A 101294-nucleotide genomic window follows, 5' to 3' on the forward strand; every position below is an offset into this window, starting at 1 on the left:
AAAAAACAATTCCATGGCCAGATGAGTTGGGGATGTGAGGGTTAAAGAAAAACAAACAGGTTTCTTTCTCCAGATCTCACAGCATTTACTCACAGGCAGTGTGAATCTCAACGAGGGCGCGGAAGCCTGCTGCATTTCCCAAGCTTGTGTGGACACAGGGAGGAACACCTTGAGGATCCAGCATCTAAGAAACACACTTTGGAAAATGCAGCTCCAGAATATTCTCTTTTGTGTCTGCTCAAGGACCATATAGCAGATTCTCCCAGATATTTCTAGGCTAAAGGAAGTCATTCCCTCCCCTTCCTTCTCATGCCTGGAAAATGGTAGGATTGAAGAGAAATCCATGGTTGGGCTGGAGGGCTCCCTGTACAGAGAGGCTAGGGTGGGGGTGGGGGACTTGCTGCAGGGAAGGGAGAGAAGACAAAGGATCCAATGACAGACACCAATTATGGAGGACTTTTGCTGCTTCCAGCACTTGGCTTGAGAGGGAGTTATTGAGTAACAGCTGCTGTTGTAACCAAGACGGAGGTCAGCTCCTAAACAGAAGGCTCCACGACTCAGTTTCATGGTCACTTTCCTGACATGCAGTAGAAATCCCAGGCTTTTTCTGTTTCCTTTTCTTTGTGAATCCCTTCTCCACAGTGTCTATGGGAATGAGGCGGATGAAGTCACAATGGCCCTGCAGTTCAGCCTTCTAGGATTACTTAGGCTGTTCAGGTCCCTCCACTTCCTCCCCAAGTTTCCTCCTCTAATTTCCTTAGGTCACTCCATTCTTCCACCCTCTAGTGCAATGGTTCCCAACTTTAGCTGCACATTAGAATCATCTGGAGGTATGTGGTTGTTTTAATCTCAATGGCCAAACCTCATCTCAAATGGATGAAATCAGAAAGTCTTTTTATGGCTTCCTAGGTTATTCCAATTTGCAACTTTAAAAACCACTGACAGTCCAAGGATAGAATTCTCTCATTTAGCAACATTGGTCTCCCAGGAAGCAGGTTCCTTTTCATCTGAAACCCAACTCATTCTTTTTTTAAGCCAAAACTCTTCCCTCTAGAGTACCCAAATTCTAATTTACTGGTGTCTCTCATTTATGACCAGATAATTTTCTGGAACCATCATGTTCTGTGCTCTAGGGGATCCAGTTTCACTTCAATTTCTCTGAGCATCTCCACAGTCCAACTGATACGTTACTGAGTGTAGTTCAAAGGCAGAACACAGTGCCTACTTCCAACAGGTTAACTGCTAATAAACATTGGCTCTCAATCATTCTTGCCAATTCTCATGTTCTTTTACTACCCCCAATTTCACCATCTTGGTGCCATTAACCCACATTTCTGCTAGGCTAGAAGTAACTCACCCCGCCCACTCCAGACACTCATCTCCTACCATTTCTCTTCTCAGAGAAGCCTAAGTCCATAATATAACTCTCCTGCAAAGTTTCAGTCAGTGCTTAGAAGGCTGCAGTGGGCTTCTCTCTGGAATCTCGGGAGATGAACAAAAAATGTCACCTCAGCTAAAAGTGAAACTAATGGAATCAATATAAAACAGATGAGGTAGCCCTCCTGCCCTCTTCTAAATAACCTCCCTTAAAAGATGGGCTTCTAAGACTGGTACAAATGAAAGTAAACCCAACCACAAGATCAGATGGTTAAAATAGAACTGTAGACCTGAGATGGATTTGACACAAGAACAACAAAAACAACAAAATCCAAAACAAGGATCCTTAAATGGGGAGGACGAGACTATTTATTTATGTATTTATTTATAGAAATATCCATCTTTAGTTGACTTTTGAAAAAATAAATATTTATAGAAATAAACTTTCATTTAACGTATAAATTAATATACAAATAAATTTTAGTGCATGTATATAATTTATAAATAAATATATATGGGATTAGCACTCCCCAAAATGTTTTTGAAAATTACTATTCTAAATAATTGTGTTCTAAAATTTCAGTGTACATAAAAGGCTAGTGCTCAACTTGGGATGAGAAGAAGGAGATGGTGAAAATGGCAAGAGGTGGTCAGTGTTTATCCAGTACTATTGAGAAGCAGTGTCAGGACCAGAAGAAAGCTTATCAGGCATATATGGAAGCATGTCCAACTGTTATGGCTTAAATGTCAATTCTTTAAAGTTATCTGGTCCCCTATGCCTGCATTGCAAGGCAATTATCTGATAGTAACCTGACATCTCCTGTACTCTTTCCTACAGGAAGGTCATATGTAAATCAGCCAACTCTGGCCTCCAGGTCTGTTTGGAAATATTATAAAATCATAAATTAGCTTCCTGGTTTATAAGGTGGTTTGGGTTTAGGTTGGGGTTTCAGTTGAGTTTGATGTGAGTCAGGCCTCCTGAGCCTGATCACCTCTGAGGGAATGTCAGACTCTGAACCTCTCAGGTTCTGCCTGGATCACCATCATTACAAACCACTACAAGGTAGTCTCTAAGCCTCTGTCTTTGGCATCACCTCAAGGTCACTCAACACATATATAATTTGATTTGTCTGAATTCCAGAGGGAACAGGGTTTCTTAGTCCACCTATGTTTTCAGAAAAGGGAAGTAGGTCTCATTATTAGGAGCTTAGTAGTAAAACCCCAGACACTAGGGGACACACAAAATGTAGTATAGGAGGAAACAATCCAAATGTTCATATCTGATAAATGGATAAACAAAATGTGCCATATTTATACAATGGAATATTATTTGTCCATAAAAAGGCATAAAGTTCTGACGGATGCTACAATATTGAAATATTATGCTAAGTGAAAGAATCCAGTCACAAAAGGCTATGTATTGTATCATTCCTAAATATAAAATGTCCAGAACAGAAAAATCTATAGAGATAGAAAGTAGGCCAGGCATAATGGCTCATGCCTATAATCCCAGTGCTTTGAGATGCCAACATGAAAGGATTGCTTGAGCCAAGGAGCCTGAGGCTAGCCTGGGCAATATAGCAAGACCCCATCTCTATAATATTTTTAAAAATTAGCTGGGCATGGTGGCATGGGCCTGGAGTCCTAGCTGCTCAGGAGGCTGAGGCAAGAGGATCACTTGAGCCCAGGAGTTTGAAGCTACAGGGAGCTGTGACTGCACCACTGCACTCCAGCCTGGGCAACAGAGGAAGACCCTGTTTCTAAAAAAATAAAATAAATAAAATAATTAAATAAATAAATTTAATTCAATTTAAATAAATAAAGTAGATTATTAGTTGCCTAGGGTTAGGGGAGGTGGGTCAAGGGGAGGAAAAAAATTATAGCTAAAGCATTACGGGGCTCCCTCTGGGTGTTATGAAAATATTCTAAAGTTGTGATAACTGCACATCTATGAATATACTAAAAACCATTGAATTGTACCTTTTGGTTGAATTGTATGGTATGTGAATTATATTGCAATAAAACCCATTTTAAAAATGAAGTATAAGATGAGGCAATTACTAGCAGTTCATATGGGTGTCCCCTTTGGGATTGTCTTCCACTGGTCACTGGTTTTTCTTCCTAATTACTTTATAAGCATGAAGAAGGAAACCCAACAGCTCATGCTGTCAGAGTTCTCACAGAAGTTCACAGAGGTCATCTGTGAAAGCTGACGACCCACCCTCAGCCCACAGTAGAAAAAGGGGTTGTGAGCAGAGGAATACTGATCCCTACCTCACACCTCTCTGCAGTGCTTGTAACCCCAATGTGACAAACATTTCACAATCAGAAGAAACTAAAAAAAAATTCAGTAAAGCCAGTAATCTAGATTTCCAAAATATGCATCCAATCTGCATAGGAAGATTTATCATCACAGAATTCAGGGCTGAAAGATCACACAAGATTTTAAATGATAATTTAATTATCTTATTGCATAGGCCCAGAGTGTTTGATGAGCTCCATCCCCACAGAGTTTCAGTCAGGATATGGCATAGACATTTCCTCTCTCCTCTCACCCTCAAATCTGCCTAGGGAGTGTCCAATGCTCACCTTCTCCCAGGGTCATTTGCCTTTTCTTGCTCTCTCCTCTCCTCTCCCTCCAAGCTCTTCTTCCCACTTCAGAAAGTTTAAAATTGCCTTCCTGTGTGGCAGGAAATTGAATTTGTCATATCCTACATTCTTCTAGCTTTTTGGTTTATAGTAAAAAATTTATGCTTGGTCCTCCAAGCTCTTTTTACTAAATATTTAAAGAAAAGCTTTGGGAATTTGAAAAATATGCTATTTTTTCTCTCAAGTGTCTGGCTCTTGCAATTCAATGTGTAGCTTTCCCAACTACTATTCCTGAAATGGGCATTGAGAGTGAATTCTGGTTGTCAAAATTTTAACATTGACTTCTTAATTCTCCTCGTATCCCAACTATAAAAAGCCCAGTCCTCCCTGAGGGACTGTACCTCTGGTTGAATATGTGAAAATAATGTACAAATAAAAACAATACCATTTACACATCTAAAAACTGACTAAATAAAGCTTTCTAGTTCAAATGTGCTATGATTCTATGACTTTAATCCAACCAGCCTTGGGTCTTTGGTGCTCCTACCATGGGAGCAGACCCCTACTACCACCAATTGTTTTATTCTTCTCATAAACCCTGATACCTCTTCCTCCTTTCTCTCTCCCCTATCCGTTTTCTACGTGTGATTAGGTAATGGTCTTCTAATCCCCCAGTGGATTGCCAATGATAGAAGGGAATGGTCACACGGCCCCTGAGTTCTGTGGCACAGGCTAAATCAAGACTATAAATTCTCTGAAAACACTTGTTTTTGTCTCGAAATTTCATGCGTGGTTCCGTTCACCTCCACAACTGATCACTGTTCCTTTAAAATGTTACAAATAAGCTTTAAATGACAAATCAAGCCAGGAGTGGTGACTCACACCTGTAATCCCAGCACTTTGGGAGGCAGAGGTGGAGAATCGCTTGAGCCCAGGAGTTCAAGACCAGCCTGAGCAACACAGTGAGAACCTGTTTCTACACAAAAAAAAAAAAAAATAAAAAAAAAAATAAAAAAAAAAAATTCGCCAGGTGTGGTGGTGCGCCTGTGATCCCAGCTATTCAAGAGGCTGATGTGAGATGATTGCTTGAGCCTGGGAGGTTGAGGCTGCATTGAGCTGCAATCATGCCACTGTACTATAGCCTGGGCAACAGAGCAAGATCCCATCTCTAAAAAAAAATAAAATAAATTACAAGTCAAAAGTACTTAGCTTTTTCTAACAACCTTCAAATAAAATTGACCCTCCAGTTTAAAGTGTTGCTTTGATTCTGTGGCTTCTAACTGGCCTTAACATATAGCCTAGTGGCCCCTGGTAACAGACACACGTTTCACAAATATGAGTAGACGATTTGCCAATACTAAGTCTATGTTGACAACCAGTGACAGAAAGTTGAGACAATATTTGTGAAATAAATTAACTTGGAATAGACAATATTAGTGAAATAAATAAATTCGGAATAGTAGGTTTGAACACCTATTCAGAAAATGTCATGGAGTAAAATTTGTTTTGCTCCTTGTTCAGACCACAACTTGCAGCATTTGCTGTAATCATATATAACATTTGCATCTTCATAACGTGTAAGAGGGATAGTATTTGGGGAATGGCAAACCACCATATTAATCCTCAGTTATCTTCAATTCCAAATCATGCTAGGGTATTCAGAGCACAGTCATTTTAAACCTGGAGGTCTCAAATCATGTACATCTTTGGAATTGTTGAGAAAAGACTCCTTCCCACATGGCAGTAAGGCCACAGATCTGGCTGTACTAAGGAAGGAAAAGTCTGCCTGTCCAATTGGAAGGCTTGTAGGGAAGGAGAAGGGAGAAAGGAGTTGAGGAGAAAGGAATATGTAAAGGTGCTTCCTCTTCCCATCTACCCAAAGGAGGGGCAATGTATTTGTTTTCTATACCATGTAACAAATTTTCATAAACTTGGTGGCTTAACACGACACACATTTATTATCTCACAGTTTCCATGGGTCAGGAGACTGCATGTTTTAGTTGGGCCCTCAGCCGAGGGAAGAAGGCAGAAGAAGATGTCAACAGGCTGTGCTTCTATCTGGTGGACCAACTAGGGAAAGGTTCCCTTTCCAGTACATTCCAGCTGTTAGCAGAATTCCAGAATTCCTTTCCTGGTAGTTGTGGGACTGATGTCTTGCTAGCTTTTGTGCACGGATGGCTTTCGACTGCTAGAGGATGCCCTCAGCTCCTCGCCATGTGGCCTCTCCTTCTGGCTGTTTCACACTTCCAATCTCTCTGACTTATCTGCCCCCTGACCTCTGAACATGTACTTAAAGGGCTCATGTGACTGGGTCTGTGCCACCTGGGTAATCTCCCTCTTTTAGGATCAACTAATTTGGGATTTTAATCACATCTGCAAAAGCCCTTCACCACACACAGCACCTAGGTGAGTGTTTGAATACGGGGAGAAGGTGTGTGCACCAAGGACCTGGAATGCTGGTGGTCATCTTCAAGTTCTGCCCAGCACAAGCCATCACTGGTACCCAGTGACGTGTGAGGAAGGCTGGAGACATGTTGCTAGTGCTCGTGGCCCCAGGCATTCTGGGGAGGCTGCAAGCCTTTGGGAAAAGCCCTCTTCTGCCACAGCAGCTTGTAATGGGACAAGAGCAGTGATAGGCATTGTTGTGGAGGTGGATAATCAAAGGAGCCAAAGGCAGCACTTCCAGCTGCCCAAGTCCTCCCCATGGCAAGCAGATGACTCGGAAGTGCACAGGCAGAGGGAGCAGCCCTGGTGGGCATGAGGGCTGCTGGCCTGGCCAGAGGGCAGGGTTAAGGGGATGGAGTCAGTGGAGACTGCGATCCAAGAGCGAAAGCCACAGACTCTAGCAGTGGGCCCCAGCATGGGAGCACACCAAGTCTGCAAAGCCAGTCCTGCCACCCTCAAGAGAGGCAGAAAGGGTTCAGAGTATTGCACAGGGACGCAAAGGTCTGGGCTCTTCTTTCCTGCTGAGAGTCTGGGAGCCACGCCCTTCCGCAATTATACCCAGAGCCTTTTTGGAGAATAAATGAAGATGGGGAGGGGATCAGAGAGCCTGCGGAGACTTGAGTTGAGTCTTGGTTTTCCTCAGACTGAGGGAGGTTCCAGGGCCCAGGACTTTGGGGTATCAAAACCGGGAAAGTCCTGGCAAACAGGAAGGTTGGCACCCTAGCCTTAAAAGCCTATTTCAATTATTAATTTGACCTAAGATTTAAACTAAGTTATGCCAGGCTGAATCTCTCACACACACACGCACCCCACCTCAGGAAGGTCATGACCATCTACAGTAATGATCAGCTGCATTTTTTTTGCTTGCCTGAGTTGTATGTCTTGTACATTTGCAATACCTCATCACCAGTTTCATATTCTCTTGCTTCATCCTCACAGCAGCACTGTGATAACGACAGAAAGGGGAATGCCACCATGTGACAGATGAGGCCAAAAGATGGCCTGAAAAGCCCACGACCAGTGACTGCATTGCAGGGCCCATGTTGGAACCAGATTGTTCAATTCCCAGTTTTCAGCATATGATGAATCTTCAGATCTAAGAATTTTGCCACCTACGCTTATCTTTTCCAGTGCTCTGCTTAATTTCATTAATAAATTAAATCCTGAATATTCATCACATGTCGATTACTATTCATCGAGTGTTCACTGGCTTCATGGCCATATTCAAGACACCAGGTGGGCATGGTCTCAGCTGAACCACAGCCTTCGGCAGTAGGCCCTCCTCACCTGCCTTCCTGGCCCAGATAACAATAGGAAAGTCAGAGCAAAGAGCAGGTCGGCCAGAGCACTATCTTTGTGTGATGCTTCCCCCTTGTGGCCAACTTGCCGCTTTGGACAGGAAGTAAAGAATTCTCCAAAAGGTCTTCCCTGCTCAGGGATTACCACCTAGGCAGGTAAGATGCCTGGGCTGAGGCCTGAGCCTGGGTGAGCTCTCCCATGCCCCAGGCTCAGAGATTTCACGTGAAGAATCCGGCTTCTTCATCCATTCTCTACTCCTTCGTGGACAAGGCAGGTGGAGGACCGATTGGCCCACAAGAAATCTGGGTGTCTGAAGATAAGGGCCCCCAAAATAGTCTCTGACCTCCAAATTCCAGCCAGGAAACTTATCATTGTTTACCGGCTGATGCTCTAAGACACATCAGTGCTTGACTGTCAACATATGTTCAGTGCATCTTGAGGGTGTTAATAGGCTGAAAGCAATGGCCAATTGTCCAGGATGACTGGGGATGAGAAGAGTTGGTGGTTAACCATCCCATAATCTTCATCAAAGCACCCTCAGGCCTTCCTTGGTGTTTCTATTCTTTCCTTACGTATGTATAAATACAGCTTATAAATTTCGAATATATATTTCAGTATATATATATATATATATACTGGAATATACAAATATGTACTTCAGTGTATATATACTGGAATACGTAAAGATATATAATATATATACTGAATAGAAATATATTTGTACATTCTAAAACTATATTGACCCAATTTGGGAGCCTAGGCAATGATGAAGCGGGACAGATTTGGCTTGGCACGTGGAGTCCTATTCTACACTGGCTCCAAGACGAGCAGAGCCAGCCTATGATGGGGAGAATGTCTGAGAGTAGAAAAATAATCAGAAAAATGGTGGCGGGCAAGGTAGAAGAATTAGTGGCATAATGTTCCTGGATTATTTTTCTGAAGTCAGAAGCTCCAAGGAGGCAGCACTAACGGCAATTAATTGGTTAAAAAAATATTTCAACTAAACTTGTCTCACACTGGGTTTATGTAACTTGGTCTAGTGTAAGGTTCAGGGTGAAAATGGAGATAAGAATTAGAGTTGAGATGGCAGAAAATCTTCCCATGCATGTTCTGGATAGAAAATCCACCTTCCGTTCTCCTCGCACCTCCTGTGTCTTGTTTACATCGTTCATAATGCCTTCTCTTTCTGCTCGCAGCCCTGATTTTAACTCTAACAAAGAAAATATTTGGGCAATTATTTTACTAAGTCTTTCTCCACTACCAAACCAGAAATGGGGAGAGAGATAACAACAGATGTCTTTGAGTGAATGAGTGAATGAATGAAGGGCTGTATCACTGAATGAATAGGTGTTCAGTGCTGTGTTGGGCACAGGGGATCCAGAGAGGAATAGACAGAAGAGGCCTGGCCTCAAGGATCTTACAGTGGAGTAAGTAATTAGAAGGCTGAGGAATGCTTCAAAGCACAAGAGCAGTGAGCTATGAGAATCTCCAGCAAGCTGGCATGGTTTGGGGGTATATGGATTTAATGCCTCAAAAAATGCTTTGTTTAATGCACTAAACAAAGAGGTGGGAATCTGAGGAAAATGAGTGCCAGGCAGACAGAACTGTGTATGCCAAGGCCCGAGGCAGGGAAGGGATTAGCTCATTAGCAAGAGGAAAGAAAATCACTGTGGCTGGGCCAGAGCGAAGGGGAGAAGGGCATGGAGTGCGGGGGCAGGGGCCAGATCACACAGCGCCTTCAGTCCTCACTGAGCTGGGCTTTTCTCTAAGGGTAGCAAGAAGCCATTGATAAGTAGTAAGCCATGCAGTGACATAATCAGGTTTGTTCTTTTAAAAAAAATATATGAATTTCTCTGGCTGCTGTGTGGAGAATGGATTGGTGAGAGGGAAGAATAAAGAAGGCGAGACCCGTCAAGAGGCTGCGGCAGCAGTCCAGGTGAGAAGTGATGCAGGCTTGATCTTGGTGGCAGTCCTGGAAATTAGGAGGACGGGGAGGATCCGGGAGTAATTCAGGAAGAACTTGTAAAGTGTACGAGTCAGAAGAAGGAGTCACGGATAACACCCAGGTTTGCGGTTTGGGCAGCTGATGCACGGGTACTAAGAGGAGCAGTGCCTGGCTCATTTGGGAGCATCTTGAATTTGGTGTCCTGTGAGGAGCCATATGGTCAGTAATTGCTATGCGAGACTGGAGCCTGAGAGAGGGCAGTGCTGGAAATAGAAAGAGTGTGAATGGTAAATAAACGGGGCGGGTCCAGGTAAGACGAGCCTGAGGGAGTCCACCGACCGACCGGCCAGTGGTGAGGCTGCCATGACTGTCTAGGGCAACGCAGCAACTCTGTGTGGTAACTCTTCCTGCATTTTGTTTTCTAGTTTGCATTTTCATGGGCACCAGATAATTAAATTCTTATATGTGGTAGAGGCTATGGTTGCTTACCCCATACCTATTCTCTCCTCTGCCTTAACAACAGACTCCTCTATTGTCAAAGGTCTCAATGTGCCCAGCTAGAAAACTATGCCTCCCGGCATCCTTTGCAGATAGGAATGGCTAGCGGGGTATAAATGGAAATTGTTGAATGAGACTTTTAAAAGTGTGCTAAGTGGGGCTGACTCAGCAAGGAGGCATATAACCTTTGGCTCTTCTATTTTTCTTTATTTCCTCCCTGGAACTTGGGCCTGATGGCTGGGGCTTCACTGGCCATCTTGGACCATGAAGTAAACTTGAGGGTGGAAGCTACACACTAAGGGTGGGGGAATGAGCAGAAAGATAGTTTCTGGGTCTCTGATGACTGTGAAGTTACCCTACCAGTCTGGGTGACTTCTAGGTTTCTTTGACATGAAATTAAAAATAAGCTTCTGCATTGTATAAGCCACTGATATTTGGATTTTGTGATTTATGCAGTCCAACTTAACCTGGTAGATCATTCATATAATAATCAAACATGACAGTGAATTCAAGAGACTATATAGGAATACACAAGAAAGAATAACACAGGTTGGATTGCTGCATGAAAGAAGAAAATGTTCTGTCTTATATCATCAGGGAAATTTTCCACATTTCTTTCAATGTCTTGAACTGGGAGTGCAACAACCAAAGCAGAACATCCCAAGTCCCTCCCCTTGGGAGCCTGTTAGCAACTGCATCTTTGAAATCACAAGGGCATGTCAATTCCATATACTGAAAGCAAATACAAAAACTGTGCTCAATGCGATTAAGACCTAACAACTGTCATTGAATAATTGCAAAGTTTACTTCAGACAATTTAGAAAGTGCAGGTATCTCAACTGCTTGGGATGCACACCCATTCTGTACAAAGTTTGCTTGCAAAATTTCCAGAAAATTATATATCTATATATGTGTGTATATATATATATATATAATGTGATTCTCAGTTTTTGTTAGTCCACTAATTCTTCTAGAAGTTGGTCTCCAGGTTGCCTGAAGAAGGTAGTGAAGGCCAAAATCCAACCTGGTCTTTCTGCCCAAAGGCTACCTGGGTGTAGGGCCAGTTCCGCCTGGAGGCAGCAGCACTTTTTTTTTTTTTTTTTTTTTTATTGTTGTACATTTTCCTATTTTTATTTGTATATGTCCCTATTTCCTGTGAGTTTTTTTTTTTTTTTTTTTTTTATACTTTAGGGTTTTAGGGTACATGTGCACAAGTGCAGGTTTGTTACATATGTATCCATGTGCCATGTTGATTTCCTGCACCCATTAACTCGTCATTTAGCATTAGGTGTATCTCCTAATGCTGTCCCTCCCCCCTCCCCCCACCCCACAACAGTCCCCAGAGCGTGATGTTCCCCTTCCTGTGTCCATGAGTTCTCATTGTTCAATTCCCACCTATGAGTGAGAACATGCGGTGTTTGGTTTTTTGTCCTTGTGATAGTTTACTGAGAATGATGTTTTCCAGTTTCATCCATGTCCCTACAAAGGACACGAACTCATCATTTTTTATGGCTGCATAGTATTCCATGGTGTATATGTGCCACATTTTCTTAATCCAGTCTATCGTTGTTGGACATTTGGGTTGGTTCCAACTCTTTGCTATTGTGAATAGTGCCGCAATAAACATACGTGTGCATGTGTCTTTATAGCAGCATGATTTATAGTCCTTTGGGTATATACCCAGTAATGGGATGGCTGGGTCAAACGGTATTTCTAGTTCGAGATCCCTGAGGAATTGCCACACTGACTTCCACAATGGTTGAACTAGTTTACAGTCCCACCAACAGTGTAAAAGTGTTCCTATTTCTCCACATCCTCTCCAGCACCTGTTGTTTCCTGATTTTTTAATGATGGCCATTCTAACTGGTGTGAGATGGTATCTCACTGTGGTTTTGATTTGCATTTCTCTGATGGCCAGTGATGAGGAGCATTTCTTCATGTGTTTTTTGGCTGCATAAATGTCTTCTTTTGAGCAGTGTCTGTTCATGTCCTCTGCCCACTTTTTGATGGGGTTGTTTGTTTTTTTCTTGTAAATTTGTTTGAGTTCATTGTAGATTCTGGATATTAGCCCTTTGTCAGATGAGTAGGTTGCAAAAATTTTCTCCCATTGTGTAGGTTGCCTGTTCACTCTGATGATAGTTTCTTTTGCTGTGCAGAAGCTCTTTAGTTTAATGAGATCCCATTTGTCGATTTTGGCTTTTGTTGCCATTGCTTTTGGTGTTTTAGACATGAAGTCCTTGCCCACGCCTATGTCCTGAATGGTATTGCCTAGGTTTTCTTGTAGGATTTTAATGCTTTTAGGTCTAACATATAAGTCTTTAATCCATCTTGAATTAATTTTGGTATAAGGTGTAAGGAAGGGATCCAGTTGCAGCTTTCTACATATGGCTAGCCAGTTTTCCCAGCACCATTTATTAAATAGGGAATCCTTTCCCCATTTCTTGTTTTTGTCAGGTTTGTCAAAGATCAGATAGTTGTAGCTATGCGGCATCAATTCTGAGGGCTCTGTTCTGTTCCATTGATCTATGTCTCTGTGGTGGTACCAGTACCATGCTGTTTTGGTTACTGTAGCCTTGTAGTATAGTTTAAAGTCAGGTAGCGTGATGCCTCCAGCTTTGTTCTTTTGGCTTAGGATTGACTTGGCGATGCGGGCTCTTTTTTGGTTCCATATGAACTTTAAAGTACTTTTTCCAATTCTGTGAAGAAAGTCATTGGTAGCTTGATGGGGATGGCATTGAATCTATAAATTACCTTGGGCAGTATGGCCATTTTCACGATATTGATTCTTCCAACCCATAAGCATGGAATGTTCTTCCATTTGTTTGGATCCTCTTTTATTTCATTGAGCAGTGGTTTGTAGTTCTCCTTGAAGAGGTCCTTCACATCCCTTGTAAGTTGGATTCCTAGGTCTTTTATTCTCTTTGAAGCAATTGTGAATGGGAGTTCACTCATGATTTGGCTCTCTGTTTGTCTGTTATTGGTGTACAAGAATGCTTGTGATTTTTGTACATTAATTTTGTATCCTGAGACTTTGCTGAAGTTGCTAATCAGCTTAAGGAGATTTTGGGCTGAGACAATGGGGTTTTCTAGATATACAATCATGTCATCTGCAAACAGGGACAATTTGACTTCCTCTTTTCCTAATTGAATACCCTTTATTTCCTTCTCCTGCCTGATTGCTCTGGCCAGAACTTCCAGCACTATGTTGAATAGGAGCGGTGAGAGAGGGCATCCCTGTCTTGTGCCAGTTTTCAGAGGGAATGCTTCCAGTTTTTGCCCATTCAGTATGATATTGGCTGTGGGTTTGTTGTAGATAGCTCTTATTATTTTGAGATACGTCCCATCAATACCTAATTTATTGAGAGTTTTTAGCATGAAGGGTTGTTGAATTTTGTCAAAGGCCTTTTCTGCATCTATTGAGATAATCATGTGGTTTTTGTCTTTGGTTCTGTTTATATGCTGGATTACATTTATTGATTTGCATGTGTTGAACCAGCCTTGCATCCCAGGGATGAAGCCCACTTGATCATGGTGGATAAGCTTTTTGATGTGCAGGCAGCAGCACTTTTTACAATTTGTCCCGCTTAAGAGGCATCCTTTGGCAATTGACACTGAGATGCTAATGCACTAGCAAGTCCCCTGGTAGATACGTGCACTCACCTTGCTCCTCTAAATGGCATTCAAGAAGCTGAGGCATGGGAAGGCGTATCAGGAGTCTCTGCAAACAGCCGAGAAGGCAGATGAGCACTTTGAGGGACTGGTATACAGAAATTTATTACAAGTAGACAGGTATGGGCAACCTGTGACAGAGCTGTAGCCACTAATATAAACTCCTAAAAGAGGAAAGCACTTTACTTCCTACCAAGACTAAGGAAATGAAGATGTGACAAAAAGAAGAAATTTTAAAGAAATTTCTTTGGAGCTTCTGTTGCTCTCTAGCAGCCCCTTGTGGTACTTGAAACAATCTGCAGCCCAGTGCCTCTTCCAGGTCCGCTCTTAGCTGCAAGAGGTTTGAACTCTAAGAAACTGATACCTCAAATGCGCTAGAATCCCTCTTCTAGGCACAAGAATCTCATAGACCTTTCAAGAAAAAAAGAAACTAGCAATGCATCCATTTTCTGCACACCAGTGAAGCTCATTCTGTAAGAGAACCAATTGGGTTAAGAGTCTCTCTCTGTCTCCCCCATTCTCCAAACATTTCATAAAATCTGTGCTCAGGTAAATCAATGGACACAATACCACAGTTTTGTAGGATAGACAGCCAGGAAGTAGGCAAAGGTCGTCTCATGAAGGGGCTTTTGTGTTCTGCTGAGAAATTTTAAGGCAATAGGGAGGTATGTAGGATGTAAGTAAGAAGGTGACACGATCAAACCTATCATTTACAAGAGATCATCCTGGAAACAGGGTGCAGCTTGGTTGGGCTGGGGGAGAGTGATGGATTAGGACACTGCGACGTCAAGACAGTCTGACCCAAGGCAAGGGTAGAGGCATAAAGAAAGAAAAGGAGAGCTCGAAGAGACATGTGTGACAAGAACTGAAGGGCTTAGCAAATTGCCAGATTTCCAACTAAAGCAACTCAGTGGCTGGGAGTGTCAAGAACTGATACTGCAAACAGGAGATGTGGAGTAAGGTAAGGAGTGGGAAGATTAGAAGAGGAGAATTGGATGAGTTTAGATGGTTTCATGGAAAGAGCTTTGCCTCTGGAGTAAGGCTCCTGCTCTGATGCCACTTTGTTCTGTTTTCTATTTGGCATCCATTTCTATTTGGCATCCATTAATCAGAGGGCCAAACTAATGGCCAAAGCTGTTAACATCTCCCCAGAAATCCAGCTTTCACAGGTGCATGAAAATCATTTACAAACCTTCCAACCAGTCCTCAGTCCATACCCCAAATCACCTCCCCTATCAAACTCACACGCCCAAAGTCCAGGCATCAGATGACTAGGGATGGTCCCAATGCCCCAAAGCCTGCTAGAAGGATGCAGACTAGCCAGTCCTACACTGTCTACCCTGCCCTGCCTTGCCTTTCCTGCAGAAATCCCAGTCCAGACTGTGGCCTATGCTTTCCCCTTTGCCTCTTGACCTCTAATGCTTCCCCATGTGACCCTGTGTGACATGACATGCCTTCTCCTCTTGGGAAATGTAATAAAAATATTTCAATGGCATTAACTTCTGTGTGACACCACTGAATTCCTTTTATTTATCTTGTTTTTATAGAAAAAGTCTCAATCTGTCACCTATGCTGAAATGCAGTCGTGCTATCACAGCTCACTGCAGCCTCAACCTTCTAGGCTCAAGCGCTCCTCTTGCCTCAACCTCCTAAGTAGCTGGAAGTACAGGTGTGCACCACCAACACCAAGACTAGCTAATTTTTTTTTTTTTTTTTTGTACAGATGGGGATCTCACCAGCTCAGGCTGGTCTGGAACTCCTGACCTCAAGCGATCCTCCTGCCTCAGCCTCCCAAAGCATTGGGATTACAGACTTGACCTACCATGCCCGGCCTCAATTTGCTTTAAAAATTAAGACCTGAGCACAAATCACACCTTTTCATTTGTAATTCTAAATGTGTTACTACCTTCTTTGAATTTTCTTTTGCTCACCTAAAATATATGAGTAATAAAAAGAATTTATGTGATTGTCATGAGGCTTATTTAAAATATATGATAACAGGACGGGTGTGGTGGCTCATGCCTGTAATCTCAGCACTTTGGAAGGCCAAAGTGAAGGGATCACTTAAGACCAGGACTTTGAGACCAGCCTGGTCAACATAAAGAGACCTCCATCTCTTTTTTTTTTTTTTTTTTTTGATACGGAGTCTCACTCTGTCACCCAGGCTAGAGTGCAGTAGCATGATCTCAGCTCACTGCAACCTCTGTCTCCCAAATTCAAGCAATTCTTCTGCCTCAGCCTCCCGAGTAGCCGGGATCACAGGCACGCACCACCCCACCCAACTAACTTTGGTATTTTTAGTAGAGATGGAGTTTCACCATAGTAGCCAGGCTGGCCTCAAACTCCTGACCTCGTGATCCACCTGCCTTGGCCTCCCAAAGTGCTGGGATTACAGGTGTGAGCCACCACACCCGGCCCCCATCTCTTAAAAAAAAAGAAAAGTGATAACAGTCTTTGCACATTATAATCATGTTCATTATCACTAACTCTCAAGAATGTGATCAGCTAGTGCCTTTTTCCCAGCAAACTCAGCTTCTTACAGGTACAATATTGTCAATGAATCCATGTTCATGAAGCATCACCCCTGTCCAGATGCAGGGTATCCTATAACCCAGGTAAATTCACTGTGATATGACCAAGCAACAGATACAGAGCTATGAGAAACTGGATTGGTTGGTCTTACCTAATGCATACAAAACTCTTCACTTAAAAGAGAAAAATTAGTAAAAAGGGCTCCCCTAGTGTATTTTTTAAAATGTTATATTTATGATCATTCTAGCTAGAACTTTTCAAGAGTCCAACTATTCAGAACTTGACTATTAAGCCTTTGTTTAAACCCAATTGTTAGTTTATAAAAACTTCTCACTAGACTCTCAATTATTGTTGTTCTAAACACAATGATTTGAGAACAAAAAGGAAACAAAAGATGTTTTAGAAAGAAAAGAAAGGCAATACATGAAAAAAAAAGCAAACAGAAGGAAAATGGCCTTTTCCAGCAGCAAAATGCTGTTATTGTTATTCCAAAACATAACAGTAATTCCACAGAGAGCCTCCCACAGTTTCAAGTTGCTAACAAAGAAAGGCTTGTCCAAGACCAGTCAGAGAGTATCAGAACCAAGATGGTGACTCTCTTTAAAGGAACTCAGCATGAGAAAATTTCTAGATTTCCCATAGCATTTGATGTTAACTCCATGTGGTTCAGAGTGAGAACAGATTACAGCAGGATCACAACCAGGATGAGGCATGTGAGATGCCCGAGGTGCAAAATTTAAGGAGTCCCATGGACTCCCAACTGTGTTGAGTGTCCCTGGTCCCCACTCTATGGTACAGCTACAAGGATAAAGAATTTCCATTCTAACACCATTAACATAGAGGAGCTCTATCAAGTGGCTAGCCCTCAGCTGTAGCATAATCTAAATACACACTATTGTACGCTGTACTCCACGCTGAAGCAGGCCTCTATGGATGGACTGGGTCCTTTGCCAAGTAGCTTTCATGGAAATCTAACGAGAGTCCTGAATTTGAAGAGGAACTGAAACTAAACAACATTTGCTTATTCAGACCAGAAGTAGAACAAATTCTCAGCCTCAGCAAGGTACAAGTTAGTGTTTCTGAGAAATTCACAAGTTCTACAAAAACACATTTTAAGAAAGTAGCCACCACCCAAGATCACCCACGTACTTAATTCCAGTAGTGCTTGGGATAAAAAATTTCCCTATATCTAGTTCTTCCTTTAGCCTCACTCACTCCAGGCTTGGACAGGTTGCCAGTAAAACTCTGGGTTTTGTTTAAAATCTGGAATACAATTATCCCCATAAGCCTGATGGCAAATGAGTGCATTCTATGGAGTGTTTGGTTTTTCCAGATTCAAGAGAAGCTCTATTTAACTGCAAAGGGTGCTTTTCAGCTGTGTCCCTACTAAAAGCTTCCCATACAGTCACTCTCGAGACTTTTGTTCTTTTTTCACTAGAGATGGCCACAGTCATTATGTTGTAGGCATTCTGAGTTGATGCACATGGGAAGGAACTTTGGGGTCAACATTCAATTTGGCTTCAGGAGTTGCCAGATTTGAGTGTTGGTTTCTCAATTAGTCTGCTGCCCTGAAGCTGCCCTATAAATCCTTCTGTGAATGGGTAATTTATTCAGTCCTGCAACAAATATTTACTGAGCACTTACTCTGAACCAGCACTGTTCCAGGCACCAGGGATGTATCAGTGAACAAAACATGCAAATTCTGTCATCACATAGCTTACATTCTAGAAGGGGAGGCAGAAAATAACCAAGAGCACGTCAATAAACTATACAGTAAGTTAGAAGATTATACGTTGTAGGGGAAGAAAGAGAAAGTTGAGCAGTGTAGGTGGGATGAGATGTGCTGGGGACAGGGGTCAGCATAGAGGTGGACGTTGTGGGATGGCGCCGATGGCAAGGTTAAATAGGACAGTCAAAGTTGGCCTCTTGGAAAAGATGAAATTAAGGAGACACTTTAAGGAAGTGAGAGGATTATCCAAAGATAACTAGGGAAAGAGCATTCCATACAAAGGGAACAGCCAGTTCAAAGGCCATTACAGGGGTGTGTTCTTGTTGTGCTCTAGAAACTGCAATGAGGCCAGTGAGGTTGGAAGGAAGTGAACAAAGAGAACAGAAGAGAACTTTGAAGAGGTGATGAAAGCCAGATTGTGACAGGCCTTGACAAGTAATTTAAAGACATTAATCTTACCCTGGGTAAGACGGAAAGACATTGCACGGTTTTGAGCAGAAGAGTGATCGTGACTTCGTTTTAAAAGGATTCCTCTAGCTGCTGCTTTGAAAATAGTCTGTTATGGGAGGGAAAACAGCAAAGTGGGGAGAATTTGAGGAGCCTACTGCAGTCATACAGGTGAAAGGTCATGGTGGCATGGCCCAGGGACTAGAGAGAGTGAGAGCGGTCAGATTCTGAATAGATTTCAGGTTTGCTTAAGGTAGAACCAGAATCTTGGCAGATTAGACACAGAACATGAGAAAGAGGATTGCCAAGGATGACTCCAAGATTTGGGGCACGAGCAACTGGGAAATTAGAGTTGCCATCAACTGAGATGATGGACACTGATGGTGGATCAAGCTTGAGAGAAGGAAGAAGTTAAGTTTTTTTGTTTTGTTGGTTTGTTTGTTTGTTTTTTGAGATGGGGTCTCGCTCTGTTGCCCAGGCTGGAGTGCAATGGCACAATCTCTGCTCACTGCAACCTCCACCTCCTGGATTCAAGTGATTCTCCTGCCTCAGCCTCCTGAGTAGCTGGGATTACAGGTGTGCACCATCATGCCCAGTTAATATTTGTATTTAGTAGAGATGAGGTTTCCCCATGTTAGTTCAAGCTGGTCTCAAACTCCTAACCTCATGGTCAGCCTGCCTCAGCCTCCCAAAGTGCTGGGATTACAGGTGTGAGTCATCACATCTGGCTTGGAGGTGAAGTTTTTTGTTTGTTTTGTTTTGTTTTGAGACAGGGTCTCACTCTAGTCGCCCAGGCTGGAGTGCAGTGGCATGATCACAGCTCACTGCAGCCTCGACTTCCTGGGCTCAGGTGATTCTCCCACCTCAGTCCCCTGAGTAGCTGAGACTGCAGGCATGGGCCACTATGCCTGGTTAATTTTTTGCATTTTTAGTAGAGACAGGGTTCTGCCACATTGCCCAGGCTGGTCTCAAACTCCTGGGCTCAAGTGATGGAAATTGTTTTGAAGATAAGAGATCAGCTACTTTATATCCTGGCATGCCTGCAGTCCCAGCTACTGGGAAACTGAAGTAGGATGATCTCTTGAGCACAGGATCTCTTTGAGTCCAGCCTGGGCAATGTAGTGAGACCCCATCTCTAAAACAAATATATAGCTGGTAGATGATAGATAGATAGATAGATAGATAGATGATAGATAGATAGATAGATGATAGATAGATAGATAGATAGATAATATATTGATAGATTGATAGATAGATCAACTATTTGACATTCAAATGAAGATGTTGAGTAGGGAGCTGGACACACAACTCGAGAGAGAGAGAGAGAGGCCTGGGTTACAAATATACATTTAGGATCTGCCAGCATGTAGATAGTATTGGAAGCCCTGAAGTTAGATGAGACCAAAAAAACAAACAAACAAGAGTCTCAAAGACTCTTAGAGAGTCTGCAGCACCTAACCTAGAGACCTGGGGCACTCTAACGTGAATAGAGGCCAGGAAAAAAAGGATCAGCAAAGCAACTGAGAAAAAAACAACCTGTAATGCGGGAGAAATACCAAGAGAGTTTGATATCTTGGAAGCCCAATGAAGAAAGCATACATTAAAGATTAAAATGACAGATATCCCCATACAACTTTTTAGTTTGTTGCAAAAAGGTTGTATCGCTTATGCTTACAAATGTTACTTGTTACAAAGAATGGAAAAGTGAAAATAGTCGCCTAAAGATGTATTTTTCTCATGCAAAAAAGAATCTGGAGGTAGATAGGTCAGGGCTAATGCACCTATGCAAGAATGTCATTTAAAAGCCTGTCTTCTGTCTCCTGGACTGCCATTTTTAGTGTGTAATTTTTAACTTCATGGTCAAAAGATGATTGCTGCAACTCCAGGCAGTGATTCTAAGTTCCAGGCAGAAGGAAATGGGCAGAGGAAAATGAGAAAGACAGAACCTTTTCCTCAAGCTTTTATTTTTTCAATGCACTAAGGAAGTCCTCCCAAGAAATTGCACCTACATCTTACTGGCCAGAATAGAATTCCATCTGCAAGGGAATTTGAGTACTTTGCTTTCCAACACTTGCATTAGAAAAAACTAATAATGGCAATGTTTAGAAAAGATGTTCAGTGAGCCAATCTACTCAGTCATATATACAGCATCTGCAGCAGAGGATAAGAAATGATACAACAAGGATCTTATGGCTGTAGAAATAAATAGAAAGCTGGAGTGTCCAAGGTAATATCTCGCTGATAAATAAATGTATCTAAATGACTTTGTACCTGTACTTGAGAGTTATAACCAGACCACTACCCTATTGCTTCCATTTGAACCTCATTTTGTTTTTATTCTGATCAATACCCAAGAATTTCACATGTGAGAATTTTTGTTTTAACTCTATATTGGACCAATACCATTCTAATTTAAAATGAGATCAGCTCAAGAGGATGACTTCAAGAGCCAAACAACCTTGCAGCTCCATCATCACTTCTGATTTATGGGAATGACTGGCTCCATCCCTGCCTTTCAAAGAGATGTTCTATCTGTAGATTATAGTTATTAAATATTCATGAACCCATTTTATAAGAGAAATATCAATTAATGAATTATGGTTTATTGTCCTTTTGGCTTTGAATACTCTTACCTTCTTCTCTGACTAGAAAAAAATATCCTTCAAAACTCAACTCAAATGCTTCTCTTCAACTTCTCCTAGCCTGACCAAAAGCTCTTTCCTTTGTAGTCTGATAATACTTTGAATTATCTACCATACTGCATTTAATCAAAATTTGTAGAAGGCAACTAAAATAATGCTTAGACGGAAACATAGCATTAAATCCTTGTATTAGAAAGAATTGGCCAGGCTTCGTGGCTCACACCTCTAACCCCAGCACTTTGGGAGGCTGAGGTGGGCAGATCACATGAGGTCAAGAGTTTGAGAACAGCCTGGCTAACACGTTGAAACCCCATCTCTACTAAAAATACAAAATTTAGCCAGGCATGGTAGCACACATCTGTAATCCCAGCTACTTGAGAGGCTGAGGCAGGAGAACCGCTTGAACCTGGCCAGAGGTTGCAGTGAGCCAAGATCGTTCACTGCCCTCCAACCTGGGTGACAGAGTGAGACTGTCTCAAAAAAAAAAAAAAAAGAAAAATCATGATTTCAAATAAATTATATAAGCTTCTACCATAGGAAAGTAAGGGGAAAATAACAAATTAAGCCTAAATAGGCAGAAGGAAAGAGGTAATAATGAGTAGAAACCAATGATATAAAATGGGACAAATAATAGGGAATAGACAAAAACAATGAAACCAAAAGCTGATTCGTGGAAATTATCACTAAAATTAATAAGCCTCTAGGAAAAATCATCAAAAGAAAAAGAGAGACCGCACAAACTGTCAGTATCATGAATGAATGAAGGGACACTGCAGATCCTACAGTAGTAATGAGTAATAAAATAATGTTATCAACAACTTCATGCTAATAAATTCAATAACATATGAAATCAACAAATTCCTTGAAAAACACAAACTATCCCATCTTACTCATGAATAAGTAAATATCCTGGCTGGACATGATGGCTCATGCCTGTAATCCCAGAACTTTGGGAGGCCAAGGTGGGAGGATTGCTTGAGGCCAGGAGTTTGAGACCAGCCCTGGCAACATAGCGAGACCCTGTCTCTCCAAAAAATTAAAAATTAGCTGACCATGGTGGCACATGCCTGTAGTCCCAGCTACTGAGGAGAGGCTGAGGCAGGAGGATTGCTTGAACCCAGGAGGTGGAGGCTGCAGAGCTATGATTGTGCCACTGCACTCCAGCCTGGATAAGAGAGGGAGAGCTCATCACTAAAAAGTAATTAATTAACTAATTAATTATCCTGAATAGCCTTATGTCTATTAAGGAAATTGGATTAGTAATTTATAAACTTTCAACAAAAAATTACCAGGTCCAGGTGGATCTAATGGTAAATTATATCAAAGATTTAAGGAAGAAATACCAATTCTACACAAACTGTTCCAGAAAATAGAAAAGGAGGAAACTTCCCAACCCATTCTGTGATGCCATTATTACTCTGTTACCAAATGAAGGCAAAAACATGACAAGAATAGAAAACTACAGGTCAATATCAGTCATAAACATAGAGTTAAAACTCCTTAACAAAACATTAGCAAGTTGAATCTAGCAATATATAAACATAGTATATCATAACTAAGATGGTGTGAACTGGAGAATGCAAAATTGCTTTAGCATTTGGAAATCAGTCAAGTAATTTACCATACAGTCATCACTCAGTATCTGTGAAGGATTCGTTCCAGGACCCCTCTGCAGATGTCAAAATCTGAGGATGTTCAAGTCCCTTATGTAAAATGGTGTGGTGTTGTGTAAAACCTATGCACATCCTCCTATATACTTTAAAAATCTCTACATTATTTATACTAACTAATACAATGTAAATGCCATGCAAATAATTGTTACGCTAGATTGTTTTATTTGTATTATTGGTATTGCTGTATTATTATTTTTTGTTTTTTAAAAATATTTTTCGCCCAGTTTGTTGAATCCAGAGATGTGAAACCTGCAGATTCAAAGGCTGACTGTATTAAGAAATGAAAATTATGTGATAATCTCAAGAGATGCAGAAAACACTTTCCACAGATCCCAACATCCATTCCAGATAAAAACCTCTCACCAAACTAGGAACAGAAAGAAAAGTGCTTAAACTGATGAACAACGTCCATGAAAAGTCTATAGCTAACATCATATTTAATGGTGAAAGACTGAATACTTTCCCCCTTAATATCAGGAATCAAGCAAGGATGTGGCTTTTGCCATTTCCATTCCACTTTGTACTGGAGTTCCTAGCCAGTGCAATACAGTAAGCAGAAGAAATAAAATACATCCACGTTGGGAAGGAAGAAGCAAAATTGTCTTTACTTGCAGTTAACATCATTGTCTACATCTAAAATTCTAAGGAATATACAAGATTGCAGAAGATAAGGTCAATTGCATTTCTATAAACTGGATAGAAATAGAAATTTTAAAAATACCATTTACAATAGCATCAGCTAAAAACATGAAATACTTATAAATAAGTTAACAATATATATATGTGCACTAAAAACTACAACATTTAGGAAACCCCAATCTTTTATAGTGAGCTGCAAGCAAACCTGACAAATGTTTGTCCCAGAAGGAGACATCATCTTTATTATATTGCACATCAAGCAAATCTGCTCTCTGCTCTAGAGAGGGACTCTCTTTCTTCCATGATAGAGAAAGGACTCTTGTCCATTGTATTAATTACCAAACCTCAGGACCCACTTCAAGCAAATCTGCCCTCTGCTCCAGAGAGGGACTCTCTCTTTCTTCCATGATACAGAAGAATCTTGTCTGTTGTATTAATTACCAAACCTCAGGACCTAAAACAGTGCCGAGCTCAATAACTTTAAAGAACATTTAGGGAGGATGGATGTGAAGGTGGCCATGAAAGTATCTGGAATTAAAGCAAAGACAGGGTCTGCAGAAGTAAAGCTACCAGGTCTGGTTACCCCAGCCTTACTTAGTTCCCTGTTCTCAAATCCTGCAACCGTACTTTGTGTTCTCTGGTTGCAGGAATGCTTCAGTTTTATCAGAGGACTCCAGTAAGCTTTATTCTTTATCCTACTCCATCGGCTTTCTATTTTTGCACTCTAAGGAAGGACTGTGGCCTCCACCTACCACAGTCTTCTTCTCTGTGATGTAGTGTTTCCCTCAGGTAATTAGCTGGTTGAAGTCAACTGTACCAGCTGTCTCATTTAGGTATTTCAGAGATCAGCTAAACAAAGAGGAGGCTGTTCTCTAATAAATATTTGTTGGAGGAATTAATAAAAAGGGACTTTCTGTGACTGGATTATTACAGCATGTTCTCATGCATTTTCTCCTTTTAGGAAACCAAATCCTAGTCTTTCTAGAAAGAAAGAAAGGATGTCTAATAATCTCAGGCTAATGAAAGATGCATCTACTCTGGAATTGCCTACATATACACCTGATATTGTATGCAACCCTGTGGGATAGCAAGCTGAACAAAATGAGAAGTCTGATGGAATACTCAGGAAAGAGACCAAAAAGGTTTTCTTTATTTCAAAGAGTTACTTAATTCTTAATCAAGTCTAAAACTTTGACCAGTCACACAATCTGCAGCTCAAACACCACGCAGAGAATACTGGATCCGATTCTGTTCAGAGCAGTCAGCATGAAATGTAATGAAATTCAAAATAGACAGGATACACATGCTCCAGAGGGAAGTCATTAATACCCATGAATAATGATAAAGCAAAATACCATCTGCCAGCATAATGTGGCAAATCTTTTTAAAATTCCAATTAGCCTATAAACCAGAAACGGGGAGCAACTATGCTCCCTCTGCCATGTGAGACCATGTGTCCTTGATGTCTCCATCACTTTATATGTAAACGAAAGTGTGAGTGATGGAAACATTACCCATAGATGAATAGATTTTGGAGAATATATTCATTATTCTTTAGGACACAGGTGCTATGTATCTAACTGCGTGGAACAGAATGTTATAATCTGCTAATTAAAGCCACATATGTATTTTCACATATATCTTAATGGGAGGGGGTGAAAAATTGTGTCTGTTATAAACACAGTATATTAATTTTGCTATAACAATGTAGTTGGATTTAATCCTTACATGTATTTAGAATGAGAGATAATGAAACATTTCTATCACTGTTATCCCAGGGAAAATTGCCTAGTTTATGATGGATTCAGATATTCTTAGCCATTTTCCTGAACTGCATTTTGTGAAGCACATAGCTATTAAAATCATAATACCCATTATTAGAACTGGTGTATTATACCCTGAAAAGAAATTGTTCTGATTATAAACGTGTAGAATAGTTCCACAGGCTGGCTAGCTCATCACTTGTCTTTTGAAATATCTCAAGAAGCAAGCAACCTACTTCTGAGCGCAGATATTTTTCCGTACCTCTTCCTTTTCCCATGGTTTGTTGTAGTATAAATGACACTGGCATTGGTGTTTTTGCAGTTTCTAATCCTAGTGCTGTCAATATTCAGTTACACAATGTTTTAAAAGTCATTTGTCTTGTGCTATCTTGGTTTCCTCATCTATAAAATGTCTTCCCTTCCTTTGTAAGAATCACAAAAAGGCTATTTTAAGAGTCAAAAGAAGTAAATGTGAAAGAATCTTTGAACAAGTTTTAAATATTCTAAGAGTAAAAGTCATTTTTATTTTATTATGACTAGATAAAGTATAAAGTAGATGGAGTTGTCTGCATTGTATTAAGAAGTAGAATTGTACATTTTAAAAGGACAAAATGATCCAAGCAAGTTTGGAGTACCCTGTGTTGCTGCCGTATTAGGCAGCTATTGTTTAATCAGCAGGATTCTCGTTCCCAATGATCTGTCTTCTTCCTGGAGCTGGAATTGAGATACAGCCAATATCCCACCTACAGCCAGTTCCTTGGAGGTTTTTATTTTGTTTTCTTATTTTTCCATAAGTTATTGAAGTACTGGTGGTACTGGCTACATGATTAGGTTCTTTAGTAGTGATTTGTGAGATTTTGGTTCACCCATCACCCGAGAAGTATACACTGCACCATATTTGTAATCTTTTTTCCCTCTCCCCCTCTCACGCCTCCTCCCAAATCCCCAAAGTCCATTGTATCATTCTCATGCCTTTGCGTCCTCATAGCTTAGCTCCCACAGATCAGTGAGAACACACCATGTTTGGTTTTCCATTCTTGAGTTACGTCACTTACAATAATAGTCTCCAGTCTCATCCAGGTCACTGCAAATGCTGTTAAATCATTCCTTTTCATGGTTGTGTAGTATTCCATCATATGTATATCTCTCTCATATAGGCATATATACACACATATATATATATATATATATCAGTTTCTTTTTCCACTCGTTGATTGATGGGCATTTAGGTTGGTTCCACAATTTTCCAATTGTGAATTTTGCTGCTATAAACATGTGTATGCAAGTATCTTTTTCAAATAATGACTTCTTTTCCCCTGAGTAGATACCCAGTAGTGAGATTGCAGGATCAAATGGTAGTTCTACTTTTAGTTCTTTAAGGAATCTCAGCTGGGCACAGTGGCTCACACCTGTAATGATAGCACTTTGGGAGGCCGAAGTGGGTGGATCACCTGAGGTCAGAAAGTTTGAGACCAGCCTGGTCAACATGATGAAACTCGTCTCTACTAAAAATACAGAAATTACTCGGGCGTGGTGGCGGGCGCCTGTGATCCCAGCTACTGAGGAGGCTGTGGCAGGAGAATCACTCGAACCCAGGAGGCAGAGGTTGCAGTGAGCCATGATTGCACCACTATACTCCAGCCTGGATGACAGAGTGAGACTCCATCTCAAAAAAAAAAAAAAAAAAAGAGTCTCCACACTGTTTTCCATGGTGGCTGTCATAGTTTACATTCCTGCCAGCAGTGTTGAAGTGTTCTCTGTTCATGGCATTCACGCCAACATCTACTATTTTCTGATTTTTTCATTATGGCCATTCTTGCAGGAGTAAGGTGGTATTGAATTGTGGTTTTGATTTGCATTTCACTGATTGTTAGTGATGCTGAGCATTTTTTCACATGTTTATTGGCCATTTGTGTATCTTCTTTTGAGAATTGTCTCTTCATGCCCTTAGCCCACTTTTTGATGGGATTATTTGTTTTTTTCTTACTGATTTGTTTGAGTTGCTTGTAGATTCTGGATATTAGTCCTTTGTCAGATATATAGATTGTGAAGATTTTCTCCCAGTCTGTGAGTTGTCTGTTTACTCTGCTGACTATTCCTTTTGCCATGCAAAAGCTCTTTAGTTTAATTAGGTCCCAGCTATTTATCTTTGTTTTTATTGCATTTGCTTTTGGGTTCTTGGTCATGAATTCCTTGCCTAAGCCAAAGTCTAGGAGGGATTTTCTAGTGTTATCTTCTAGAATTTTTATAGTTTCAGGTCTTAGGTTTAAGTTCTTAATCCATCTTGAGTTGATTTTTGTATAAAGTGAGAGATGAGGATCCAGTTTTATTCTTCTACGTGTGGCTAGCCAATTATCCCAGCACCATTTGTTGAAAAGGGTGTCCTTTCCCCGCTGTATATTTTTGTTTACTTTGTCAAAGATCAGTTGGCTATAAGTTTTTGGGTTTATTTCTGGGTTCTGTATTCTGTTCCATTGGTCTATGTGCCTATTTTTTAACAGTACCACACTGTTTTGGTGACTATGGCCTTATAGGGTAGTTTGAAATCAGGTAGTGTGATGCCTCCAGATTTGTTTTTTGCTTAGTCTTGCTTTGGCTATGCAGGCTCTTTTTTGGTTCCATGTGAATTTCAGAATTGTTTTTTCTAATTCTGTGAAGAATGATGGTGGTATTCTGATGGGGGTTGCATTGAATTTGTAGGTTGCTTTTGGTGGTATGGTCATTTTCACAATATTGATTCTGCCCATCCATGGGCATGGGATGTGTTTCTATTTGTTCATGTCATCTATGATTTCTTTCAGCAGTGTTTTGTAGTTTTCCTTGTAGAAGTCTTTTGACTCCTTTTTTTAGATATATTCCTAAGTATTTTTTTCTCAGCTATTATAAAAGGGATTGAGTTCTTGATGTGATTCTCCACTTGGTCGCTGTTGGTGTATAGAAGAGCTACTGATTTGTGTACATTAATCTTGTATCCAGAAACTTTGCTGAATTCCTTTATCAGTTCTAGGAGCTTTTTGGAGGAGTCCTTACTTAGGGGTTTCAAGGTAAATGATCATATCATCAGCAAACAATGACAGTTTGACTTCCTCTTTGCCTGTTTGGATGCCCTTTATTTTTTTCTCTTGTCTTATTGCTCTGGATAGGACTTCTAGTACTATGATGAAAAGGAGTGGTAAGAGTGGGCATCCTTGTCTTGTTCCATTACGCAGATGCTTTCAACTTTTCTTCATTTGTTATTAAGTTTGATGTGGGTTTGCCATAGATGGCTTTTATTACATTAAAGTACGTCCCTTGTATGCCAATTTTGCTGAGAGTTTTAATCATAAAGCAATACTGGATCTTGTCAAATGCTTTTTCTGCATGTATTGAGAGGGTCATGTGATTTTTGTTTTTAATTCTGTTTATGTGGTGTATCACATTTATTGACTTGCATATGTTAAACCATCCCTACATCCCTGGTATGAAACCGACTTGATCATGGTGGATTATCTTTTTTATGTTGTTGGATTCAGTTAGCTTGTATTTTGTTAAGGATTTTAGCATCTATGTTCATCAACGATATCGGTCTGTAGTGTTTTTTCTGTTTGTTTGTTTCTTTGTTTGTTTTTAGTTCTGGTTTTTTGTGTTTTTTTTTTTTGTTTTGTTTTGGTTGTGTCCTCCCCGGCTTTGGTATTAGGGTGATGTTGGCTTCATAAAATGAATTAGGGAGGGTTCTTTCTTCTCTATCTTGTGGAATAGTGTCAAAAGGATTGGTACCAATTCTTCTTTCAACGTCTGGTAGAATTCTGCTGTGAATCCGTCTGGTCCTGGACTTTTTTTGGTTTATAATTTCTTAATTACTATTTCAATCTCACTACTTGTTATTGGTCTGTTCAGGGTATCTAATTCTTCCTGATTTAGGTCACGAGGGTTGTATTTTTCCAGGAATTTATCCATCTCTTCTAGGTTTTCTAGTTTATGTGCATAAAGGTGTTCATAGTAGCCTTAAATGATCTTTTGTATTTCAGTGGTGTCAATTGTAATATCTCCTGTTTTGTTTTTTAGTGAGGTTATTTGGATTTTCTCTCTTCTTTTCTTTAATCTTGCTAATGGTCTATCTATTTTATTTATATTCTCAAAAGATCAGCTTTTTGTTTCATTTATCTTTTTTTTGGTTATAATTTTATTTAGTTCTGCTCTGATCTTGGTTATTTTCTTCTTGTACTGGGTTTAGGTTTGGTTTGTTCTTGTTTCTCTAGTTCCTTGAGATGTGACTTAGGTTGTCTGTGCTTTTTCAAGCTTTCTGATGTAGGCATTTGTGGCTATGAACTTTCCTCTTAGCACTGCCTTTGTTGTATCCCAGAGGTTTCGATCGGTTGTGTCATTACTGGCATTCAGTTCAAAGAATTTTTTAATTTCCATCTTGATTTTGTTTTTGACCCAATGCTCGTTCAGGAGCAGGTTATTTAATTTCCATGTATTTGAATGGTTTTGAAGGTTCCTTTTAGAGTTGATTTCCAGTTTTATTCCACTGTGGTCTGAGAGAGTACTTGATATAATTTCAATTTTCTTAAATTTATTGAGGCTTATTTTATGGCCTATCATATGGTCTATCTTGGAGAAAGTTCCATGTGCTGTTGAATAAAATGTGTATTCTGAGGTTGTTGGATGAAATGTTTTGTATATATCTGTTAGGTCTATTTGTTCCAAGGTATAGTTTAAATCCATTGTTTCTTTGTTGACTTTCTGTCTTGATGACCTGTCTAGTGCTGTCAGTGGAGTATTGAAGTCCCCCACTATTATTGTGTTGCTGTCTATCTCATTTTTTAGGTCTATTAGTAATTGTTTTATAAGTTTGGGATCTCCAGTGTTAGGTGCATATATGTTTAGGATTGTGATATTTCTCTGTTGGACAAGGCCTTTTACCATTGTATAATGTCCCTCTTTGTCTCCTTTAACTGCTGTTGCTTTAAAGGGTTTTTTTGTTTGTTTGTTTGTTTGTTTGTTTGTTTGTTTCTGATATAAGAATAGTTACCCCTGCTCACTTTTGGTGTCCATTTGTGCAAAATGCCCCTTTCCATTCTTTTACTTTAATTCTATGTAAGTCCTTGTGTGTTAGGTGAGTCTCTTGAAGGCAGTAGATAGTTAGTTGGTGAATTCTTATCCACTCTGTGGTTCTGTATCTTTTAAGTAGAGTGTTTAGGCCATTTACATTCAATGTTAGTATTGAAATGTGATGTACTGTTGCTTTCATCATGCTCTTTGTTGCCTCTGTGCTTTGGTTTTTTGTTCATTGTTTTTGCTTTTTAAATTGTATTTTTGTTTTACAGGCCCTATGTGATTTATTCTTTAAAGACGTTCTGTTTCAATGTGTTTCCAGGATTCATTTCAAAATTTAGGGCTCCTTTTAGCAGTTCTTACAGTGGTAGTTTGATAATGGTGAATTCACTCAGCCTTTATTTGTCTGAAAACAACTGTATCTTTCCTTCGTATATGATGCTTAGTTTTGCTGGATACAAAATTCGTGGCTGATAAAATGTTTTGTTTGAGGAGGCTGAAGATAGGGCCCCAATCCCTTCTAGCTTGTAGGTTTCTGCTGAGAAATCTGCTGTTAATCTGATAGGTTTTCCTTTGTGCTTCTGTCTCATAGCTATTAAGATTCTTTCCTTGGTCTTAACTTTGGATAATCTGATGACAATGTGCCTAGGTGAAGATCTTTTCGCAGTGAATTTCCCAGGTGTTCTTTGTGCTTCTTGTGTATGGCTGTCTAGTATCTCACAAGGCCAGGGATGTTTTCCTCCATTATTCCCCCAAATATGTTTTCTAAGCTTTTAGAATTGTCTTCTTCTTCAGGAACAACAATTAGTCTTAGATTTGGAGGCTTTGTTCATATTTTCTTATTCATTTTTCTTTTTTTATTATTATGCTTTAAGTTCTAGGGTACATGTGCACAATGTGCAGGTTTGTTACATAGGTATACATGTGCCATGTTGGTTTGCTGCACCCATCAACTTGTCATTTACATTAGGTGTTTCTCCTAATGCTATCCCTCCCCCGGCCCCCACCCCCTGACAAGCCCTGATGTGTGACGTTCTCCGCCCTGTGTCCATGTGTTCTTACTGTTCAGCTCCCACCTATGAGTGAGAACATGAGGTGTTTGGTTTTCTGTCCTTGTAATAGTTTGCTTAGAATGATGGTTTCCGGCTTCATCCATGTCCCTGCAAAGGACATGAACTCATCCTTTTTTATGGCTGCATCTTCTTTTTTCTCTTTTCTTTGTTGGATTGGGTTAATCTGAGGACCTTGTCTTCGAGCTCTAAAGTTCTTTCTTCTACTTGTTCAATTCTATCGCCGAGACTTTCCAGAGCATTTCACATTTCTAACAGTGTGTCCAAAGTTTCCTGAATTTTTTATTGTTTTTTCCTTAAGCTATCTATTTCCATGAGTATTTCTCTCTTCACTTATGTCGTTTTTTAGATTTCCTTGCATTGGGCTTCACCTTCTTCTGGTCCCTCCCTGATAAGCTTAATAACTAACTTCTTGAATTCTTTTTCAAGTAAATCGGGATTTCTTCTTGGTTTGGATCCATTGCTGGTGAACTAGTGTAATTTTGGGAGGTGTTGAAGAGCCTTGTTTTGTCCTATTACCAGGGTTGGTTTTCTGGTTTCTTCTCATTTGGGTAGGCTCTGTCAGAGGGAAGGTATAGGGCTGAAGGCTGTTGTTCAGATTCTTTTGTCCCACGGGGTGTTCCTTTGATGTAGTACTCTCCCTCTTTTCCTATGGATGTGGCTTCCTATCAGCTAAACTGCAGTGGTTGTTTTCTCTCTTCTGGGTCTAGCCACCCAATTAGTCTACCCAGCTCTGGGCTGGTACTGGGGGTTGTCTGCACAGAGTCCTGTAATATGAACCATCAATGGGTCTCTCAGCCATGGATACCAGTGCTTGTTCTGGTGGAGGTGGTGGATGGTGCAATGGACTCCATGAGGTTCCTTAGTTTTGGTGGTTTAATGCTTTATCTTTGTGCTGGTTGGCCTCCTGCCAGAAGGTGGTACTTTCAGGGAAGCATCAGCTATAGTAGTGTGGAGAGGAACCAGTGGAGGGCTAAGCCCTAGAATTCCCAAGATTATGTCCTTTGTCTTATGCTACCAGGGTGGATAGGGAAAGACCATCAGGTGGGGGTGAGGCTAGGCATGTCTGAGCTCAGACTCTCCTTGGGCAGGTCTTGCTGAGGCTGCTGGGGGGAAATAGGGGGTGAGATTCCCAGGTCACTGGAGTTGTGTACCTAGGAGGATTACGGCTGTCTCTGCTGAGTCATGCAGGTTGTCAGGCAAGTGGGGGAAAGCCGGCAGTCACAAGCCTCACCCAGCTCCCCCACAAACCGAAGGGCTTGTCTCACTCCCACCCTGCCCCCCTCAACAGCCCTGAGTCTGTTTCCAGGCAGAGGGCAAGATGGGCTTGAAAACTTGCCCGAGGCTATCCTCCTCCTAGCTGGGAGAGAAAAGGGCTTTAGCTCTTCCTCTGCCTGTGAAGTCTGCACACCCGATTTGCACCCTCCCCCGAGTTCCGTCCAGGAGGCTTCTTGCCCCTTTCAAATTGTTACAAAGTCCAGCTAGAGATTTCCTTCTCCCTGTGGAGTTTTACCTCCTGCTCCTCTGGCCACCCTCCCTATGGATCCCTGTGGTGCCAGGCAGGAATGGGCTGCTTGGGGACCCAGCGAGCTCCCAGGGCCTTTCTGCTGCTTCCTCTACTCCTATATTTTGCTCGGCTCTCTAACTTGACTCAGCTCCGGGTAAAGTTGGAAACTTCTCCAGCAAGCAAATCTTCAGCTTCTCCAGTGGGACTGTGCATTCGGTAGAGGAGGGTCTCCCTGTCCCACTTCCGCAGTTGGGGCACTCACAATATTTGGGGTGTCTCCCCGATCCTGCAGGAGAAGTCCACTTCCATCAGAGGGTCTGTGGGTCCTCCCAGGATTGCTGGTTTGTCCTTGCAATCAATCTGGAGCTAAAATTCACAATGCAAGCCGCTGCATGCTGCTCTGTCCTGAGCTGCAATCTAGTCTTGCCTCTCATACGCCATGATCTTCTGAATCCCTCCTTGGAGGTTTAACTCCAAAGAAGTATGCTTCCAGCTGCAGGTTACTTGAATTTGGATAAGGAGTTATATTGGAATAGGGTGCTATATTCTGATTATTAACAACATAATCAATTTTCATTATCCGTGAGCTCAAAATAAGGTGAGTTGTACCATTTTTTAAAATTCCTGAAGTCGCTTCCTTCAATATGCTTCAGAACACAAAACCCACATTCTCTCACACTTACCACATTGTATTTCTTCCAATCCTATTTTGAAGACCGTGATTCCTGGGCAATGTGGAGCAGAGGAGACTAGAAAACTGCATGTAATGTGCAAAGCCAGTGATTCACGTGCAGATGCTCAAGAACTTATGTAGCAATCTTATCTGAAGACTTGAGCTCAACATCAATTTATTTCTGCACACCCTTTGGCCTAGCAATTTCATTTGTAGAAATCCATTCTACAAAACACATTTTTGTGTGCAAGTATGTATGTTGCAAAGATGTTCATGAAATCATTTTAATAGCAAAGAACTGGAAACTATAAATCCATTTTACAGGAACATGATTGCATAAATTATGGTATATTTACATAATGGGATCCTATGGAGCTAATAAAAATGAGGGCAGTCGGCCTCCATATGCTTTTCACAGAGATCGCTAAAACAGAGCTGTGGACTGTGCTATGGGTAATGATTTGGCAGTGTAGGTTCATCAGCTGTAGCAAAGGTGGAGAATGTTAGTGATGGGGTGGCTATGTTGGTGTGGGGGCAGGGCACACATGGGAAATCTCTGTACCTTCTACTCAATTTTACTGCAAATCTAAAACTGCTTTAATAAATAGTTTTAAAAAGAAAAGGGAAAAAGAACATTACAAAGGATTGCATAAAGTGAGATCCCATTTAGGTAGATATGAAGCAAATGTAGAGATGTGTGTATGGGAATCTATATACACAGATGCATACAAAGGGAACTGGAAGTTTAGAAGACACACCAAGTGGTGCAGCTCTGCCTCTTGGAAATAGGACAGGGACAGGGAAGAAGACACGGTGGAAAAATACTTTAACATTTTACTTCCTACACTTTTACGACAGTTGAATGTTGTACAGAGTAAATGCAGTCCTGTATTCCCTATGCAGGGGAAGAAAACACCACAGGATAAAGATGATTAATCAAAAAAATGACAAGACCAAAGATGAGCCAAGTGCCAATCATCTTTAAGTCAAATACTGTGTCGTAGAACAATCTAGCTCATATAATGTCTTAAACGTTAGATATTCTATTGGTTCATCAAAAGCCTAATATAGGCCAGCCATGGTGGTTCACGCCTGTAATCCCAGCACTTTGGGAGGCCAAGGCAGGCAGATCACCTAAGGTCAGGAGTTCAAGACCAGCCTGGCCAACATGATGAAACCCCATCTCTACTAAAAATACAAAAATTAGCCGGGCACGGTGGCAGGCGCCTATAATCCCAGCTACTTGGGAGGCTGAGGCAGGAGAATTGCTTGAACTTGGGAGGCAGAAGTTGCAGTGAACTGAGATCACGCCACTGCACTCCAGCCTGGATGACAAGAGCAAAACTCCGTCTCAGGGAAAAAAAAAAAAAAAAGCCTAATATAGAGTCCTACAGATGTTGCCAAGGAAGTAAATAGAACAGGATTGCTTTAATTCTTATGATTAAACTAAAAACAAAAATGCTGAAACCTTAGTATAACTTTAAATTATATATCATTTATTAAAATATAAAGATCTTCATTTACACGTTTTAAACCAAAAACATGAACAGGGGCATTCGTAATACATTTTGTATTGGTAGACCCTATCAAGTTAGTTTTTCTCACACATTCACCACACCATTGTTTTGGGAACATGTAAGTATCTTTCTCTTTATTATTTCTAAAATATAAATTTTGGACATTCAAAAGTGCAACAGTTAATGTGCCTGTGGGGATTATCACAGTTAAAAAAATATAAACAAAGGCAGTGATACAGCTTGTCATAAATGTTTTGGCAGTATTCTCCAAGTCTATATAGAAATACATATATACATATTGATGTATAACATCATTTTATCTTACGTCCCTCTTCACAAAAATAGGACCATTTTGTACAGATTGGCAGACCACATTTTGAGGACATCACTAATCGTTTAAAAAGTCACAAATTGTGTTTCTCAGGCCAGCTTTGATTGTCATACAAATAGAAAGTAGGAAAGATTGGCAAATTTTCTTCTGGAGACTTTGCAGGAGGCCAAAAGGAAACAAATCTGGAATTTGCTGAAAACACACACACAAATGCAGTCATATACAAATTCAGGTGGGAGCATTTGTTAGGACTGGAAACTGCTGGACTGAGAAGTTTCATCCGGTCTCATGATGTCATGCAAGGCTCACAGCAATATCAAAATGCAAAGCACCAACAAAATAAGGCTGTACAAGGGAGAGTGAGCAATAAACAGAATGCTTGAGCTGTGATTCTAGAAACACAAATGTATTTCAAGTCTAATTGGCTCTACAGAACCTAGTTAGGTTTTCGTTTTTAATTGGCCAATCTGGCTCAGCCTTCGCACTTACTATGAAAAAGGTGGAAGAAAGTTGGGGCTTGCATTGAGATTACACCAGTAGGTAGTCAAGTACTTTATTATTGCTTCTGCATCTTCCAAAGCATCACCTGCCGATAGTACACACAGTGATTGCAGTAATCACAGCCCATGTTTCATTCATATGGTATCAGCAATTAAGCAGTACTGCAAAGAATGCCAATGAACCCACACCAACCTGTTTGACAGTGTGGATAGATGTGACAATTCATCCTCCCATCTAACCTCAAATTATCAGTAAAACTTAAAATGTTTTTTCCACCAAAACACTGAGCTGGTTACACAGAGACTTGGAACACTGAATTGCATAATTTTTGTACATGCCTTTCCTTGGCGGGGTATGGAGTGGGAGGCACGAGACAGGAGACAAGGCAAGTTCATCTCCCCCATACGGTGGGAAGTAGCATCTTTACTTTTGGAAAACCTGTCAAAACCAAACTTTAGCTTTCTCAGCCTCAGCTAAGACTGGAAAGTTAAATTAAGGTCGCAATTGCTAGCTAGATGGCATTAAATGTCACTAACCTGAAGCCAAGGATTTAAATAGTAGGCTTCCTGCGTGGTTGAATTCCAACCTTGTTCCAAAGTTCAAATTATTTGTTTCCCATGGCAACTTCCTGAAACCTAAGTCAGTGTTTCTGAAAACTGGCCGATCAGAACAGCCAGGGAGTTTAGAAAAATACAGATTCTGGTTTCCCTCAGACTTCACACTTCAGAATCTCAAGGATGGAAACCCAGGATCTAGTCATCCTGGCTGCCACACACATTTGAGAACTGAGGATCCAGGCTAATGCACATCCAGCCTCCACTAAAGAATATCTTTATGGTCTTGAGTTTCAAACTCTTTCTCTTTGGGGTAAGGGGTGAAAGAAGGAGGCTGATGTCTGGGCATCCTTCTGACCCTTTCCAGGTTCATAGATTCAAAAAATGCATATATTGGGGTCGCCAAAGCTTTCACCAGGCATGAAGAAAAAAAAAAAAACTTCTGCAAATCCAGTCTTTTTGCTGATCATTATATTTTCCATTGGGTAATATACATGGGAAGTTATGTTCAGCACAGGTTTATGCCCCTACATTGAGAACTTTTAGGACTTAAGAGTTTTGTTTGTTTCTAATCCCATTATTTCAGAGGGCAGTTAATTGTTTTTTAATACAATGGATTGGGGAACCTATTCAGTACAGTTAAAAATTCTGACTTCCTGGACAACACTACTTTTACTTTGTTCTCTATGCTCAACTAAATTTAATTCACTAAAGCTATTACCATACTTTATAGAGAAACGTTATTTAATATAAATGTCAAAAACTGTTAAACTCATCACCTACTTAGTAAGGATTGTTTTAAATTGTGCTTTCTCTGGAGGGAAATCATGTTACATTATTACACATTTAGCATTACGGATAACAGTAGTAGTATTATAAATGTAGATTACAATATGAAAATGAGTTGTCAGGCTTCTAAATGACCAAAATCTATTAAACAAGGTTGGTTAATTATTATTCTTTATCTCTTTGACACTAAAAAAGATAGCAAAATGCTATAGTACCAGTACCTTTTAAGGTTCAAAAGTGGTTTTTCATGCACTTCTTTAAAAAGTTCAACAGCAGCTGATACCAGGTTTCAAGAGGGAAGTACATGGATGGATTGAGTGGTCTCTTCAGAAGTCCAAAGAAGATAGTTAATACAATCTAAACACAGCCTTGGTTAGAGTTATTTACATAATTACAATGCTGAAGTTCTGTCGCAGTATAAATTGTGTCCGTTGGACTCTCACCAATGTCCTTGAAGCACAAAGTTCACCTTCTGTGGCCTATTATTCCCTTATCCATCTATCTCCAAACTTCACACACCACTGAGATGCTACTGAGGCATTACAAGAGGCAACACTGACAAAGTCCGTTTCAAAATATCCCATTCATTCATATTTAGAAGGCTCCCAGAGGCCCTTGGCTGGGAACTTCTCTTTAAACATCAACCAAGTCCTCCTCTCAACCTCCGCATTGCAATAAAGTGGTTTTCTGAACGGGATCCAGAGGTGGCCCCAGAAGTGGAAGGAACCCCTTGAATCCGCCAGTTACAGGAAGCTGTCTTCCACCAGGTCTGAAGAGTCTATCCCGATGTCATCCATCATGTCGATGTCTTCAATGGTCTCGTCCTCTCTCTTGATGAAGGTGGAACTGCTGGAACCCGTCTCAATGGCGCTCTCTTCAGAGGTCTGCGAACTGGAGGAGGGAGAGAAGAGCAAAGATTACAACTCCTGCACAGAACTAGAACTAGACTGTGGCCCTCTAGAGACAAAGGAAAGCCTTTGGCATTCAAATTTGGGCTGCAGAGTATGGCAAGATTCTGCTCCCAGGCCTGACATGCTGTGGTAGGCCACGTGGAAAACCAAGGTCCACCTGTCATTTTCACACTTCAGCTTTCCTGCTTTTCTGCCGGGTCTTTCATCAAAGTTGCTGACAAGCTGCAAGAATTTCTACTTTCCCTACTCAATCCTAGTGGAAGAGAACATAAGCAATGCCTGATCCAAAGGCCTGGGAAGGCAGAGCAGAGGGTGAAGTCAGGCCCATCAGGGTGCAAGCTGCAGCCAGGCCCATCAGGTGCTCTCCTGGAAGCCTCCTGAGCATCCATACTGTGTTCTCAGGTTCTCCTGCCACTTGCCTGGAATGCCCTCTTCTCCTCTCTCTTGACATCCAATGCCCCCCAGTGGCCCCTCAACTTGAAGGCCCAGGTGACGGCTCCTTATGTACTAGAGAAGTGGCTGAAAGGGGAGTTCTGGAGTCAGAAAGCCTTAGGTCTGTAATGGTCCCCCCACTTACTAGCTGCGTGATGCCACACAAGTTACTTAACTTGAACTTGAACTTCAACTGAGAAAGTTCAATTCCTGGTGTTTCAAATTCTGCAGCTCAGCCTGTTGTAGCCCTAGAAAACTTCTGGGCACCTTTCTCATGTTATTTATTCCAATGTGACTTTCTAACTTTATATAAAAGCAGAACCCTCTTACTACTCAAATATTATTCAGAGCCCACAAATACAAAGTAACCAAATTGAGAAAAGATCTGAGACAGAGAGCCCTAGATTCACTGCCCAGCCTTCCCTGACCCCCGTGAAGTTCCATCACAGACCCCCGAAACTTGAAGGAACACCGTTTGCTCAAGAGATATAAACACATTATAAAAACTGGCCTGAGCAAAGCATAATAAAAAACCGAAGACTGATGGGCCACTGTGGTCTCATCTTCAAATTACATAACATATTCTAAAACAAAATAGAAAAGCCATACTTTTAAAATTACCCAGTTCATACAAATAAACAAGGGCTGTCTACATATTATACCTAAATTGGTTAACAAAGGTCACAGTCATAAGCCTCCAAAATAATGCTCTGATGGGAAAGAAGAGGAAAAAAAACACACACACACACACACAAGTAACTTGGACCTTGAACTAGGGGCCACTATCATCACCTTGTCCTACCTCTGTCCAAGGGCCATGCAAAGAGAGCAGAGAACTGGGGCCTGGTCTCCTCCATCTGACCACATGAACCAGTGATTCTCAGTCCTGCCTGGGCATTAGCTCCACCTTGGTGCTGAGTTAAAGAATCTAGGCCAGGCGAGGTGGTTCATGCCTATAATCCCAGCACCTTGGGAGGCCAAGACCAGCAGATCACTTGAGGTCAGGAGTTCAAAACCAGCCTGGCCAACATGCTGAAACCCCATTTCTACGAAAAATACAAAAATCAGCTGGGCATGGTGGCATGTGCCTGTAATCCCAGCTACTCAGGAGGCGAAGGTATGAGAATGGCTTGAACCCAGGAGGTTACAGTAAGCTGAGATCACACCACTGCACTCCAGCCTGGGTAACAGAGCGAGACTCCATCTCAAAAAAAAAAAAGAAATTCTAGGTAATAATCACCCAATGACTGATAATGTTACAAAAGGCAGACAACTGGACAGTGCATACCTCCTGACAGAAGCACACAGAACCATCTTTGAAGCATGTTTGCCAAAGACCTAACCTGAGTCAGGTTAAGTTCCTAGACTAACTACCAGTTTACAACACGTAGAGAAGACAGAAGCACCTGAGAAGGACACTACAAGGATGTAATCAGCAAAATTCTGATTGTGGGAACTCCACAGGCAAACACTATGGTTTCTTCACAAATAATATGTAAGAGGGCAAAAAAAAGAGGCAAAGTGAACTTACAGAGACATAGCAACCAAGTGCAATGTGTGACTCTTATCTGGATCTCAAACAGAACAAAACAAGTGTATGATAACATTTTTTTAACTTTTATGTTCAAGGGCACATGTGCAGGTTTGTTACATGGATAAATCACATGTCATGGGGGTTTGATGTACAGATTATTTCATCACCCAGGTAATAAGCACAGTATCTGATAGGTATTTTTTCTGATCCTCTTCCTTCTCCCACCCTGCACCCTCAACTATGCCCTGGTGTGTGTTGTTTCCCTCTTTGTGTCCATGTGTTCTCGTTGTTTTAGCTCCCACTTATAAGTGAGAACATGCGGTATCTGGTCTTCTGTTCCTGCATTAGTTTGCTAAGGATAATGACCTCTTGGCTCCATCCATGCTGCTGCAAAGGACATGATCTTGTTCTTTTTTAAATTTCATTTTTGTATTTTCCACTTTGTAAGTTCAGGGGTACATATGCAGGATGTGCAGGTTTGTTACAGGGGTAAACATGCGTCATGGTGGTTTGCTGCACAGATCATCCCATCACCCAGGTATTAAGCCCAGCTTCCATTAGCTATTCTTCCTGATGCTCCACCCAACCCCCAACCCCTGAAAGGCCCCAGTGTGTACTGTTTCCCTCCATGTGTCCATGTGTCCTCATCGTTCAGCTCCCACTTATAAGTGAGAACATGTGGTATTTGGTTTTCTGTTCCTGTGTTAGTTTGCTGAGGATGATGGCTTCCAGCTCCATCCATGTCCCTGCAGAGGACATGATCTCATTCCTTTTTACGGCTGCGTCGTATTCCATGGTGTATATGTATCACATTTTTTAAATCCAATCTATCATTGATGGGCATTTAGGTTGATTCCATGATTTTGCTATTGTGAACAGTGCAGCAGTGAACATACATGTGCATGTGCCTTTATAATAGAATGATTTCTATCCCTCTGGGTATATACTCAGTAATGGGATTGATGGGTCAAACAGTATGTCTGCATCTAGGTCTTTGGGGAATCGCCACACTGTCTTCCACAATGGTTGAACTAATTTACACCCCAACCAACACTGTAAAAGTGTTTCTTTTTCTCCAGAACCTCACCACAATCTGTTGCTTTTTGACTTTTAAATAATAGCCATTCTGACTGGTAGGAGACGGTATCTCAGATCTTGTTCCTTTTTATCAACGCATAGTATTCCATGGTGTATATGTGCCAGATGTTCTTTATCCAGTCTACTGTCAATGGGCATTTAGGATGATTCCATGTCTTTGCTATTGTGAATAGTGCTGCAGTGAACATACGTTTGCATGTCTTTATGGTAGAATGATTTATATTCCTTTGGTTATATACCCAATAATGAGATTGCTGGATTGAATGGTAATTCTGTTAAAAGTTCTTCGAGAAATCACCACACTGCTTTCCACAATAGCTGAACTAATCTGCACTTCAACAAGCAGTGTATAAGCTTCCCCTTTTCTCCACAACCTCACCAGCATCTGTTATTTTTTGACTTTTTAATAATAACCATTCTGTCTGGTGTGAGATGGTATCTCATCACGGTTCTGATTTGCATTTCTCTAGTGATCAGTGATGTTGCACATTTTTTCATATGCTTGTTGGCTGCATGTGTGTCTTCTTTTGAAAAGTGTCTGCTCATGTCCTCTGCCCGCTTTTTAATGCAGTATGATAATATTTGCGAGATAATTTGAACTTTAACTGGCTGTCTGATGCCTTAACGATTTATTGTCCCTGTTTTGGGTGAGATAATGGCATTGTAGTTATTTTTAATAACTGTTGTTCTTTAAAATAGAGCCCTTATCTTTAAGAGACACACACTGGAATATTTATGGGTGAAATGATAAGGTGTCTAGGATTTGCTTCCAAACAATCCAGGGGAGGCTGAGACAGACATGGCCATGCGTGCATCCAGGCTGGCAGAGTCCATAGTGATTGAAGCTGGGTGACGGATACTGAACAGCTCACTATACTATGTGAATTGTGCACATGTTAGAAATCTTCCATAATACAAAATTTAAAAGAAAGAAGAAACAAATCAGCCAGGGAGCAGTTGGCCACCACCCCCAGGGATTCTAATTTGTTGTTTTGGGTGAGGCTTGTATATCAGCAGTTTTTAAATCTCTGCAGGTGATTCCAATTCACAGGTAGGGTATAGCATCAAAGGACCCAGTCCTGCCTCTCTTCACTTTTTCCCTAATTCAATGACTATTTAAGACAATGGCAGGAGAGGCTTATATGATCTCAATAATCACAGTTCTGTATCAATTCGATCAAATTACCTGAGAATTTGTTCAAAGATTCTCCGCCAGGGAAGCATGTCCCTCTCCCTACAACATGCACATCCCTCCCCCAGCCCCAGGGGGAACATATTAGAATCATCTGGGAAGCATTTTCAAAACCATGCGGACCTCCCGAGGATTCTGCAACTTGTCCCTGAGTACATATTTACCAACCAGGAGTGCACCATTATCAGGGACAATGGGTCCTCTCCCTCAGGGCCTCTGGGGGAGGGGAAAGGTGAGACACTGAGGCTGCCCCCACAGCTACCTGTGTCTGTTCCTCTTGCCCAGGTCCTCCTCCTCAGGCACAGGGTCAATGTCAGGCAAAGGAATGATGTAGCCACTGTCAGCGCTCAGTCTCTGCTCATCCAGACCACCCTCCCAGTCCTTCAGCTTGTCTTCCTCGTTTTTGCAGGTGACACCAATGTACGCATTGTCTGAGTCCACACGCATGCGTGCCACAGCAGGATGGTCACTCTTCAGGAAGTCCAGGTGAATTTTTTCATAACTCTATAAACATTCATTGAACATATTTAATCAAGTGTTAACAACCAAACCTCAAAAATGAATAGAGACACTCAGAACTTACTATTATTTAACTGTACATATTTCCAAACTACCTGGAAGATGTGGGACTTAGTTGAAGGACAGTCATGTCAACTATCCCCAGAGACGTAGAATATGAAGAAGGGGCCATCAATGGTAAAGAGCTTCTGCCATTAGGTGCTAAGATACCAGTAGCCCCTTCTCCAAGTCAGTAGCTACAACCGAGAACCGTTCTGGTCCCCATCACGTTGCCTTTCCAGGGCTTGGATGGGTCCCATAGAGAGGCAGTGAGGACTTCTATTGGGTGGATAATACCCAAAGCCTTCATGATCCTTAAACATTGGAGAGGTCTAACATTGGATGTGAAAAAACCCTATTTTCAACAATAACTTCAATCTCTTCCCACCAACACATTTCCACCAGTCAGAGCATCTTTGACCAACCGAGGGTTAATTTCCTTCTGCCTCCTCACTGCCTCACCTGTGAAAGTTGTAGTGGGCAGAGAGATAATTAACAGACAGAAGTATTTAACTTCCAGTTCGGCACACAGTCTCCTAATGCTATTCCTCCTTGAGAAGAAGGAAGAAAAATGATAAGTATAAAAAGTCTACACAGGGACTAATCTGAATCTAAGAAACTGAGATTATGTCTTGAGTTTTCCTCTCAACACCTCAGCAGAAAGTTGTTTCACTCATTTACAGATCCTGCTTGGTTCCATGAAATTACATTTGTTCCTTTCAACAATGCTTCCTATTCCACAAAAAACCAGCTGGTGCCACAGATAACAACTGAGGTTGTTTCTTCCAGTCAGCTGGTAAAAGCCAATTTCACATGGATTTAAGTGCATTCAAATTAGTGATGTAATGGCCATGGATGCCCTGAGTCTTCTAACTGCACACTAACTTCTGATACTCAAACATCTGGAGAATAGTGCTTACAGGTACTGCACATTTAAGATGAAAGGAAAGCCCCACGGGAAGGGGAGGGTTTTCATTCATCATTGCTACTAGGGTCTCATGGAGCACCGCCATGAAGCCCAGCCACTGGATCACACAATCTTTTGCCTCTTTTGAAAATGCTCCTCTAGAACTGCGGAACAGCACAGCTCACTGGTATAATTTCCAGCTTTATCCAGACCTTTCCACCCACAGATCCAAACACACCTTCTTATATTGTCCAGGCAGCAGATTCTCCACAATCTCACTCAGGTGGTAAAAGGAGGGTCTCTTCTCCGGCTCACTGTTCCAGCATTTCACCATGATCTCGTAGCTGTGGGGACAGAACTCAAGAGTGGGCACAGGGGGAAGTCTCAGGGCCCCTCCCTCCCACTAGAACCACGGACTATGAACACAGGCCCCCGGGATGAGGAAGGAGCTTACACTTCACTGGTAGCGTGGTCAGGCTTGGCCATCCGGTACCCACTCTTGATCTTATTGTAGAAAGTAGAATCCACCATCATGCCGGGGTAAGGGGTGCCACCTAAAAGCCAAACAATAAAACACCAGGACTAACAAACGCTCAGTGCCTTGTTGAAACACTTGGCACGATAGAACACTGTTAGAAAACCTTTCAGATCCTATAGCCTTGAAGCACTGGTTTCTTCAAGAAAATTCAGTGTCATCATCTCCTTGACTTCAGAGACCAGCTCAAATCTTAAATTTAATTAGGACTCCAGGTTGGTCAAGTCCAAGTACCATCACAAAAATTCTACATCTTTAGAAACAAGCGTTCAAGTGTTTTTCAATATGTATGACTATTGGATCAACACAGACAAAATGAACTAGAAAAGCAAGGAGAAATTCTGAATCATTAAAACCCAGAGATTCTTTCTCACCAGGTATGTTCAAATAGCTCTAAAGCAAAAATCAAAGTGGCAGCCTCTCTGCTTTCAAGGGAGTACGAGACTCCATTAAGCCACTGGGGGATGATCCATTGTGATCATCCATGGAGGGAGAACTAGGATGAAAAAGGAGATGGGGCAGGAAGACGCACTTTACTATTACATCCTGATGACAGATAAATTCATGAAACATTTCACACTTTCAAAGCCAAGGCCAGGTCAAGTTAAGTTCCCTCTCTGAAGCCTTCCCACACTATTCCAGGACTCCTTTCTCTTTACTCAAGACTCAAATTACAATTTTAAATCAGCACCACACTGTTTATCCCTAAGTGTGTAAGTCTCATCTCCCCAGATGAACCATCCAGATGTCAGGGTTATGGCTCATCCTTCTCTTAGGGACCTCACCGGACAGCCCAAGGCACCTGGGTTGTTCAGCACCTGGGTTATCAAGACTGGCCAATGACAACCAGGAATGAGAGCCCTACCCTTCCCTCCACATACCCCTTTTCACCTGAGCAACAATCGCCACCAGGTGAGGGAGGGCCCACTCTCCATGGGTGAACCCATGTGACCCAAAGCCCAAAATGAAAAAGCAGCTGGGATGCGAATGTCATTGGGACCACTTCCAGTGGGAGGAAGTCACTCTGGCATAGCCCAAAGGAGAGGAGGGGCAGAGGCCAGGAGTGAGACGCAACCCCCAACAAAAACCCCCATCTCCACCTGCATGGGCCTATCTCAGACACAATAAGGCACAACATGTGGTGTGAGGTGGCTGCAGCATACTGGCCTCACACCAGGTTATATTAACACTGTCTACACCCTGGGGCTTGAAAGAACACATTTTCCTTCCAGTGGTGTTTCAGAACAGCCCAAATAAGCAGCGATGTCAGGCCCATACCAAGGGAAAAGATCTCCCAGAGCAGAATGCCGTAAGACCAGACATCACTCAATGTGGTGTAGAGGTTGTCAAAGATGCTCTCAGGAGCCATCCACTTCACGGGCAGAAAGGTCTGCAAGGAAAGAGGGAGAGAGTTAAACCCATGTCTACTCACTGATGATCTACAGCAGTGGAAATAGAAAAGCGTTCCCCTTGGGCTCTTAATAACTTGTGCTAATTATCTTGTCCCATCTGAGTGTCTTTTACATGTGTTTTGTTCATTACTGAACTCTCAGTGCCTGGCACATAGTAGGTGCTCAACAAATACTAGATGAATGATGAATGGTCAATATTGCCTTTTATGTCCTCCAAAGGAATAATATCCAAAAACATTAATCCTGAATTTTCACCCAAAAGGTGTAAGCCCTGAATGGACCCGTTTCCTATTTTTAGATATTCCTGGGAACAAAATTAAGAACAGATCCAGTGATCTCTGAGCTGATTACAGCTATCACAGCCACATGAGTACATGAATCACACACAGCATGGATGCAGGCCCATGTCTTTCTCTAGGTGGAAGCAGCAGCTGCCATAAGCTGTCTCACGTCCAGTGCAGTGAGGTGATTTGGAATTGTACCTACAGGGAGCAGATGTTTCCCTACAGGGAGCTATGTCATCTGCTGAGAAGTGGAAGGGATGGGAAGAATGGTTCAAGTAGACAACAAAATGAGTATCTTTAAGGAAACTGTGCCTCCAAGATATATAAACCCAAATGGTTTCAATATTTTAGTGGTCACAGATGGCTTTTGAAAATCTGATAAAAGCTTAAAATATAAAGACACCATCCTTGGGAATGCATGCTTGTCCATGCATACACACAACTGACATATTAATAGCTAACACTTGCCAGGTGCAGTGGCTCACACCTGTCATCCCAGCACTTTGGAAGGCTGAGGCAGGTGGATCACTTGAGGCCAGGAGTTCGAGACCAGCCTGGGCAACATGGTGAAACCCTGTCTCTACTAAAAATGCAAAAATTAGCTGAGCATGGTGGTGCATGCCTGTAATCCCAGCTACTCGGGAAGCTGAGGCAGGAGAATTGCTTCAACCTGGGAGGCAGAAGTTTGCAGTGAGCCAAGATTGCACCACTGCACTCCAGCCTGGGTGACAGAGTGAGACTCTCTCTCAAAAAGAAAATAAATAAATAAATAAATAAAATAGCTAACATTATTGAGTGCTGTTTCTATATGCCAGGCACTGTCCTAAGCACTTTACATGAATTCATTGATTTAATCCCCATAGCAACTCAGCAAATAGGTACTATCATCACCTCCCGCTACAGTCAGGGAGACAGAGGGGCAGAACAGTAGAGTATCTAGGCCCAAATCCAAATTAAGTAAGTGGTGCAGCTGGCACTCACACCTGGGCAATCTGCTGCCAAGGCTGTGTACTGACCCCTTGTAGTCTATTGATGTTTTAAAAAACAGGCACTGAATCTCTAGAAGCAACACCTGACTTCAGAGATTAAAGTGAAGAAGGGTGAGCATGCCCAGTGAGGGAAGTGAGGACGTACACTGCCTTTCGACACGTAGTTCGAATCATGCATGATGTCTCTGGCCAGGCCAAAGTCACAGATCTTCACGATTTTTCCTTGTGCCAGGAGGACGTTGCGAGCAGCCAGATCACGGTGGACACACTGCATGGAAAAGGAAGAAATGACTCAGGGTCAAGCCATCTGTAGCTGAACAGCATCACCCCTGCAAGACTGATCCATGGTGGCACTTGGAGCTGCCTGCCTGGATATAAAGGGCTATCCTTCTCCCAGGTTCTCACTCCACCCACTCCCAACAGAGGGAAAGCTCTAGAAAAGAGTAGACGCCTGATGATTTCAGACTCCCTGCCTTGCGTAAGGGATGAAGGAGAGAGACAGGTAAGTAAGAGCCCCTGTTATTAATGGCCTTTCCAAGATCTATCTCCTAGCATCTCCTTCCACACTCCACTCACTGAAATCTGTGGCTGGGTCTAAAAAGGTCTCTGTTCCTTGAACTTACATTTTTTGAAGCCAAAAACTCCATTCCTCGGGCAACTTGATAGGTGAAGCTCAACAAATCCAATAAAGTAAGGCCTTCTGAGTTACCATCTGAAAGGAGGTTTTTGACTTCTGAGTCTGCAGAAAAGAAATTAAATGTATTGGTGCTGGCAGGCAGCAGGAAATCATCAAGTTGCAGAGGCATGCCCAAAGAACACATCCAAAAATATTTTGTTAATTTTTTTGTAGAATGTTTAGATCTCACAGGTGAATATCACTATGCAAAGATTCTATCTTAGAAAATAGATATATAGGCCAGGCATGGTGGCTTATGCCTATAATCCCAGCACTTTGGGAGGCCGAGGTGGGTGGATTGCCTGAGGTCAGAAGTTCGAGACCAGTCTGGCCAACACGGTGAAACCTTATCTCTACTAATAATACAAAAAAATTAGCCAGGCATGGTGGCATGTGCCTGTAATCCCAGCTACTCTGGAGGCTGAGGCAGGGGAATTGCTTGAACCAGGGAGGAGGAGGTTGCAGTGAGTTGCAGTGAGCCGAGATTGCACCACTGCACTGCAGCCTGGGTGACAGAGTGAGACTCTGTCTCAAAGTAAAAAAAAAGAAAGAAAGAATGAAAGAAAGAAAAGAGATATGCAGAAACATATATCTGGTTTAAAAATTATACACATACACACACACACACACACGCACACAATGATATAGTTTGGATATGTGTCCCCACCCAAATCTCATATTAAAGTGTAATCCCCAGTATTGGAGGTGGGGCCTGGTGGGAGGTGACTGGATCATGGGGGTGAATTTCTCATGAATGGTTTAGCACCATCCCCTTGGTGCTATCCTTGCAAAAGTGAGTGATTTCTTGCAAGATCTGCCTGTTTAAAACTGTGTGGCACCTCTCTCTCTCTCTCTCTGTCTCACTTGCTCTTGCTCTGGCCATGTGATATGCCTGCTCCCCCTTTACCTTCCACCATGATTGGAAGCTTCCTGAGGCCTCTCCAGAAGCAAATGCCTGTATAGCCTGCAGAATCCATGTGCCAATGAAACCTCTTTTCTTTATAAATTACTCAGTCTTAGGTATTTCTTTATAGCAATGCAAAAACAGCCTAACAGAGAAAATTGGTATCAAGGAATGGAGAATTGCTGTAAAGATAACTGGGTAACAGGCAGAGATTAGAAGAGTTTGGAGGGCTCAGAAGAAGACAGGAAGATGAAGGAAAGTTTGGAACTTCTTAGAGACTGGTTAAATGCTTGTAACCAAAATGCTGATAATGATATGGACAATGAAATCAAGGCTGCCAAGGTCTCGGATGAAAATGAAGAACTTATTGAGAACTGGAGTAAAGGTCACCCTTGTTAAGCCTCAGCAAAGAACTTGGCCACATTATATCCATGCCCTAGGAATATGTGGAAGTTTGAACTTGAGAGTGATGACCTAGGATATCTGGTGGAAGAAATTTCTAAGCAGCAAAGTGTTCACGATATGGCCTGGCTGCTTCCAATAGCCTGCACTCAGATGCAGAAGCAAAGAAATGACTTAAAGTTGAAACTTATATTTAAAAGAGAAGCAGAGGCTGGGCGCAGTGGCTCACACCTATAATCCCAACACTTTGGGAGGCTGAGATGAGAGGATTGCTTGAGTCCAAGGTTCGAACTAGCCTAGACAACATAGCAAGACCCCTAGGCCAGGCGCGGTGGCTCAAGCTTGTAATCCCAGCACTTTGGGAGGCCGAGGCGGGCGAATCACGAGGTCAGGAGATCGAGACCACAGTGAAACCCCGTCTCTACTAAAAATACAAAAAATTAGCAGGGCGTCATGGTGGGCGCCTGTAGTCCCAGCTACTCGGAGAGGCTGAGGCAGGAGAATGGCGTGAACCCGGGAGGCGGAGCTTGCAGTGAGCCGAGATTGCGCCACTGCACTCCAGCCTGGGCGACAGAGCGAGACTCCGTCTCAAAAAAAAAAAAAAAAAAAAAAAAAAAAAAAAAAAAATATATATATAGCGAGACCCCATCTCTTTAAAAAAAAAAAAAAAAAGTAAAAGGGAAGCACAGCATAAAAGTTTGGAAAATTTGTAGCTTGGCCATGTGACAGAGAAAGTAAAAGCTTTTTTGGGAGAGAATTAAAGAGGGCTGCTGGGCAACCACTTGCTAGAGAAATTTGCATAACTAAAAAGGAGGCAAAGGCTGATTGCCAAAACAATGGGAAAAAGGCCTTGAAGGCATTTCAGAGACCTTCATGGCAGCCCCTCCCATCACAGGCCCAGAGGCCTAGGAGGGAAGAATGGTTTCATGGGCCAGCCCCAGGGTCCACTGCCCTGTACAGCCTTGAGACACTGCTCCCTGCATCCCTATGACTCCAGTTCCAGCCATGGCTCAAAGGAGTCCACGTGCAGCTTGGGCTGCTGCTTCAGCTTGTGACAGCCATAAACCTTGGCCGCTTCCACGTGGTGTTAGCCTGTGGGTGCAAAGAGTGTAAGAGTTGAGGCTTGGGAGCCTCTGCCTAGATTTCTGAGGATATATTAAAAAACCAGGGTGTCCAGACAGAAGCATGCTGCAGGAGTGGAGCCCTCACAGAGAACCTCTACTAGGGCATTGCAGAGGGGAAATGTGGGGTTGAAGTCCCCACAGAGAGCCTCCACTGGGGCACTGCCTCATGGAGCTACGAGGGGAGGGCCACCATCCTCCACGAATAATGTATCCACCAACAGCCTGTACTCTGCACCTGGAAAAACCACAGGCACTAGACACCAGCCCCTGAGAGCAGCTGCAGGGGCTGAACCCTGCAAAACCACAGGGAGTTCCACCCCTCCCAAGAGCTCCACCCCTTGCACCAGTGTGCTCTGGATACGGGATATGGAGTCAATGGAGTTTATTTGGAGCTTTCAGCCCTGCTGGGTTCTGAACTTCTGTGGGGCTTGTAGCCCCTTTCTTTTGGCCAATTTCTCCCTTTGGGAATGGGAATGTTGACCCAATGCCTATAACCCCATTGTATCTTGGAAGTAAATAACTTGTTCTTTATTTTACAGGCTCATAGGTGGAAGGGACTTGCCTTGTGTCAGATAAGACTTTGGACTTTGAGTTGATGCTGGAATGAGTTAAGGCTTGAGGGGACTATTGTGGAGGGATGACTGTATTTTGAAATGTGAGAAGGACATGAGGTTTGGGAGGGTCCAGGGTCAATGTGACATAGTTTGAATATGTGTCCCCACCCAAATCTCATGTTGAATTGTAATCTCCAGTATCGGAGGTGGGGACTGGTGGCAGATGAATGGATCATGGGGACAGATTTCTTATGAACAATTTAGCACCATCCTTCTGGTGCTGTCCTCACAATAGTAAGTGACTTCCTGTAAGATCTGACTGTTTAGAAGTGTGTGGCGCCTCTCTCTTTCTCTCTCTCGCTTGCTCTTGCTCTGGCCATGTGATGTGCCTGCACCGCTTTGCCTTCTGCCATGACTGGAAGCTTCATGAGGCCTCCCCAGAAACTGAGCAGATCTACCAGTGTCATGATTCCTGTAAAGCCTACAGAATCATGAACTAATTAAACCTCTTTCCCTTATAAATTACCCAGTCTCAAGTATTTCTTTATAGCAATAGAAGAACAGCCTAAAACACATAGAGACATACACACACACACAAAACACACAGCCACAAGGACCAATCTTACACATAATTATTTTGTTTACCTCCTAAATTTCTTTTTTTCAACCATAATTAGCAAATCATCTCAGCTACCTTTAAAACACACATACACATAAACACACACTAAAATCTTCCATGATGAAATACATGGAGCACACATACAAGCTACATGAAAAAGTAGCTTCTGTGAATTGCTTTATTTTCTTTTTAAAGCCACCTTTGTAGTACTTTGCTTATAATTTGTTAATAAAATCACATGTGATAGCATCTTAGAGATCAGTGCCAATGACTTTGCTTTGAGTTTCTTTGTTTGTAACTTGTCCACTTTCCCCAGTTAGTCCCATCTGGAAGGGTCCCAGGGTTTTCGAGGAAGAAGGCAATTTAATCCAGAAGTTCTCAATTCTTTTTGAAAATGTTCAGCAAGTGAAGAGTACCTCTAGCCATTCACAATTTTTTCAGATAGCCACAGAAGGCCAGAAAGCAGTGGTCTGCCTGCCAACAGGGCTTGGGCCTGAGCATGACTCAGGTTCCTCTGACGTCTCGTGCCAACTCCACCAGCCCAGCCTGGGAAGCAATGTAAACTATTTTTAACAATATGGGAGGGGAGAGGAAGTACTGGTTCCGATAACTCTCGCTGGCTAATCTTTTAAAAGTTCTTGGAAGTTCACCCAGTTGGCAATGAGAAGTGAATGGAACTTGGAACCACAGAAATGGAAAATATTGTGGACTGAGCTTTGCAAAACAAACACATTCTTTTTTAAATGGATTGTACCTTTCACTTAAGAACCCTGAAAACATTCAGAGCACATCAATAATTTCCAAAACAATGTCCAGGGCAGCTCAACACTTTTTTGCATTGACTAATGGCAGGGCTCAGACCCAAAAACACAAGCTCACAGGACAAGCCAATGTCAGACTTCCAACTTCAGGTCTGTGACCAGTCCAGGGCTCTGGAGGAACCACCCCGAGCAGATGTGAAGTGGTCCATCTGGTCTAGGCATCAGCGGGACTCCCTGGAGTTTATAAATCAATTTAACCCTGCCACATATTCACGTACTTGAAAAACAGATAGACCCACCTTCAAAATACATTCAACAGAAACGCTGGTCCAGAAAATATAACTGCAAATTATCTACTCTAGAGTTCCTATCACAAATTGAATGTTAGGAAAAGTAAAAGCAAGCGTTACTGAACTCATAGACATCAGAGACTTCTAAAACTTAAGGGAAAAAAAGCAGTGTGAGGGACCAACATAAGAAAGCCAACTTGTAATTCTGCCAAGTAAGGGCATTAAAAAAATCCATCACCATATTTTCATTAAAAAAGAAAAAGACAGCAAAAAAAAGGAAGTTCATTATATCAGAATAAATAATTATTTTTTAAAAAAATGTTTACTGCAGGAACACACCAGGAAAATTCTTTAAAACTATTAAATTTAAAATTTAAAAAATTTGTTACATTGTCAGCTTTTATTCTTTTCAATTTACAGGCCACAAACCTGGAAACACCTCACAGAACTGGTCGTGCAGACCTGCATTTAGAGACCACGTGGGCTGCCAGGTTCACTTTACCATCCCTACACACTTCCCTCTAAATACTTTAAGTATCATATTAAACCACTGGAAAGTCCCAACACCCAGAGTGAGTATAGACACTTTTACCTAACATAGATTTCTTCTTATATGAGGCTGGACGATCATAGAGTGATCTCTGGATGTCGGAATATTTAGAAACCTCTTTCCTTTCTAGCATGGGGACATACTGTGTAGTATCAGCCTGCTTCATGTCCATGTAGTCACCATTGTTTTCAAAAGATAAAATAACATAGCTGTAAAAACAGAAAGAGAAATCTTACCCAGGGTGCCCTTCTGAAGTGGTCATTCCACTTTCAGTAGACGATGACTTTGGGGGACCTACAATGTGCCAGGTACTGAGGTAGGCATGGGAGCTAACTGGGTAAAAGCAAAACCAATCCACACCCTTGACATGAGGTGATCTAGTCAAGGAGATGAGCATTAATCAGTCACACAAATACATGCATCACAGCAATTCCACTACTGGCTATCTACCAGAGGAAAGGAAGTCATACGAAAAAGATACTTGCACACACATGTTTATAGCAGCACAATTCACAATGGAAAAAATGTGGAACCAACCCCAAATGCCCATCAATCAAGGAGTGGATAAAGAAACTGCAGTGTATCTATACATACGTATGTGTAGGCGTACATATATATATATATATATATATATATATATAAAACTCAGCTATAAAAAGGAATGAATTAATGGCTTTCGCAGCAACCTGGATGGGACTGGAGACTATTATTCTAGGTGAAGTAACTCAGAAATGGAAAACCAAACATCGTATGTTCTCACTCATAAGTGGGGGCTAAGCTATGAGGACGCAAAGGCATAAGAATGACACAATGGACTTGGGGACTCAGGGGGAAAAAGTGAGAGGTGGGTGAGGGATAAAAGACTACAAATTGGGTTCAGTGTATACTGCTCCAGTGATGGGTGCACCAAAATCTCACAAATCACCACTAAAGAATTTACTCATGTAACCAAATACCACTCGTTCCCCAAAAACCTATGGAAATAAAATGTTTTTTAAATAGGGAAAAAAAGAAATGTAAAAAACAAACAAACAAAATAAATACACAGATCAACTCAAACTCAGATGTGCTGTGAAGAAGAAAGGTTTCAATAGCTTGTAAGGAAAATGACTTGATCTGGGGGTCAAGGAAGCATTCTTCAGAAGACATAGAATGAATCCCACTGACAAAGATGGGAAAGACTAGGGGAATATTTGTCATGGCATCTGGCACATACAAACGACTCCACAAATGTCAGCTGCCATGATGATTACTGTTCACTTGTTTTCAGAGCCAGTTCCCTGCACATCTTTCGCAGGAGCCCGCACATCCTGAAGAGCCATATCTAAGACAGTGTGGCTGTGCTCCCATGGACCTGTAAGTCCATTACACTTAAAGTTTGAAGAATTCACTACATTAAGTTTGTTATTATTCTTTCTTAGTTTTTCAACTCATCAGCCTTGGTTGGAACTTGAGCCATGTGGCCATGTGGCTTGGGCATACAATTCCTTCTACCTAATCAATTTAGCACCCATTTGGTGTCCACCAAGTAATTTATTATGAAGTGAATTCATTGTACTTTCTGATCTTACAGAACTTCTTATCTACAGAGCTCTTTATAGCCACTAGGAGATTTCTGCAGTAGGGATCACTGTCGTTGGCGTCATTTATAGGTCCAGGTTCAGCAAGGACCTCGAGCTTGGAGATCCACAGACAGTTCTCGCAAGGTTCCAGAACTCAAGCATCCCTGGCCAGAGCTGCATTTTATAGGTCTAAGTGGATCACAGGTAAATAGCAGAAGAGCTCCCAGAGTCATTCTAACTCACTCTCATTCAAACCTATCAGCAAGGCCTTCCCATGTGACACCCCAGTCCAAAACACCTTTAGACATCATGCATCTCTCTGCATGATCATGGAATGACTGGACAGGGTGGTTTGACTCTAAGTCTTGCTACCTTGGGCATTGAACCTGCAGACGTGATATCTATCAGGACATGGGTCTTTCCATTTGTGATGCCTGTAAGATAATGATAGACAGCAATGTCTCTCTTTGCACCCACCTCCGTGTGCTTTCATCAGCAGGGTTCAATCCAAAGATATCCAGCTCTTTCTTTGGCTTCTCTGGGTGGTGGCTCAGGAAGCTATCCCTATTCTTATGCAAATAGTTGACCAAATCTCCATAGAAGCAGTACTCCGTGATGATGTAAATGGGACCTATGAGCACAAAAGCCGTTAGGAGATGGGTATGAAAATGAAGAACAGAAAAGCCATGAATTGTCCTGCAGACCATATGGGGCAGAAAAAAATAAGATACCAAAAAAGTTTTTTGTTGTTGTTGTTGTTTTTGTTTTTTTTTTTTTAAAAGAGCCATGAATAGCTATGACTGGACTAGCAATCGATTTTGCTCAAAAAACAATGAGCTTCCATCAATTCAAGGGACCAGTCAGCTCCATTCAAGGGACTTCTATTCCCTGCCATGTGTGGGGATGGAGAGTGGAGGATTTAAGCCTGATTGAACAGTTTTCACAACCACATGTGTCCAATGAAAACCCTCACTCCTGGCCGGGCGCGGTGGCTCATGCTTGTAATCCCAGCACTTTGGGAGGCCGAGGTGGGCGGATCACGAGGTCAGGAGATCGAGACCACGGTGAAACCCTGTCTCTACTAAAAATACAAAAAATTAGCCGGGCGTGGTGGCGGGCGCCTGTAGTCCCAGCTACTCGGAGAGGCTGAGGCGAGAGAATGGCGTGAACCCGGGAGGCGGAGCTTGCAGTGAGCCGAGATCGCGCCACTGCACTCCAGCCTGGGTGACAGAGCAAGACTCCGTCTCAAAAAAAAAAAAAAAAAGAAAAGAAAACCCTCCCTCACTCCAGGTCAGTGAGCCCACCTGACTTGGTGCAGGCTCCCAGCAAGTTTACAATGTTCAAATGTGGCCCCAGGTGAGTCATTATCTTCAGTTCAGACATGAGAGCTTGTTTTTCACTGGATCTGGCCGTGGCTGTTGAAAGAATAAATCACATATCAGTCCAGCTGAGCTACCAACTTCCTGTTCTCAGAAAAAAACCAAGAACACGACTAATCCTGTGATTGGATATCATTCTATTTACCAAAAGTCTAAAAGAAGCAGACAGCTACTTGGCCTCAATGCTAATAACTAATTCCTGGTCTTTCTAGTAAAAAGAAGTCACTGGAAATAACAAGCTCTTAATTTTCCAACATACAGGCAGCAAGAGCAATCTAAATAAACCTAATCTAAATACACATAAAACCTGGAGTCAAAATAATCAGGACCTAGTCCTAAATGTCTTATTTATTAGCTGTATGATTTTGAGAAATTCCCTTAATATCCCCGTGCTCAAAAAATCCCCAGGAAGGAGCACTTACGTTTTAGCATCTTCACTGCAACTTTCATGACAGGTTGGGACCGGCTTAATCCATAGGCTGTTCCTTCAACCACCTTCCCAAACGCTCCAGACCCCAAGACCCGACCTGTGGGCAGGCAGAATCATTAACACCCAAAAACTCCAGACGCCTCCTCAGCTTTCTGCACCTTAGCCAGCTCTCTGCGGGTGGACAGCTGGGCGGGTGTCTTTCCTGTTTGGAGTAAGCATAATGACTCCTCCAAGTCATCGTGTCAAAAACGGAATTGAGCCCACAGGGAAGGAAATTAGCATAATTGCTTTTGTCGAATAACATTTGCAAGGGAAAGAAAACACAGACGGGAGAAAGGAGGGTGCAGCCCTCCCTGGTGTGAGCGCGCTGTCTACCAGCTCCGTGCTGGGCCAGTCCCTGGGATCCTCTGCCTTCGGGGGCTCTCACCCACACCCCCTGGTTCTCTGCCCTTCTGTTTTCCATATGCAAACAGGGGCATCTTTTGTCTTAGTAAATTACTAGCCACTGGAAATACTTCAGTATTCAAAATATCACTGATTCCAAGGAGTGACTAAATAAAAACTTCAGGCTGGGCTCACTGCTCCCTATTTGTTAGGAAAAGCCACTCTACCAAGAGCTAAACATGCCCAAGAGCACAGCAATTAGCTTCATGTTGGGAGGAGACATAGGTAAAGACACTGAAGCTGTTGTCCCACCCTGAAAGAGCTCACCCTGAGAGAAACATTTCCCGGGGTGTCAGTCTCACCATGGATAGCCAAGCCAGGGAAAGACTTGGCTCATAAAAGACACTAACAGCCAACACTGCCTCTTACTGCATGTCTGTGTTACTGAAAATCGTACCTGGAAAGGTATTGCTTCACCAGCAATGCCTCTTGGTATAATGGGAATTATGCCCTTTTCCGCATATTTTACTACTTTTTAACTCCCTAAGCTCCTCATCCCTTTTTGGGAAATAGGCAGGAAAATAAAGAAAGCTTAGTTATAAATATGTGAAATTGGGGGCAGCTCTTATAACCGCCCCATGGGTTCTCCTTGCCCGCTGCCTAGACAGAGCCGATTTATCAAGACAGGAGAATTACAATAGAAAAAGGGTTTAATTCACACAGAGCCAGCTGTACGGGAGACCTATTCTACTATTACTACTATTATTCAAATCAGTGTCTCTGAAACTGGGGGAATTTCTACTATTCTACTATTACTCAAATCAGTGTCTCTGAAACTGGGGGAATGGGGTTTTTAAGGATGATTTTGTGGTTAGGGGGTGAAATGGGGACTGCTGATTGGTTGGGTCAAAGATGAAATCACAGGTTGCTGACGCTGTCCTCTTGCGCTGAGTCATTTCCTAGGTAGGGGCCACAAGATCAGATGAGCCAGTTTATTGACCTGGGTGGTGTCAGCTGGTGCATCGAAATACAGGGTCTCCAAAATATCTCAAGCACTGACCTCAGGTTTTACAACAGTGACCCCTAAACCGTACTTTCTAATCTTGTAGCTAATTTGTTAGTCCCACAAAGGCAGTCTAGTTCCCAGGCAAGAAGAGGGTTTGTTTTGGCAAAGGGCTATTATTGTCTTTTTTTCAAAGTCAAACTGTAAACTAAGTTTCTCTCAAAGTTAGTTCGGCCTATGCCCAGGAAGGAACAAAGACAACTTGGAGGCTAAAGCAAAATGGAGTTGGTTAGGTCATATCTCATTCACTGTCATAATTTCCTAGGTTACAATTTTTGCAAAGGTGATTTCACTCTGGTGCCTTGCTTGATTTCAGTTTACCTAACTCTCTAAGAAGACTTAAACTCTTCTGTATTTTGCAATGAGACAGGTGGATAATTAAAACCTGCATTGGTCATTCTTTAACATATATACTGTTAGATCATTCATCATAACACAACCTCTACCTCTACTTTCATTTGCCTTTGTCTTGCTTTCATTCATTAGGAATGTGATTTAAAAAAGAAATACTCCTTTGGACTAAAGCTTCATATACTTGGTCTCAGCCCAGGATTGAAATACTTGAAATGCTTGTGATAAGTTGGCTTGCTTATTTTTACATATTTTGCCTTAAAATGTACCTATATTTTTATATTTCATATTCCAAATATATAAAAAGGAGTATCTAATGCATCTTCAGAATGTACTGAATCAAAATACATTTCATGGTTGTCCTCATTCATTTCTCATCTGCACATTTTTAGTCACAGAAATTCATCTCATTTTCAATTTGTGTCATTTCTAAAGAAAATCAATTTTGGTGGGTATCTTTGCCAGCCCTCTTCATATTCTCTTCTCCCTTTGTAAAATTTTCCTTAGCTATAATTTGTTATGGAAAGAGATTTTAAAAAGTCATTGCAATGATCCAATTAACTTATTGTCAAGACAGAAATGTATTTCTGAAAGCAAATTTCCATTGCCTAGTTCTTACTAAGCACAAGCTCAGATCTCTATTCTACCAAGGCCTATAAATTGTAAAGTTGTGTGCAAGGGGAAAAGGGAGTCTTGGGAGGTCACCCCATGGAACTTACCAAGCACTAGTCCATCCCTTGGAAACTCCCATCTTGAGTCATAAGGCAGCTGCATCGGGTCCACATAAATATATTCATGTCCATCCGGGCTGATTGATTCAATGACTCTCCAGCGAATTTCATACCTCGGTTTCTATAAATGACCAGGACAGGTAACTGGTGAATTACCAAAGTCCCAGTGCACCAGAGCTTCACTGAAGCAGCACAGTGACTGGACACAGTAGAGTCCAACAACGTTTACTCCACATGTAATTGCTGAGCCCCTTCTCTGTGCCAAGCACTGAACTAGGTTGCTATTCTTGTTCTCATTGGCTTCAAAGATCTTTAGTTTTATGAGAAAATATCTACCTGTTTCCAAATGACAACCAGGACAATGAGTGAGATGATCACAATCACCAGCAGCACCAGGACTGCAGCAGCCACCGTGAGTTCAGAACGCAGGGCTACGTGACAAGAGAGAGGGGCACAATGAAAAGTTTCCTGGCAGACATGCACCGGGACAGCAAGGTAGTGTGGCTGTGTCTGAGCCAGGAATCTCTCACTGCTGGTGGGGAAGTGTGAGGGCTGCCTGGTTCATTTTAGATATAGACAGTACCATCTCTCAAACCATCTACACCCAGGAAACTACATCAACTCTTTCCTTATACAAGAAGGGGACAAAATTCAATCAGGAGAACTCAGTATTTTCTCCAAAGTTGCTCCAACGGTAACCTTGTGGACAGAATTTGAATAGGATAAATGCAATTGACAGCTACTATATGGGCAGACACCTCTACTTCATATGCTTTATTACAAAGTTTATTTTGTAAGTTGCGTTTTGCTTATATTGCTTTTGGCTTCATCCATCTTTTAAGGAGCAATGAGACAGAAGATGCTTCTTCCCCACACTCCATCCACATACACAGACATTCAAAGTAGAGACTGTAGCTATATTATTAGACAAGCAAAATGTTGAGGGGCCTCTGCAAAAATGCAGTTTTGGATCTGAATCTAAAACAAAGTCCCAGGTAGAGGTTGTAGTGAGTCAATATTGCACCACCGCACTCCAGCCTGGGCCACAGAGCAAAACTGTCTCAAAAAACAAAACAAAATAAAACAAAGTCCCAAATGCCTTTAAGAGCATTCATAACTGAATTTCTGCCTTAGGACCTTCATTTCTATATGACCGCTATCTGGGATTCAAAGTTCCGCCTGGGGGAGATGCAGCTCAGCTGATGAGTTGTCCTGACTGTTGAGCAACTCACTGGGAGCCACCAGCTTCAGCTCTCGGTTCTCGGCTCCAAGGAGATTCTTAGCCAGGCATCGCACCGCAATGGTCTCCTCCACTTTGGCGAAAGTCACACGGCCCTCCACGGTACTCCTGTCTCGGGGGTGGATCTCCGTGATGATATTTGAGACATTGTTGGCCAAAATCGTCCAGGAAGTTTCATTATTACATCTAGAGAGAAAAAGGGCCTAAGTATAGGGCCAATTCCTGAGAGTCATGGCAATGAGTGGAGCCATGGGAACACTCTAAGGTGGCAAGGAGTTGGGACCTTGTCTACATTTTGGGGCAATACACACTGATTTATTTTACATGCAGATGAACATTAAAACTTGTCTGCATGTGCTGAAGATGGAATAACTCACACATGAACAACTGAAAGCTAAGTGTTTACATAGCAGGCAGAGATGAACAAGTTTAATAAAATATGACTACCACTCCCCAATCTTGAACCTATGAGCAAACTGAACAGTTCAATTTCAACCATATTTAATGATCTCAATCTCCCACCCCTTCAAAAAGGCCTGGAGCCCTCCCTTCTCAACGTCCACACTGGGAAGAGCCACTAAGGTGTCACCAGGGTTGCGATGATCCTCAGATTGAGTTATAAGACCTAGATTCCTGCTCCACACTGGAATCTACTAGAAACTCCAGTTAACATCCAAGTCTGTCCTTAGCCCTAGGAGAAGTTAAGATGAGGAGTCTCTGTCTAGAGGAAGAAACAACTGAGGCTTCTGAACACAACCAGTTACCATGGATAAAGTGTAAACACACCGCTCATGTGCCCATTTAAGAAGGCTGAGGGCTGCGGGGAAGGAGGAGGGAATGGCGAATTAACGCACCAAACAGCAGATGGGCAGATAAGAGACTAAGCAGTCATATTTATGTTTACATGCAGTCCGACTACCAAACAAAGTTCACCAAATAAGATATGTGAGCCAGGGTAGTAAAAATCTTCTTATAATACTGGTTTTTAAAATTCACTTTTTTTTTTAGATTGGAGACGTTTTGAAGGTCTAATGAGAGCCCTGGACCTTCTTCTGACAGCTATTCGTGACAAAAGATACATACTCTGAAGCTATCACACCCAAAACCCTATCTTATAGTCAATAAGTAAAATGTATTTGACATCATTTGTGTCAAGGGAGAAAGATTCTGACCACGAAAGAAGAAGACACATCTGTTTTCCATACTTCTTAATATCCTTGCATATCATCCACTCAATATCAGGAAGCGGCGTGCCTTCAGCTGTGCACCTCACTGTCTGTCCCCCAGTTGAGCCATGGTGATCATCGACTAAGTCCAGAATGGATGAAGGAACTGCAAGAGGCAGAAAGAAGTCAGAATGGAATAGTTTGTGTCCCAGAACATGTGGGACTACAAGGTGGAATATGAGTTCACAACTCATCCATGTGGCATTCAAACCACTCTGGAGGGGCTGAAACCAGTTGTACAAGTAACACTCCAGTTTAGACAGACCCACATGGTTAGCAGCATTTTCACAGTTTTGGTGTTTTGAGATTTATCCCTGTGATGTTTTTAACTTGGAGTGAAGAAAGTGAAAAGTCCATGGTTGTGATGCCTCACACATGTAGCCCCAGCTACTTGGGAGGCTGAGGTGGAAGAGAATCATTTGAGCCCAGGAGTTTGAGGCAAGCCTGGGCAACATGGTGAGAAGAAAAATGGGAAGGGAAGGGAAGGGGGAAGGAAGGAAGGAGAGAAAGGAAAAGAAAAGAGAGAGTGAGGGAAGAGGGAAGGAAGGAAGGAAGGAAGGAGAGAAAAGAAAAGAAAAGAGAGTGAGGGAGGAAGGAAGGAAGGAAAGAAGGAAGGAAAGGAAAAGAGAGTGAGGGAGGAAGGAAGGAAGGAAGGAAAAAAGAAAGGAAAGGAAAAGAGAGAACAAGGGAGGGAGGGAGGGAGGGAGGGAGGGAGGAAGGAAGGAAGGAAGGAGAGAAAGGAAAAGAGAGTGAGGGAAGAGGGAAGGAAGAAAGGAGAGAAAGGAAAGGAAAAGAGAGAACAAGGGAGGGAGAGAGGAAGGAAGGAAGGAAGGAAGGAAGGAAGGAAGGAAGGAAGGAAGGAAGGAAGGGAGGGAGGGAAAAAGAGAGAGAAAGTCCTTTGGTTATTTGGCTTGAAAGGCAAGGAGGTTCTTAAAATTATATTATAGCTTAGGATTCGACTAATGGATTCAGCTAAAGTATAATCTAAAGCAGCATTTACCAAAATGCATCTGTGGTATGTTATTAGGTTTTAAAGATTCTTTTCTAAATCTGTGGTCAAATAAATTAGATATACGGTGATGCTTCTATCACAGGTTTTACTGTGAGGATCACATGAGCACACCTCAGACAGCACCTGGCACATGGCTGGGACTCCAGATAGGTGCTGAGCCTCAATGTAAACAGACTTGGGCACTCCATTCTGGTAAGGACCAATGTACAATGTCTACAAGGAAAACTTGTAGCAAAACTCTCCAGAACAATCTAAGGTCATCTGGACCAAAAAGTATCACTTCTTTCTTCTCAGATTGAGAAGCAGGTGCTAAGCAAGCTGGTGGAGGCCAGGTGCAGTGGCTAACACCTGTAATCCCAGTACTTTTGAGAGGCCAAGGTGGGAAGACAGCTTGAACCCAGGAGACCAGCCTGGGCAACATGGCAAGACTCCATCTCTACAAAAATAAAGAAAGCTAGTGGAGCCTAGGGATTCCTCGCCTACTCTAGAGTAACCCAGAACCTCCCAGAAATACCTGAATTCATGAGTCCAACAGAGGTATCCCCAATATGTGACATCTGCAGACACTCCTTCTCCCCTAAGTATTGCTTTTCTTCCATGACCTGGGAGAAAAGTGCCAGGCTTTCCTTGGAAGATACTCATCTACAGGGCTAGCATTATCTTTATATTCCCTTTACATACCTTGAGTTAACAGTTCAAAAGTATAGCTCTTCACAGCATCTTCATTTTGAGCTACAATAGTATAATGGCCACTGTCTTCTTCCTTAGCACGGATCAGCTTTAATTTGCTTCGATACCTTTTTAAAAAACAAGCAGTAGCTAAGTAAGTTCCAATTGTTTAAACAATTGTACTCTTCAGTTTGTTTTATTTTTACTGTAAAAAGTAAAGTCATCTTTTTTTTCTTGTCCATATCATCTCTTCTGGAATTCTCAATATACAGTGCACACACTGAAGGTCTGGATCATACACACAATTCTTACAAGAGAAAACCAGACATTCAGAGATGAGCAATGGCCCTCTCCAAGAGCTATCAGTTCAGCCAGGGCCTGACTTCTGAATGAATAAACACAGCCTACCAGCTTTTCTTTAAAAAAATAAAAAATAAAAACCTTTGACTTTTACCTTTTTTAAAAAATACTTGCTTCCCCTAGGTAGCCATCATTTAGGTGGTTCAGCCAAACAGTGGAATACCATTGGAGGATAGAATGAGGACACTTTCTACGTATTGGTATGTAGCAGTCCGCAGGATATGACATTCCTACTTGCTTGTATTTTGCTTAAAGAAACTCTGGAAGGTTTCATAAGAACCTAATGAAACTAATAAAGATGTTTCCCTGTGGGGAGGTGGGGAGAACTGGGCAGTTGGGGACAGGAGTACAGTGAGGCTTCTTACAATGCATTCTCTTTTTGTTTGATTAGTTTTCAAGCATGGGATTCTATCACCTATTTAAAAAAAGTTATAGGCTGGCTGTGATGACTCACACCTGTAATCCCAGCACTTTCGGAGGCCAAGGTGGGTGAATCACTTGAGGTCAGGAGTTCGAGACCAGCCTGACCAACATGGTGAAACCTCCATCTCTACTAAAAATACAAAAAAAAAAAAAGTATCCAGGCATGGTGGCACACGCCTGTAATCCCAGATACTCAGGAGGCTGAGGCTGAAGAATCGCTTGAACCCAGGAGGCAGAGGTTGCAGTGAGCCGTGATCATACCGCTGCACTCCAGCCTGGGCGACAGAGCAAGACTCCATCTCAAAAAAAAAAAGTTAGAAAAAATATGCCTCTTCAAACTTTATTAAAGAGAAGCTTCCCCAAAAATATTTTACATGGATTATAAATGACATCTGGTTGTGTGTGTGTGTGTGTGTGTGTGTGCATGTACGTGCGTAAATATAGTATGTGCCCATTTGATTGTCCTTTATAAATCATCACAGTGTGAAAAAGCAACTGGAATGGAGAAGAAAAGCACTGGTCATGGAGTGAGAAGATCTCGGGCGTTATTACAATTCTCCATGCCTCAGTTTCCTTATGTGTAAAACGTGATAATTGTACGCATAGCACAGAGTCATTGTGAGAGTTAATTAAAGGAGATTGTATGTGTGAAAGCATTTCATAGGCTCCAAACACTTTGCAAATGCTGGGGCACTCAGACCTATGAAGAGAGCAGGCTGGACCATACTGGGTGTGCCCCCAGGACTGCATTTCCTTAGAGAGTCCCCTGGGGCACATTGGAATGCTGACCAAATTATCCTCTGCTATTTGTTGTCTACACTTCTTCGGCCAAGAAAACCAGTGGGTACACTAGTTTTAAGCTCCAGGAAGCCAGATCCCCCATCTACCATGTTCATCTTTGTATTCACTGGCTCCTAACAGAAACTAAAAAATACACGTTGAAGGATCCCGGAATCACTAAAAGGAAAAGGCAGCTTTCCAGAACTACTCAGTTGGAGAGCCTGTCCTGTCATTGCTGTGGATTATGGCTTGCAGACAGTGCTCACACACGTGTTGGAGGTGTTGGCTGTACCAGGGTTGCCCTATTCCTCTCTGGCTGCACAGCCTCATGGAAGTTCCTTGTGGAAAGCTGCCCTCCTTGTTGTACACCTTCATTTTGTGTCAACAGAAAGCCTTCCAGATTCAGTATCCCACTTCATTTTTCCTTTACTATTCTATAGGGGTTGTAAAATTCCATTTTCTCAGACACTGCTTCTCAATTACATGTGGAATTTAGCTCAGAAAGAAGAAAGCAAATCCTGAGGCTAACTGAACTGATGAGAAAGGCTCTGTTCTTCCTCCTCCTGAAGGCTTGAAATACAGGACTGACTTTGTCTTTCTGAGATGATTTCTGACAAAAGTATAGGGCTGGTTAGCCGGGTGCTGCGAGATGTACCTTCTGACTCTTGGGTTCTAATCACAGCTTAAAACCTCAAGAGGCCTCATGATATCATCTGATCCAACTCCTTGCCTTGAAGGACATAAGGTATTCTTTATCCTACATTGTAGATGAGGAAACTGTGGCTGAGGGGTGACTCACTCAAAACTCCACCACCAGTTAAGAGATGAGAGCAATCTACCATTCTGATTAAAAGGTAGGGATCCGAGCAACTCACTGCACATGTCTCTCCTGATTAAAGTTAGCCAGGCTCTACTCTTCTTTCCTGTGGAGTCCTCAATTAGGGCAAATGGGTTCCAGATTAAGCCTATGATGTTAACTTTCACGTAAGGTGATGTGATAACTGCCTCATGGGTGTAATCACCGTACATGTCTACTTGCAATATGGATGATGAACATCAGGGAATATATTCAATCTATTCAATCCTGGTGAGTCCAATTTTACTTCCTTTCTTCCATCCTAGCTGAATCCAGTGACCTGTCTTTCCCCAGGGGCCAGAGCTTTTAGTTCTTTCTCCTCATCTTCTCATTAAATACTTACCAGCATACTAATACCACATTGCAATGTTATCATTAAAGGGATGTGATTTCAAGCATCTCTTAACTCAGATTGTTACATTTTCTAGACTGACTTTGGGTCTGGGTTATAAGACACACACAAACCTCAGTCCGCCTCTGATGCACACTAAAAAAAAGGCATACTTGGGCAGAGAGTTTCTTTACCTTATTTCCTGAATCTTTTCCACGTCAGTGGTGATCTCAGTGAGATTTTCAATCAGAGTCAGATTGTTTTTCAGCCAGGATATCCTGGGAGGTGGGTAGGCCTGCACCTCTACAACAAAATGTTTGACTTCATGCAGGTTGACAGCTTCCAACTGGCTGAAGGTAGGTTTGATTTCAATGAACCCTTTCTCTGTACAGGGAAGAGTTTCCATTAAATAATGATTACCACATATGGATCCCGAGCAGCATGGACGACTGACATTTTAGAAAGCAGAATGTACCATGGACAGAAATAGTGACTTTCTTCATTTCTTTGACCTCCCTGGTAGCCTGGCGGGCAGCACATTCGTAATCTCCACTGTCTTTCACCGTGGCCTCGGGGACCGTCAAAGTGTACACCAATTTGATGGATGGGACTTTGATTTCTTCCAGCATTGTGATGCCTTTGCCTTTCTACAGCAAAAGGGGAAGAAAACCAACTTTTAAAAAGCTCGCTCCTAGGAGTGAACTCTAAGGTAAACTATGGACTCTGGGTGACATGGATGTGTCAATGGAGGTTCATCAGTTATAACAACTGGATGGCAGGGATGTTGACAAGGGGGGAGGCTACGCATGTGTGGGTGTAGGGAACACATGGGAAATCTCTGTACCTCTCACTCAATTTTGCTGTAAACCTAAAACTGCTCTAAAAGATAAAACCTAAAGAAGAAAAGCTAGCTGCTTAGAAAATCATGAGATTTTTTATTTTGTTTTTAATTTTTTAGAGACAGAATCCCATTCTGCTGCCCAGGCTGGAGTGCAGTGGCACAATCATGGCTCACTGCAGCCCCAACCTCCTGGCCTGAAGAGATCCTCCAACCTCAGTCTCCTGAGTAGCTGGGGCTACAGGCTCATGCCACCACACCTGGCTAAGTTTTAAAAATTTTTTGTAGAGACGGAGTCTCGATACATTGCCCAGGCTGATCTCAAACTCCTGGCCTCAAGTGACTCTCCTGCCTCAGCCTCCCAAAGTATTGGGATTACAGGCATGAGCCACCACACCCAGCCCATTTTTTAAAAGGACAGCTAATGACAATATAAAGTGTTTGTGCTATACTGCTGAAGGATAAAAAATGTAATAAATTACTGTTTAGAGAATAACACCTATTAATTATTCAATATTTATCTATGGATAAGAAATACTTAAGAGCTTTATTTCAGTCAAGCTCAGAGGCTCACATGTGTAATCCTAACACTTTGAAAGGCCAAGGTGGGAGGATCACTTAAGCCCAGGAGTTCGAGACCAGCCTGGGCAATGCAGTGAGACCCTCATCTCTACAACAAAAGAAAAAAGAAAGAAAGAAAGAAATACAAATGAAAAATAAAAGCTTTATCTCCCTAAAATATAAACAGGATGCTCTGGGAAGTAGCCTTTCCTTTGTCTCTCCATATTTTACAAAGTTTCTGCAATAAACCTGCATTACTTTCATAATTGGAAAAAACATACTGTATGAAACAATACTTTGATTATATATGTGTAAGCCAAATAGCATGTACTTTGGTTTGGAAAAAAAAATTGCTGTCTCCTATAAATAAAAAGCAGTGTTTATGTGTTAAGGATTAAAGTCAGTCAAGTATGAACAGAAGAACCAAATCACTTCATATTTCAGGGAAGATGTACATTTGTTAGACTGTAAATGTCCCTTCACTGGGTGAAGTTTGTGAGGCAATAGTGAAAATGCCCAACTTCCAATCAGATGCCCCAGGACAAATGAAAAGCAGCGGCAAATGCACGGGAGAGAGAAACGGATAAAAGGGAGGAGATCAATGGATAGAAGGACAGAAAGCTGTCAAATGCCTAAAAGAACAGGGAGCAGAAATTTACAAGTCAGGAGTGGAGGGAAGAAATATATATATCTCGTTTTTGTTCTCCATAAGAATATTAGTCATTCCTACATTTGGGCATTCATAGCCTCTTTCACATGGCTGTCTTACACACTTAGTGACAACGCATTAGAATGACTGAGACTCTGTGTAAATCTCCAGTGACCAAGAGGCAGCATGGTGGCTCCCCTTCCCCACTTCCATCTCCCCTCTTCCCATCTTCCTGCAATACTGAACCAGCTTCTGGTACGGTGCTTGGGATTGAGCAAACTTCATTAAACCTTTGCTGAATGATTACATGATAACTGTTCACTGAAGGCGAGCCATGCAAAGGTCAGGCACATAGGAGGCGGAACAGGAAGACACATTGTCCTGGGTGCCAACAAAGCAGAAGAGGAAGGGGTGCAGGCAATCAACAATATCAGATGAATCAAACCTCAGGGCACAGAAGCCAAGACAATAAGAATCAATCACTGTCTCCGCAATAGTAAAATCCAGTGGTTTTTTTGCTCTTCTAATTTTTCGGTTGATATCTCGTAACCAGAGAACCTTCCTTTCTGTCTGACTTCTGAAAAAGAAGGCTTACTGCACACTCTTTACGTATTCTGAAGGGCCTGGTCCAGGAACTATCATTTCAAACTCTCCCATTGATCAAGGAGCTCTAAAGGCCATTTAATCAAATGTGTTCATCACAGAGGTGGGAAGCTAATGTCTAGAGAAACTCAGTGATGTGCCCATCAGTGACAGACGGAGCTCAAATGCAGGTCTTCTGAGCCCTGCTACTCTGCTCCAAGCCATTGCACGTTTTGAGGGTACCTACCACTTCTCCAGGGTACGTCCATTGAAGGTCAACCACCTCATTGTTGAAAACAGCACAGGTGACCACAATCGTTTCCCCTGACTTATACACAGTTTTAAGAGCTTCCATTTCTAGATCCAGCTCTGATGTTGCTATAAAAAAGAGCAAATACAAGAGCCTAAAAATCCATAGGATAGCCAGGATCTTATAAAGTTTGGGTGTTGTTATTTTTTTTTTTAAGAAAACCCTGAAAAATAATTTGCAAACCAGTTTGATCAAGATAAAATTTGGAAAATCTCACAAGACTTGATTGTGAGATGGTGTACAACAATTAGGCGTATAGTTATAATACAGAATTACAAAATAATAACAATAAAAATAAATTCCAATCAAACAGAACACCACATTCCTCAGCAGTGGGTTAGTTATGGTTATACTCATCTGCGATCACCTTGACTAATAAATTTATTCATTTAATCAACCAACCTTTGCTGATCCACACTGCTCTAGACACTTTGTTTCTATCTTGATCCACACCGCTCTAGACACTTTGTTTCTATCCAATTGTTTCTTCTCTTCTTCTCTTCCACTCTGCTCCTCAGTTATTCTCAGTACTTTCCCAGAACCTAGCACAGTGCCTGGCACAAAATTAGCTGTGCTCTGATTTTAAAACAGTGTACTCTTGCTGCTACCCATTCCTCCACGTAGAATAGTGTTCAGGAAATATCTGTTGACCTCAGCATGTATTATACTTCCCCAAGCGTACTAACTGCAGACATCAAAGGGTTGAAGTCTAAACTACTTTCTTCAAATCACTTTTCTTAAATTACTAAAATTAATCTAGGCATCTAACCCCCTGGGTGTATGTTTGTTTTTAGGACCGCCATAGTCAGGAATGTGAATGAAAGTAAGAGGCTTATGTAAGAAAAGAATTCCTTACAGTATTTTCAAGTCAACTGATGAAACATGAAATCTTGCGTGGGTAATCAAGCTTTGGCCTTTAATAAATTTTAAGCTTATTATTATAGCCACAGAGGTCACCCTGACATTGTATTAGCTGGGGTCCTAAATCCCCAAATCAGAATTTAGGATCACCAGTGATGATGATTTAAAGAAAAAAAAAATCCTACATGCACCTGATGATTTTGCCTGTTACTCTTATTTAAAGAAGGAAGGAGAGGATACAAGTACCTTTTAAAGCATAAACGTTAAATGCGATGGTCTGGAACTTCTTTCCTTTGATGGTGGCCTCACAGGTATACGGCCCTACAGTGAAGGTCCCATTAAAGCCCTGTCTGCTGTCGTAGGAGGCAGGTACCACCCCCTCACTGTTGCGTAAGGTTACCGGGGTCTCGGGATCAGTTGTGCGACAAGGTATGATGGCAGAATCATCGTCCTCCACGATGACTAAATAATCCGTCATTCCTAGAGGTACAAAGGCTACATCTGGGTCTGTGGTTTAAAAAAGAATGAAGACTCTATTAGACATTAATTTCACCTTTACACATAAATCCAGAAAAACTATCCCACTGGCATTATTGATATTAGGTATGAGGTTCACCTTTACACATATATCCAGAAGAATTGCCCCACCGGCATTAGTTATCATGACAGCTACAAAGTGATTTTTAAGTATGAATAATACCAAATTGCATGTCTCCTGATGGATAATACTGATGGTAAATATCAATACTGGACAGGAGTTGTGGCTCATGCCTGTAATCCCAGCACTTTGGGAAGCCAAGTTGGGAGGGTTGCTTGTGTTCAGGAGTTTGAGACCAGCCTGGGCAACACAGAGAGACCCTATCTCTACAAATAAATAAATAAACACTAACCAGGAATCTAAATCAAAATTTAAACAACTAAAAACAAAAATGAACAATAAAATAATAGAATCCAACTCTGTTTAAAACAGGAAAAAATATTTCTAGTTTTATTATGAAATGCTTTTAAAAACTCATCACTTATAGTCAGTATGATTGAAAAGTAGCACAGAAATCTGTTTATTAAAAAGTAATCCTTTGAGAAATACAAAAAATTTAAAGAAGGAGAAGGAGCCTGAGAATTTCCTTTCCAAAAGAAAAACAGCTACTTAAGCTACAGTGGTGGTAAGAAGTTCTAACAGTCTCAAACATCAGCTGCAGAAAGGGCCCCTAAATCTCCATTATTGTGAATAAAAAGATCTCTGTCAGACAGTGATGCAGGGGCTACTTGGATGGCGTCTGTGCTGGAACAAGAAGAATTTTTGGACAATCTTACACGGATTAACACTTCAGGGACTCGTGTGCCTTTAACACATTCACGTTCCTACCATTCTCTTCACAGCAGGGGAAAATCCCTCCACACCTAGAGGATTTTCCTGAAGGAATCTAAGTGTGAATGAAGTTGGAGTGACATTCTAAATACCTTCCCTTTTCAAAACAAAGTTTTTGTTTTTTTTTAATTGTTAAGAAGGAAGGTTCATATGAATAAGAGTATCATGAAAGAAGTAAAGAGGGTCTAGATCCCTGGGGACACCGTAGTTATAGAGGGTAGGAAGAGAAGCCCATTGAAAACTGAAAAAGAAAAGGCAGAAAGGTAGGAAGACACACCTATGCCAAAACAGCAAGGATGGCAAGAATCGTAAACGGTTATGTTTTGTTCTAAAACCAAGGATTCTAGCCATAGTCCTTTTTCATTTACCCAACTGCATACTGAAATTGCCATCACTTGTGCTCGAGCCTTTTGTCCTTTTAATTAAAATGCAGGAGTAGGCCAGGCCCAGTGGCTCACGCCTGTAATCCCAGAACTTTGGGAGGCTGAGGTGGGTGTGGATCACTTGAGCCCAGGAGTTTGAGACCAGCCTGGGCAACACAGTGGAACCCCATCTCTACAAAAGTAAAAATAAAAATTCAGGCACAGTGGCTCATGCCTGTAACCCCAGCATTTTGGGAGGCCAAAGCAGGCAGATCACTTAAGGTCAGGAGTTCAAGACCAGCCTGGTCAATATGGTGAAACCTCTGTCTCAACTAATATAAAAATTAGCTGGGCGTGGTGGTGCATGCCTGTAATCCCAACTACTGGGGAGGCTGAAGTGGGAGGATCGCTTGAACCAGGTGAGTTGAGATTGCAGTAAGCTATGATGATCATGCCACTGCATTCCAGCCTGGGCAACAGAGTGAGACCCTGTTACAAAAAAAAAAAAAAAAAAAAGGAAAAAAATATATATTATGCAACTTTTTTAAAAGGAAAAAGAAAACTCCTTCCAACTCTCTGAGAATAAATGTATGTTGATAGTGAATCTGAAAAATCGAGTGTTTATTTGGAAGATATTATAATGAACTATCAGCAACTCCAAGACAGGGCTTACCTATTAATTTTTGTGTACGCAACACTTAGCCCAGTGCTGGACACACTGTGAGTATGTGTGCAACTTGAGTGAACTGAATAGAGATGAGTATATTTCAGATTGTTTATACAGTATCAGTACAGGACATGTCATAACAAAGATGACTTTCCAAACTTAATACAGCTCTGAAATGCTAACAATGAATATTTCTTGATAATATTACAAATGATTTTTGTGTGTGTTTGCTTACATTTTTCAAACTTCCCGCAATAAATATTATTTATATATATGTTTAAAACCTTAGTACATTTAACAGGAGAGACAGGAAGAGAAGAAGCTTGGTCCTGGGGACCCAGCCAACTCACCTGGCACATAGATATAAATGTGCCTGCCTTCAAGCTCATTCTCTTCTGTCTGAGTGTGGTTGTAATAACAAGTGTACAACCCTGTATGGGCCGCCGAGGCACTGCTCACTTCCAAGACCGTCACAAAAAGGCCACTGTTGTTTTCTTCATTTCTGATTTCCACATCGGAGTTCTCTTCTTCAGACATGGGGTACTGCCAGCTCACTTCACTCTCCCCAAAGCATCTCAGAGAAAAGGATGAATTCAGCTGCACAACCTTTTCATTTTCATTTGGAAGGATAGAGGGTAATGAAAGCTGGCAGAGGATTAGGCTCAGCCCTGCAAAAGGAAGCACGCTCTGAATAGGATGCAGTCAGAAAGGACAGCCTCATCTCGATAACTGAGAGAAGCAACAGTAGCAGCTTAGATGAACAATGACCATTTCTACACAAAAATCCGTTAGCCTGGATGCCCATGAAAGGTCCCCCATTATGACAGCCACTGCATCTGCTGAGAGCAGCAAATGTTCCAAATAGCTCCACCAAGCCCCACTAGATTCACCCCTCCAAACACTCAAACAGACAGAGGATGTCTGATTCCAATTCCATATTTCGGACTCTTACGTGTAACCATAAAATATCCCAAGATGGCATGAGCTCAAGCACATATGGGTTCTTTATGGTTCACAGTCACTGCAAAGGTTTCCTTTATTTAAAATGAGATGAGGCTGGGGCGCAGAGGCTCATGTCTATAATCCCAGCACTTTGTGAGGTGGAAGTGGGAGGATCGCTTGAGCTCAGGAGTTCAAGACCAGCCTGGGCAACATAGTGAGACCTAGTCTCCACAAAAAGTAAAAAAAATAAAACAATTAGCCAGGCGTGCTGGTGTACACCTGTAGTCCTAGCTACTCCAGAGGCTGAGGTGGGAGGATCACTGGGGCCCAGGAGATTGAGGCTGCTGTGAGCCTCTGCACTCCAGCCTGGGCAATAGAGCGAGAGACTCTGTCTCAAAAAAAAAAAAAAAAAAAATACCCACATGGAATGAGAATGGAGGCAAGAACACGGCCTGAAGAAACACAAAGCACATCTGTGCTCAGGAATTCCACATCTTCCATTTCTTATGGCCCTCGGGCATGCCGTCTCTCCCTCATGACTTCCAGGGCCAAAGCAGGATGATGTGGATTTATTTGTTTATTTATTGATTTATTTTTATGAGATGGAGTATTGCTCTGTCGCCCAGGCTGGAGTGCAATGGTGCCAGATGATATGGATTTTAATTCACAATTGGTAAGTAAAACCCAAGAGTGAAAACTCTAAGTTCATCTTTGAAGCTCAAATTTCAGTCTCGCTTATTTAGACTGAAATTGCACTTACTTCTTTTGAAATAGAGTAAGTGCAATGCAGCAAAGGAACTGAAGGTTTGTGGTCATTCTGCATAACGTCCTGTAGTTTTCTATTTCTTTTCCCTCTTTTGGACTGTGTACGCAGAGTTCAGATAATAAACCCATGCAGCACAGAACTTGGAAAACAAGAAACCCAAGACTGATAGAAGAGATATTATGACTTAATTATTAATTAATGATTTGTAATCTCCCTTGGAACCTGGTGTGAGACTCCCACCCAACTTCAACATATGACCACTATAATTCCTAAAGCTTGTTAAGATAGGATTTGTAAGTACATCTGGATCACCTACTACTCTGTAGATGGGGTATACTTAGTGGAGCTTAGAACTGTTGACTCTCTGGTCTTGCTCAATTCTACCATATCCAAATGGGTAAGACAAAGACACTAACGGGCTGAGCTAACTCCTCAGAACAGAAGAACACTGGTTTCATGGCGAACATCTGCAGTGCATAAATATCTGGAGGAAAACTAAGACAGTCCAATACACACTTCAACAAATTACCCCAATGACCCTTTCGGTGGGAAAGTTTTAAAGATTTTCCAAGAGCCAAACATTCATCTATCAATTTGATTCCTAGAGAAGATAAAGGTGACTCTGAGATTCGGAAGCAATGTAAGCGTCTTTCATCAGGAGAGTTATGATTTAAGACAAGTATGATTTCTTGGGCAAGAATTTTCTATTATTTATTTCCTTTGAACATTTTTTTTTAAGTGAGGTCTTGCTATGTTGCCCAGGCTGGAGTGTGGTGGCTAGTCACAGGCATAATCACAGTGCACTGCAACCTTGAACTCCTGGCCTTAAGGGATCCTCCCACCTCAGCTGCTCAAGGAGCTGGGACAATAGATGTGCCACCTCCCACAGCTGACCATTCCTGAATTTATCTAATCCAGCTCTAATAGAAGCCTTGTCCTAGGAAAAGGAAGAGAGTAGTAAGTAAATTTAGACATTATTACTAACAACATTTCAATGGCAACATTATATATGTACTAAAACTGCCACTGGAGAGCATTCCCTTTGAAATGGAGTTAAGTGCAATACAGCAACGGGAACTGAAGGTTTGTGGTCATTCTGGATAACGTCCTATAGTTTTCTATTTCTTTTCACTCTTTTGGACTGTGTATGCGGAGTACTGGTAATAAACCCACGCAGCACAAAGCTTAGAAAACCAGACACCCAAACAAGGAACTCAGAGATGACTGGGCTCCGTACCTGTGAGAAGACAGCCTAAGACCAGGAACGCCGGATGGGAAGTCCCCATAGCTCTGGGAAACTAGAAAAGTCAAAGTCAACAGAAACATCATTAGCAAATAGAAACAACTCTGGAGGCTAGTTCTCTTTGTGTTTTGCACAACAGAAAATATTAACAGCATCACTTTAGTCAAACATGTCCCAGGTTAAAATTCAAGGTTCAAACAGTAAGACGCTTGAAAGATGAAAGAATCAATGGGGGCCGGGCGCGGTGGCTCACGCTTGTAATCCCAGCACTTTGGGAGGCCGAGGCGGGTGGATCACGAGGTCAGGAGATCGAGACCACGGTGAAACCCCGTCTCTACTAAAAAATACAAAAAATTAGCTGGGCGTGGTGGCGGGCGCCTGTAGTCCCAGCTACTCGGAGAGGCTGAGGCAGGAGAATGGCGTGAACCCGGGAGGCGGAGCTTGCAGTGAGCCGAGATTGCGCCACTGCACTCCAGCCTGGGCGACAGAGCAAGACTCCGTCTCAAAAAAAGAAAAAAAAAGGAATCAATGGGGCCCCAAGATCATGGCGGGAGCTGCCTGAAGCCAAAACCTTCTGTGATTGCACGCAGGTTTCAATGGTCCTTTAAACCATTTATATTAAGAATTCAAACAACAAACAAATAAACACATATATATATATTTTCTCAGCTTCCAAACTTGAGCTGATTTTCATGTTTCAATTAATAAAGAGGTCACACCCTCTACAACTTTTAGAAAAGTTGCTTAGGTTGGAGTAAATATCTTAATATTTAAGTGCCATTTTGACTTAGAATTTCTGAAACTTCCAACAATGGATGTCATTTACAAGAGGGCTTTGTGATACTGAGGCACATACCAGGCTCAGACCTGGGCACCCAGCCCGGGTTCTCGGAGGAACCCTTGGAGAACCTGCTGGATCCCAAGCCAGGCTAACCAGGGCACGGAAAACCAGGCACAGGCATGAAAGGAGGAGCAATAGAGAAAGTGAAGAAGAGAGAGAAAGTGGGAGAGATAAGTGTGACTAAATTCCTGTGCAGGGGGTAGGAGCGATGCAGTAGACTCTAGGATAAAATTAGAAGGAGGCTGATCATTCACTTTCATGTTAAAGTAAAAGCACCCGTGCAAACCAAGTTCAAGAACTTTCTAATTTTCTACAGCCAAATCTGGGAATGAAGAAGTAGAGAAAGAGATGGAAATTGAGTAAGACACAAATAAGGCAAAAAGTGGGCAAAAAGAAAGGAGGGAAGGGAAAAGAAAATTAAAAGAGAGAAAGAAATTAAAAGGGGGCCCCTGTTGCCCTGGGGTAAAACCACTGAAGAGACTATTCTGGCAAACTGTGAAAAGACCTCTCTTCTTTATCTCTTCCCCATTCACTTTATTTTATCTCCCCCCCTCATTTCTCCCTTGAAGTCACTGATAGTGGTCACTGGTGAAGTCAGTGAGAAGGAACTGTGAATGAACTTGTAGGTGCTAGGGCCAGTAAGTACCCAGGTATTGACTCAAGAAGCCACGCTGAGGGGCCTGGGCAGAGCCCCCAGTTTTAACATAACCCCCCAAAAATCACCACGTTAGTCTTGGCCTGGGATGCACCGGATCCCTACGTTGCTCCTAATGTCACAGGGTAAATCCCAAAATTGGAGACCACCACGAGAGGCCACCTGGGTTCTTGACTTTACCCAGGAAGGAATTCAAGCAAATTTATTAAGAAAGTAAAGGAATAAAAAAGGGTGGCTACTCCATAGGCAGAACAGCCACGCTGCTTAACTGAGTATACTTATGGTTATTTCTTGATTATATGCTAAACAAAGAGTGCATTATTCATGATTTTCCCAGAAACAGGCAGGAAATTCCCAGAACTGAAGGTTCCTTCCTTTTTCCACCATATAGGATAACTTCCTGTCATTAATACAACATTTGCAAACTGTCATGGTGCTGGTGGTATCTTTTAGCATCTAATGCATTATAATTAGCATATAATGGGTAGTGAGGATGACCAGAGGTCACTTTCATCACCATCTTGGTTTTGGTGGGTTTGGGCTTCCTTCTTCATTGCATCCTGGGTTTTTGGGGTTTTTAAATTTATGAAACAGGGTCTTGCACTGTTGCCCAGGCTGGAGTGTACTGGCACAATCATAGTTCATTGTATCCTTGAACTCCTGGGCTCAAGCAGTCCTCCCACCTGAGCTGACCCCCACGCCCAGTCCAAAAGCTGGGACTACAGGCCTGCACCACCACACTCAGCTCATTTTAAAAAAATTATTTGTGGAGATGAGGTCTCACTGTGTTGTCCAGGCTAGTCTTGAACTCCTAAGCTTAAGCAATCCTCCTGCCTTGGCCTCCCAAAGTGCTGGGATTACAGGCATAAGGCACCACACCCGGCCCGCATCCTGGGGTCTTTATCACCCATATCTTGTGAAACTACCACACCCAGCTCATTTTTAAAAAATTATTTGTAGGCCGGGCGCGGTGGCTCACGCTTGTAATCTCAGCACTTTGGGAGGCCGAGGTGGGTGGATCATGAGGTCAGGAGATCGAGACCACAGTGAAACCCCGTCTCTACTAAAAATACAAAAAATTAGCCGGGCATGGTGGTGGGCACCTGTAGTCCCAGCTACTCGGAGAGGCTGAGGCAGGAGAACGGCGTGAACCCAGGAGGCGGAGCTTGCAGTGAGCCGAGATTGCACCACTGCACTCCAGCCTAGGCGACAGAGCAAGACTCTGTCTCAAAAAAAAAAAAAAAAAAAAAAAAAATTATTTGTAAGGAGAATCGCTTGAACCAAGGAGGCAGAGGCTGCAGTGAGCCGAGATTATGCCATTGCACTCCAGTCTGGGTGACAGACTGAGACTCCATCTCAAAAAAAAGAAAAAAATTATTTGTAGAAGCTGGGCACGGTGGCTCATGCCTGTAATCCCACCACTTTGGGAGGCCAAGGCAGGCGGATCACCTGAGGTCAGGAGTTCAAGACCAGCCTGGCCAACATGGTGAAACCCCATCTCTACTAAAAATACAAAAAATTAGCCGGGCATGGTGGTGTGTGCCTGTAATTCCAGCTACTCAGGAGGCTGAGACAGGAGAATCACTTGAACCCACGAGGTGGAGGTTGCAGTGAGCCAAGATCGTACCACTGCACTCCAGCCTGGGCGACAGAGCAAGACTCCAACACAAAAAATAAAATAAAATAAAATAAAAATTATTTGTAGACATGAGGTCTCACTATGTTGCCCAAGCTGGTGTTGAACTCCCAGGATTAAGCAATCCTCCTGCTTTGGCTTCCCAAAGTACTGGGATTATAGGCATATGGCACCATACCCAGCCTGCATCCTGGGGTCTTTATGACCTGTATCTTGTGAAACCATTCCTACCCAACTCCTATCTCATCCTGTGACTACAAATGCCTAACCTCCCGGGAATGCAGCCCAGCAGGCCTCATCCTCTTCTTACCTAGCCCATATTCAAGATGAAGTCACTCTGGTTTGACTTCCTCTGATGCTAACTCATGCAATGGAGTGGGCCTAATAGGACTCAATTTGTTCCATCACTGACTTTGGAAGCTAAAATACGTATACATAATTACTGAATAAACTGTTTGTTGTTGTTGTTTAAAAAAAAAAAAAAAGGAGGGAAGGGTGCGGTGGCTCACGCCTGTAATCTCAGCACTTCGGGAAGCCGAGGCGGGCAGATCACGAGGTCATGAGATCGAGACCATCCTGGCTAACACGGTGAAACCCCGTCTCTACTAAAAATACAAAAAACTAGCCAGGCGTGGTGGCGGGCGCCTGTAGTCCCTGCTACTCGGGAGGCTGAGGCAGGAGAATGGCATGAACCCAGGAGGCGGAGCTTGCAGTGAGCCGAGATTGTGCCACTGCACTCCAGCCGGAGCGACAGAGCGAGATTCCGTGTCAAAAAAAAAAAAAAAGGAGGAGAAATTCAGTGTTTTCATGTATTCCTGTATTTAGCCTGAGTTGGGTTTGGGTTGGTTAGACAGGATCTGGTAGATAATAGCCTAATTTGGTGGTGCTTGATCATGTATTTTGCTCTAAGGTGGCCTACATTACAGGAATCAGAATTCTGCTTTATTGAATGCCACCAGGAAAATGGGAGAGGAAGAAAACACAGAGTGAAAGGTAGCAAGCTTCTAATGGGAAAGGGGGGTGGAGTAGATAGAAAAAAAAAGAAATCATTATTTACTAAGCCAAAGTTTGCATGTGCATGCTGTGTTTCTAAAGAATAACCCTGTGGTTACTTAGAGTTGATTTTAAGAAGGGGCAGTTGAGGCTGAGAGAGGTTTTGCAAATGACCCAAGGTCACACAGCTGGTGTCAGAGCCAAAATTCTAATACAAGGCCTGTGTGATGCAAAAGCTGTGCCCTCTCCACTTCACCATATGGTCTCTCTCAAGGGAAGGTCAGTGTTTTAGCCATGTCGCGCCCCCATGCCTGTCCGTTCCCCACAATTTCCTAGAGCAAATTGCACACACCTCCCTCCCATGTTCCCTCTCTGCTCCTCATAGCAGGAGAAGGACAATTACAGTGCTATGAACCCAAATGCAATTCACACAATGCTGGCTGGCTGATCGCTTCTGAGGAGCCTGGCATGTGCCTGGGATGCAGGCTGGTGTTAGGCACAGTGGGATCCAGAGCCAGGCTGGCCAGCCTGATTTACCACAATTAGCAGTAACGCTTGTGTCCTTGTACATGTAAATATCAGCCTCCCACTGACAATCCACTCAGCAAACTTCAAAGGAGACCTCCAGAGCCAGCTTGATGTCGTAGTGGCTTTTATCACATTTAGATCCCGTATTTCTTGGCAAGGCTTGCCAATGATGCATCTTTAAAGCATTCTCGAGCTTAAAAGAAGGGCTCACTGCTTTTCCTGCAAAACCTGAGGAGTGTTTTTCCCTGGCCAGACCCCACCAGATTTCCCTGTGTGCATCCAGACATGGTGGACCCACTGCCAGGGAAGATTATTTACTGACATATAAAGTGGGCAATGAAAACAGACCCTCTGAGCAAGCCATCAGGAGGCAAATACGGAGAATCAACATGTGTTGGTTGCTTAAGATTCCAAACTCCCTTCTCTGGTAACAGCAGTTCCCCGGGTAGAAATCTAGGCGTGTTTGTGAAGTTTCATGTCATTACTTATCTATAACTCAAGACAGTTTACTCATGCATAATGGCAGTGCTTGCCCCACAGGGAGGTAATGAAGAAAAATGGGAAAGATGGGGACTTTTCTCACCTATTAGACCTGTAGTGAGGCTCTCTGGGAGTGAGTCTTGCTGTTCCTGCCACTTTTTCTACTCTAAATGCTCATTCTTAATTAGTAATGCTATTCTGAAGCTCACCTAAAAGTCAGGTGCACAAATGTAAGTAATTGAAGCTACAAATTCTGAGAAACATGGCGCTATAAGAATCCGTGAGAACAGGCCAGGCACGATGGCTCACTCCTGTAATTCCAGCACTTTGGGAGGCCAAGGTGGGTGAATCACTTGAGGTCAGGAGTTCAAGACCAGCCTGGTCAACATGGTGAAACTCCACCTCTACTAAAAATACAAACATTAGCCGGGCGTGGTGGCACACTCCTGTAGTTCCAGCTACTGGAAAGGCTGAGGCATGAGAATCACTTGAACCCAGGAGGCAGAGCTTGCAGTGAGCCAAGATCTCACCACTGCACTCCAGCCTGGGCAACAGAGCAAGGCTCCATCTAAAAAAGAAAAAAGAAAAAAAGAATCGGGGATAACAACCCCTTTACAGAAAAGAACAATGGATTTCATCTAGATCTTTTCTTCAATCATAATTACTTCTCTCATGCCAACTACGTGTTGAACTTCAGCCCCCATTCTCAATAATCACAGCTCAAAAAGCGTTAGCCATAACTTAGAGAAACAAACTGAGAAAGAGACCCCTGCCCTGTTGACTCTCAGGCAGGTGACTTGTGCTCTTCCCCCATCCTCTTGGCCTTCTTATGCTTTCTCTCAGAAGAAAGGATGGAAATCACATTAGACTAGCCACTGATCCCAAATCTGACACTCTGTCCCACTCTCTGAACCTCAGTCTCTTCTTCTAGGAAGCACGACTAGTGAGGCCTGACTGGTTGCTTGCCCTGTGGCATTATTGTAAAGACTAAATTATGAGTTTAATGGAAAGTGCTCTGGCTGTCATCACTTTTTCTGCAGACTCCCATAATATTTCAGAATGACTACTTCAACTTCTCCTTAACTAAGAAAGTGAGGGATGTCCCAGAAGCCACATGACTTGCCCTGCACCTCCTACATCCTGGAGACATGGATCTGAACTCTGATTCAGCCCACACCAGCAGTCCACTCCCATCACCCTGTTACCTCCAGCCTGGTGTGGCTATAAAGACCATTCAAAGATGAGCCAATATATACAGTCACAGAAACAGAGAAACAAATGATTTTGCAGCTACTATCCTTTCTCTTTAACAGGGTGCCATCTCCTGCCCTGCAAACAGAAGTAAAGAGCCATTGCACATGACTCTATAACCAAAGGCAATGTGTAAAGGTAGTGTAAACAGACAGCAGGCAATGCAAGGCTCTATTTCCAGAAGGACTAACAGCAAGACATTCTTCTCCTAAAGCCAGAGAGCTGGCTTCTCAATCACCAATTGCACAGTGCATCCCGTTGCAGAACCACTGAATATTGAATTTCACCCCACCCTCACATGATTAAAGACCACAAGAGACTCTCTCACAGCCCCAAAAGCCACTGGTGACTTCAAGATTCAGATTTCCGAGACTCAGTTAATTTCAGCTCTCCTAAGTTAATTCTAACTGTGAAAATTACACATCTTCTTTTTTTTCTGCAGCAAATGTTCTACTCAGTCTCCTAACTTCAGCCCAGGCAACCCAAGTGCAGGTTTACACTGATGGAAACGTCTCTCTGTTTTCCAGCAGAGGGTGTATTTACCAGGACCTCTGTACCCTACCAGAGCCTGTTGTCAGTACAGTGAGGGCAAATCATAACTCTGAGTTCTGACAAAAGGTGAAATCTGGAAGATTAATAAGTGTTCAATTTAAGAAAATGTTAAGTAAGCTTATCCTGCATTCCTACACAAAGAGGACAACAGCAACATATTCCACAACAGTAAAGCAAAATCAGCACAATTATCCCAAGTAAACTAAATAAGAAGGCTTTCCATGAACTGGGTAATTGTTAAAACCAAGCTGATATGGGGTCACTAGCCAATTCTAATACATGCCCAGAATTAGAATACTAATCCAGATCTTTACGTTAGCCATCCCTCTTATTTCTTCTGAGCAACAGCCATAGATCACTGGCTGATTCTCAGGAATAAGCAGGGTCTGTCTAAATTGCAGAAGAAACTCAAAAACAACAGATGAGACTAGAATCTAATAAGTGGTGTATCACAGTTTTTGAAACAAATTCTCTCTCTAGCTTCTATTTTTACCAAAGACAAATCACTGTGGGACAAATTTGTTTGCCATAAAGTTTTAATCTTATTATATTTGGCCTGATTATCTGTATAAAGTGCAGCAAAAATAATTATTTGCCACATAGGCTGTTTTTAAAATTGGTTTCAATGGAACTTTAATTTATAAAGAATCTCACATTAGGCTTCTTAAAGTCTTGAGCCAGCCACAGATTTATCTGTGCCTGCAAATACCTGTATAAGTTGGGTGCATTCCTTTCTTCTTGATGTCCCAAGATAACTTGGGGCTCCTGAGCCTGTCAGAAAGTGACATTCTTCACTTACCACAGGTCAGGAACCCCATACAGAGACTGCATAGACAAGGAATGAGGCCAGTTTTCCACAGCGGCTTTTCTTGGCTCTATAAGTCAACTTTGATCCCTTAAAGCAGGCTGTTTGTATCTGAAAGCACACCATTCTACTCAAAGCCTTCATAAAATAAGCAGTTTCTTTGATTGTGTCATGTTACAAAAGAAAAGATTCTTACTGCACTTATGCAAATAACCATATTGCCATTAGTTAAGAATACTCCCAAATAGTTTTCAAATTCTGGAAAAATCAGGTAAAAAGAAAGACATATGCTCCAAATTTTGTCTACAGTAGTATATTTTTTCAATTGTTAAAAGCAGTAAATACTTTCCAAAGGAAAAGTTTTCTTGACTCTGAAAAGCAAAACAGAAAGGATCTGCAATGTTTTAAGCAAAAAGTCATTAAAAGATTGTTTTGGTCTTTTATTAGTTTAGTCCATGCTGTTAACTCTTGTTTTGCCTGATATTGGGCCACATTCCTTATGAATACATTAAGTTTCTATGAGAATCCTGGAAGTTTATTTGTGTTTTCTTTTCTATTTCAATGGCACAATATTCTTTTTCTTTTTTTTTTGAGACGGAGTTTCCCTCTTGTTGCCCAGGCCAGAATGCAATGGTGTGATCTCAGCTCACTGCAACCTCTGCCTCCTAGGTTCAAGTGATTCTCCTGCCTCAGCCTCCTGAGTAACTGGGATTACAGGTGCATGCCACCATGCCCGGCTGATTTTTGTATTTTTAGTAGAGATGGCATTTCACCATGCTGGCCAGGCTGGTCTTGAACTCCTGACCTCATGTGATCTGCCTGCCTCGGCCTCCCAAAGTGCTGGGATTACAGTTGTGAGCCACCATGCCCAGCCAATGGCACAATTTTCAAAGTTATCAGAGGCTTGCATTTTAGAGTACCCATCAGAGTCCTATAGCTGATTATAAACCACCTTTCGAAAAGGATTAAAACAAGACAACAATTGTCTGTGGGTGACAAAAGTCTTAGGACAGCCAATTAAAGATGCAATTGACAAAGAAATTTGGTTAACTCTGTAGCACACAATAATGTAACATAAGAACTATAATTATTACTGAAAATGTACACTAAGTCGTATCAGAATTATAGGAGTTTTGCATAATTTGGGAACACGTACCAATAACACATTTATATAAGTATAGTCCAAAGAAAGCCAAATAGTATTTTATATTTGACAGTGCTTCCTGTATGATTTTAATATACCAAATAAGCCAAATATGTCACTTTTGGACTTTAAGGGACCTAATATCTAGAAGGACTAATCAGGTCAGAAAAAGACTTACTTTAGAATTTCATTTTGGAACGTTGGTCAAATATAAAAGGTTTAAACAGTTGATATTACAAAATAGAATCCCAGGTCACCATAAAGCATTTATTTAGCCAAAATGATAACTCAAAGACTTCAAAAAGGTAAAAACTTTTACTCATTGATATAGGGGAGACTTGGGTTTCCAAACGATCTGTCACTTTTCTCTCCCTTATTTTTCCTACAGTTTATTTAAAAAGCAAACAAAAATCTTTCATTATCTTGTAATAATACACGAAAATCTTATTCAAGAAAGAAAGCCAAATTTCACCTTTGCATTAGTGTACTATTAATGTCAAACCCAATTCTTAATAAAACTTTATAGACAAATCTTCCCAATCTTAATCAGTTTGACCGTAAGGTAAGATTCTCATAAACCTTTTATAACCCTTTACAATTTTCTGTTACAGAGCAGATCAGTGCTCTAGAAAACTCTGTTGTGGTTTTTAATCCTAATGTTTAACTTACAATATAATAATAATAATATCCCTTTAACTTTAGCCAATGTTTACACACAGAATTTCTTTTACAATGTTAATCTTTCATATACCTTCCACAACTTGCTCATGCTTCAGCTTTCTCCTATCAAACTTAAAACAATCCTTTAACCCACTAAAGTAAGCAAAATAAAAAACTATATTCCCACGCCTTCCTATAATCTTTTACCAAAAACACATTTTGCTTTCCTTACATATCTTGTAGGTAAAACTGTTTCTCCAGTAATCTCAATTACATATGTTACAATGTTAACTCTTAGCAACATTTTGTTTTGATTAAAAACCTGATAAGTAAGTGATCTTAATTTTGTAGCAGGTGTTGAGCCTAGGACACCAGACAGAAGTGCATATAAGGTCTCTTTCCAGCATAGCTAGGAGGCATAGTTAATTCCACATGTCCCCAGGCCTTACCTAGCATCTAAGGCTCCAAATCAGGTAAGTTGAACAATTATCAAAGCTCAAAGAAGCTGTTTATGTTGTTTAGTAAAAAACAGTACCTAACCTGCCTAATTTAGACCACATGTCCAAATTTTGAAGACATTTTTATTTTACCAATGATCTTTAAAACTGTCTTTATTTCCCAAAGATTACTAAAGTCACTTGAACTCAAAGGCATTAAAGTTTCAATTTTTCTGACAATATATTTGATTTAAGCACGAATTTTTCTTTAAACCAATGAATTAGAGCTCTTTTATATAAATATCACACAGAACACATATAAATACACAGAAGAAGATCCAGTAGTTGTAGGATTTTTTTTTCATTTGTCAGTTTTTAAGTTTTTCTTTCAAGCATGCAGCTTCTAGGTCCAAATAAGGAGGCACAGCTGGAAGGCAAAACAGATCTCCAAAAATCAAGAATCCCATACTTATACCAAATACTGGATCCCCCAAAATAGACACTATGCGACGAGAGAGTGCAATGCTTTCACCAAGCATTTCACTGCAAGGATGTTCCCCAAAGGCTGGTGGCCAACCTAACGCAAATCAGCCCATCCTCCATTCATAGGTGGATGCCCAAGAGCATGCTTTTTTTTTTTCATTTAAATGTGAGAAGAAAGAAGTATTGGCCTGTAGTAATAACCACTCATGTAAGCAACTGCAGTCCCTAAAAGTACACATCCTACCTTGATAATACACACCAATGCTAAAGGTTCTCTCATAATGCAAAGTAATTTCTGATGCCCCCAAAAGTCACAAAGTTCAGGTAATGTGAGGTAAAAGAGAGCAGACCCTTGGATTCTGAGGGAGACCTGTCTGCTTACAGTTCTTGGGGTTCCATGAAGAAAACAGAGGTTTCTCCCAAAACGAGGTCTGTGGCACCTTCTGTTTCCTCCCAAGGAGTCCCAGGCTGTCAGAAATTATCTTAGGTCCTCTAGGCCGGGTGTGGTGGCTCACACTTGTAATCCCAGCACTTTGGGAGGCCAAGGCAGGCGGATCACGAGGTCAGGAGATCGAGACCACGGTGAAACCCCATCTCTACTAAAAAAATACAAAAAAAAAATTAGCCAGGCGTGGTGGTGGGCGCCTGTAGTCCCAGTTACTCGGAGAGGCTGAGGAAGGAGAATGGCGTGAACCCGGGAGGCGGAGCTTGCAGTGAGCCGAGATGGCACCACTGCACTCCAGCCTGGGCAACAGAGCGAGACTCCATCTCAAAAAAAAAAAAAAAAAAAAGAAATTATCTTAGGTCCTCTAATATGGGCATTAAAGGTGGTAAAAAGACAGAATGGAGAAATAATTCAGTCCACTGAGAAGAAAAACAAACAACAAACACACAAAAAACTTTCTCTCAAAAAAGTAAGTTCCAAGAAGAAAAAAATCATAAAAGTCTTTTAAATATATATATACACACATATATATGTGTGTGTATATATATAAATATGAATACGGAATATCCATTTTTAATTAAGCTGACTTTTAACTATAGAAGTCCTTTTAAAAAATCCTTTTAAATCCCTTAATACCAGACTCTAGCCAGGACAAACAGCCAACATCTTTGGCTTTTAAGCCTTTTTTTAAAGGTATTTCCCTAGCGAAACCAACAGGCCTTAACCAAGGTTATAACTTAACCATGGACACAAGAGGTGTCTCCAAAGAGATGGCAAGCAATTTTTACAAGATCCAGCATTACCCCTAAGGTAGCTCACAGAAAAAAAATTCAAGTGAGAAAATCAGAAGCTGTCGATGGAGACAAAAAGAATAAATAAATGACAAAAGTCCCAGAAGTAGCAAACTGGAAACCTCTCATTCCCTAAGCCAGGAACTGAACCCAGGCCACCACCATGAAAGAACAAAGGCTTAGCTATTGAGCCACAGCCTGAAACAAGCACTGTATTGCTTTTCCTAAAAGGAGTCTAGGGAAGTCAGTTTTGAACTTGCAAAGGATATACGTTTTCAAGGGAAAAGGAACAGATATAAATCTGAGAGGCCTTCAAAGGAAACAGATTCTAGAATTAAAAGTCAATATTTCTTGCAATCTTACTGAAAGCAAACCAATACTTGAAGAAAAACTTGTTTTAACATAGGGCACCAAAATTTAGATAGACTATTATAAATAAATTTCCTGGCTGGGCGCACAAGGTGGCTCATGCCTGTAATCCCAGCACATTGGGAAGCCGAGGTGGGTGGATCACCTGAGGTCAGGAGTTTGAGATCAGCCTGACCGACATGATGAAACCCCATTTCTACTAAAAATACAAAATTAGCCAGGCATGGTGGTACATGCCTGTAATCCTAGCTACTCAGGAGGCTGAGACAGGAGAATCACCTGAACCCAGGAGGCGGAGGTTGCAGTGAACCAAGATCGTGCCATTGCACTCCAGTCTGGGCAACAAGAGCAAAACTCCTTCTCAAAATAGATAATAAATAAATAAATTTCCTTCCAGTTATGGCTAATTACATCTAAATTTTAATAAATTCTCTTTTATAAACTTTATCATGACTTACATAGGTCATCTACAACATGCTTGGACTTTCTGACTTGTCCTATATTTCCTTCTTTTCTAAACAATCAGTCATTCTACCTTAGGACAAGAATTTATCATATAAGATCCTTTCTCATAAAATTTCTTTATAACATTCCTCACCAAAAATACATCTTCATATTCATAACTTTCCTCACATCTCTCTCCACTGCTTATTGTTTTTTATTTCTTTCTACTTGTTTTTATTTTCTTTCTAAATTCGTATTTTAAACCCCACATATAAATGACATCTGAATTGGCCAAAAAGAATTTATTTTCACTAAGAGCATATCTTCTTTGGCAGATTTATACAGAGTTATATATGAATTTTTAGTAACTCTAAATTTTAGTAAACTTAAGTTACATGAGCTTGAGAAATGCTTGGACTTATTTACTCTTTTTATGAGCACTATTTTATTTATAAGCCAATTTGGTACCCTGTAGACACAATACATAACATAATAAATGTACATACACATAAACACATCTAGACATTTATACACACACATAAACAAAGATCCAATAGCTTTTATCTTTGAGCTCTAGCCATAATGTAGGAATGCAAACGCACTATTTTATAAAAGATAGCTGGACCCAAATTATTTCCCTAACAAAATTGGGACTTATCCAAATGGCCAAACTTAGTTTGCTAATTTGAATTTGCTCCAATTGCCTAAAAGGCACCCTAGTGTCGAGTCCTCTGGGACTCACCACTGTCCCTTTGTCTAACAAAGATATCTACTAGACACAGAAGTTTTTCTAAGTATAGGGAGAGCCCAATTATTTTCCCCTGCAAATTCTCACCTCCTGGAGCAAAGCATTAAACAAAGTGACAATAAGAAAAGAAAAAGCTTTTACAGAAAATGATAACTTTAGAGTAGAAAACAAGAAAAGGCAAGACCAAGATTCCCCTTGGGTGGGACTCTAATCCACAATGCTAGAGGGGAATGCCAGTGCCAAACACCCTGGAGCATCCAAATGCCGAAAAACCCAGAGTATCAGCTAACAAGGGTCCCCACACCAAATGGCAAAAACCCTAGAGCATCTGGGGGGTGGCCAATAGTGAACCCCAAAAGCATGAGACCTAACATAATTGGAGCTACAGAACAATGACCCTGGTGTCCCAGGGTCAACACAATGGGAGAACTCTCACAACCAAGTGTCCTGCCTTAAACAGTTGCCAAATAGCCAAGGCAAAGACTACAAACATGAAATAAGAATTTCAGCCTGAAGAGCAGAGAAGTCAAACAGCCAGTCATTAAAGACTAAAGAGAGGCCAGGTGCAGTGGCTCATGCCTATAATCCCAGTACTTTGGGAAGCTGAGGCAGGCAGATCGTTTGAGCCCAGGAGTTCAAGACCAGTCTAGGCAGCATGGCAAAACCCTGTCTCTACAAAAAAAATTCAAAATTTAGCCAGGCATGGTGGTGCATGCCTATAGTCCCAGCTATTCAGGAGGCTGAGGTGGAAGGATCACTTGAGCCAGTGAGGTCCAGGCTGCAGTGAGCCATGATTATGCCACTGCACTCCAGCCTGGGCAACAGAGCAAGATGCTATCTCTAAAAATAAATAAATAGATAAATAATTTTAAAAATTTTTTTAAAAAGAAACTAAAGAGAAAAGGTCCAAGAGAAGGGATGACAAGGTGGGTTGCAAAAGATGTGGCCAGCCATGCGTGCTCCCATCTGGGGCACCCAGACAACAGGAGGCTGCTATCAGGCTGCTAAGCCAGAGGCCTCACAGCCACTTTCCCATCTGTCCAAAATAAAGAACATTAGAAAGGACAAAGGAGCCAAAATTGAAGGGAAAAAAATGTTATCAAGTTGAATCTGGGCAAGGAGAGACTCACCCACCAGTGAAGCCCAAACAGTGCCAATCGGTTTTAATTTAAAGTCAACGGGAGGTTACCATTGTCCCTTCACTGGTCACCAGAAAAGATGTCATAGGGTGAACCTCAAAATTGGGGTTCTGCCTAGGAGGTCACAAAGGTTGTTCGCTTCATGCAGGAAGGAATTCAAGAGCAAGCCAACAGAGTAAAATGACAGCAAATATATTAAGAAAGTAAAAGAATAAAAAAGTGGCTATTCCATGGGCACAGCAACTGCATGGCTGCTTGAGTGAGTATACCTATAGTTATTTCTTGATTATATGCTCAACAAGTGGTAGAAGATTCATGAGTTTTCCCTGAAAGGGACAGTTAATTCCCAGGACTGAGGGTTCCTCCCCTTTTTAGACCATATAGAGTATCTCTGGTCATTGCTATGGCATTTGTAATCTGCCATGGCACTGGTGGGAGTGTCTTTTAACACTAATGCATTATAATTAGTGTGTAATAAGCAGTAGGGATGACCAGAGGTCACTTTCATCACCATCTTCGTTTTGGTGGGTTTTGGCCAGCTTCTTCACTGCATCCTGGTTTTGCTGGCTTATTTATTTATTTATTTATTTGTTTGTTTGTTTATTTATTTATTTATTTTTGAGACAGGGTCTTACTCCTTCACCCAGGCTGGACTGCAGTGGCCTGATCTCAGCTCACTGCAGCCTCCATCCTCCGATCTCAGCCTGCCCCGCAACCGCCCCCCAGACCAGTAGCTGGGACTATAGGCCTGCACCATCATGCCCAGCTCATGTTTTTAAAATTATTGTTTGTAGAGACAAGTTCTCACTATGTTGTCCAGGCTCGTCTTGAAATCCTGGGCTCAAGCAACCTTCCTGCCTTCGCCTCCCAAAGTACTATGATTACAGGAATGAGCCACCAGACCTGGCCTGCAAACTGTTTTATCACTGGGGTCTTTATGACTTCTATCTATCAACTCCTATCCCAACTCCCTTCTCTCCTGTGACTACAAATGTGTAACCTCCTGGGAATGCAGCCCAGCAGGTCTCATCCTCTTCTTTCCCAGGCTCTATTCAAGATGAAGTCACTCTGGTATGAACTCCTCTGACGCTAACTCATACAATGGAGTGAGCCTAATGGGACACAATTTGTTCCATCATTGACTTTCGAAGCTAAAATATGTGTGCATGTGATTCCTGAGTAAACTGGTTTAAAAAAAGAAAGAGTGAGAGAGAAATTCAATGTATTCATATATTGCTGTGTTTCGCCCTAGTTGGGTTTGGTTTGGTTGGAGGGGATCCGGAAGATAATAGCCTAAACAAAGTTTTTGGTGGGGCCTAATCATGTATTTCTACTGTAAGGTGGCCTACTTTGCAGAAATCAGATTTCTGTTTTATTGAATGCTACCAGGAAAATGGGAGAGGAAGAAAACACAGAGTAAAATGTGGAAGGCTTCTAACAGGAAGGGGAGTGGGGTATGTAGAAAACAAAATAAGAGAAGGAGAAACCATTATTTACTAAGCCAAAGTTTGCATGTGCATGCTGTGTTTATGAAGAATAACCCTGTGATTACTTAGACTTGATTTTAAGAAGTGGCAGTTTGGCTGGGCGTGGTGGCTCACGCTTGTAATCCCAGCACTTTGGGAGGCCGAGGCGGGCGGATCACGAGGTCAGGAGATCGAGACCACGGTGAAACCCCATCTCTACTAAAAATACAAAAAATTAGCTGGGCGTGGTGGCAGGCGCCTGTAGTCCCAGCTACTCGGAGAGGCTGAGGCAGGAGAATGGTGTGAACCCAGGAGGCGGAGCTTGCAGTGAGCCGAGATCGCACCACTGCACTCCAGCCTGGGCGGCAGAGCGAGACTCCCTCTCAAAAACAAACAAACAAACAAACAAACAAAAAGAAGCGGCAGTTGAGGCTCGGAGAGGTTTTGCAAATGACCCAAAGTCACACAGCCAGTGACAGAGCCAGGATTCGAACACAAGGTCTGTGTGATACAAAGGCTATGCCCTCTCCACTTCACCATATGGTCTCTCTCAAGGGAAGGTCAGTGTTTTAGCCATATCCCACCCCTGCGTGCCACCTGCCTGACTATTTTCTAGGGCAAATTACACCTCCTCCTTCCATTTTCCTCCTTTGCTCACCACAGCAGGAGAAACACAATTACAGTGCTGTGAACCCAAATGCAATTCACACAATGCTGGCTGGCTGATGGCCTCTGAGGATCCTGACATGTGCCTGGGATGCAAGGCTTCCACACTGCTGTGGTGGCAGGCACAGTGGGCCCCAGAGCCAGGCTGGCCAGCCTGATTTACCACAATTAGCAGTAATGCTTGTGTGTTTGTACATATAAATATCAGCCTCCCACTCAGCAATCCACTCAGCAAACTTCAAAGACAATCCACTCAGCAAACTTCAAAGAAGGCCTCCAGAGCCAGCTTGATGTCTTTGGTTTTATCACATTTAGATCCCGTATTTCTTTGGCAAGACTTGCCAAAGACGCATCTTTAAAGCATTCTCCAGCTTAAAAGAAGGACTCACTGCTTTTCCTGTGCAAGCTCTAAGCAGTGCTTTGCCCTGGCCAGACACTCCCAGATTTCCTTCAGTGCCTCCAGATACAGTGCACCCTCTGCCAGGAAACATTATTTACTGACATATAAAGTGGCCAATGAGGTCCAGCGTGGTGGCTCACGTCTGTAATCCCAACACTTTGGAAGGCTGAGGCGGGCAGATTACTTGAGGTCAGGAGTTCGAGACCATTCTGGCCAACATGATGAAACCCCATCTCTACTAAAAGTACAAAAAATTAGCCACGCATGGTGGCAGGTACCTATAATCCCATGTACTTGGGAGGCTGAGGCAGGAGAATGGCTTCAACCCAGTAGGCAGAGGTTACAGTGAGCCAGGATCTCGCCACTGCACTCCAGCCTGGGTGACAGAGCAAGATTCCGTCTCAAAAAAAGTGGGCAATGGAAACAAGCCCTCTGAGCAAGCCATCAGGAGGGAAGAGAATAAACACGTGTTTGTTGCTTAAGATTCCAAACTCCAGGCCGGGCGCGGTGGCTCACGCTTGTAATCCCAGCACTTTGGGAGGCCGAGGCGGGCGGATCACGAGGTCAGGAGATCGAGACCATGGTGATCAGGAGATCGAGACCACGGTGAAACCCCGTCTCTACTAAAAAAAATACAAAAAATTAGCCGGGCGTGTTGGCGGGTGCCTGTAGTCCCAGCTACTCGGAGAGGCTGAGGCAGGAGAATGGCGTGAACCCGGGAGGCGGAGCTTGCAGTGAGCCCAGATTGCGCCACTGCACTCCAGCCTGGGTGACAGAGCGAGACTCCGTCTCAAAAAAAAAAGATTCCAAACTCCCATCTCTTATAACAGTGGTTCCCTGGGTAGAAATCTAGGCCTGTTGCTGAAGTTTCTTTTTTTTCTTTTTTCTTTCTTTTTCTTTTTTTAGATGGAGTCTCGCACCGTCGTCTGGGCTGGAGTGCAGTGGCATGATCTCAACTCATTGCAAACTCTGCCTCCCAAGTTCAAGCGATTCTCCTGTCTCAGCCTCCCGAGTAGCTGATATTACAGGTGCCCACCATCATGGCCAGCTAAGTTCTTGTATTTTTAGTACAGACAGGGTTTCACCATGTTGGCCAGGCTGGTCTCGAACTCCCGACCTCGTGATTCACCCGCGTCGGCTTCCCAAAGTGCTGGGATTACAGGCGTGAGCCACTGTGCTCAGCGTGTTTGTGAAGTTTCATGTCATTACTTATCTATAACTCAGACAGTTTACTCATGCATAATGGCAGTGCTTGCCCCACAGGGAGGTAATGAAGAAAAATGGGAAAGATGGAGACTTTCCTCACCTATTAGACCTGTAGTGAGGCTCCCTGGGAGTGAGTCTTGCTGTTCCTGCCACTTTTATCTACTCTAAATGTTCATCCTTAATTAGTAACTGCTATTCTGGAGCTCATCTAAAGTCAGGTGTGCAAATATAAGTAATTGAAGCTACAAATTCTGAGAAACATGGCGCTATAAGAATCCGTGAGAACAACCCCCTTTGCAGGGAAGAACAATAGATTTCATCCAAATCTTTTCTTCAATCATAATTACTTCCCTCATGCCAACTACATGTTGAACTTCAGCCCCCACTCTCAATAATCACAGCTCAAAAAGCATTTGCCATAACTTAGAGAAACAAACTGAGAAAGAGACCCCTGCCCTGCTGACTCTCAGGCAGGTGACTTGTGCTCTTCCCCCATCCTCTTGGCCTTCTTATGCTTTCTCTCGGAAGAAAGGACGGAAATCACATTAGACTAGCCACTGATCCCAAATCTGACACTCTGTCCCACTCTCTGAACCTCAGTCTCTTCTTCTAGGAAGCACGACTAGTAAGGCCTGACTGGTTGCTTGCCCTGTGGCATTATTGTAAAGACTAAATTATATGGTTTAATTGAAAGTGCTTTGATTTTCACGACTTTTTCTGCAGACTCCCAAGATATTTTAGATCGGCTCCTTCAACTTCTCCTTAACTAAGAAAGTGAGGGATGCCCCAGAAGCCACATGACTTGCCCTGCACCTCCTACCTCCTGGAGACATGGATCTCAACTCTGATTCAGCCCACACCAGCAGTCCACTCCCATCACCCTGTTACCTCCAGCCTGGTGTGGCTATAAAGACCATTCAAAGATGAGCCAATATATACAGTCACAGAAACAGAGAAACAAATGATTTTGCAGCTACTATCCTTTCTCTTTAACAGGGTGCCATCTCCTGCCCTGCAAACAGAAGTAAAGAGCCATTGCACATGACTCTATAACCAAAGGCAATGTGCAAATGTAGTGTAAACAGACAGCAGGCAATGCAAGGCTTTCTTTCCAGAAAGACTAACAGCAAGACATTCTTCTCCTAAAGCCAGAGAGCTGGCTTCTCAATCACCAATTGCACAGTGCATCCCGTTGCAGAACCACTGAATATTGAATTTCACCCCACCCTCACATGATTAAAGACCACAGGAGACTCTCTCATAGCCCCAAAAGCCACTGGTGACTTCAAGATTCAGATTTCCGAGGTTCAGTTAATTTCAGCTCTCCTAAGTTAATTCTAACTGTGAAAATTACACATCTTCCTTTTTCTACGCAGTCCCCTAACTTCAGCCCAGGCAAACCAAATGCAGGTCTATACTGGTGGAAACTTCTCCCTGTTTTCCAGCAGAGGGTATGTTTACCAGGACCTCTGCACCCTACCAGAGCCTGTTTTGTTGTTTTGATCTCCCGGAGCTCCATCAGACATTCCAGTAATGGGAGGGGGCTGGAGTGTTTTTACACAGGAGCGTTTTATGGGACAATCTGGGCTCATAAACATGCCTGCTCTCCTTTCACCAGATATTTAACCACGGGAGAATAAAATGACATATCCTTTTGAATGTCACCAAATGGGTGTGACTCCTAATGGCACAACCTTAGGAGTAGCAGTAGCAGTCTGAGCATTCGGCTTGAGGTCACAAAGGCCCCGACATACGTCTCCTTACTCAGAAACGGGAACATCAATACCCCCACTACCTTCCTCACAGGCCAGCTCTGATAAGACGTTCACTATGTAAATGCAAAGCATTAACAACCAAAGCGAAACACAGCACAAATTTCCACGAAATAAAAATGTTGTCTTCCAGCAATTCTTGTAGCCTCACAGGAAAAGACAATCAGTCACCTATTAAGGTCCTACTGAGCAAAAAAAAAACAAAAAAGCACCTTCTTAATGGTCTACGCGAAGCCCACTCTCACAGCGGGTCGCAGTAGTTCTTGCGAGTGGCCAGCAGATGGCAGTGTTGGTCCAAGGACGTGCGTCCAGGCGGGTTGCGACACAGACGCCGCTGTGAGGAATTCTGAGTTCCACTACCCCAAATGCTAACTTCCAGTCTCTTTCTTCCTTAGATTGTACTTTTAGCTTTCGTGGTGACCTCAGCTGAAAGCCCTCGGGGTTTAAGCAGAAATAGGAAAACTGCTGTTGAAAATGGCTAAATCTCCTTGGGACCCCAGGAGAATTCGGGGACATCTCCCCATCATCCCCATCATCATCCTCGTCATCCCCATCATCATCCCCATCATCCCCATCATCATCCCCATCACCGGGAACTGGTGCGCCGGGGCAGCCCGGCTTCGGGAGCCGGGAAGACGACGCTGCCGGGCTAGGCCGCAGAGGCTCAGCCGGACTCGCTACTAGGGTTCTGTGCAACCCACGCTCTCGCCACCTCAGCATTTCCGCCCCCTCGGGGCAGAGGGACACGCCGTTCCCGGGCCGCGCTGCCCTATCTGTCCGCGCGCCACCGCCCCCCCCATAAACCAGCCTGGCTAGGGCCGCGACGGCCGCGCAGCTGATTGGGAATGACTGTTCCCGTTGCACAATAACGCAGGCTCGTAAAACAAACAAACAGCAACAGGCCGCCCGCGGGGCAAGGGAGCTGGCGAGGGGCTGGAACGCAGAAGACGGAGCCTGCGCCTCAAGAACGCACGGGACCCGTTCTCCTCTACCCTCCCCTGCTTCTCCCACATTTAATTACAAGGACGTCCCATTCTCAATCCAAACCCAGAGACCTCGGCCCCTCTCGTCCACCCAGCGCCTCCCGGGCCCACACAGAGCCTGCGAGGCGTCCACTGGCTGCCTGGAGGAGGGGAAAGGTGACCCAGGTTAGCCTCCGCTCCGGGCCCCTGAGGTTCCAGCGCTGCGCTCCACTGAAATTGCGGCGCCGACCGCCCGGGGCTGGGGAAAGCGGGATGCGCCCCCGGAGCCCACTAGAGGGCGCGACAGCCCCGCGAATCTTACCCGGCTCGCCAGCTAGCTCGCCGGCAGCCCAGGCTCCTGGTCCCCGACAGCGCAGCCGGGAGTGCTGCGCGCAGACTTCGCCCGGGAGGCTCTGCGCTCGGACGGTCCAGCCGCCGCCACCGTCCGGTTTCTGACCCCGGGACCCAGAGGAACGCTGCGCGGTCCGCTCTCCCTCCTGCCTCCACCAAGCCCTCGGCGGATCGGTTGTCCCGGGGTTGGTGGCGATGGCCAGCCGCTCCGGGGACCTGCGCCCCTGCGCGCCGCGCTCTGGACCTCAGAGCTGCAGAGGCCGCCGCGCCCCAGGCACGACGCTCGGCGTTTGCATTGTTTTCAACTGAGACCCGAGAGGGGGCCGGGCGGGGTGTGGGAAGAGGGGGGAGAGCGGGGAAGAGAGGCTGGGCGGGTGGGGGGAAAGGGGCCGAGGGGTTTAGGGTTACAGGCGCTCGCCAGCGCCTCCTATGGGCACGAGAGCCGCACGGCCGTGGGTAGCGGCTCACCGGGAATGCTGGGGAGAGCTAGCCTGCGCCCTCTCTGCATTTAAGAACCGTTCCTGGCCGGGCGCGGTGGCTCACGCCTGTAATCCCAGCACTTTAGGAGACCGAGGTGGGCGGATCACCTGAGGTCAGGAGTTCGAGACCTGCATGGCCAACATGGTGAAACCCCGTCTCTACTAAAAATACAAAAATTAGCCTGGCGTGGTGGCGGGCACCTGTAATTCCAGTTACTCGGGAGGCTGAAGCAGGAGAATCGCTTGAACCTGAGAGGCGGAGGTTGCAGTGAGCCGAGATCGCACCACTGCACTTCAGCCTGGGCGACAGAGCGAGACTCTTGTCACACACACACACACAAAAGTGCCTTCTGGTACCACCTTGCCCGACACGCGCCTTAGCCGCCTCTGCCCCCTCACGAGTCCGCGCCCACCCGCGCTTGTCCCTCTCCTTTCGCAGGGACCGAGAAACTGCAGTAGGAGGCAGGGAAGGAGGCACCCCAAGTCCAGGTTCCCATTATTCCCTCCTACGATCTACTTTTTCAGCCCATCCCGGGTTCGCTCATTGATTAGTTTAAAACAAAAGGAAATGCCGCCGAGCCACTTCAGCAAACGACAACCATCTGGCAGAAGCCGAATTAGGGCGAAGTTGGGAGAAGCCATTTGCCCCCGATCCTGCATCTTGCGCCCCAGGCGAGACCGAAAGATTATCTGCCGCCCCAAGGCTGATGCTGCGGTTGGGCCCGGCGAGTTAGACCCGGGGGACCCTGAGACCCACACCTTTCGGTCACCGATCCAGCTTTTAGCTCTTTTCCTAGAATTGCCACTTTTCCACCAGCAACGTATAACCTGGTCGCAGCTCCCCGGAGGTCAGAGGGAGTCCTTCCCTGCGGGGTCTGCAGGAAGGCGCTGGCCACCACGTCCCCAAAACGCGTCCCGCCGCTGCGCGCCGCCCACGGTCCGTCCGCAGGAGGCACAAAATGGGCCCGCCTCGGCGCCAGACGTGTTTGCAGCTGGAAAGCCCAGCCCAATGCCCCTCCCCCTGCATCCCTCCTCAGTCCGCGTCCCGAGAGGAAACTGGCCCAGGGGCGGAGAGCTGGGAGCCTGGGCTCTTCTTCAAGTCCTTCTCGATCTAAGGATTTAAACAAGAGCCAGGGCACCAGGGGCTAACGGCGGATTCATTCTTGGCGTCCCCTCACTCTTATGAACGAGGTCCAGCTGCACTTGGGTCAACCCAAAACTGCAAGCTCCGAAACTGGGCCTGACTAGGGCGTCAAAGCGAGGCTGGTCTGCCTTGCGCCTGTTGGGGTTCGAGGCAGGGCCTCCTCATCGTGAGGGTTGTGGAAAGGAGGAGGCCGAGGAGAGAGGGAGAAGAGGGAGGGAGATGCAATTCAGCAGTGCCGGGGTCCAGGTTGACCAGATTAGGGGTCGGGGGTGGGACAGCGCGGCTGCTGGGGAGGTGCGCACGCCCGGAGAGCCCCTTCCTCCCCTCCTGTGGCTCCGGGGATGTTTGTCCGGTGAGATGCACTGCAGAGGACTGTCGTGCGTTTGCCCTGGATGCTCCCTGCTCCAAAAATCTGTCTAGTTCTTGTCAGGAGCGACCGCGGCGAGGCGAGTCGGTCCAAAACATTGAGCAATTCGGCCTTGGAGCCAAAAAGCCATTTCTCACACCGCCCAGCCCGGGGCTTTTCGGACGTGGGGCGGTAGGGACCTGATAGGGGCCCCATCCATGCTTGCCTCCCACCCAGGGAGATGGAGTGAGTGGCAAGTTCTTCCAGGCACTCTTTGCGCACATCCTGAGGTCTTAGCACAATGCAGGCAGCGAAGTGCGGGACCGGCGCTCTGGCTGCGGGAGGGATGCACAACGGACAGCCTGCCGGGCCAGCAAGTCCTTCCCGACCAAGACGCGAGGCCAGGCCATCGGCAGCTCTCGCCCACCTGGCCTGGCCCCGGCTCCTGACTCCCTCCGGCAACCGTAATCTAGTTGGGCCACACTCGTCGCTCCGACCTGGCCGACACCCTCCCGGAATAGAACAGCTGATCCCACAAATTCAATGCCAAATGGACGCCGCCCGCTCCCTGGGCGCAGCCGGGCGGAGTTAATTTCGTGTGTAAATCTGGTTTCCATGGGGGTGGACAGCAGAGGAGGGAGAAGTACCCACAGACGGCGCTGAAGCGGGCAGGGAGAGGAATGGAAAAAAGGGCAACTAGAGAGGACGGAGCAGCGCTGGGCGAGCGCAGACGGCAAGTGCCACGCACCCCCGCGCGGAGAAGGGCGCCGGGTAGGGGGTGTCCAGGGCTCGGGTGCCCGGAGGGAGAATGTGGTTTACCTCCCACCTTTCTGTCTTACCTGCAAACAAGTTTCCCCAGTGCCAAGTCGTCCCTAACTTCCTCACAAGAAGTTCGGCACTTTCCTGGAGACCTTTCCTCTCTTCCTGCCTGCGGCCAGAACTGAGAGGCAGCAGAGCCCCCGGGCAATGCAGAAACGATTCTACCGAGGAGGGGGCGCGGGAAGGCGGGCGGGGGCGGGGGCCACGGCGCACAATGAGGGCCCCTTGGTGTGCGGTTCGAAATTCCTCAAATCCCAGTTGCTGGAATGCGAGGCGACGACGACTTCTTCACTCAGGGCCAAATGTGTTTGTCATTATTCCAGACCGCCCGCCCGCGCCGCCGCTGTCGCCCCCGCGCTAGGGCGTGCAACCCGAGCGCACTGCCCGGCAGGCACCCGCTCTCCCTGGCACCTCACTGACCCAACGAACCGCTCCAGAACGCCCCAAACCCTTGCCCACGCCCGCGCCCCTCTGCTTGTCCCGCAGCCGCCTCACCGCCGCGCCATATCTGGCCCGGACGCTCACCCAGAGCAGCGCCGTCCAGTAATCACGCGCATTCGGCCGGGTCCGTGTGCTGCAGGCCAGCACGGAGGTCCGGTCTTCAGCCGAGCCCTGCCCGCCTCCTGCGCCCCGCAACCCCTTCCCGCGCCCCCCTCCGCCCTCCTCTCTCCCCACCTCCCCGGTCCCCCAGCCGCGCTCCACACCACGGGCTGCAGCGCTGTCCCGCCAAACCGCAGGCGAGGAATGAAAACACTCATTTAAAACCTGTCGCCTCCCAGGACCCACTGCCAAGGAGAGGGCAAACACCTCTGCCTCCACCCCCAGTTCCTTGGTGTTCGGCCGAGTATTCATGAACACCACCCCCACTCCCAAAAGAAACCTCAAAAATGTAAGCCTAAACAATTTCTTTGGGAGGCCATAGGGTTGTTAGAAAAACATTGTTTTTAAAAATAGGTCTGGAAAATGTGTGTTTAAAAAAAATACCTAGACTTTCTAACTCTATGGTTATCTCCCACCCATCCCCAAGTGAAGTTTATTCCGAAAAAAAAAAAATTACTCTCTGGACACACAACTGGAATCCAGCTCCGTTTTTTTTCTTGTCGCCCAAAGTTTGAAGTTACTTCCCCTTCTCCAGTCCCAGAGTCTGATCAGGGACTTCCCTTATAAACAAAAAATAATTTTTTCTTCTCCCTTACCTTCTCCTCCGATGTTATTCCGCAATGAATGTCCCACACATGGAGTAAAGAGTGTGCCCACGGCCTCCAATGATCTCTTGCAGTCTCCTCCTCTGTTTCTGTCCCTGTAGCTCCAACAGTAATGGGCTCAAAAACCGCGTTTTGTAATTGATTCAATGTTATAGTCCATCCTTCTAAAACTAATCATTTGCTCTAAGTAAATAGCTGTCAGGAAATAAGCCCCCCCTCAACCTTGGTCTCTTCAAAATAAAAGTTTCTCTCAAACTCCCTGCGCTCCAAATCTTCCAGTCTCCAGATTGCGCCTTCGCTTTTTGCTCTTACGCAATCAGGGGGTCCAGTCCCAACCCCCAGACTTCGACAACAACTGGGGGGCGGGGAGAAGCAGACCAGATGGGATGGGGGGGTGGAAGCGGGAGGTGTTGGTGCTCTGCCGGGAAAGAGGTTTTGTGAAACTACGAACAGCCCATCATTTCCAGAATGAGTTTGCCTCCCCATTTTGGGGTTATTTTCTTAGACTGCTATAGTTTTGTATTCTCTTTGAAAAGAAAAAAATGAACATACAAAATTGCATTTAATACCCAGAGAGAATATAAATCTAGAATCAAGAAATGTCCCTTCTACAAACTCGGCCCAACTAGAAATAGGGCCCTCGGGAGAAATCTCCAAGCGGTGCGCCGTTTTGAACTAGGGGTCTTTTAGGGGAAGGGCTATATAGTTGCTAGTTCTTTAACAGGATTAGGCAAACTGTTGAGTCCAATATGACAATGATGGGTTTTTGTTTTGTGGTGTGTGTGTGTGTGTGTGTGCGCGCGAGACTGGGTGGTCTGAAATAGGGTACAAAGAAAAGAGGGTCTGTGTAGGTTTGGAACATTCTCCGACAGAACGACCTTTACTCCCTTGAAGTCACTTATCTGGTCGTGCCTTTGTTTTCGGGGTTATCTGGGCGAGGATGCCCTGGCTTCTATCTCGCATACAAAAAAGCTTAAGCTTGGGCGTTTGGGGAATCTTGCGGCCGCCTCTGCGTCGTGGGGGAGGGTGCCTTTTGATTCTCCCTCCGTTCCCTCCCGCCGCGTGGGTCGAACCCTACGAAGGCCTTGGAGTTGACAGCTGAGCCCCAAACCCTGCGCCCAAGGCGCGAGGCCAGTGTCGGGAGGAAACGATCCTGCCGGCGAGGGAAAGGG

The 101294-nt window shown here is 43.2% G+C and overlaps 1 protein-coding gene across 4 annotated transcripts; it reads right to left on the minus strand.

The window, feature by feature from the left end:
* Positions 1-35009: 35009 nt before the first annotated feature.
* On the minus strand, positions 35010-100372 carry PDGFRA (platelet derived growth factor receptor alpha). Of its 4 annotated transcripts, none has more exons than XM_055294672.2 (23): positions 100114-100372; positions 74900-74960; positions 72305-72622; positions 69803-70063; positions 68633-68763; positions 66231-66402; positions 65950-66139; positions 63018-63133; positions 61304-61430; positions 60091-60284; positions 59195-59289; positions 58847-58979; positions 56322-56426; positions 55825-55935; positions 54998-55151; positions 53001-53167; positions 47702-47817; positions 47224-47346; positions 45672-45783; positions 44313-44412; positions 44097-44202; positions 42656-42897; positions 35010-38117 (listed from the first exon to the last, which is right to left on the minus strand). In XM_055294672.2, the coding sequence occupies exons 2-23, from the start codon at positions 74946-74948 to the stop codon at positions 37970-37972; spliced, it is 3270 nt and encodes a 1089-aa protein (XP_055150647.2). In that variant the 5' UTR covers positions 74949-74960; positions 100114-100372; the 3' UTR covers positions 35010-37969. The 4 variants fall into 4 exon arrangements, with proteins under 4 accessions (XP_055150647.2, XP_063467292.1, XP_055150648.2 ...); XM_063611222.1 differs by lacking the exon at positions 100114-100372 and adding an exon at positions 97368-97512; XM_055294673.2 differs by lacking the exon at positions 100114-100372 and adding an exon at positions 96101-96567.
* Between the last annotated feature and the right edge of the window lie 922 nt (positions 100373-101294).

This window comes from Symphalangus syndactylus, chromosome 10 (genome assembly GCF_028878055.3).
Source record: "Symphalangus syndactylus isolate Jambi chromosome 10, NHGRI_mSymSyn1-v2.1_pri, whole genome shotgun sequence".
In the NCBI taxonomy this organism is placed as follows: Eukaryota; Metazoa; Chordata; class Mammalia; order Primates; family Hylobatidae; genus Symphalangus; species Symphalangus syndactylus.

What these genes read in the sequence shown, in the direction of transcription:
- PDGFRA (XM_055294672.2), bottom strand. Translation starts at nt 74,948, where the DNA reads ATGGGGACTTCCCATCCGGCGTTCCTGGTCTTAGGCTGTCTTCTCACA. An exon ending in TTTTGAACTGTTAACTCAAG is followed by an intron (nt 61,431 to 63,017) that starts GTATGTAAAGGG and finishes TGCCTCTTGCAG; the next exon opens with TTCCTTCATCCATTCTGGAC. An exon ending in GACCACGCTACCAGTGAAGT is followed by an intron (nt 44,203 to 44,312) that starts GTAAGCTCCTTC and finishes CTGTCCCCACAG; the next exon opens with CTACGAGATCATGGTGAAAT.